We start from the raw sequence: 118,402 nt of genomic DNA on the forward strand, positions 1-118,402 counted from the left end.
AATAGTTGGACCGGTACACAGAGATAACTGGCCTCTTGCTGCAGATGCCAAACATTGACTACACAGTTGCATTATGAATTATGTATGCCCCATTCAATTATTTTACCTAAGTACACATTCACATACGTAACGACTTATAGTACACTTTAGGTTTAGTACCACCAATTTGTGCACATTTTTTTTGCTGTTTTATCACTGTATGAAATCGAATTACCCCAAATAATAATTTTTTTAATATATATATTAAATTAAACAATAAATTTATTAAAAAAATCTAAATTAAATAATATTAAAACAAACGAGGGCTGTATCTTTGAAATTCATTTAGGACACGAAAAATGTCAGGATCGGCTCTGTTTCCTTTTTTTTTTTTTTTTTTATACAATATTAGTAAGTAACCGTAGCAAATACTTTTTGGGCATAACCGCCAATTAGTGATATAATATTATTTTTTATCTCTAGAAATTGAAATTAAAAATAATAATGGGCCTTAGGTGAAATCCGGTCCAATTAATTAATTTATATATAGTAAATATTGGCCCAAATAATTAAAGGAACTTATATTTATTATAAATAGGCCCAATCCAGTGGTTGAGTAAATACTAAATACATATCTCACCAAGTCCGGCGCACATTAGCTAACCAAATGGCGTCACTCTGCAACCCAATCCTCTTCCCACCAACGGCGATTCCCGCCCAAACCTCAATCTCCGGCGGCTCTATCCTGCGCACCGCCTTCTTCGTACAGCACGCGCCACCGACATTTTTCACGGCGAGAATTTCTCCGAAAGCTCCGAATTCAGTCCTAGGTCAGAAGTTCGTCTACCCTGGTCCAGCTCCTGATTTTGCAGCAGTTGTAAGCCGCTATGTGAATTTTTTCCCCAATTTAGGTTTGGATTGTTTACAATAATAATTTTGTTTCCATTAATTAATTTATATTTTGTTTTATTTGAAAATAATTAAAGGAGACGCAGAGATTCAAAGTTGAATTGCTGAAGGAACTTTCAAAGGAGAAGGAAACATTCGGTAGTGATATTCGAACGGTGGTTAGTGTGTGTGCAGAGGTAATATCTATGGCTTATCTGTTAATTAATTAATTAATTAAATAATTAATTTATTTATATATTTACCATTTGTGAGCTGTATGCTTTACTATTGTATTCAGGTATGGATTTTTATGGAATTTTGGTTAAATTGTAATAGTAGATTTCCAGATGAAATTTTAATTCAAATGAACGTTGCTTCATTTGGCTGCATGATGAAGTTTCGTTCATGTATTTATGCTTTAGATGAAATGTTCTTGCCGATTTGGTTAGTTTCAAACCAATTGGTGGATCGTCTGCTCATCGTCTTGCCGATTTCATAATACTGTAAAATTGGTGACTCTAAAAGAAATACATCTATGAGTTATGACTACGGAAACATCTTGTGTTTGACCTTTTCTGCTCTGGCATTTTAATCGAAAAACATCTAAAATGCTCGGTACTTTTAAACTGGTAAACAAAATAGTTGAACGGACATTAATTTGTATGAAATCCGGCCGGTTTATTAACACTCGACTTGCTTTTGTGATATCAGATATTCAGTGAATTCATGCATAAAGATTATGGAGGACCTGGAACATTAGTGATCGAGCCTTTCTCCAATATGATGATAGCACTAAACGAGAAAAATCTCCCTGGAGCACCTTTAGCTACTCGAGCTTCGTTATTGTGGGCCCAAAATCACGTCGATCAAGATTGGGAGGATTGGAACTCCAAATTACGCAAATGATGTAAACATATTTTCTTCAGTTTATTTCATCCATTTGATAATGTGGAGGAAATATGTGTTTCGGATATTGAAATTTCACTTGAAAAACTGTATCGGTCAAGACTCAAGAGAGAGAGAGATAGAGAGAGAGAGAGGGAGACTCTACTTTGCCAATCTTTTCTGTTGATGCTATATACACAAAAGGAATTATTAATCGATGTTTTCCGAATTTTCCGACAGGCAAATTTTTCGTTTTGACTTTTATCAGATTCAAGACTCTGAAATGCTCTGTAAAGACGGCCGCCATGATTTGGACCTTCCTATGGCAGAATTCGTCGATCTTGATCTCTGCTGATGTCTCTCACGTCTTGTGGCCTGGAAAAAAATTATCGATTTTCTTGTTTAGTATGATGTACAAGAAAATGATCTTTTAAATGATTAATATAACATTTTTTTTAAAAATTTGCATCTGTTGAAGAAGATAATCATTCATTGTCAGAATTACTTAATTTTGTCTTCCCTGATAACTGTCTGATTATTGCTAATCTACACTTAGTATAGTCATCTTTAAAGACTCTCTTGATTATAGAATATTATTATTTGCAATCTTTGCCTTCAATTTTTGCAGAACACGAGAAAATGGCCGAAGATTTACCTGATTGTTCTTCTCTACTGCAGAATCTCCAGCCTCGGACTCGGAATTCATCGGTAAATTTTCAACTGATTCCAACTGGTTTTTCTTCATTTTCGCATGCTTCTTTGCTTTAAGCACTTTCATAACCTCTGCAAAAAAAATCCCAGATCAAAATCAAAATCCCACAAAAAAAATAAAAAATTGTGAACATGCAAAAAAAAAAAAAGAAAAAAAGTCGAACCTTGAGTGGTGACGAGGCGGTAGGCCCGGCCAAGAACAAGGGTATCACTTGGCCGGAGAAGCTTAACACGAGTGTATCTGACGGTTGTCTTGTTATTGTCCGAATTCTGCTCACCGTTGTCGGAAATCGGTAACGGAATTATGAGAGAAACGTAGTGGCCTGGATTCATCTTCATCACCTCACTCGCTGCTATAGACCAATACATCCTCTCTTGTTTCCCACTGGGATGTTGTATTACCAGTGCTGCTGCATCTACTGCTTGGCAATTCCCCATTTTTTCTCTCTCTAAAATACCCCTCTCTCTCTCTCTCTCTCTCACACACACACACACACACAGACAGGTGCTGGTTTTTTTTTTTCTGTTGGGAATGTTTTGTGAAGAAGAAGATGATGAATTAGTTATGAAATAGACAAGGGAAGAAACTAGGAAAGAAGGAATTGTGTGAGAGGATAAATATCAATGGTCCCTTTTCTGTTTTCGCCTTCTCAACCAACTTATATGGTTTAAAATGCTCCATTTATTTAATTATTTTTTTTTAAAATTATTTTTTTAATTTTTGCATTATTGATTTGTTAGTGACGACAATGTATTATTAATTTTGGATTAGTGGTATTTTTATACAATTATTTATACATGATGGTACAAGTGCTATATATTTTATATGCATGAAATGAAACTTTTGTTTATTTTTCAGTGTCACAGCTTAAGGGGGCCGGCAGGGGTTTTCGATCAGAGACTGCCACGTGGCTTGCCATCAAAGGTGGTGATCTTGGTTGGTCAAGATTCAGATTTATGTGTCCTAGTATTAATATAAATATATGATGACATAATTAAGACATGAACAGTAGAATCTCGATAAATTAATAATCTCGTTTAAATAATAATTTCTTTCGATCTCAACTCGGTAAAAAATACTTTAACATTTCGCTAAATTAATAAAATTTTATAAAGTTTTTTTTACAAATGTAAGTTTACAACCGGCAAAATAATTATATTGTCAGTCTAATAAGTATTTACATGTTGCCGTATAAATCAGATTTAGAGTACACATCTGCCTGTTATTTAGTTAACATCAGGTCAACTGTTTTATGAGAAATTTAGTTATTTAAATATTTTAGTAAATTACACAAAATAAATTATTGTTCAATTGTAGGTCAAGGGAACCATCTCTAATGGCATATGGATTATTTAATAGCCAATCTTATAATAATGATAATAATTAAAAAAAAAAAAAAAAAAGAGCAGCCATATTGAAATTAGAGAGCAAAGAATATTTTCTCCTTCTTTTAATCTTGGATTTTTGTTCCTTAAATGTTATAATACTATGTTAATTGAAGTGGGGATCTGTCATAAAATCAAAAAGTGGCATCTATAAGCATTTCAGATTTCTACTAATTAAGATGCTTCAATAAAATATTAAGCATGATTAAGGAGTTTCACTTTATTAACATGCACTAACAATGCTTCTTTTTATGTGTAGTGTGTGGGGAGTGGTGGGATAATTATTGCAAGCTAATCTTAATTAACTTATATTTAATTACAAATATAATGTGGAAAACCAACTTAAGAAAGCTTAAACGCAAAGCAAGATTCAAACATTTGCTCTTACTTGTTATAACTTATAAGTTAAAGACCTTCATTTTTCGTCGTATTGACTAAATAGTAAAAGTTAGTAACATATTCGGTTCGTTTGGCATGATTCAAACTAATTCACGTTTGCAATTAAAAGCTATTCAATAAAATTACCGTACATCAATATTTTTTCGTGGGTAGTTACTAAAAAGAAAATGACAATATTATCCCTAAAAATGAGATAAATTAGGGTACTATTATTCTTAAAATATGGATATTATTGAAAATTCACATTCAATACCATATTTTAACAATTTTAATATTATCTCTAATACAAAGAATCAAATATTTCACGAGAATTAATAGAATACAATATAATATAATTCAAATTAATTTGATCCATAACCTAATTAATTTGAGTGACAATTTGCTAAACACCATTGGGCACTAGTACCTTTCAAACCATGACAATTATTTTCGCATCGGGACAATCTAAGCTGTCTATTTTCAGTCTAAGCTGTCCGATAGACTCTTAGCAAATCCAAAACATTCGATCAGACAGTTAACCATACAAAATATTTTTGAGGAAATTTTATCCAATTCCGCGTTAATTTACATGTTCGATTGTGTGCAGAGACTGTAACCTAAATCTGATTATAACAAGAATTATTAAATCTTAAGAAAGATCTTTGTCTTTTGAAATTGAGATTTCTTTTACCTTAATTACAAAGAAAGAAAAAAAAAACCACATTGTCCAAACATACACCTATCTAAACAATTAAATGTCAGCTTGTGTAAGCCATGTGAGGTGTTGGAGATCTAAGTTCCAAAAAACAATAAATGATGAATTGGACTATTATTTCTATTCAAACATGGCCTTAACTAATTGGGACAACAATCTATTTTTATTTAATTAAATCTTCCCAACTCGCCATTTTAATATTTAATGCTGATAGCCTCAGTTTTCTACTATTCGGACAGCTTTTAATTTGTTGTTATTTATGACTTGTTTGTTTTTTCCAAGTTAAAAAAAAAAAAAAAAAAAAAAAAAAAAAAAACTGATTTATGGTTTACACATCTGAACCTAATTTTGAAATGGGTTTTCAGAGTAGCTTTCCTTATATTCTTTCTTAATAGAAGGAAACATAGGCACTGGTTCAGTGTATCTTAAAGAATGTTCAAACTAAAATTAAAATATATTAATATATAAAGATTAATAAATTCAAATGCTTTTTGGAGTTAATGTAAGCCATTATTGAAAAGAAGAGGACAACAAGTTTGAATATTATACACCGGGTGATTCTGCACAGTTGATCTACATATAATAACACTTACACATATGTGCATACGTGTTTAGTGTATAGTTGTTTGTATAAATTTATAGTTGAAAACTACCTGAAGTTTTTCACTGGGCGTAGCATCCCGTAGTCCGTGAAATATACCACTTTTATCATATTATGGAGTTTTGGTCTTTGATTTGTCTTTGACCAAGATATGATTATCTATTGATTTAGAAATAATTATTTGTGATTACTTTGTAATGAGTATGTTGCAGGCGATCAGCTCGAGAAAAAAGATAGTAAAGATTGTGATTTGCCCAATTTCTTTTAATAAAGTAAAATTTCACTAACATGCCCAGAAAAAAAGATTTATATTATCATTATATTAAAAATACTATATTTTTTATTAAAAAATAAAATAAAATACTATAATAACTAATTAGGATCCAAATTAATTAAAGTTAGGTGTGAAGGGGGGCATGAATTGGGCTGTGGTCCTTCTAGTTAGGTAAGTTAGCTAACTATACATTTAGCTATTATACACTGACAAAGTTTGTGAACTCAAGTATTGCAATTTGCATTAGTAATCACTAAATTATGTAACGTGCCGCAAAATGGCTTATTTAATCTAGCTATTTGGTTTGATTAATGCGGAAATATATAAGAACTTAAATAATGAGAATAGAAATACATAGAAAGTAATAACATAATCCGTAGAGAGAAGGTAACAATATAATCCGTAGAGAAATACATAAGATACATTTCACAAACCACCGAGACGTAACTATATTCCCAATATTCAACCGTAGATTTTGGAAACGAGCTTTGTGTGGGTATGAGTTATTGTCAATGTCAATATAAATCACGAGTTTTGCATCATTTGGTAATGCACGACGCGTCGGTGATGCGGGCTGACTCTACCTAACAAATTAGCCGAAAACCCTAAATCGTCATATCGAGTATACGAAGTTAAGCATAATAATGCATATATTACACTTAGATATATATGATATGGCACTTCAGATAGTAACACTTCCTAACTAAATTAAATTTAAGTAAAATGTTTTCCATATTATTTATATTCTAAATATTAGTCACATTTCCTATCAATAGAAAGAAAGATAGAACATATATATATTCTACCAAATCACAGACAAGAAAAAGGTAAAAGCATGGGACAATTCGACAACCCTTTTCAACACTTTCACCCCTCAAAATTACACAAATGCCACTTCTAGACAACATTTTACACCTAATTTTTTCCTACATATGTTGCACGAAGGGCAAAATTGCACGAATTAATTATGGAAGAACCTAAACTTTTTCTTTCTTCATTTTTTTTTTTTTTTTTTTCTTGTGTGCACTTTCCACTATATAATTGACAGTGATATAACAATTCCATGCAAATCAACGTTAAACATAAAAAAGGAAAATTTGGAATCTTGGCAGGAACATGACTATGAAAGCAGCCAATGAGGAGGTGACACGATGCCTTTTGTGGTTCCTAAATAACGAGGAATCGAAGATGATTTTCATGTGAAATTTGCATGGTTGCCTGAATATTTGCAGACAGTAAAGTTTGATAGTTTGTATCAAATTTCAACTTTCCCTTAACATAAAATAGTGTGGGCAAACTGTCTTTTTCATGTTCGCCATTTATTTTGCCTCCCTCCTTTTTTTTGTATATGTGATTTTGATTTCGGGCGTGAATTTGTTTGTTTGGGAAAATTACGAGCAACCCTCTTAAGATAAAAGAAAAAAAAATCACTTTTTATTTGAGAAATTACAATCACCTCCTCAACTATGTATTATCTTACACGTCCACCTTTACGGTGTCAAATTTACCTACTGGATAAGGGGGGGTTTTCCGTAAAAAAATGCATAGTTGAGGGGTAGTTGTAATTACCAAAACAAGAGGGATTGTTTCGTGATTTGATCTTACCTCAAGGAGGTGACTGTAATTTGCCCAATGAATTTTGATACTATATGTTGTTTCATAATTTCAGTAGGCCGAGGGGTGAAAAAGTAAATTAAATTACTCGATACTCGACCCCTCGTATATCGCAAGAACTATGTTTGAAATTAGAACTATGTTTGAAATTAGTTCATTAACAGAACAAAACAAATTCGAATATTTTCTCTCGTTTGAGGGACTTCGAATGCTCAAAATTAATTTTTAAAATTTCAATAAAAATTCAAACAAGCTGAAATAATTGAAATTTAATTTCTTGTGGGCTGCTGCAAACAAAGTTGCCACTTTCCTCTTTACATTTAAAAAAAAAATTTGAATTATTATTCCACTAAATATTGTAAAAAAAAAATATATAAATCAACAGTATATAGAACTTTTAATATTAAATATTAATGAAAAGGGTGGTGATCTTGATTTGAGGCCCACACCATTTGGTTTTAGCCCATTAATTTGCAAAGATTAACAACTTGCCCCATATATTTCGGACTAAAGCCCATTAAGAGGAAGGCTGAATTTCTGAAAATAACTCGGAAGAAAAAAATTCGAATGACCCCGTATAAAAATGTAGCGAAAATAGCACTTAAGCCCCTGTAGTTTGAGCTTTGTGCACATAAGCCTCTTTTACTTTCAATATAAGCATATGACTCCCCTATAGTTTGAACTTTGTACACATAACCCCTTATACTTTTATTATAAGCACATAACCCCCATATGGTATTCACTTGGTAAATAATCATGTTCATTAGGAATAGAATTTTTTTGAAAGTACAAGGGGGTTATGTGCTTATATTAAAATACAAGGGTTCATGTGCTATATTGAAAATACAAGGGATACTGTTGCACAAAGTTCAAACCAAAGGGGGGCAAGTGCTATTTACCCAAAAAGAATATAGCCGAATATGAAGGTTCAAGAAAACACACACACACACACACACACACACACACACACACACACATGATATGAAAAATTAACACTGTCTTCACCATGATGTAATGAAAATGTTGGTTGATTATTTCAGGCACAAATAACTCAAGAGAAACAAGAACCATAATAAATCTTCATAATTTTCCATAAAAATTAAGAAAATCCGACAAATCTCGATAGAACTTACTAGTCCATTGAGGTTCGTTACAAACTCAAAAGGCCATTCGTTCTTTCCCATACATATCTCTAACACTCTTTCACGTAAAGAAATCAGAAATTTGCGTAAGGAAAAGTCATAAGCTTTTACGCCATCACAGACCACCGTAGCGAGATTGCAACCTCTTCTTCTCAAACTCCAGCTGAACCCACCAAGTAACATTAAGAAAGAAATAAAAATAAAAAAATCAGCAATTTTATTTATTAGTTTATTATTTATTTTTATTTTAAATTTGCAAAGAATCTTACCACTTTTCGGACACGATCATTGGCAGCAGGAGTACCTCCGAGAACAGATTCAGGGAGATAAGGGCTGCTAACACGCACCTCGTTCATTACAACTATGGTGCTTTTGTCCCAACGAACTGGTAGCCTGTTTATGTAATCTATTGCATCAATATATTTATTACATCATTCGCTCTTATAATTAATAATAGTACACCTAATTCAGCATCACACTAGCGAAATTTCAGTGAAGTTAATAACCGATTCACCGTTCTTTTCCGATGCCACGAATCTTGATGTACACATATTTAAGTAGATATTGTCTCTACATACACGCACAAACATAAACAAGAGCACAAAAAAAAACAATATTTCGGCACGCATATTCAGCAAATAGAGCAGGCAAGCAAAACACCAGTGCAATAAATTACGAACTAGTTGGTAACTTGAGGCTTAAGCAATCTTCGTCTAAGGGCAATCCAGTCCAATTACTTACTGTACTAGAATAACATTTCTTATTGCATCTATGTCCCAAAAAGTACCAACTTGAAGTTAAAAACATATTCAATCGGCCCCAAATAGTTAATAATCGTCATTGGCTGGTCTCACTAGATTGGACAGCATTGTTCAGTTATGCGATTATCGTAAACCAAATTCTCGTACACGGGCAAAAGCGTGTAACAATGTGAACAAATCGAGTACTATTCAAACCATATCTAGATCAAGTCGAAGCCATGAGAAAAATTGCTTAAATAATTATAACACAAAGTGCAACTCTCGCTCGATAATCACAACAATCGAACAAGCCAGTACCAATCAGCAATGAACAAGACCTATATTTTAAGTCCTTTCTCTTCATTTCGAACTAATTATCCCATCTTTACATCTTAATTTAGCTAAACATTTTACAGCAATCTCTTCGTCTAATTGAACTATTAATAAGAATCTTATACGGTTGCGAAAATCCAATTACGGAAAAAGCAGGGTAGGTATTTTAACTACGCAAAACTACTCCATAAAAGCAATGCACTAAGAAATTTCAATCGAAATTCAAGAAAACGCAACGCTTAATAATCGAGGGGGGGGGGGGGGGGGGGGGGGGGGGGGGGGGGGGTAAAAGAGACACATTACGTTTTCGAGAGAGCATCGAAAAGACTCTGCGCCTCTGATGTAACACCAACCCCAATCCTCTCTGCGTCGGCCTCCGCTTGTCTGAGATTCACAACCAAATAAACAAGTTCAAGAGAGATAATTCACAACCTAAATAAATAAAATAAAAAATTGGAAAAACAAAATTAAAGGTTTGGGAGTTAAACCTAATAGCAGACTCTTCTCTAGCTTGAAGAGAGTTGAGATCAAGGAAACACCTCTTCACATCAAGTGGATCATCGCCTTGACCTAAATAGCTGAATTCCTTGATGTAATTCGCCTTAATTAACCTAATATCCTTTCTCGCTCCTCCCCCAGATTTCGCCCCTTCTTGTTCATTTCCAAGCTTCAAAGTTAAGGAATTCACCAATAACAAAACAAATAATGCAAACCAGAATTCGAAAATTAACAGAAGAACAAAAACTAGACAGAGAAAAAAATAGATGAATTTAGAGCAAGGATATGAAGAATGAGGAGGTTGGAGGGGCGGTCGAAGGCAATGACTTGGGCTTGAAATTCCTCGCCGAGGGTGGTTTTGATTGATAGTACGCAGCCGACGGCGAATTCCTCGCCGTGAAATTGAGCTTCCATGGCCGCTGTACTCATATTGATTGCTGCACGAGTTTTTGATTTTCTCTCTTTTTTCCAAGTTTTATTTTTATTTTTTTTGGGGGAAAAAAAGAAAAAGAAAAAATAACACTTAAGTCGTGTTGCTGCAGTTTCTGAAAAAGCGCGGTTTCTCGGTACTGCGACTTTAGAGTTTTGTATATTGGGTCAGTGGGGAGGACCGGAGTCAAGGATCTGGAATCTGAAATTTGGATCCAAATATATATTTAATTGGGCTTTGGAAATTTAATAAAATTGAGCCCATTTTGTGTTTTTTTTTTTATTAATATTATTAGAATTTATTGTTATAAATTATAATAAAAAAGGTGACATGTAACTTATTGTTTTAATTATTTATATGAATTTATTGTTCTGGTTCTGGTTCAACTAAGAATGAGTTCTGGTTCGACTCATCAGAAAACTCAAACTCGCAAGTCGAAGTTCGAGCTTTAACGAGCCGACTCAGCTCATTTACACCATGTATCGAATCTTTACAATAAAGTGACTCCAAATCCACATATAAAATATGTAATATATATAATTCACATAAGAAAGTACTTGCCAATTTACTATATAAACTAAATCATTTGGTTGTATTTTGCTAGTTGAAGAAGGCGTGGATATTGGTGACAACATACATTATTACAATCAATAATTAATTAGGGGCTCTTTGAGAAAACCCCTCATTATTATTTTTAATTGAGGGAGGCCCAAAATATTTTAGTCCATTTGAGAAAAGTCCAAACCCATTTTCAGCCATTATGCTTTCCAGCTTTGCCCCCACCCGCCACATCATCACTGGGTCACGCTCAACGATTTTTTTTTCTTTTTTTTTTTCCGTTTTTTTTCTTCCGTCTTTTATGTATCTTCCTTAATCGACTATGAAGCATAGTCGATTAGCCTTAATCGACTATGCTTCATAGTCGATTAAGGAAATTATTTAATTATTTAATTTTTTTTTGTTTTTAATTTTTGTTTTATATCAGTTATAGTAATCGACTATGATGTGAAGCATAGTCGATTAAGATGCTACTAAAAGTAACAAATCACAACTGCGAAAAAAATACAAAATCAACTATGTATAACAAAAACAAAAAAATATACAAATATTATAAATGATTTATACAATTGAAAGCAAAACAAAAAATCCAAAAAAAATAAAAAAAATTGGAGTCGATGAACCTTAATCGACTACCAGAGCATAGTCGATTAGCTTAATCGACTATGAACATGTACATAGTCGATTAAGGTAACAGCCTGCGCGAAATTCTCTACACGCGCCTTCATCCGTTCAATCCACAAAAAAACCCTAAATATGCCTCACCATCGTCACCACACCGCCGTCACAACACACATCATCACCTTACTTTGATATTATGATGGTTTTTTAATTACAAATAAATAAATAAAATCACAACTCGCACCACCAACCAAATCAGAACCACCACCCATCAAAAATCCGACGACGACCCGACTTTGTTAAGATCTGCCGACGAGGACCCCGACCCGACTTCGTCAGCGACGGCGAAGGAGACAGCACCGACGACAATGGCTTCAACGAAATTAGCATCGTTGTTCCGTTCCGGATGGTTCTTCATCTTCCGATCAAGAGAGAGTAATCTAAGAATTGAGAGAGAAATAAAATGGAGAAAAAAAAACAGAGAATGGACGGGGAAAGAAGAGACGGGAGAGAAGAGAAAATAAGATTAGGGTTTGAAAGAGTATAGTAGACAATTAAGGGTAGTTTTGGAATTATGAAAATATCACTTGAGTGGAATATTAGGTAAGGGGGTTTTCTCTAATTATTTTTGGAAGGGGTGTTTTCTTAACTCATTTACCTAGATGAGGGGTTCTTGCTAATTATCCCAATTAATTAATACAAACACACAATAGTTGTAGTACTGCTAAGTACTAACTGCTCATCTGTTCCATAATATCTGTCTCTTTTGAGAATTTTTTTTGTTCCATATTATATGTCACTTTACAATTCCAATGCTGCATTAATAGCTTATTTTTCAATTTTAACATTATTAAATCTATAGCACTCTTCCTGCATTAATTAATAAACAAGAGTATTTTGGTCCATCAATATTTATTTTCCTAAAATCAAGACATATTTATTGAGATTCTTAAAATTTGTACCAAGGTGAAAAACGACACCCATTTAGGAACGGATGGAGTAACAAATATGAAAAACGACATCAATTTCGTTATTAAAAAAAATGAGAACTGAATTATTTTTCTTATAGATTCTTCAAAAGGAAAGAATTAATTCATGATGTTTAATTATTTATCGATGAAATCAAGCACAAAATAAGATCTATATATTTGTAGGATGAACAAATACAATAATGTTTAATTTATGTGAAGATTTTTATTTTTATTTTTTTTAACGTGTAAAGAACTGCTTTCCTTTTTTCCTTTCCACCAATAAATAATAATAATTAATAATATAATAATGAGATATACTCTATATAGTATATACGACTTTTCATGTTTGACTCAATCACCCTACAAATTTCTCTCCTTTTTTTCAGAGAAAATTAGGAATATCTCTCTCTCTCTCTCTCATCATCTCTCTCTCTCTCTCTCTCTCTCTCTCTCTCTCTCTCTCTCTCTCTCTCTCTCTCTCTCTCTCTCTCTCTCATCTCTCTCTCTCTCTCTTCATCTTGCTTAAAGTTGTGAAAAATGGGATCATCAAATAACCCATTCAAAGAGAAACCAAATTCCTCTCTCTCCAAAAAGTTACTTTCTTATCTTCTGTACGCCTTCCTTCCATTAATCCTCCTTCACTTTTATTTTAAACCCTTTTATTTTTCTCTTCCCTTCTCCTACACCATTAACCCTAATTTCATCCCCCCTTCTTCCAATTCCCAAGGTCTCTCTCTCTCTCTCTCTCTCTCTCTCTCTCTCTCTCTCTCTCTCTCTCTATATATATATATATATATATATATATATATATATATATATATATATATATATATATATATATATATATATATATATATATATATATATATATATACACACACACACACACACATATATTGCTGTATCTATTTATTCATATGAAGATTTCATTTTTTTTTTTTGCAGAAGTATTGAGAAAAACTATCGTACCTCAAGCAGCAACGTGCGACTACAGCAATGGAGAATGGGTCCCGCATAATCAGGAGCCGCTGTACAATGGGACAACCTGCGACACAATCAAACAAGGCCAAAACTGCATGGTTTTCGGCCGACCCGACAAAGATTATCTCCACTGGAAATGGAACCCTAAAAACTGCACCCTCCCCAGATTCAACCCTAGAAAATTCCTCGATCTCGTCAAAAACAGACACGTGGCGTTCGTCGGTGATTCCCTAGCAAGAAACCAGCTCGAATCACTCCTCTGCATGGTTTCCGTTTCCTCGAAACCGGATCTTCTCTACACGGGCGGAGAGGACAACAAGTTCAGGAAATGGCACGTGTCGTCGCACAACGTCACCTTCTCGATTTACTGGTCGCCGTTTCTCGTCAAAGGTGTCGAGAGAACAATCGAAAAAGACTTCAACACGTTGCATTTGGAATCCATCGACGAACGATGGGCGGCGGATTTGGATCATATTGACATGCTTGTACTTTCTATAGGGCATTGGTATTTGCACCCGGCCGTTTATTACTACGGAAGCTCGATAATCGGATGCCATTTCTGCGCAAACCACACCGAAACCGGATTCTACGATGTCTTTGGCAAGGCGTTGAGTACTACATTTGATTCGATAATCAAGAGAAAAGGGTCTAATAATAATAATCACGGAAACGGGATTAGGGTTTTCTTGACGACTTTTTCGCCTGCGCATTTCGAAGGGCAGTGGGATAAGTTAGGGGCGTGCCCGAAGACTCGGCCTTTCAAACAAGGTGAGATAGTTCTTGATGGGGTTGAAGAGGAATTGAGGAGAATCGGTATGGCGGAAGTGGAGGAAGCCAATAGAAGGTGTGGAAATAGTGAAAATGATTTGAAATTCGAAGCTTTGGATATTAGTAAGTTGGCTGTGTTGAGGCCCGACGGACACCCCGGGCCTTACATGAACCCGTTTCCGTTTGCGAACGGGGTTCCGGAGCGCGTGCCGAATGACTGCGTGCATTGGTGTTTGCCTGGACCTATTGACACGTGGAATGAGATTTTGTTGGATGTGATTAAGAGATGGAAGAGGTGAGCTTAAATTAATTATTACAAGATTTTTTTTGTTTTTTTTTTGGTTTTGTTTATGTTTCTACATTTACGGTTTTGGTGTTTGGAGGAGAAGTGTGAAGAGGTTGTTTTGGTTTGTTTATTGAGTTTGTTGGATTAGATATATTATTATGTATGTAAGAGCTCGTACACATGGTCAGCTAAGTGTGATTTACGGTTCTCGTATAATTTGTAGATTATTTTACAAGAGATTAGATTTATCCAGTGCACCTATATGTTCAGCTGCGAGTTTCTTCATTAACAGAAAAATGCACGTTTAATTAAGATTCCTAAAAATTCACCTATATATCCAGTGCACCTATTATTTAAAATTAATCTTTAGTCCCACCAACCTACATTAATCTTTAGAATATATGGTTTAAATCTTTTACAGAGCAAAAAAAATTCTCAAGGTAATTATTGAATTTATCATATCTATTTTTTTTATTTTTTCTCATTCTTTATTCTTTAATTATATGTTGGAATCTGTTGAAGTATCTTAATGAATTACATGATTTTAATTTTTTTAATTTATTTAGAGTTTCCGTGTGTGTTAATTAAGAACTTTGCACAAACTCTTATTAATCTTAAAAGGGAAGAAAAATTAAAAGCAGTAATTAATATTTAATAATACACATAAATACAGGACTTTCTGACTTCACATGCACAATTATTTTAGGGACTATTAGTTATAACCCCCTCTAGTGTTTTTTTAATGATGGGGGATTCAGCCATATTTTCAATATTGGTAGGAAACCCACTACTTTAATTAATCCCGAAAATAGCCTTCTTGAAGCCACGTTATGTCTAATAAAAAAATCACTAGAAATCAGGAAAATAAACTGCTAAAACGTGTTGGATTTTATCCCCAAATCTCGCTCTCCCTAATCATTCCATAACTCCCACTGCAAAACCTAAATTTGCTAACGACTACGCCGGTGACAAAACATATGAGTAGAAAAATTGAATCTGCCAAATTCTTAAACTCACTCACCCACCAAAATCTGCGATACAACCATATTGTATTGTTCCCTGGGTAAAAAAAAAACGAAGAAACTCCCAAAAAAGTGAAATTCTTGAAGCTATGGACACCAACGCAGTGCAATCGGGAAATAAAGCAACGCCTGGGAGCAGTAAGTATTCCCCTTGAAATAGTCTTGTTCATTAATATCCTCTTTTCGATTATACCAAAAAACACAGCCTACAAATGTGTTTGTTTTACATTTTGTTTTTGTGAACAGGAGAACGTAGGACGAAAGCATTGAACGACATTCGGCTAACCGACGCATGTAATTAATTTGTATTCCTGCTGTAATTTGTGGGATTTGGTGGAAAATAGACTATTTGAAGTATATTTATGGGGAAATTAATACAATTTTAATCGTGGGTAAATAGACTATTTGAAGTATATTTATGGGAAAATTAATATAATTTTAAATCGATGCATTTGTTAAGTAAAATCTGTGTTTTCATATATGTAAGAAAAATATTTAATTATTTTTTTGGAAAAAAAGGAAAAAGAAAAAAAGGTGGAAAAAGAGAATCAACTATTTGAGTTGAAAAAAAAGAAAACAGTCTATTAATTGAAAAAAGAAAAAAAATAGTAATAGACTATTTGTGTTAACTGTTAATAGACTGTTTTTAAAATTGTTAAGTAGTTGTTTCGCAATTAGCGAAAATAGAAATAGTTCAATCTTACATTTGTAGTTTTGTTGGTATATATTTGGAACAGATGACTTTGAAAATAAAACGTGCAATTCGTGTTTGAGTATACTGCAGACATACTATTTTGTAAGCAATTCCTTGTAAACTATGTAATTGTAGATTATATGGCTATATTGTAGTTGTTTGTTTAAATAGTTCATTAAGATTGTTATTAATCTGTTATTCTTGATGGAATTAGTGGGTATTTATATGTAGTACTCGCTCGGTCAAAAAAATCGCATGCCATTGTGATTCCAATAGTCTATTTGCTTGGGTGTCTTGAATGTTCTGGAATAATTATTAAACTGTTTTTGTTAACTGTTAATAGACTATTTAGGTAATAGTGCAGTAGTTTGTACATAGACAATCTGTAAAAAGACTATTCTGCCTAGGTATAAATTGACTATTTTGCAAATAGACTTTTTTTGAAAATAGGTCAATCTCCATGCCATTGTGATTCGAAATAGTCTATTTGCTTGGTTGTCTCATTTATTATCAGTGTTCTAAAAATCGGTCGAGGCGGTCCAAAACCTTTACGATTTTCGTGTAAAGGTTTGAAAAATCGGTTTTTTGCCTGTGAGGCGGTTTTAGGCGGTCTGAGTCGGTCCGAGGCGGTCTAAGTCGGTCCGAGGCGGTCTGAGGCGGTCAAACCTTTAAGGCGGGTCAAACTCGGTGGCAAAAAATCGGTCAAAAATCGGTTAAAAATCGGTTTTTTTTTTTTTTTTTAATTTTTTTTTATAATTCAATATAAAAGTTGGATTTTAATAAAAGAAAATATGAGTTTATGCCTTATTTTGTTTATGTTAATTGTTATTGTTAAAGAACTAATGATGTATGCCACGAATGTTCAAGAATAAATGTAAATTCAAAAAAATTGTTTTTTTATTTATATTTTATAAGGATATTTATGTATTATGATCTTATGATTATTAAACTTTTATTATGTTATTAGGATATATACATGATGGAGATATAACTATGTTTAAATATCTTTTTACATATGTTTGGAGTATTTATAAATAATATTTAGAAATATATTATATTAAATTTTAAAAACCGATTTATTTCCGATTTATCACTGATTAATCACCGCCGCACCGATTAATCGTGAGTCGGTGCCTGACCGACTCGGACCCGATTACCGATTTTTACAACCTTGTTTATTATTAATAAACTATTTTTGTTAAGTGTTAATAAAATATTTTGGAAACAGTTCATTAGCACGTACATAGACAATTCTGAAAAATAGACTATTCTGCCTAGATAGACTATTCTATAAATATTTTTGTAAATTAACCAATAAGTAGTTCTATGCAGACCGTGTTTGATATGCATTTATTTTTTACATGATGTTGATCTATATTGTCTTAACAGAGGGCACACAACGATAGTAGCCTGTTTCATACGCCAAAGAACATTTTCGAGGAACATTCAATCATCAAGGAAGAAATCGAAATAGACTATCTCCAAATGTGGACAAAAATTGTGAAAACTCTTCTAGAATGGGGGAAGTGCAAGGACAACAGGACGAACAAAAACGTAAACACTAACATAGCTTGATCACTATAACCCTTAAAGTGGATTTTGTTTAATGTTGTTGACATTTGTTATTTAAATTTATGTTTTCTTAATTTTCAAGATATGTTTAAACTTTGTTTTGTTATAGCATATATTGTCCTATTATATAAATATATGTAATATAGATCATTTTTATGTTAGCATCATTAATTCTTCAGTTAAAAACAAGTATATTTATGTAATTAACTCCAACACAACTATAATTTTTCAGTTAAAACAACTATATTTATGTGAATAACACCAACACAACTATATTTCTTCTGTTAAAAAAACTATTTTTCAATTAAAACAACTATTTATCAATTAAAACAACTATAAATTATCAAGATCAACTATCAAATATAGTTAGATTAATGAAATCGACTCCAACTGTAACGAAAACAACTATAATTTTGTAAATAACACCAGCACAATTTCAACAAACGAACATCCGATTGACAATTAATTGGACAAAATTAGCTCCCAAAACAATACAAGTTTCTACAATTCAGCACTAAAAAAATCGAAAAGAAAAAAATTATGAATTTAATTAAAAAACGAAGCAAATCCTGTGCATCTGCCTCGTTGCCCTCTCCCCAAAGTAAGCTTCGCTTTCATTCGATTCCTCCATTTCTGAAGGATAATTATCCGACAATTTGTGATAAATCTTCTTCCTTTAGAAAATAATTTGTTCATTTGTTTTCTAATTGAATGATAAAATGGGTCTGGAAGCAGTCGCAGAGGCAACAGTTGAATCCTTGAACAAGGCAGTAAAACTAGTGTTGGTCGGGGTGGAAAAGAGGAGTGAAAGTTGGCGGCCACTCCTTGGCCGCCGCCGCCGCCGTGTTCTCCTTGAGCGTCGTCACCGACGAAGAGTCGCTTGAATTTGTATTAGAGGTGCCGAGTTTTTAACGGACCGCGGGGGTCTTCCCTTGTCAATGTCAATATGTGGCCCCCCTTCGTCCTCTCCTTGGCCGCGTCGCCTTCGCCGCCCCCACCGAATCCCCAGATCGAGACATAATAGAAGACGTGATGAAGATGATAGAATGACGATTGGGTGCTAAAGATGTGAGGTTTTATGATTATAAGATTTGGAAACTGCTGATTTAACGTGATCACATATTTTATTAGATTTAATTATTCAGGGGTAGAATAGTCAGGTCAAAATCCAATTTTAATTAAAAAGAATTTTAAATATTATTAAGTGAGGGGGATCTCACTAATATTAGAAAAGGAGTTGTATCCACCTTCATATAGTCAAATGTATTAGGGGGTTCTCACTAATTATTCCATTATTGGATTTATTTAACAATATATAGTTGATCGATCGATCAAGATTAAGCTTAATTAATTATGACATTGATGATGTCATACTTGAGAATCCTGATCTTCCAGAAGTGGAACCCTGACGTCATCAATGGTAGAAGAATTGATCTTGCCATTATTATTTTTTTTTTTATTATTGTCCAATTTATTATAGGGAAAATGTGGGATAACCCCCTAGTTTTGAAAATATATATGAGAAGGTCCAATGTTTTTTTCTCTCTAAGGCAAAAACCCAAATTCTGAACTTAATTAGGTAGACCCCCTAGACAAATTGATATACCTGTTTTACCCTTATAGAATCTGTTTTTTAATCACTTTTGTACGCATTCTCTCTCCACTCCCGTGAAAACCCTAGTCTTCTCTTTCTCGATGTTTTCTCTCTCGTTAGGCAAACCACCGCTCTGTTCCCCTCTTCTTCCGCCACTGTCATCGCCGCCGTCAAATCAGATGACGAGCAAAGCGAGACCAGCGGCACCCTTGACATGTCAGCCAAAAGCGCAACCGCGACGAGGACGGGAAGAGAGACTTCGACGGCGGCAACGACGGAAGCCCTACTCGAGGGCGGCCGTGGAGGGTCTAGGGAATTGGTGCTGCAAATTGAAATCGATTTGCTGTTATTATTACTTCATCCTCTTTCCCTTTCTTCTCCATCTCCAAACTAATTATGTCAAGCCAGCAAAAGCAAGCAAAACATAATTGTGGTTTTCTTCTCCACTTGGAGTCCCTCAACACGTTTGCCTCCATTTCTCATTTCTTACACTAATTGATAATGGATTTGCCACTGAGCTTCCAGATCTGAGAATATTTTCATTTAAAATATTTTATTTTTTTTGAAATTAGAAAATATGGTTCTTAAAAAAAACGAGCTCTCAGATTGGTATGTGATCTTGGATATTATTGAGCTTATGATTTAATTTGTAGATTTAATTCTCAAAAGTGCCAGTGCAGTTAATTATATTACTGAACTTATGATTTAATTTGTAGATTTATATTTTTTCTGTAGATGGTCAGTAAATTGGTGCTGCAAATTGAAATCTCTAGTGTGAAAATGGAACGGCGGCAGTGCCATCATCAGAAAGAAAATGTATAGTTGCGTGTATAAAAGAAAAGGTATAGTCGTTCGTATAAGGTTTGATGTAATTGCATTTTCGATTTTTCTGTTCGTTTTCTCTAACTTAGTATTTCTTTACCACAGGGATTGTTGTTTTTGCTGCTTCTATACATGAAGGAATGATGGGAAAAGTACGCAATGAAGTGAAATTCATTAAGAGTATAGAATACTATAGATGTCTATAGTAGTATATGACTATAGTCATATATAGTAACATATAGTAACATATATAGTAACATGTAGTCATATATAGTCACATGCAGTCATATACATATAGTCATATATAGTCACATGCAGTCATATACATATAGTCATATATAATCACGTGTAGTAACATGTAGTAATATATAATTATATATAAACTATGTGGTTTTTCTGATGTATAGTGATGTTGATGATTGTGTTTTTTCATTTTTTTGTGCGGTAATAATTTATGATCACGATTTGTTCTTTGTTGAAGAACATATGCATGTGATTGTGTATTACGATATATATTTGTACGAGTTGATTTATAATATCAAGATTTTATTGTGATATTTGTTGTTTGTGTCGATGAAGTTCTTTTTTGTATATAATCAGTTTTTTGTATATAATCAGCGGTCTACATAGTCGGTCGACTATATATAAGTGGTCTACATAGTCGGTCGACTATATATAACTGATATATAACTTTGGGGTGAAGAGAAAGTACGGGACAATATATAACTCTCGTGTTGGATGAGGAGTCTGTCAGGCGAGTCGGTGATGATAGAGTGGGAGGACCGGCAGTTTCTCGACAATTACGTCTTATTCGAAACTTGGCTGTACTTGTTTCAGTGTAGGAGAGATTTGCATAGTCACACGTGGTCATATACAAATAGTCATATTTAGTCACGTGTAGTCATATACATGTAGTCATATATAGTCACGTGTAGTCATATACATGTAGTCATATATAGTCATGTGTAGTCATATACATGTAGTCATATATAGTCACGTGTAGTAACTCGTAGTAATATATTGTTATATATAAGCTATATAAGTTATGTGTTTTTTCTGATGTATAGTGTTGTTGATGATTGTGTTTTTCCAATTTTTTGTTGGGTATTAATTGATTTATAATATCAAGATTAAATTGTGAATTTTTATTTTTGGTGTAGATGAAGTTTTTCTTTATATAATCATATGTAATATATATACAATAGTCATGTGTAGTCAATTTCAATACAGTAAATTTATCAAAATATTGAAACAAAATTAAAAATTAAAATTAAAAATTAAAAAAATTAAAAAAATTAAAAAAATTAAAAAAATTAAAAAAATTAAAAAAATTAAAAAAATTAAAAAAATTAAAAAAAATTAAAAAAATTAAAAAAATTAAAAAAATTAAAAAAATTAAAAAAATTAAAAATTACAAAAAATTAAACAATTTTAAATTATAATAGCCCACTCCGCAGACGAATGCTCCCATAATGCTACATTTATATAAAGTATTTCAAACAATTAAATCAATTAAATGGATGAAGATAAATTATATAAAATCACTTTTGGGTTTTTCAATTATTATTCTCACCTTCTTTTGAGATGATAAACATGCATTAAATACAAAGTGTGCACAACCACTATTTTCAATTTCTGAATAAATAACGGTGTAAATGAGTCGAACTCGAGTTATTATATATTATTGTGAAATGTATGTTTAAAAGTGAGGTGGAACTTAATTAAACTCGTCGGAAAGAACGAGCTTTTAATTAATTTATCAATTAATTAATTAATTACCTTCTGTAATGGAAAGTATATGGAAAGAGCAACGAGCCGAACGTGCTTGCGTAGGGAATTCCAAATGGCTTGAATGCGGGTACAAAATAAGGTCCCTTCAATTTCGTGCACCATATCTGAATACTGCTACGTATCGCTCTGCTGAAAATCGCTTGTCGATCGAGAAAATAATTATATCTTAATTAATTAAATATTAAGGTTATAATTATAAGTTAATTAAAAAAAATTAATTAATCTCACTGTTAGAACGATAATCAAGAGTTCGAAATTAAGCTCAAGTTTCCATGCAGTGAGATTTTTTTCCAAGAACAATATTGCAAGAAGAGCTGATTGTACCGTTCCGAAAAATGTGTATATGATGTATCACCTGCCACCTCTTACACCAGGGCTCTCCATTCACATGTGCGTTAACCATCGGAGGCCGGAAACAAGGAAAATACTTATATATCCAACATTACAAAAATAATAATACGGCATATTAAACATAACAATTTGGTGATATTAATAAAAAAATAAATTGAGGGGTTACTGCAAATAAAAAAATACCTCTAACAGTGTCAGACAACCACCCATCTGCGCCGCCTCAGCTCGCGTAGCCATGCCCAATTGTTGATACAAATAGGCCAATGTAGCCGAACCTCAGGAATAGTCGGAAATCATATCGATCTGCTCTAATAGTGGAAAAAAATCTACTTTCACCTTCGATCCACTCTTATCGACAAACAACAGCTTTCCGAGCAAGTACGCAATATATGCTCGTACCGGAAACTCGGACGCAAATGAAGAATTGTCTCCATACATCCTATCCAAATCATCTAATCAGGATCCGCCACCATACCACTTCTCCATATTTTGGGGCTCGGCACCGAACGCTCTCGCACCTGCATAAATCACATCTGCCTTATCCATCCAAACGTTAGGGCGCTTTCCACTAACTCGCAAATGCATGATATATTGCACATCGTGGAGAGTAATTGTCATCTCTCCAAACGACATATGAAAGCTGTTGGTGTCTGGCTGTCACCTCTCGATAAAAGCCTCTATCAATGGGTTATTGTGCTGAGGGAACGAACAATAACGCAAGTGATACAACCCCGTACTCTCCAGTAGTGAAACACTATAATAGTCGTCGGGGCCTTGCCAAGTAGACTTCGCATGAGACCGCAATATGTCCGCCCTGTTGAAGATATATTGATATTTAAGAATAGGAAAATCAACTATAAACATTTTAAACAAAATTTATTAAAATTAATAAGTATTACCTTTCCCTCCCATATGTCGTAGGCAATATGAGCTCGAAAACTCGGAATCAAATGAGGGTATTTTGGTCCACCGGGTGTCTCACCATCAACTTCCACGGTCGAGTAGGAAGAGTTTTTTTCGGACCGGGCCGGGACCTCGGGTTTGGGGCATGAGTAGAACCACCGGAAGTACCAGCGATTGTATAAGCCGGAGGCGGAGGCGGAGTCAAACCGTCATCGTCATCATCATCGGATGGCAAATCAGGCACCGGGAACTGATAATTCTGCTGAAAACGTAGTCTTGGATCGTACTCGTCCTCGTGAGGATCCATATATGTATCCATCTCCTACTCGGGCTCTGCCTCTGTCTCATCCTCCTCCTCCTCGATTGTTAACGTGGTTGTACAAAAGCACCAGTCTGTTCCCCATGACGTTTAGAACCGGTAACATTACAGTTGTGCGTTCTGCCCTCCCGTTCCGCAGTACTCTCCTCCACCGGATTTGCAGGAGGACGAATCAGGGACCCTTCCCTTTTCCCATTCCCAAAATTTTCATCCAATTAGACATCCTACAAACATAAAACATATTTTAAATTAATTAAATTAATCTAATTTATTTTTTTAAAAAATAAAAAATCTCGAACGCCCGGTTTGGGCGTGAACCGGGCGAGTGAACGCCTGGACCGGGCGTTCACTTGTCCGATTCACGCCCAAACCGGGCGTTTTTTATTGCATTCGACGCCCAAGATGGACGCCCATGGGGTGTTCGAACGCCCGAATCGGGCGTTCGAACACCCCATGGGCGCCCATCTTGGGCGTTCATCCTAAAATTACCGGAAAAAAAAGCCCCTACAATTCGATTTGTAGGGGCTTTTAACATGAAATTGGTTGCGTAAACGACATGGGCACTGCATATTTTACATAAATTAGTCGAAATTACCTCAAAAAACCGAAGCTCAATGATTTTTTAAGCTTGAATTCGAAATTTCTATTTTTTTTTTTTTTTTTGCTATTTGCGGTTTTGTGGTTTTTGTAGTTTTAGAGAGAGAGAGTTTTTTTTATGAATCGCGAATAGCAAAAACGTAATCGCGAATAACATTTCACTTTGTATATTGGGTCAGTGGGGAGGACCGGAGTCAAGGATCTGCAATCTGAAATTTGGATCCAAATATATATTTAATTGGGCTTTGGAAATTTGATAAAATTGGTTCATTTTAGGGGGAAAAACCCGATTAATGCATTAAATTATTTTTTTTGGACTCGAGTCCGAGTCCGAGCCAATTCTGTGTTTTTTTATTTATTAATATTATTAGAATTTATTGTTATAAATTATAATAAAAATTCGAAATAAAAAAGGTGACATGTAACTTATTGTTTTAATTATTTATATGAATTTATTGTTCAATTTTATATTAATTATAGTAAAAAGAAAAAGTTATAGAATCTGCTCGCGATCTCAGAACAACTAAGAATGAGTTCTGGTTCACTCATCAGAAAACTCAAACTCGCAAGTCGAAGTTCGAGCTTTAACGAGCCGACTCAGCTCATTTACACCATGTATCGAATCTTTACAATAAAGTGACTCCAAATCCACATATAAAATATGTAATATATATAATTCACATAAGGAAGTACGTGCCAATTTACTATAAACTAACCATTTGGTTGCATTGTGCTAGTTGAAGAAGGCGTGGATATTCGTGACAACATACATTATTACAATCAATAATTAATTAATTAATTAATACAAACACACAATAGTTGTACTACTCCTAAGTCCTAACTAACAAATATGTTATTCAACATGACATCAATTTCATTATTAAAAAAAATGAGAATTGAATTACTCCCTCCATATATATATATATATATATATATATATATATATATATATATATATATATATATATATATATATATATATATATATATATATATATATATATATATATATATATATATATATATATATATCTTTTTTATCTTGGCACAAATCTTAAAAATCTCAATAAATATGTCTTTGATTTTAGGAAAATAGATATTATAGGACCAAAATACCCTTGTTTATTAATTAACGCAAGAAGAGTGCTAGGACCGGCAATTGAGCCGGGCCTACCCGAAGCCCGATAGCTCGGCCCGATTTTATTTGAGCCGAGCCCCATTAATTGTGAGCCGGGCCGAGTTTGAGCCGTTTTATTAAACCCGATTAAACTATGAGCCGATTCTGAGCTTACCATGGCTCGACCCGAATAAAGCCCGACTATACATATATATATATATATATATATATATATATATATATATATATATATATATATATATATATATATATTTGTTGTCCTTTTTTTTATTTTAGGTCTCAAGATTTTCGAAAAGAGTTAAGGACATTTAGAATTGCTTCTAGTTATTTTATTTTATGATTTTTTTTTTCATTTTGGCCTCGGATGCATTTTTTAGTATAATTAATTAAGGATTAAATATTTGCAATATTAAGCTTTATTTGTTTTAATGAACAGACTATGATTTTTATTTATTTTTTTATTTTTTAAGCTTATTTTGATTTTCAATTAATAGTCTAGATTTTTCGCTTAGACTGCGAAGTTTTTTTTTGTTTTTCTTTAATATGTCGACTGCAAAGTTGTAAAATATGTAATTTGTTTATTGCTCGATATAAGCCCGATATAAACCCGAAGCCCGAAAAAATGTGTGAGCCGAGTTTGAGCCTATAGGCATGAGGCCCGATGGTATTTGAGCTTGAGCCTATAATAATGAGGTCCGATGGTATATGAGCTTGAGCCGACCCAGGCTCGGCTCACACGGCCCGATTGCCAGCCCTAAAGAGTGCTATAGAGTTAATAAAGGTAAAATTGAAAAATAAGCAATTAATGCAGTATTGTAATTGTAAAGTGACAGATGATATGGAACAAAAAAATTCTAAAAAAAGACATATATTATGGAACATAGTAAGTATTTTTCTTATATATAAAGTCATCAAAGATTAATCATAAATGAAGTCTATTCACTAACCCTCGTAATTGTATTATTTATTTATTTTATAAATTTAACAAAATAAATTAACTAGTCCGATGTTAAATTATCAGATTAATCTACTGTAATCATTCTTAAAAAGGAAAGAATTAATTCATGATATTTAACTATTTATCGATGAAATCAAGCACAAAATAAGATCTATATATTTGTAGGATGAACAAATAAAATAATAATGTTCTAATTTATGCAAAGATTCTTTTTATTATTAATTTTTTGAACGTGTGAAGAACTGCTTTCCTTTTTCCTTACCACCAATAAATAATAATAATATAATAATGAGATATATTCTCTATACGACTTTTCATGTTTGACTCAATCACCCTACAAATTTCTCTCCTTTCTTTCAGAGAAAATTAGGAATATCTCTCTCTCTCTCTCTCTCTCTCTCTCTCTCTCTCTCTCTCTCTCTCTCTCTCTCTCTCTCTCATCATCTCTCTCTCTCTCTCTCTTCATCTTGCTTAAAGTTGTGAAAAATGGGATCATCAAATAACCCATTCAAAGAGAAACCAAATTCCTCTCTCTCCAAAAAGTTACTTTCTTATCTTCTGTACGCCTTCCTTCCATTAATCCTCCTTCACTTTTATTTTAAACCCTTTTATTTTTCTCTTCCCTTCTCCTACACCATTAACCCTAATTTCATCCCCCCTTCTTCCAATTCCCAAGGTCTCTCTCTCTCTCTCTCTCTCTCTCTCTCTCTCTCTCTCTCTCTCTCTCTCTCTCTCTCTCTCTCTCTCTCTATATATATATATATATATATATATATATATATATATATATATATATATACACACACACACACACACATATATTGCTGTATCTATTTATTCATATGAAGATTTCATTTTTTTTTTTTGCAGAAGTATTGAGAAAAACTATCGTACCTCAAGCAGCAACGTGCGACTACAGCAATGGAGAATGGGTCCCGCATAATCAGGAGCCGCTGTACAATGGGACAACCTGCGACACAATCAAACAAGGCCAAAACTGCATGGTTTTCGGCCGACCCGACAAAGATTATCTCCACTGGAAATGGAACCCTAAAAACTGCACCCTCCCCAGATTCAACCCTAGAAAATTCCTCGATCTCGTCAAAAACAGACACGTGGCGTTCGTCGGTGATTCCCTAGCAAGAAACCAGCTCGAATCACTCCTCTGCATGGTCTCCGTTTCGTCGAAACCGGATCTATTCTACACGGGCGGAGACGACAACAAGTTCAGGAAATGGCACGTGTCGTCGCACAACATCACCTTCTCGATTTACTGGTCGCCGTTTCTCGTCAAAGGGGTCGAGAAAACAATCGGAAAAGACTACAACACGTTGCATTTGGAATCCGTCGACGAACGATGGGCGGCGGATTTGGATCATATAGACATGCTTGTACTTTCTATAGGGCATTGGTATTTACACCCAGCCATTTATTATTACGGAAGCTCGATAATCGGATGTCATTTCTGCAAAAACCACACCGAAACCGGATTCTACGATGTTTTTGGCAAGGCGTTGAATACTACATTCGATTCGATAATCAAGAGAAAGGGGTCGAATAATAGTAATCACGGAAACGGGATTAGGGTTTTCTTGACGACTTTTTCGCCTGCGCATTTCGAAGGGCAGTGGGATAAGTTAGGGGCGTGCCCGAAGACTCGGCCTTTTAAACAAGGTGAGAGAGTTCTTGATGGGGTTGAGGAGGAATTGAGGAGAATCGGTGTGGCGGGAGTGGCGGAAGCGAATAGAAGGTGTGGAAATAGTGAAAATGATTTGAGATTCGAAGCTTTGGATGTTAGTAAGTTGGCTGTGTTGAGGCCCGACGGACACCCCGGACCTTACATGAACCCGTTTCCGTTTGCGAACGGGGTTCCGGAGCGCGTGCAGAATGACTGCGTGCATTGGTGTTTGCCTGGACCTATTGACACGTGGAATGAGATTTTGTTGGATGTGATTAAGAGATGGAACAGGTGAGATTAAATTAATTAATACAAATATTTTTTCTTTAAACTTTTCCTTTTTTTTTTTTTTGGTTTTGGTTTTGTTTTGATTTCTGTATTTATGGTTTTGGTTCTTTTGGTTTGTTTATTGAGTTTGTTGGATAAGATATATTATTATGTAGGTCGAACTATCACACACATGGATAGTTTAGTGTGATTTACGATTCTCATATAATTTGTAAGTTATTTTACGAGAGACTAGATTTACCCGGTGCACCTATATATTTAGCTGCAAATTTTTTCATTAAAAAAATGATGAATTATTCAAAGGGAATTTTGTCTACATTTTCGATGAAGTTTGTGGTAGGCACGTTTAATTAAGATTCCTAATACTATTATTTAAAATTAATCTAAGTCCCACCAACCTTTCTGAAGAATAGTTTAAATCTTTTACAGAGCAAAAAAATTCTCAAGGTAATTATTGAATTTATCATATCTATTGTTTTAGTTTTTCTCATTCTTTATTCTTTAATTATATGTTGGAATCTGTTGAAGTATCTTAACGAATTACATGATTTTATTTTTTTAAATTTATTTAGAGTTTCTGTGTGTGTTAATTAATTAAGAACTTTGCACAAACTCTTATTAATCTTAAAAGGGAAGAAAAATTAAAAGCAGTAATTAATATTTAATAATACACATAAATACAGGACTTTCTGACTTCACATGCACAATTATTTTATTTATTTAACAATATATAGTTGATCGATCGATCAAGATTAAGCTTAATTAATTATGACATTGATGATGTCATACTTGAGAGTCCTGATCTTCCAGAAGTGGAACCCTGACGTCATCAATGGAAGAAGAATTGATCTTGCCATTATTATTATTATTTTTATTATTGTCCGATTTATTATGTGCCTCGTCATCTTTAATTTGTCCCCACAGCACCGTGTAATAGCCCACTCCGCAGACGAATGCTCCCATAATGCTACATTTATATAAAATATTTCAAACAATTAAATTAATTAAATTATATAAAATCACTTTTGGTTTTTTCAATTATTATTCTCACCTTCTTTTGAGATGATAAACATGCATTAAATACAAAGTGTGCACAACCACTATTTTCAGTTATTTCTGAATAATAAGGGTGTAAATGAGTCGAACTCGAGTTATTATATATTATTGTGAAACATATGTTTAAAAGTGAGGTGGACCTTAATTAAACTCGTCAGAAAGATCGAGCTTTTAATTAATTAATTACCTTCCGTAATGGAAAGTATATGGAAAGAGCAACGAGCCGAACGTGCTTGCGTAGGGAATTCCAAATGGCTTGAATGCGGGTACAAAATAAGGTCCCTTCAATTTCGTGCACCATATCTGAATACTGCTACGTATCGCACTGCTGAAAATCGCCTGTCGGTCGAAAAATTAATTAATAACATATTAAGGTAATTAATTGTTTTTTGGTAATTTATAAAAATAATTAATTAATCTTACTGTTAGAACGATAATCAAGAGTTCGAAATTAAGCTCAAGTTTCCATGCAGTGAGATCTTTTTCCAAGAACAATATTGCAAGAAAAGCTGATTGTACGGTCCCGAAAAATGTGTATAATGATATTATTTTCATCACTTGTGAACACATTTTCATTGTTCCCACCTACGTAAAAAACACACACAGTTACGTTCATGCAAAATTGAAATTAATTATTATTTATTGAAATCAAAAATAATAATAATATGTATATATGTGTGTGTGTACCTGGATGATGTTCCAGATGACCATAGTAAGTGAAGAAGCTGCAAATAAAATACAGCCAAGGACCCAATTTTCGTGCACCGAAGTGAAAACTAGCAGCGGCGGCGGTGGTGGTGGTGCCGCCACAACCGCCGCCATCAATAGTGAGGGAGAAGAGTGGTTTTTTATGGTGGGGCCTTTGTAGAGAGTGAGTGAAATTGCTCCGGTGAAAGATATCAAGCTGCCGATTAATCTTGCTCGGCTGCCTGTGCTTCTCCAATTAAATTTTACTGTCCTGAAATTTTAACCACAGTAAATTTTATATATTTTACCTCCACTGCAGAAACTTCTGGATTCTTCTAGAGGGTTTCTTGGAAATATAATAATATTATACAAGAATATAATTTAATAATTAAATAGGAAAAAAGTTGAGACAATAAGTAAGGAGATTTGTGACAACATATGTACTATTTGATGGTCAAATTCTCCAAAATTAAACAAGGATAAATTATTCAATTTAAGTAGCTTGGAAATTAAACAACAAAAAATTAGTGACATCACAGAATAAACTTTTAGTTGATTGAAGGAAGAAAATTAAAGTGAAAGGGACTAAAAAGCAAATTAATAAAGGGTCCAACAGCTAATTATCTCACATGTGAATTACTCCCTTAGTCCCTCCATTTCTTTTTTTTCGATATTAAGTGTAACTTTAGAATTTTAATGTAGGACGAAATCTTTTTCTCCGACTTTACTCGGTATTAACGACAGATTAATGAAGTAACAAAGAAAAATTGGAGGGTATTTTTGTCAAATAATTGTTTGTTTTCTTCTAAAATCAAAGCTGTTTAATAACTTTTTTTAATTGAATTGCATTAACCTCAAACAACACTTAATTAAGAGAGCAGGCAACCAATAAAGAATGGTCGGCACACACTTGTGGGAAAATCATTTCAATAAATCAAGAAAATTGAGATTGAGATGAAATTAATTAATATGAGAATTAATTAATAAATTAACCTGAGGATAATTCCGAGAATGAAGGAGATAGCAGGAATCTGATTGGCCATGCCACATGCAACAATTGGAGAGCTGTAGCTTAAACCAACAAACGCAAGATTCTGAGCCATGGTTATCCTGCAAATTTAATTATAATTAGACACCATTAATCATTAAAAAATAAATTAATATTCACTAATCAAACACACTTCTGTGTGTTTATGTGTGTGCAAGAGAGAGAGAGTGAAAGAGAGCTAACCCTACAAAACCAAGCAAGAAGACTCTGAGGAAAAAAGGTAGGGTAAAAAATGGCCCTCCTGATCTGAAAATTGATAAATAATTACACCATTTGTTTCATGCATGAATTGATGATAAACTTTTTTAATGTAAAATTACATACCTATCCTTATGAAAAAAGAAGGAATAAAGGAGAAGAATGAATGAACCAAGGGCATTAGTGTAAACAACAAACACATAAGGGCTCATCCCTCTAGCAATGGCGGTGCTTGCCATTATAGTCAACCCTATAATACAACCCTCCACCACCACCATGGCCGTACACGGCAAAACCTCTCCCAACACCGCCTTCATGCCGCCGCCACCCATCTCTCTTTAATTTATCTCTCTTAATTATTTTTCTTATCTCTCTATCTTGTTTTTGAGTACTCTATTTTCTTGAACTATTTATTGATGATGAAAAGTAGAAATAAGAGGAGAGAGAAAGAAATAATAATAATAGAACGTAACCCTTCATGAAAGTGTGAAGCTACTTAGAGGGAATGAGCAACCCGGTCGGTGCCCCATGCACACTTAGTGAAGACCATTTTATTTATTTTTATGTATATATTATTCTCTACGTATACATATTTTTGGAAAATCTTGTGCACAAATGTCTTATTATTTGTCACCTATGTACCAAATTTATTTCTTTATTTTTATTCACAAGAAAACCCGTTTCTCGAAGTGCATTAGGTGAACTCCATCGTCCAATAACTCGTAAATTATTTAACCATGCGTGACTGAGTTGAAACTAGAAAAATGTTGACAAGAAAATTTGAACTGCCAGTGGTGAAGTCAGAATTTTATATCTGCGAGAACTAAACTAAAAAATCTAGGAACAACAAAGCGACAATGCACGAGAAACGTTAGGGGGTCATGGCCCCCCCCTCGCCCTATACTGACTTCCTCACTGCGAACTCGGGTCAAATAACATCGTACTCTCTTACTCAAAAAATTAGGTCACACGGGGCAAAATTATTTAACTTTAATTATTGAAAGTTGAAACTGAATTAGGTTTTCGTAATTTTTTGTATTGCTAAAATATGATATATTTTCTTTTTTTCACTTGATGGTTGATATCAATTAAGGGCCTACCAAGAATCATAATTAATATTTTCTAGGGCCCCCTGCTTATGAATTTGTGTCACCTGATACTGCCCATAGGTCAGAACTCCTTGTATAAATATCATCTCTAATTAATTATGCTCGTTAATTGGTAATTTGATGCAGACTAAGGTTTGTAAACACTAGCTAATTGTAATTTCTTGAGGGAGTGATTAATTTAATATTTAATTAATTGTGCATCAGCAGATTTGGTTCTTGCATATAGGCTTTTATTTTTTTCTTGTGAGTACGTGGATTCTTGTCAATTTTGTTTTGTTGATGTAAGCTTTGGTCTCAATTTGATCATTAAAGTAGGCAAATCCTTTCACATTCGATCAAAATTTTAATCGATGATGTGCCGAGTATTATTACACCACCAATTTCTGCTTTTTTTTTTTTCCGAAATTGTAATGAGTGTTATTAGATTCCAAGTTTCGATTCGATTTTAATTTTTGAAATTTAGCTTACAATCGATCCCACATATACATATGAATATGTCTATAATATACATATACATATATGCACACACATGGATGGTAGAATGTAACCCAATTAAATTCATAGTGATGTAGCATAGAAAGTAACATCGAAAGGTTTGGAGCTGGCTAAATTCTATTAATTTAGCAAAATATTAATTTTGCAGTTGATTAAACCCCTTAGACCCTAATAAAGTATAAAATAAAATTAAAATTAAATAAACACTAGGTACACCCTTATAATAATAAAATTTTGAAAATATTCTTTAATAAAATATAAAATTGGGGTAATTAGTAGTAAGCAATGATCAATTTTATATGTTAAATGAGTCTTTTCATCTCTTTGTGTGTTTGTAGGGTGCTTACTGCAATAATTAAAAAAAAGTGAGGGGTAAAGTGCGGTACAAAATTTAATTTGTCCTTGAAATGACAAATATGTCCTTATTAAAGGACCTATACGGGAGCAATGAGCAATGTGCAATCAATTTTATGAAATGACAAATATGCCCTTCTCCTTTTTTTATATTTACAGAAAAATTTAGTGCAAAATTGAGATTCTTTGAGGGGTTGATTGAAATTTGTCCTATATCTTAACAAGTTTTAAATGTTTTTTTCCACGCATTAATACAAGAAAAATAAAATAATCAAATAACATGCAATAAATACTATCAAAACAATACCATATAATAAATGTGCATTACAATAAAATACAGGACTTAATCACATGTACAAATTGTGGGACACTGTCCTAAAAAAACGGACCCTTAATTGATAACCTCTATAAAAATTATCAAACTCTTCTTGTGAACAAATTGTTCACAAAAACAAATCAACAATCAAAAAAGAATATTTTCTGCAGCTGATGATAATCAACCCTTTTTTTTTAATCCATATATAATTAACCATAATTAATCTTTTGACGATGATGATGTCATACTGGAGAGTCCTGATCTTCCAGAAGTGGAACCCTGACGTCATCAATGGAAGAAGAATTGATCTTGCCATTATTATTATTATTTTTATTATTGTCCGATTTATTATGTGCCTCGTCATCTTTAATTTGTCCCCACAGCACAGTGTAATAGCCTACTCCACATACGAATGCTCCCATCATACTACATTTATATATACAAAAAAAAATTATTTCAATAAAATCGATGATTATATATAAAATCGCGTTTTGTTTTTCAATTAATTAATTAATTACCTTCCGTAATGGAACGTATCGGCGAAGAGCAACGAGCCGAATGTACTTGCGTAGGGAATTCCAAATGGCTTGAACGCGGGCACGAAATAAGGTCCCTTCAATTTCGTGCACCATATTTGAATACTGCTACGTATCGCACTGCTGAATATCGCCTGTCGATCGAAAAATAATTATATCTTAATTAATTACATATTAAGGTGGTAATTATAAGTTAATTAAAAAAAAATAATTAATCTCACTGTTAGAACGATAATCAAGAGTTCGAAGTTAAGCTCAAGTTTCCATGCAGTAAGATCTCTTTCCAGGAATAATATTGCAAGAAGAGCTGATTGTACGGTCCCGAAAAATGTGTATAATGATATTATTTTCATTATTTGCGAGCACATTTTCACTGTTCCCACCTGCATAAAATATAATTTTATTATATTATAATAAAAAAAATTAATATAATTATTAATATATGATTTTAATAATTACAATATATAAATATACCTGGATAATGTTCCAGATGACTAGAGTAAGTGAAGAACCTGCGAACAAAGCGCAGCCGAGAATCCAGTTTTCGTGTGGCGAAGAGAAAACTAGCAGCCGTGGTGGTGGTGGAACCACCACCAACGCCGCTGCGGCCGCCGTCGTGTGAAGGGAAAGTGAGGGAGAAGAGTGGCTTCTGATGGTGGGGCCCTTGTAGAGAGTGAGTGAAATTGCTCCGGTGAAAGATATCAAGCTGCCGATTAATCTTGCTCGGCTGCCTGTGCTTTTCCAATCGAATTTTGCCGTCCTGAAATTATACGAGACGTATAAATTGTACTGATTAAATTTCATGTGCGACGAGCTCGACTTAACAAAGACAAAACAAAAATGTATACTATTTGATTAAAAAAAATAATAAATATATAAGCAACAAGTTGATTAAAATATGAAGTGTAAAGACTGTGACAACATATGTATACTATTTGATGGTCAAATTCTCCAAAAGCAAATAGGGAAATTTAATTTTATTTTGCAAAAGCAAGAAAATTAAAGTGAAAGGGACTATATATAAAGCAAATAATAATGGGGTGCAACATCAAATTAATTAAGCTATCCAGATATATATGTGAATGAATTATTATAACATCTATTAATTACAAAATAAAATAAGAAATAAGAATTATTAATTATGACATCAGGCCAACCAAAGATACCTCTAAAAAGTTTGGCCCTACACACTTTTGTGAGAAAAAAATCTAAATTGATTCTAGTCTTGTGGCCAACATACTCAGATCTCAGAAATAAAAATCTCAGTATATTCCTTCAAATATTGTACATATAGTTATATACCACCACAAAATATATTCCCTTATTCTGTAAGTAAACAAATTTGATTTATATATATTTCAAAAATAAAGAAAAAATTAGCAATTAATTAATGAATTAACCTGAGAATAATTCCGAGAATGAAGGACATAGCAGGAATCTGATTGGCCATGCCACATGCTACAATTGGAGAGCTGTAACTTAAACCAACAAATGCTAGATTCTGTGCTATGGTTATCCTGCAAATTTAATTATAATTAGACACCATTAATCATTAAAATTATATATTAATATTCACTAATTATTCAAACACACTTATGTGTGTGTCTGTGTGTGTGTGTGTGTGTGTGTGTGAGAGAGAGAGAGAGAGAGAGAGAGAGAGAGAGAGAGAGAGAGAGAGAGAGAGAGAGAGAGAGAGAGAGAGAGAGGGCTAACCCTACAAAACCAAGCAAGCAGACTCTGAGGAAAAAGGGTAGGGTAAAAAATGGCTCTTCTGATCTGAAAATTGAGAAATAATTATTAGTATTAAACCATTTTTATTTCTTGATATTTTCATATTTAGTAGTTTTCATGCATGAATTGATGATATTTGTTTGTGTAAATTACGTACCTATCCCTATCAAAAAAGAAGGAATAAATGAGAAGAATGAATGAGCCAAGGGCATTAGTGTAAACAACAAAGACATAAGGGCTCATCCCTCTAGCCATGGCGGTGCTTGCCATTATAGTCAACCCTATAATTAAACCCTCCACCACCACCATGGCCGTGCACGGCAAAACCTCTCCCAACACCGCCTTCATGCCGCCACTCATCGTCGTCGTCTCTCTCATCCTCATCTATATATATATCCCTCTTTTCTCTCTCTCCCTTTCTCTCTCTTACTTAGCTGCTCTATCTTGTTTTTTAGTCTATTTATTTTGTTGATCAATTTATTGATGATGAAAAATTCAAAATAAAGAGGAGAGAGAAAGAAAGAAAGAAAATGGAACGTAACCTTTCAAGAAAGTGTGTAGCTACTTAAAAGGGGAATGAGCAACTCGGGTGGTGCCCCATGCACACTTAGGGAAGACCATTTTTATCATATATTGTTTTTATTTTTATGCAAATATAATTTTTTTTCTCTATATATTTGGAAAAAATATTGCACATGTTCCACTATTATTTGTCCCCGAATTTTAGTGACGGAGCCAGCATAGTGTCAAGTGGGTCATGACCCCCTTATATTTCTCAAATTTCTATTATCTTATGTAAAAAAAATCATAATTCTGACTTTGCTAGTGACGGAGTATGATCAGATTTTTTATTGACATATAAAAATTATTGCTATAATATTTTTTTATTGACAAAAATAATAAATACAATTAGGGGGCAAAAATATTTAACTTTATCAAACCGGAATTAGGTTTTGGTAAATTTTAATTGCTAAAAATCCGATTTTGCTCTTGGTGGCTAATATCAATTAAGGGCCTACCAAGATTCAAAGAATCATAATTTTAATTATTTTTCAAGGGCCCCTCTAATTAAAAATATGTGGCTCACAATACTTCCCAAATCCATGTATGAATTCTCATTAATTACGCAATCGTAATATTTCTCTGCCCATTGATTGGTAATTAGATTCAGACTAAGGTTGATTAAACACTAGTTAATTAAGGGAGTGATTAAATTTTAATTATTAATTAATTGTGCATCAGCAGATTTGGTTCTTTCGATCAAAACAATTCGTGCGTCATAGCGGTAATCACGTCTTTCGTGAATCCCCATAAGGTGTTTTTTTCATGTGTACGTGGATTCTTGTCCAAATTTGTATGGTGACCTCACCTTTATTTGGTCTTAATTTCGTTATTATTTAGTCATTAAAAATAGTCACTTTCCTAATAATAGATAGCATTAATTTTGCCTCTGTCACATATTTGTTAGGTCTACTTCACTTATTTACTTTCTTGGATAAATTACAGACACTCATGAGCTAAGGTTAAATTACGAAAACCCCCTCATGTTTTGATAATTACAACCACACTTTTCACTATGATTCTTCATACATGTTCACCCTTGTAGACTTTAGTGGTCAAATTTAATGGAATTTTCTAGGTTATATGTAATATTCTCAAATTTGTACCTAATTTATCTCATTCGAGCTCCATATTTTGAATCAAGATGACCATAAAATGTATTATTTGACTTGAATATATCAGAATGCGCAAAACGAGTATAAACTAGAGAACATTCCACGAAACTAAAAAACTATGTTGAATTTGACACCATAAAGGTGGACGTGTGAAAAAATTCATGGTTTAGGGGGTAGTTGTAATTTTTCAAATATGAGAGGGGTTTTCATAATTTAACCTTACCTCAGGGGTAGTTGTAATTTACGCTTATTTTCTTTTAGTTCTAATTTTGATCTGAAATTATTTACAGATTAAGAATCGGCAAAGCAAAAATTAAATAAAATCCTACTTAATAATATTAATTTATATACATCAGGCTTTTCCCTTCACCAACAATTTACAGTGAAATTTAATTTACATATATATATAAATATATATATCTTTCAAAGGAATAATTACTGAGCTGTAGCTGTTTTCAGCTGGCTTTTAAACAATAAGATAGCATAAATATATATAAAATACCAACTGCAAAATCTTCAGGGAGGGGTAATGGCCCCCATGTTTTTCGGACAACCCCTCTTTCTCTTGTCAACACACAGTGGTGCCCTTTTGACTACTTCCATTAATCTGCAGCCATTTTTAGCCTGAGTTTACTCAGCAAAAATATAACATAATAAGTATAACAAGCTATATACAAACTGAATTAAATATCAAATTCAACGAACATTGTCAACGAAAAAGTTCTTGATAATGTACTTGTTTGTCTGAGCGTGAACTAGTCCGTAAGAGAGAGAAAGAAAATAGAGACATGAGATAATATTGTTCGATGAGCCATGTATATATATATATAATACTTTTCAGCTATGTCAAAGGATAAGCAAAGATACTGTCAAAAGTGTCTCCTCTCACACAGAGGCGTCGTATATTTTTTGCAGGAACTTGGTCAAGTGCATTATGAAATAAATACATTTAAGTTTCGTATTTAGGAAAGTCTAGATGAATATTAAATAATTAATAGTACGAACGAGCTGCGGGAATCATATGGCATTTAAGATATTCTCCAATAGAGTTATAGGAGTATTAAATCATATTTCAATTTTTTTGGTTGGAAGGAATTTATCATGATTAAGAGGTCCTAAACTAGTCAATTATAAGTAAAATCTTCGATTTTCTACAAAAAATCTCGTAATTATTTTAATTTTTGGCTTGATTATCAATCTAAAAGAGAAGGGTAAACACATCATACTCTGTTTTTTTGCCACTAAACTCGAATCGGCTCTTCATCGGTTGTCAAAAGAGGGGCTTTTTCACTGTTTTCAACCACCTCTACTTCTTTTGCCTTTCCCCACATTACCGAATAGAACCCAATAACAATGATGATCGAGCCCACCAAACTATCAAAAAAAAAATTATCATCTCAAAGAACAAAGAATCGTATGAAACGAAAACCAAGAAAGGGCTAATAACTTACATTCCAAGGTAGAGAATATCGCCCAAGAAGATAATACCCAACGAAGCTGCTATCACAATTCCTAACGGGTGAAACATTGCAACGAAAAGAGGACCCTTTTTATGCAGACACCATGCAGTTACACCTACTTGGAATGCGGACCCGAAAATTCCCTACAAATAAATGGTCTGAATTAATTATACATTCACGATCGAAGGAGTGTATGAAAACTCATAGACTGGATAAAGGGGACGGAAACAAATACCATCGAGATGTTTATAAGTAGAATGGAAAGATTAATTGCAATGTACAATGCAAAAAATTATGGCATAACTACCTACCGAATATAAAACAGCAAACAGTCTGATATTAGGTTGCAATGCCCAAGCACTAAGGTCTCGATCGACAACCAGAGATACTATCGTGGACAAAATGGCAGCAAAAAAGCAGTAAAAGAAGACTATAATCAGCTCTGCTGGATATTTCGCAAGAATTAACGCCTGTAAAAAAAAATATTTCAGAATTATTATTAAAAAAAAAATCTCGGTTTTCTTGTTGTATATCGTAAAGTGGTGGTACCTGTACAATTATGTAGCCTGAAGCAACTGCACAGTCAGCTGCAAGAAACAATCCTCCTATTATCCAATTTGATTGCGGTATATAAAAATTCGGATAATTCAACTTAGAAGATGAATGGAGGGTCAAGATTTGAGGGCCTTTGTAGAGAGTTACGACAAATGCACCGGCAATCGACACTATAGTTCCGATTGCTTTTGCCAAGAAACTCGAACTTCTACAAGCTAGCTTTTCCATCCTAATAATCACCGAAAAACGAAATTTAAGCAAATTTACTCTCTTTCTTTTTAATCGAACACGGAACTAAAAAGCAGGTTGAAAATAAAGAAATTACCCGAAAATAACGGCTAGTATAAAGGTAAACCCTGGAATTAAATTAAGCATTGCTGAGGCAAATGCAGCAGAAGTGTAATTAATTCCAGTATAGCCAGTCAACTGTGCCAAACACCTACAAAAATCATCACAATTGCATAATTAAATCATTTTAATTAAATAAAAATTTGAAAATCCCCAATTTCAGAAATTAGGTCATCAATTAATTATCATCACTCTGTAAATAGAAATGCGGTAAATGGAAGGAAGCTACATACCCAAGAACACCTAGTGAGAAAAAACCCCAAATCAGCGAGAAAGTGAGTGGAGGCCGGGTTGATGACCTGCAAAATTCACGTTCACAATTTATTATTACAGAGGAGTGTGGAATCGAATCGGAAACGATGATGGTGTATGTTACCTGTGAACGAGGAGAGATAGAGGGAGGAGGATTAGGGCGGCGAGAGCATTGGAATATGCGACGAATGTGTAATTAGTCATTCCGGTGGCCATGGCTCTTTTGCTAATGATAATCAGACCTACCTGAGCGGTGGTGGCTAGTACCATGCCCACATACGGCGTCGTTTCGTTCTCCGGCAACCCCATTCCACCGCCCCTCTCTCTCTCTCTCTAGAACGATCTCGATCGGGAACTACCAATTGCCGGCAAAGCTCTACTACATACACACAGTGTTAGTCGTTGACTGTTGACCCGTTTGTTGAATGTTATGGGTCAACAAATTATTCGGGTCAAATGGGGGGCATTATCGTAATCTTCTTCTTGATTTTGATGTCGGATTTGAAAATTAATGTACTGGGACGTGTTACTGCACCAAATTCGGCAGCAACCATGTTAATAATAATAAAAATAAAATAAAAATAAAAATAAAAATAAAATAAAAATAAAAATAAAAAAATAAAAGAAAGAAATACAAATTACTAAATAATTTGGGCTTGTAAAGGATCCGATAAAACCCCTGAAATTAGGCCCAATTGGAATAGGTCTGCTATCTCATGTTGATTGTCAAAAAAGCCCATCAAATATATAAAAATAGCAGCCCACCATTTTTCGAATATTCCACATATTTTACAAATAATAATATTATTTTTTCCTAAATTCAAATTCAATAAATAATAAAATTAAAATTGGAACACTAACACTAAAAAAAAATCACAATTTATTTATTGAAAAATATTTTTTTGATAAAAAATCTCCTTAATAAAGTTATTTTTATTATTATTATTTTGTTGGGATAGATCCAATCATCCAAAATATATTGTAACAGAATAAAATGGCAAATATATATATATATATATATATATATATATATATATATATATATATATATATATATATATATATATATATTTATTTACATTTCAGGAGTGGGTCATTAATTGATATATGTCTTTATACTGAAGAGTCGTGATCAATTGGTTGGCAAACCACATGCCCCAAGTATGGGCCGAGTGGTGCAATCACCAATTTACTATGTTAACCGTTTTCAATAGTTGCTATTCTCAAAGTGCGACTTTTAATTTGTACCATACCAAATTTTATTTACTTTAATCGAATCCATGAAGCATTTAATTATTAAAGTTATTTATTAAATTTATAATGTCGTGTTTAATTTCAGGAATTAACGGGCAGTTAATTGCATGTGTTATGCCGCTCTGCATTAAACGTGTTCACGAGCTACGCGCTTTATTTCAAATTTCAATTATCAAAACCCCATGCACGAACGGATACTGCATTATTTTCCAATTATTATTATTATTGTTAAATTGTTAATAATAATATTACTATAAATTATTATTATTACAATACATGACCAACTTGTCTACTTTTCTCTTCATAAATGTACCTGTTTCCTGTGTCCCCAGTTTCATGATTTTTTTTTTTTAACCTATGTCAGAAATTCAGTTGAGAAAGAGGCAGTTCAGATATAATATATTATATTATATACTTTAATTCATATATATAATTTAATTTATTTTTTCTTGTTATTATTATCTGTATAGAAATAATATTTATGAAGCATGAAAACAATATCCTCTCATGAAAATCTCATCAATCTCTTTCCATGTTATATATATCCTTTTGTGGGGTTCGACCCCTTTACATTGTTCAATCTTGCCCTTATAACTTAACACACACACACACCACACACACATATATATATATATACAGTCTGCAAGTATATATAATGAATAATATATATATATAGATGAAATATAGAAGGTTTAACAAAACAATTAATTAAGGTTAAAGCCACGCAATTGTTTGTTTCATGCATCATACCTCTTAGCTGTGACATGTGATTTTGCCAACCATTTCCAATTATATTGTATTATTGCCTCTATTCTAACTATATAACCAAACTTAATTAAACTGCTACGAAATATACGTCGTATCGTATCGTATATATATATATATATATATATATATATATATATATATATATATATATATATATATATATATATATATATATATATATATATATATATATATATATATATATATATATATATGTGTGTGTGTGTGTGTGTGTGTGTGTGTGTGCCAAACTCATTAACATACAGTTACATCCATCAATGAATTTTATTATCCCTAAATTAATTCTCACCCAAAAAGCTGCTGAATATCAATTTTATTTGTTTTTCCTTGGCAAAAACTCACAACATTGAGTTATTAATTATAATATAAATAAATAAATAAATACAGCTCGATGGGAGAGCATGTCTGGATTTGTGGAGTTGCCAACCGTGTGAGAACTAGTTGCAGTTATGGCTATCGTTATCGTGTGACAACATCTGTCAGTACTTATATATATATATCTATACACTTCCAGATATATTCATACAAATTACAAGCATATATATAAATGAAACTAAAAACAAAAAAAAAAAAAAGAAAAAAGAAAAAAACGACAAAATAGGGTTCATTAAACTCAAACAGCTCATGAAGTGTTCTCAAAAAGTCCCAAAACCAACTTTCTCTATCTCAATCCTCACATGGCCACTGGCTCCCCCCCCCCCCCCCCCCCCCCACCCCACACGAACTCCTCGCTAATTTATACCTCACATTTCTTGCATTACAACGTTCATCACTAACATCATCTTCGTCGATATTCCATTCTTTTTATAAATTTCTTTTATATTGCTCTAAGAAATTTGCAAATATTTTTCGAGGAATATAATATTTATATATATATAGTAATATATATGGGAAGTGAAAAGATGAAGATGGTGGGAGAAGGAGGAAGAAGAAGAAGAATAAAAAGAAAAGTGAAGAAGCTCCAGAAAATAATACCAGGTGGCCAAGGTTTGAATCCCGACATGCTTTTCGTTCGGACAGCCGATTATATCTTACTTCTCAGGCTTCAGATTCATTTCTTGCAGACTCTTTCCCACTCTCATTTTCCATAATTTATTTATATTATATTAATTAATTATTACCTCTAAATATTCCATTTTAATTATATTAATTCTAGCCCTTTTTTTGAGTCCTTTTCTGGACTTTCTTCATGTTGTTTGTTAAGCTCAATTAATAATTAGAAAAAATTAATTAATTGAGTTTGTTTTATAATTAGTGCATGTGTTTGTAGGGTTTGCAAGAACCCTTTATCATATAATTACTGTTTTCTAGGTCAAATTAGTAGAATATTTAACGTAGTTTTCTGTTGTATGCTATGCTGTAAGATATTTTGAGGAATCAATGTAATTAATTTGTGGTGATGATGTTTTTGGGTGAATTTTTTACTTTCTTTCTGTTTTTGTTTCAAGTTTCAAGTACTAGTAGTACTGTGGATTATATTAACTTAATTATTTAATTAGTACGGAAAATAATTTATTATTTATATATTAAATCTATTATGAGAACAGTAAAATTTGATATATTAAGGGTGAGATTATTAGTATCATCAGAATTAATTGTAGGGGACTGCTATTAATTTTATTAAATAATATGAAGGAAAAAAAAAAGGTTCCACTGTTAATTAAAAGAGTGATGAAATTAACTTTTCGAAATTATTTTAGAAATAATCTAATTTGGGCCCAACAGATTTTGAAATTGGGCCTTAGGAATGGTTTAACCATCAGATATGGGCCGAAATAGCCCAAAATAGGATATTAAAACAAATAAATATTATGATTTCTCGATTTTAATTTCCTAATGTAATATCGATTATCGAAACGTTTAAATTTCATTCATAAATTACACTTGCAATATAAAAATTTCATTACGAATTTTATATTATAGGTGAATAAAAAATAGAATTTCAATTTTCTGTCGGTTCCGGACAAATTTCAACTATGGAACATTTTTTTAATTTTTTTTTCTTATTCCATTTAATAGTTTTTTAAAAATAAATTATCCATGTGAAATAGTATTGACTTAAATAAAAAATAAAAATTCAAAATTTGACCAAAACTAGAAAGCAAATCAGTGTCACTAATAATTTAATTCCATATATTGACTTACATATATGAGTGTAAGAAGCCCAACAAAAATGGCAGCACCACCATAGTTTTGAGTGTCAAATTCTCTTCTTCCCCACTTTCTGTCTTGTCTTAACTAACACTACTCTCTCAAGTAACCTAAAAACAAAACCTTCTTCACTCCCACTCTCTCTCGATCCTTAAATCCTGGTATTATTTGTAGTGAAGATCACCCATCTTCTTTCTCAAGGGTTTTTCCTGCATTACAATATTCTTGAAATTTCGATTTTTATTTTTATTTTCTTGAAATTTCGTGGGGTTTTTCTTCACTCCCACTGCTAAAGATTCGATTTTTATTTTACTTTTTCTTGAAATTTCGTGGGCTTTTCTTCACTCCCACTGCCAAAGATTCGATTTTTATTTCATTTTCTTGAAATTTCGTAGGCTTTTCTTCACTCCCACTGCTAAAGATTCGATTTTTATTTTATTTTTTCTTGAAATTTCGTGGGTTTTTCTTCACTCCGACTGCTAAAGATTCGATTTTTATTTTATTTTCTTGAAATTTTGAAATGTCTTGGATTCAATCAGCTTTCGGTAGTAAAATCAGCCCAGTCATCCTTTTCGTACTAGTAGTATCAGCAATTCTCTTCTTCATCGCCGCTCTTCTCCATTTACTCATAAGATTCCTCCTCAAACAGAGATCTGCACACTTTCACAACTACCCAGAAACAAGAATCCCCACCTCCGGTTCTTTCCAGAGACAATTACAGCAGCTTTTCCACTTACACGACTCCGGTTTAGACCAATCCCACATCGATTCTCTCCCGGTTTTTCTGTACGAGGATGTTATCACCGGTCTAAAGGAGCCCTTCGATTGTGCCGTTTGTCTGTGCGAATTCTCGAAGCAGGACAAGTTGAGGCTGCTTCCTTCTTGCAGCCATGCCTTCCACATTGACTGTATAGACACATGGTTGCTGTCTAATTCGACATGCCCACTCTGCAGAGGGGTAATTTTGTCCACAGTGTTCTCTTTCGAGAACCCGATTTTTCGGTTCGGAGATTCTTCGAAAGAAGCCGAAGATTTGGGTTCCAGAGAAGAGAACGGTGATGGTATTACTATTAGCAGTGCTGTGATTAGTGAGAAGAGGGTTTTTTCGGTACGGCTTGGGAAATTCAGGGGTGTAAATGTAAATAATGATCAAGAAAGTGAGATTGGAGAGAGTAGCAATAGTAATTTGAGTGGTGCTAGGAGATGCTATTCAATGGGTTCTTGCCAGTATGTTGTTGATAATGATTCTGAACTGCAAGTTGCATTGTGCCCTAGTAGTAGAAGAGAAGGTGGTGGTGGTGTTGAGTGTAGTGGTGGTGTGAGGGCTGCTGTGAAAGGGGGGTGGGGGCAGAAAGGTAATTTCACAGGCTGTGAAGAATATGGTGATGGGAAGAAAATTAACAGTGGGGGTAAAGGTGAAAGCTTTTCTGTTTCCAAGATTTGGATGTGGTCCAAGAAAGGTGGTAAATTCACTAGTACTACACATTATTCCAATGCTGTTAATGTAAGCTTACCCTGAAAATTTTCATTGAGTTTATACAGAGTTTTACCATGTAATGTTTTACTCTCTCTCTCTCTCTCTCTCTCTCTCTCTCTCTCTCTCTCTCTCTCTCTCTCTCTCTCTCTCTCTCTCTCTCTCTCTCTCTCTCTCTCTCTCTCTCTCTCTCTCTCTCTCTCTCTCTCTCTGTGTGTGTGTGTGTGTGTGTGTGTGTGTGTGTGTGTGTGTGTGTGTGTGTGTGTGTGGTTATGCTTTTGTTTTGACTTTTGTGTTTTGGTTTCTCTTTATGCAACTTTTCTATCTTGAAATTCAAATTTGATTCCCACTAAAACTTTGGGGTGGTATTTAGTGTGACACATATATACTTTAATTATGGTGCAACAAAGAACAATAAAGTGTAGTAAGGTGAATAGATGGGTTAGTAGAAGGTTCAAGATTTTGTTGATGAAAGCTTCTTGGAAACTTACTTAGATATGAAATAAAGTTTGGTGCTTTATTATGTGTCTGATGTGGGATGAAATTGTGAGTGGTGGGATCAGTAAAAAATATGGTGGGAAGACACTCTTTTTTATGATGATGATGATGATGTGGAAACCTTTGATTGGCAAAGTTGACATTTTTATGATATTTGTGAAGAGTAATTTCAAGCTTTTTAGTTGTATTATCAGCCCATGTTCTCTTCTCTTTGTGTAGTAGCAGTGAAAGCAATTTGGTGGGGGGTATTTTTGTAAATTTTGATTTTTATAGAAAAAAGAAAAAAGAAAAAAAGAGGTGGGTTTTCCTTGTTTTTTGTAAAATCGAAAAACTAATTAAACTAAGAAAATACGAAAATTTAACAAAAATGAGTTAAATCCTAATTCTAGTAGATCTCGTAATTTTGGGAACAGATAGTTGCCCTTGTGACTATTTATATTGTTAGAGAGAGACAAGTGTAAGACAGTGTTCTCCTAAGATTCTAATACGGTACAATAATTCATGTCCTCTCCAACATATTATATACTATTCTCCAATAGTTAAAGCTACCAAAATGGTCCTAAATAACAAAAAATTTAAAAAGAAAAGAGTGAATTTTGGCGGGAAAATTATCAAAACCATTATGTCATAAACCCATCTCAAGCTGACGCAGATTAGTTAACTGAAGTCCTGCAAGAGATGATCTAGCGGTTGGAGCAAGAGAACTCGAGTCAATCGACTTAAGTACGAATTCTCTTACCGTCGCTAGATCGGTTATACGAGAGTGTAGTTTTACACAATACACATATATGGTTGACTACAGGTGCCTTCGTAATATTAAACTTTTTAATGTTGGAATTCGAATGATTTTATCCCTGTTATTATATAGTCCAGGCTGTTATATATGGTCTGGAAATAATTAAATAAAATTACAAGTGGTGCATGTGAAGCATTCTCATTCACCACATGCAGTTGCTAAATTAAAAGTTAAAAATAATTTAATGTGACAATACAAGTACAATATGACCGACCACCTTATGACAAATGCATTTATTACCAGTATCAATCTTGTTGTTGCACAAGATCATCATTGGTCCCCTTTCCAGGCCCGTTTATATATTCCAGGCCCGAATTTATCTATTTTTTTATTTTCTCTCCAATATATCTGTTAATTTATATTATTGCGAACATATTATGAATTATTTTCTTTTAACTAATTAAGAAAAATGGAATTAATGCATAATTAAAAGTCTACATTCGTTTTAAAAAAATTCATAAAGATTCACATAATCGAGGGTATATTCTTCGGAAGTCTATATACTACAAAAATGTTTTTTTTTTTTTTCTAAAATCGAGTATGGGTTCTATAATAAATTAGGTTACAAAATCGAAAAATAAATGAGGGGGAAAATGAAGGATTTTTTTTTTTTTGTTTTTTCTTTTAACAATGTACATAATTTTGGCTCTATAAACAGTGAAAGAAAGATGCTTCTCCAGTGAGAGAATTATCGAACTCACAAATCACGGGGGAAATTGTTGATTTGTCCTTCCTCCAAAACATCTTTATCGTTCACCTTGTAATTTATCCTTAAACGCATGACCAGTGATTTCTGGAAATAAAACCGTAATTCATATACTCGCAGATGAAAATGGTGAAGTTAAATTTCAAGAATACTAAAAATATTGACAAATTCCGTACCTTGCCATGCTGACTGTTTGAAACTCGTAATTTCTGTGTGATGGAATCGTTGCTATTTGCAGGAAGTGTATTGCTGCTAGCTGGATCCAAATGCAATTGAAGAAACTGCAGATAATACACACACGCACACAAAATCTAAAATGTACCGAAGAAATCGAGTGGCTTTACCCCAGAAAACAATATAAATGTAAGAACAAATTCAAGTTATTCTCTGAGCAGATAGAACTCATTAGATATAATACCTTGGGGACAGCAGCTTGGAACACAAAATTTGAGTATGCATTGGGCGATTTATTTGTAAAACGAGCCTCGATTAGAGTGGTCTGTGGGCTGCCAGGTTCTTTCGAGAAGTTAAAAGTTACTTTTAAGGAACTGCTTTCAAATGCAATAATCGCTGGATAGGTTGGCCCATTGGTTTCTGCAACTTAAAAACGAGGGTTTCAGAACATTGTCAATTACGTACATAGTAACAAACAAACAAACAAGGTGAATAGAGTGATGAACAAACCAGGCAATGACAGAGTAGTTCCAAAATCGTCCAACAAATCGAGCATTGAAGAACTTCCAACAGGGGTAGAGGTTTGTGCTGAAGGTGAAGGGGAGGCCAATTTGGTCAACACATCCACTGGACTTTTGATATCTTGACTGGGCGATAAAATATCGAGCGTGGATAGGTTACTTTGAGCTGGAGGAGTTCCAATTGACAAAAGGTCCAACAACACATCCGTACCGCTTTTTTGGGTCCCACTTGTTACTGAAATATTGAAAACAAACGCAAATTGCTTAAAATTAAAGTGTAACGGGGAAGAGCTTATGTCAACAAAGATCAATCGTAAAACCAATGGAAAAATAACAATATAACACTGCCGTGTGGGTTTTGAAAAAATTAGCATCTTCTCATGAGTTTTTAGTAGCAACAGATTAGAGAATACAATGCTAATATTTCAGAAATTTGCAAAGCATTCAAAAATAAATCATTGTTTCATTGTGCATAAGAAAAATCGACCTTGTGAAGGAGATGGCGAGATATCAACTCCAAGAAGATCCTGAAGGAAATCTCCGCCAGAGCCGCCAGGTACCGGAATGTCATCGGAACTAAAATCGAGTAAATCAACGAGCGGAGCTGAAGTGGGTTTTGCAACTCCGTTAGGAATTTTGGGTAGAGCTCCTTGTGAAGTTGAAACGGAAGGTGGCATGGAACCAGCTCTCCTCCCACTAAAGGTTGCCTCGTCGAGTACTGGCATCCTTTCAACCAAGGTAGACCTGAACAAATGCGTCCAGCGCATATAACCATTTAATAAAGATACAAAGGAGAAGAAACTATGCAAATTTACAAAATTATAAGACTTTGTATCTATACCTGATTTTTCCATGCTTCTCGATAATAGAATTGAATTCAATCGCTCTCTGTTGCAGTTCCAGCACAAGGCTTCCTTTATGATGACGGACAATGTCACTTACCCTCCTGTGATAGATTACAAATATTTCTTAACTTGACAAGTAAATGGCAATACTGAAACATGCATTGCATTGTGAATGCTATAGGGATAAGTACATATGCATTGGCATTGAATGCCCAAGTTTGCACGTAGATTCGAAGATGCAGGTATGTTCCACGTAATAGAGCTTAATTTTTATAGTTGGGTAATGGTAACATACTTCGAACAGGAGGGAAAATGACTTGATAGCTTCAACGAAGCAACTAGGCACATAGCTCGAGTTGTGAGATCCGAGGAAGGATTTCCAATAGCAGTTTCAACAACATCCAGTGCATCAGCCTCTGTTACCTGCTCCAGATAATATGACAAAGTAGACAGGTCCGACATTGTCAAAGAACGCAACGAACTTGGATTTATTCAGGTTGACATTTGATGATAAAAGTAAGGAAAATTTTAGAAAGCATGAACGCACGGTTATTGGATCCTCTACATCGAGCACTCCTGTATTGCTAACCAATAGCTCCCCATATTCTCCGATGCACCAAACCGCAACTCGAACAAGAGTTTCCTGATGAAACATTAGCACAATTTCAAAATTGAGCGGACAAGTACACAATATAGAGTTTATCCTATAGCAGCTACAGTGTACCTGATCACCTGCTGTTTGCACAGCCTTGTACAGTGATCGTACAGTGTACCCATGGAGGTTAGGAGCATTAGTGATTACAACAATAAGGGCATGCCACACATCATCCTTTACAAAGTTACCAGCCTGCACCGCATATTACAACAATCAGTTCTCAATTAAAATGGGTTGGGTCCAGCTTTTCATTGATAATAGACTAGATAATATGGCATACTTCTACAAGAATTAATGATAGGGTAAGCAACACATAAACACGTATTGTTGAATAGAAATCAGACAATATAGCTTATATCTGTAAGACCTCACGAGTAACAAGATAAAAGTATGGGCAACATATATGGTTAATTGAAAGTCTTACTCATTAAAAAACAAGACCATATTGTGTACATTTTCTCAAGTGGCATAAGTACTTTGACTCATTGGTGTGGAATAACTAGTGTTCATAACCATTTATGGTTCTCTTATTCCAAGATGTTTCTAGAGTTTTAAGCTCCCACCCACCATTTGAATGGAGTTTTATTCTATTATTTATTTCACCAGAAAGTAAAATAACTCGTCACTGAAGTTACATATAATTTGGGCCACATACCCAAAAGCATTTATATATCCACCATCACTGTAATATACGACCCCGACAACCAAATTCGTGTGTAACTAAAATAATAAGCATCTTACTATATCTTAATCAGGATGAGGTATTGTCTTTCTTAATCTTAATTTTGTGAGCCATAAAATTCACTTCCAAATCACCGTGCTCTAGACTTTTGACATGTCACACTCACCTTAACATTCGAATTCATGATCTTCCAGTTAACAGGGCATGATAACAAAAAGATTAAAACAAGATATTTAATATTCTCATATATTAGTGTTGCACCAATTGATAAAATAGAAACTATTGATGCATGAAATATTAAGCATTACATCTCTTCTTTGTCAAATTATCAAGATCACCAACTTTACATCCAAGTTATTACTAACAGTAACTCAGCAGAAGCGTTGGCATACCTCTGATAAAACCTTGAGCATCTGATCTATGTACCATAGTTTCTCAGGGGAAAACCTAAAGCACAACACAGCAGATGATATAAAGCTAAGAAGAACTACAATAAACTAGAAGACATGTAATAATTTATTCAAACATGCTAAATCTATTATCAGTCAATGATATGGGAGTTAAATATCTTTAACCAATACTGGTGGCGATAAGAACCCACGGATAATCATTGAAAAAAGTTAGTAAAGAGACACTCTGATAAAATTGAAAAAATATAGATTATAAATAAAAAGGGGTGGAAAAATGATGACATGCAATAGATAAGTCACTAGTACCGAAAAGGGGATGAAAGGAACTTTTAAAATACCCAATTATTTGAACAGCCGTTTCATTTCAAAGCAAGATCTCGAAAGATCTAATTCCTGATATATATAAATTAAAATCAACAAAAAGTACATCAAAAAAAAAAAAAGTTAATTTTCATGATCAATTCACATCAAATTTACCAACTAACTATATTCCAGAAGTATGATCTGCTAAACAGATGGTACAAATTCACTCGACACACTTGAGTACACAAAACATTAATCATCATATCATTATTTGACAAAAGAGGGAGACCAGAAGTTTCTTAACTTGTTTAACTTACTTCTCCACAATAGAGCAAATTTTTGCTGTGAGGTCTTCTTTAAAATCTGGGTCGGTTACTTCAAGATAGTCGATAAGTTCTTTCGTCAATAACTTCACATTGTTTTCATTTACCAGAAGATAAATAAGCTCGAGGGCCCTTTTACGAATTGAAGCATCTGAATCCTGACATCAAATAAGAATCCATGAGTTGCTAAGATAGTACAGCCAGTATGTTCTCCTAAAAAGCTGACTAGAGACACAGGTATACATATGTGTGTATAATCAGAAGACTGAAACCAGAGAATAATGAAAAACGATTATTGGCACAACAAAAATTGTTGGACTGTTTTAGGGTTTCGGATGGGGGTTGACCCTCTGATATAGCCACTAACCAATAAAATACAGATAATTTATCAAACTATAATCTATAAAAGCTGAAATTAAAGTTGAAGATAATTGAGCGCATAGAAGCATTCCCAACAAGCATGGCATCATATTGTGCAACACATGAAACCAATAGAATCAAAAGAATTTTGGAAAACAAATAAATAAATTTCAGTGAAAGAAATAACAGAGTAAGGTCATATTGCACCTTTACACATTCCAGAATTGTGACCCGATGCCTCTGCACTGCTTGACTATCTAAGGCAATAGCTTTCATCAACATATTCAATGCGACATATCTGAAATAACAACTTCTAACTCAATCAGATAGAAAGCCATGAGGCCAAAAAAGAATCAAAAACTTCTTATGAGGTGCATCAGATAAAAACAACATTCATGTTTTATTGTTTATCAGGACTCAATTTAAATCAGCGTACAATATGGGAAAACACTAAAAAAAAATGTATACTCAGTTTGATCTCGTAAGTAAGAAATATCTTATCTTAAAAAAAACAAATGCCTTACTAGAGTGTGTAAAAGAATTCCAAGAAACTAATACAATGTTACCATATTAGCATGATTGGGTGCTTATTTGACTTTTCACATTCTACAAACTTGTTTGTAGCATTATGTATAACCTCACATTGAACCAGCTTCGGAATATAAATGACATAGCTAAATTGTTAAATTAAAATTGGCTCTCAGAACATCCATTTAACCAGAAAAGTTTCCGCGGTGCACCAAAATCTGCTAAGTTTTTATATTCATCTTTTTAGGAAAGTCAAGATTGCCCTAATTCCATCTTTTATTCCAGGAAATGTAAAGAAAGCTAATAGATGGTATTCTAACAAATTGTATGAAGTGGCCAAACAGGATGAATGACAATAACCTGATATTGTTGTCGCGGCTAGACAAAAATCTTCCCAAAATATTGACAGCAAGTACCCTTAACCCTCCATTATCTTCAATACTCATGATTGTAACAACACATTGGTATAGGATAGCATTCCCTGCATTTTTGTTCGACTCGGTTTTGGTTGCCACCTACAAAATCACAAATTATAAAACATGTGAAACTTTGTTACAAGATACAGAACATATACACTATAAAGGACGCACCGAATAAAAACCAAGTGCCAATAACCAGGTTATCATGAAATCATGAATATGAACAATTCTGATATTGATAACAAAACCGGGGTTTCTCTTGTTTCTCACTTTGAATTGTCAGAGAGGAAGAGTTAGATACACAAGAATATGCCAAGTTACCTGGGCAAGAATATCATTCATAATATCACTAGCATCAGCATCTCCTTGGCCCAACACGCGCAATAGCTTGAGCAATCTAATATGAAGAAAAGGATCTGAAATCCCAGAAATGTCATACTCAGGTGCATATGGACTATTTGTAAGGTCCTTTAGAACTTTGACTAAGCCGTCTATGCATTTCTAGAACCAGCCATTAAAAAAAAAATAGGATTAACATTTTGTCACATTCGCAACTTATGTATATATACACACACACACAATGGATTATAATAACTATCTCCAGGGAATACATAGAGTTAAAATTTGAGAACTTACCTTTTTGAAATGCTCATGAGCCTCGCTACTAACATTACACATATCTGTACAAAGCTGGACTCCCGTTAACAAAACTCCATGGTGCTTTTCTTTCAGCAAGGAGGCTGCAGGGTTAATAAAGTTCTCTGCCAGGTCGGGAACTTTCTTTATTATTCTTATAGAGCATAATGCTGCCTAAACACAAGAAAATAAGGTAATTAAAGACAATATGATGTTTCAGGGCTCTGATCAGAAGCTGATATGGAGTAAAATAAACGGTGAAGCCATAACTGTTCTGTTCTTTAGCTATTTTAATGATCCAAAAGCATACATGTTTCTGTTTTCTCATAATCAATATCACAATTGACCCTGAACTTCGAAGCAGATAGCAGAGACAACTTTAAAATAAATAAATAAAAAATAAAAAAAAAATTAAGAAGACTTAGTTTCAAGATAAGAATATGGAGAAACTATGTGCACTCTTATATCTTAGAATTACCTTCTCATGAAAGACCATTACTTTTCAAATTTCCACAAAAAAAAGTACCAACAAAACGTGTAAAATATTCATAATATTCCCCGTCCATCATCCAACACGTTGAAGTACTATAAGAACTCCAACATTACAACTCAAACGGTTCCAAAAGACAAGAGAATTGTTTGAGGAACTATCATACTGCAACTGTGCAGCTACATAACACTTGATGAGTGAACAACACATTACACACTATGGAAGGGCATTATTATACCAGAAGTATATATACTAAATGTACCTATATTCTTACTCTAGGTGAAGAGAAGGACTTACTTTTTTACGTATATTAGGATCTCTAAATTGAAGTAATCTTTCAACTTCTGGAGCAAGATCCCGAGCCATTTCTGCAGAACAGATATTTCCCAAAGCACAAAGAGCAAGTCCAACAATATACTGGTTGGTGTGATTTAGATCTCTGTGAACAAGTTAAGGTATCTGATGCAACTGATGTTTTAAGCAAGTAAATGAACCATCAACAATGACTTCACAAGAATATAAAATAACAGGATTCATAAGGTGGATGTGAATGTTCAAGACGTACGTTTTTCAAAGAAAAACATGTCAAAATATGAAGTATACTTTAGAATGGATACTGTTTTATTGAGTTTGTAACCAGCATCAGAACTTCCTGTCTTTCATCAAGAAGCAACATAAGGCCAAGATATCCAATTCTTTTCTCTGGGAATCCTGGTGATGCAATTAACTTCAGGCATTCCATTTGACCAAAATGTGTTGGGTAACCAAGCATGTGAATAAACATGAGCTTTGCCAAATTGCGATGCCTATAATCTTGGTCATTTTCACTAATTGCAGCTCGAATTGAAGCACATTCTTTTCTTACAACAGCGCGTTCCTCGGCTGCAGTTTTGCAGGCACGTATAGCCCGAATCATGTCCCTGGAAAAAAAAAGTCATGGATTTTTCAGTAAACGTCAAACAATCTTTGTCAGCTGTCCTTCTGCATAGATTTTTTTTGCTCTGTAATAGTGTCATTTTCTTTCTCAACGTCAACTAGGATTTAGGGCTTATTCATATACCAAACATCGCATGTTTCAATTCTTCATGATTAATGAAACAGTTCCTTTAAAAAAAATGGTCCCATAAATGGCCATTAGAACACACGCACTTACGCACCCAAAGGAAATTCGAACCTCCAATACCACTTCGCCCGGCCTTAGTTATTAATAAAATCAGTTATTTACTTAAGATAGGTTCCATAACTGGTTTATGACTTTACACCAATCAAGCTAAACTCTCCCAATCATTCATTACATAACACATCCACTGTTCCCTAATGCAAATATTATATCATAATCCAATTAAAGGGGCTTATGATAACCCATACCTACGAAAATTCCGGATATTATTCAACTAATTGTATCACTATAAATCCCAAATTTTCTTCACATTGCATTTTTACGATTTTCATCGATCAGCACACACATGCACCCAAAAAAAATTTTATCTTCATTGTCCTAAATAAGCAATGACATTATAAAATGAATCCACGTAAATTACGTTCAATTGCCACAATATAACAAATATTCTTAAAGGGTTACTCGTTAAAGTTAAAACTGAAAAATTCAAGCAAGCTCCTCCTTATTTCGCACAAGCACAACAGAAGGAAAAAAAATCACTTGCGATCCACTAACAGTAATCATATACGCAGAAAAATAAAACGACCATCTCCGATTACTAACCTCAGCCGGGTGCCGGAGGAAAAGGGATTCATGATTGAGTCCGTTCTGAAGCTCCGGGATAGCTCTACCAGATCCAGCTGTAATTACTATCGAATTTCCCCTCACTAATAACTCAACTAGAAAAAAAATCCTAAACGCAGATGAGATCACGAAGTAAAAATGAAACAAAAAATTGGGGAGAAGCGATCCGGAGAAGGTAAGGAATATGCTCCGATGTATCCAAAATTCGGATCTACAACTGCAGAAGAGGAAACACGATCAATGCTTCGATTTGGGATAATTCTGCAATTGCACAAATTTTCAATAATTAATTTCAGTGAAATTCGCGTGTTCGTATAATGGTGAAATAAAATTGGAGGAAAATAAAAGTTGGAAGAGTGCGCGTCGGAAAAAAATTACAGAGTGAGGAATAGTTGCATGTGGCGCGGTGTTGTGAACCGTGGTGTCAGCACATGTTTTATTGGTCAGTTTTTTTTTTCTTTTTTCTTTTTTCATTTTTTCTTAACAATTGTTAATTTGTGGAGCATAAAACAGTCAAATAATCGTTACACTTACATTGGAGACGGATTTTAGTGTTTGTGTTTTTTTTTTTAATTTCGAAGCTTCACTTTCAGAGATTTATTTCATTTAGTAACAGTATTTTGCAACTGTAAATATGTAAATTTGGGATGTGGTTGTAATCAAAATAATGCATAAATCTTCAAAATTATTTGGACTTGGTTAAATTTGGGTTAAACTTGCAAAATATAAATGTCAGTCATTTTTTATAGAGTCGAAAATCCCGAAATCGAATGAAAATTGAAGGTTTACGCCTTTGAATTTCCAAAAGTTTCACCGAATATTGTTGGTAAATTCGATGTTCTTGAATTCATGCTCGTGTATCTATTAATTATTATATACATTTTCAAAATAGTGCGAAAAACAACTCTTAAATACCGAATCAAACAAAACAAGACAGGCAAATTACATTCGAAGGTGAAAATGTTAAAAACTATACAAAACAATGGTGCCTTGCAGAATCAATCACATCATCCATTATCAACACCTCAAAAGCTACACTTTTTACGAACCAATAAACGCTTTGTAAACTTAAAAAAAGTCACACCCGGGATCTCCTCAGAAACCCGGCATTTTTTTTTCTTCAGTTTTCCACATCCTATTAAAAACTAAGTAAAGATTATGTCAATGTAATCTTGGTTAGCAAAAAGAGCAAAACAATTTACACATGTAATAACCTTTTACCTTAATATTAGAAAACATTATCAAAGGCAACCTTAAAATGTGCGGTGGTTTGGTGAGGCTTTGGATTCGATGCAATGGCAAGGCCTTCAAGAAGCCTGATGACATCAGCAGTGTCGTCGAGATAATATTTGGCCTTGCTCGGTTTTTGGCCGACAGTGCAAGCAAATATCTCTGGCAATGAAGGGACAGATGAACTTGAGACTGTACTTGATATGCTCTCGAACATGTCTTCGTCTGACCTGTCATCTCCGATGCACATCACAAAATCCGGCGCCTTGCCATTGTTGGCCATCATTGAGAGAACCTTCTCAGCAACTAATCCTTTCGTCACTCCCTGCAAATAGAAGGGCTTCAATAAAACTCTACATATACGTGTGTGAAATCGGACGGATAGGAATTAGCACGTTCGGAAAAATTCTAATTTTTTTCAGAAGTGAAAAAATTGATTCCAATTCAGTTCCAAAAAAATCGAAAAAATCAGAATCTTGGAATTGGAATGAGAAAAAAATGTTCCAAAACTGGAAATTTTTGGATTGGAGTCGTGGAATTCGGAATTTCTAATCTTTCTAGTCACCCACACAATGTAAAATACACAATAATATCAATATTGTTAGTGTACGGAAATAAATTCAACATTTAAAATACGACTGGAAATCGGAATCTAATATATATTCCAATTCCTTTCCAAAAAAAATTGGCATGAAAAAAAATGTGCATGGTGTGTGTGTGTGAGAGAGAGAGAGAGAGAGAGTACTTGTGGTTTAACTTCTACAATATGTTGTCCCCTCCGAACGACAGCAGGTTCGTTCGAAAGAACTTTCTCCAAATGATTCAACAGTTCCTTCGCCTGGCAGGAGCCAAAATCGGGGTCTGCATCATGATGATGCCACACCAACGCACTATCTTTAATCTCCATCGAAGATCCATCCGTCGCTTCCGTGTACTGCTTCATAATCGGTTCCACAATCTCCTTCCAATCAAGATCAGAAACCAACGCTTCCCAATCACACTCTTTATTCCACCTAAAAACCACACACTTCTCATCAGTCTCACAATAAATATAACTCGTTCGAACTACATAAAAAAATTAAAAAATTAAAAAAAATAAATAAATAAATAAATTGATACCTTATAAAATACCCATGTTCAGCAGCAAGACCCAATTTCTCACACGGAGCAAGCCAATCAGTCAACGAAGCCCTCCCTCTCCCACTAACAATAAACACCGTATTATTCGGATCATTACATAGAGAACTGAGCACACTCACCACATCACCACTGGGTGACCCCACAATGGAGGATTGAGGCACAACCGTACCATCATAATCAAGAAATATCGCCCTTCTGCTTGTTCTTTTATAAGCAGAGACAATATGGTCAACAGATAACTTCCTAAAACTAGGAGAGAGCGAAATAACTCTAAAACCGAGGCCCAAACCAATACCCCAACACCGCTTGTCATAGTGATCCTTACAAGCCCTCTCCAAGTCCTGCATGAAGCTGCGTGCCCAATAAGCCACGTCATGCGAACTTACGTAACCGTAGTGCTTTTCATGCCGAAGTTGCTTTTCTGCATCAGGCATTGTAACTGCCATATTCATTGCCTCAGCAACGGAGTCTATATCCCATGGATTAACCCTTATTGCACCACTCAAAGACGGTGAGCAACCGATGAATTCAGACACAACAAGCGTGCTAGTTCTTGCGGAATTTACCTTTACACCCATGGCTTCGTCCATAGTTGAAGAGCCCTGTCTGCAGACTATGTACTTGTACGGTACCAAGTTCATACCATCCCTCACCGCATTTACTATGCAGCACTCTGCTAAAGCGTAATACGCCGTTTTCTCGTAGCGAGGGGCGTGACGGTCAATCAATATCACGGGTTCATAATTAGGGAGTCCGTACATCTCGTTGATTCTTTTGACAGTTGTGTAGGTTTCCTTTTTCGCTTCCTGGACATCTTTTCCGGAGCTTCTAGCAGGGTTTATGATTTGGACCAGAACAACTTTTCCTCGCAGCTCGTTGTGTTGCTGCAAGAGCTGCTCGAACGCTAGCAGCTTCAGACTGATGCCTTTGAATATATCCATGTCATCGACTCCAAGAATTAGTTTCTTGCCCTTGAACTTGATACTTATCTCTTTGACTTTCTTGCACGTAGATGGCATGTTCAACACGGATTCGAGTCGACCCATGTGGATACCTACTGGGAGAATTTTTATATACACCGTGCGGCCAAAGTAATCGAGTCCAATATGCCCCCTTTTGGATTCATAGTCCAGCCCAAGCATTCTACTGCAACAAGAAAGAAAATGCCGAGCATAGTCGAATGTGTGAAAACCTATTAAATCACAATTCAGTAATCCTTTCAGAATTTCGTCTCTAACGGGCAATGTCCTGTAAATCTCAGACGAAGGAAACGGGCTGTGGAGAAAAAAGCCGAGCTTGACTCGATTGTACCGCTTCCTAAGAAATGTAGGGAGTACCATAAGGTGGTAATCGTGAATCCAGACAAAATCGTCTTCTGGATTGACTACTTCCATGATTTTATCGGCGAAAATCTTATTTGCAGACACGTATGCTTGCCAAAGCTGTCTGTCAAAGCGATCTCCATGGTCCGGACAGACAGGTAGCATGTAATGGAAAAGTGGCCAAAGCTGTTGCTTACAGAAACCGTAATAGAACTTCTTTTGGATATCGTGAGGTAAGAAAGTTGGCACACATTTGAATTCTTCAAGAAGCCTCTGCGCAACTTCTTCCTGCTCGAAGGCTTCTATTTCAACTTTGAGGGACCCCACGTACAAGACTTCGGTGTCGGGCCGAAAGCCATCTTTCAAGTGTAAGAGAAGTGAATCCTCGTCCAAACTGAAGCGCCATTTGCCAGTTTCGCAATCTTTTTGCGAATGCAGAGGTAACATGTTTGCGACTATGATTTTTCGTTCACGACAAGAAGACGACGTTGTGTCCGAGTCCACGTCAATGGTTGTGTTTGTGTCGGATATAATTCCGGGAAGAGTCATCACCCTCGGAAGACCTCTAGGAGTTTGAGGAATCTCTAGTAATTCTCCTGAAGCTAATTCCGAAAAACTTCCGGATGATTTTACTGTCATGGTTGTAGTTCTGCTCAGTGATTTCTTCGAATACTGATTTGCAAGAAATAATTTATCCACAGGCCTACATGAAAAATCCACAAAAGCCGGTTTAAATTGGGAATAGTACTGCACATTTAACATATGCTTTTTACAAGCAGCAAATTCAAATACACATCGAGAGAATCCAAAATATAATAGAAAATATGTTTCATAACAGCTCATTGTGGATTATTTAAGAAAACAAAAGTGTTGAAACAGATGATTCTTCACTTCCAGTTTGATATGTTTCTAAAACCTGCAATACCACCGAAAGTGACCAACAAAAATAATTGCTCCAAGTACGAATTTCGAGCATTTTATCAAATACGAAAACTGGGAACAGTAGCAGAACATGATCATTGAACCAAATTAATCAATGCAGCATCCACAGTCAGCTTTCTGGCCATGATATATCAAATTAAAAACACCACCGCCCTTAGGGTTTGTTCAATATCAAAATAGCAAATGAAGTATTAAATTTACACAATACTTTGTATATTTATTTATTTAATTTAAAATATGAGCACTTAATTACTTTTATTTCACCCCAAACCCCCAAATAATTAAGGGAAAAAAAGCCCCAAAAACAAAAATACATATACATATTCATGTGAATGCATTGACATAGTCTGCAACAAACTCATTTGGATGAATCAATAATCAATAAAACATGATAAATAACACAAATTACAATAGCACCGCTGCAATTATCAGCAAACAGAGGAATCACAACGAATTTAAGTTTTTTACCTATTTAAGAAGAAACCGGTATGATTATACCTAATCCTCTGTTTTTTTTTCTCAAATAGCTTAAATTATCAAATTCCTGCAAACAAAATAGAAAAAATATTAAATCAAACGAAAAAAAAATTACACAATCACCGGTTACGAAACGAAATCGAATCTAAAAGGCATAAACAAATCACCGGATAATCAGAAAATTCTGTCCACGTCAGCAACCGGTTAAGAGTTTCGCCATTTGCTTTCAACGAAAAGGTGTAGAGAGAGAGAGAGTGTGCACGCGAGAGAACACGAATTAGAAACTTGTGCATATGGATATAGTTTTTTTTAGAGAGAGAAAGTGCGAGAGATTACAGGCTTTTAGAGAGAGAGAGAGAGAGAGAGAGGGGAGAAATTAGGATAGAGATAATTAAATGCAGCAAGAATGGATAAAGTGTAGGATACATACATTATTGAAGAATTAATTATTTGGAAAAATGCAGTAAGAAGAAAAGTGGATAAAGACGACTGAACTTTACTATAGTCAGTTCATTTCAACCTTTCAACTAACCCTGGTTCGGATATCTCGAGTCTCTCTTTCTCGCTACTCTTACGCCATTGCCCCTGGTCTTCACTATAATTACGACAATGCCATTAATCTTAATTATTTTTAGGGCTAAATACAGTTTGCACCCTTAAAGTATAGGGTTGGTAACACTTACCCCCTTAAAGTTACAAATGTAACACTTACCCCCCTCATTAATGAATTTAATGATAAAATTTTGACTTTGAATGATGTGGCATTTTTTCTTCCTAAATTATCCTTCTAGCTATTATATTGATGCATATATAATAATATATTTTCAATAATATTTCAAAAACTAAATTTTATTAAAATATAATAATTATTAAAAAAAATATTTTAATTTATGTTTAACTTCACATTTTAATTACTATAGACCCTAATATAAATAAAAATCTCAACATTGTAAAAATATATATAAAATACGTTAAACATTTGCAAGAAAAAAAATATTTTCAAGACTTAAACATCCAATTTTTTTTATAATAATTATTGATTTGAAAATTTATTTCAGTTACTTAAATTGCAATAAAAAAATATTTCAATATTTAGACGTTTAAATTATAATTTCTTATTAACTTTTGAATACATTTTGTGATTCTCAGAGTAAAAAGTGAGATGATTATATTAGAGTCATAAACGCATTAAAATAACTATATAAACTATAAAATCATAATTAAAATTTGTTAGCTACAAATGAACACAAGGTAAAACAAAAATGAAACTAAAATTCAATTTTTTTCATTCAGAAATTTACAATATTAAAATAATAAAATTAAGTTTTTGCAAAGTTGCCGAATTTTTTATTATTACATATTCATTATTTATATAATGGCTAGAAGGACAATTTGGGAAGAAAAAATGCCACATCATTCAAAGTCAAAGTTTTGCCTTTAAATTCATTAATGAGGGGGTAAATGTTACATTTGGAACTTTTTATTTTAAATTGATCAGTGTTGATTTCGTTTGTAATTTTTAACAGGCAAGACTTAATCATACTTAGTAAAAAATATTATCCCCAATAGGTGGTCATTTTCAGAGTGTTTATGGAAGAAGTTGTGCTAAACAGTTACTTCAATTATTTTAATTGGATAATTAAAGTCAAATGTGGATAAGATTACAAACAATTATCGGTGTGAAAATATTAAAATATAATAAATTAAAAGGCAAATATTTTATGGTAATTAGAAGATATAATTAAAATAAATAAACTTAAATTATTAAAATGTGAAGATAGATTTGATTGTGCCACTCAAGAAAACCACTATGTTAGAAGGTGGACATAAATTATTAAATCTAATCCATATCGAAAATTAATAATTTAAGTGGTAGGATTTTGTTTATTAAAGAGGACTAGGACAACCACTAATCTCATTGTTCAAATAATAAAATAATTAAGCGTTTGTTTTTATTAGAAAAAACAAAATCAAAACCATTAAAAAAAAATCTATATATTAAAGTATGTGGGTTTGGATAGATTAAAGCAGTACTTTTGGGGTCAATTTACAAATACTTGAACAATAATCAAGGATCAAACAGCAAATAGTAAATAATGTGAACTTATTTCTCGAGTAGGTGTTAGGCGCGTGGGGCGGGCGGCGGTGGGTGGGGGTGGTGGGCAGGCAGACAGTACGACGGCGCCGCTACTCGACGGCCATTCCCACCACCACTACTTCCTAGCTGGCATTTACTAACATCTGGATAAGCATTTACATAGTCAATTAAGCCAAAATATAAAATAAATTAGTATATATATATATAAAATATAACAAAAGAGAAAAGGGTCGGTAGTGGCAGAAGTGTAAATAAGTGCAAATATGGGGCCAATTATGCAATTCAAGTGATCGAGGTAGATAATTTTACCGTGTCGACAAACAACTCACAATCTCCGTTTTCCTCGTCCACCCACCGCTTTCCCCCCACACGTGTAATAATTAGGTCTATCCAAACCCCTGCGGTCCCCACTTGCACGCGCCGGTATCCAATCAGATATCAACACGTTGACACAGCAGTAACCGCCCCCGTCATTACTGGATGCCAACTGTAACGGTCGGTCCACGTCAGGGAAAAGTCAGGGGGGGGAGGGGGAGCCACGTGAAGAGCACGTGACTAGACATGCAATTTGCAGGGTGGGGGTGGGGGGCCCACTTCATCCCGGAAAGGCCGTATAAAAGATGGCGTGTGGGCTGATGTTTTCGGAGGTTTTTTTTTTTTGTTTTATTGAGGTTTCTTTGGGCTTCGTCCCTATCCACAAAACATCGCTGGGGCCCACCATAATAAATAAACTAGAATGATCCAATTGCCTATTTTAATTTTATTTTGAAAAACCAAAAATTGTAAATAAAACATAATTTTTTTATTACATAAAATAAACGAGACCTGCTTCTATTTTTTCTGCAATTCACGTTGGAAATATTTATATACGTAATTAAATACCCTACGTAGTACGTTTGATATAAATAAATAGGAGATATTAATCAAATTTATATAGTAGAAATAATAAGCAAAAGTAATTTCATAATTTGATCCTCAGACGAGTTTGTTGACCATAAATTTTTCCATCTGCAAAACATATAAATACAAGACAAGAAAAATATAGGAAACAAATAAATTTATTATCGAAAGCGGATTACAATCACCGTAAATTCCTATGGTTTTTCTCTCCTATTATAATTTTGATTCAAGAGCTTAAAAGCTTGTTCTTGAATCAACGAATGATTTCCTATCATGAACACCTCGAATTCAAATATGTTATGAATTTGAGGCGGAGGCTCGAGACGTGAGCTTGAGAGCTCGATATGTGTATGCGTGAGTCTGTCTTTTACATGAACCGAAGCCCTCTTTTTATAGCCACGAGCTAGGGTTTCTTGAATTGTAGGATGAGCCGGTTATTTGTAAAGCTCAAATATATTATGGACTTTGAATGAGACCCAATTTAATAATCAATTTATTAGACTATTAATTGGTCATTTATCTCAAAATTTCGATGTCTACACCTTTGACAAAAAAATTCGAAAGTAAGTCAATTGACATAAACTCAGTTACTCGAGCCGATAACCTATCTCTTACGAGACAATACGAAAAACTCCTCCATTTTTCTTATTTACAATAAAGTGGTGGAATGGTTGGGTACTTAAATCAAATCATTTGGTCTTGTTGACAAATGATATTGCTATCCATCTTTATTTTTTTAATTAAATTTTCTTTTTGTATCCAATAATTCCCAAGAAAATAATTTGTTTGTCCGTTTTTTAGGGCATGTTTGTTGGTTATTACATAAACATGCCTTGAATTCAAATTCCAATAAACTATTGCCTCTTTTAGTGAATTTATTATCTCATTAAACCAACCAGCCGTCATTTATTAAGTATTAACCGATATATTTAACTAATTATTGGGCTTTTATCCTTTCGTTTCTAGAAGCTGAGTTTGATCTTCCATTTATCACTAAACATTCCTAAATTTTTTTCTTCTTACAAGTATAAAACATGTTTCACAACAACAACAAAAAAAAAAAAAAAAAAATCAAATATTGTACACCATTCCAACTTCCAAAGTTGAAGCATGAGGCACACTCAAAGCATAAGTTGGAGCCCTAAAATTCCTCCTCAAGAAATCATACCCATAATTTATCACCATCTTCTTCACAAAACTCGACCCTTGTTGCGCTCGCACGTACGAATGCCCCAAAATGTACGCGACCCCGGCTTCTCTAGCTTCCATCAGCTCCCGCAACTCGTCGCGAACCCCCACCTCGATTTTTGGGCTTTCCGGAATCACAAAACGGACCCGTTTCTTGGCCCGTGGGACACCATCTTCACGTGCCTCCGTAATTTCAGAATTCGACCCATTTTCTTCGCGGAATTGAACCCCGTTTGGATGAGTGGAGGGCGTGCCGACCACGACCATTTCTTCGTCGGTGGGGTCCGCTTTTCTCTCTCCGGTCCTTATAAACTCGGCCACACTGCAGACGAGGTCGTCCTCGAACTGCGGGCCGTCGGTGCGCGCGTCTCGGTACCCGTACCGGACGACGCACCGGTAGATGCGGTACTCCCTCGGCCCGATATGGCCCACGAGGAACCTCTCCTTGTGGGCCACGTGCGGGACCGGCACCGATTTCACGCAGAGGAAAATGAGGACTTGGTGGAAAGCCGGTAGATTGGTGACAAAGTGGGAGAAGATTGCGGGTATTCCCGAGACTAGCTCGGTGTGTATGAGGCCGATGCCGCGCACGCGGACGATGCCCAAGCCGGGCCCCAATTCGAGTAGCCAGTCGACCGAGACCTTGTTTTGGACGTCGAACTCGTACGTCTTGAGGGCCCCGTAGTGCCACGCGGACATCACCATCATGAAGAAGAACGCAATTACGATCGGGACCCACGCGCCTTCTAGAAACTTCACTAGCGACGCGGAGAAGTATAAGGCCTCGATTGCACCGAAGAAGAAGACGAACGAGATTGCTAGGAGGACGCTCCGGTGCCAGCACAAGACTATTACGAGGGACATCAAGCAAGTCGTGACGAGCATGACGGTTATAACCGCCAAACCTGTAATGGATTAAAACGTCAAGTTACGAGGTTTATTCCGTCTGGTATATCATTTACAAGACCTACAATATAATACCATTAATTATGGGTTTATTGCACTTATCACCCATGTGTTTACTCTAATTGTTAAAAAACCCCATATTATTTAAATATTAGCACAAACGCCCTTACGATGCCATTTTTTTTAGCAAAATACCCGATAAATAAAACTCACCATAGAGGGCCTTGTGTGCTAAAAAAATGCATCATAGTAGGATGTTTGCTAATATTTATCAAACGAGGAGTTTTTTAGAAATTCGATATAACAGGAGATTGTTTTTTTTTTAGATAGGACACATCTACAAGATCGACCTACAATGCAATTAATTATGGGTTTATTGCATTTAGTACCCCTGTATTTACTTTAATTGTTAAAAAACTCCCCGAATTATATAAATATTAGCAAAAACCCCCTACGATGCAACTTTTTTTTTCACCACACCATTCAAAACTCACCAATAGTGGATTTTTTTACTAATATTTATAACACGAGAAGCTTTTTAGCAATTCGATAGAACACAAAGGGTACTAAATGCAATAAATTCGATTAGGTATAAGCATTTCTAGCCGAAATTTTCAATTTTTAAATGTAAATATGGTTTGAAGTCTTTTACCTGAAGCATTACCCAAACGACCCGTGTCTCTAAAACCAACGGTGACAGCCAAACATAGTACCATCAAAATCCAGTTGACTTCAGGAATATAAATCTGGCCATGAATTTTCGAAGACGTGTGGACTATTTTAACCCTCGGAAAACACCCCAAGGCAGAGCATTGCTTTATGATCGAGAAAGTTCCGGTAATAATTGCTTGGCTTCCAACCACCGCAGCAAGTACTGCTATTACCAGAACTGGCCATCTTAATGTCTCTAACACAATAAAACAAAATTAGTATCGTAAATATTATTTATATATTTTAAAGAACTCGAGTTAAAAAAGATTATTACCAGGTACAGAGACGTAAAATCCGATGTGATAATCGTTTTGCATTTCGTGGTGCTGAGAGAGATAAGCAGCTTGGCCCATATACGCAAGGACCAGCGATGGATATACGAAAGACGTGAACGCTATCTGTAAAAGTATAAATACGCATTGGTAATAAGTTTACTGTTTATAGATTGTCGGGTTACTGGAGAGTTAATTGCATTTAGTACCCCTGTGTTTAGTCTAATTACTAAAAAAATCCCCGTATTATAAATATTAAAAAAACCTCCTACGATGCGATTTTTAGCACAACCCCCCTAATGGCGAGCTTTTAGGGCATAATTTGCTATAAAAAAAATTGCGTCATAGGGGTGTTTTTGCTGATATTTATAATAAGGGTTTTTTTTTTTAGCAATTAGACTAAACACAAGGGTGTTGAATGCAATAAACCCGATTATTGGGTAAAATTAAAAGTGTTACTAACCTGTATTGACAACTGCGAAAAATGTCCAAGATCAGCAAACATTGCCTCTGATCCTGTTTTTTTAAATTAAAAAGAAAATCTTGTTAAGTTTTCTTGATAAATGTTTATTTCGAGAAAAAAAATATATAGTAAAAAAGAAATGTTTCGACTTGCCTGTAATGCAGAGTAGGATTCCTCCCAAAGACATCCATCCTTGTTTTTGAGTTTTCTTTAAGAATATGTATATGTAATAAGGAGATAGGGCTCGATAAACGTGAGGGTTCCAGTGAATGATATTATACAGACCAATCGAAGCGATGCAGAGAAGCCACGTTATTACAATGGGTGCGAACAAGAACCCGACTCTGTGGGTCCCGTAGTGTTGAAGGGTGAACAAGGCTATCAGTATGATACAAACAACTGGTAGTTCTACATCTGCGAGATTTCGTTGCATTTCCGTGTAAGAATTTGAGAGTTCAATTAATTCATAAAATATGTAAGAAACGTAAACGAGATATGATTTTAAGAGTTAAGATAATAAATTCACAAGCAAACTGCATTTTTTGCTGATTCTGATCTTAATAAAGAAAGCTTTACGCAAGTGATAATTGTCGTAAAAGCAACACTTTTTATCGTACAAGATTGTAATATCTTTAGATTGCGAATCCGACATGAAATTTTAAGCTTCCACTACATTAATTATTCAAATTTTCGAACATTATTTTTTTCTCCCCAATAATTTAGGGATGTTTAGAACACTCGAGAAACATTAATTTATTCTACAACGAAGAAATTTCGAGAATCTTACATTGGTGATGCTCTTTTTTCATCGCAACTTCGACACCGGACACCGCAGAAAAAACTACACAAAAAATTAACCAAACAAAAAATATTTAAAAAAAAAATCGAATTTTCAACGAACAATAACTTTAAATAACACGAGGCATACCCGAAATCGCCGGAGATAATATACCATCTCCGATCACCATACAAGCACCAAGCAAAGCCAGCACAAGCAAAAACCTCTGCAATACTCTGTATCTTTCGATCGTAGATTTCAACCTACCCCCAAAAGTCGACGGTGCGGGACTCTTAATATCCTTCGTGTAACTCGACAAATCCTCGTCCGCCAGCTGGCGGCTAGGCAGAGGGTTCACTTTGGCATGTCTGCACAAGAGTGAGTAGAGTGCAAATGTGCCCCCTTCACCATTATCATCAGCTCTCAGCACAATGAACACATATTTCAAGAGTGGGACCAAAGTCAATGTCCAAAAAATAAGTGACATAACACCATATATCTCCTCATTTGTATTAGTGTGCTCAATATCTTCAGAAAAAGTACTCTTGTATACATACAGCGGCGATGTACTTAAATCCCCATACACAACTCCCAAACTCTGGTAAGCCAATGTAAGCACTGTTTTCCAAGATTCCTTCTGGAATATTCCAATCATGAAATAAAAAGATGGGAAAAATCAATAAAGATTGCAACTTTAGCAATAAAGAAGCATACTTGCAGAGAAAGAACTCACCTTTACTTGAAAAATCAATAAAGATTGCAACTTTATCAAAAAAAGAAACATACTTGCAGAGAAAGAACTCACCTTTACTTGATTCTGGAAAACCCCACTTTCAAGATCCATCACAAAACGCCCTCAGAAATTTCAAATTGACATTTCAACTGCAAAATCAAGAATTTTGACCAAGACCCTAGTGAAGAAATTTCGAAAAAAGCCCAAAAAAAAAAAAATATTTATAAATAGGAAAAAATGGGAATTGGATATATTTAATTGGGATAAATAATGTGTCACTACACAACAGGCAGCGGCGGTTCAACAACCTCCGGAGAAGGAAAGAACAAATGAAGAAAAGGGAAAGCAGTGACAACAAAAGACTGATAAATATTTTGCTCTTTTGTGACAGTGAAATGAGTGTTGTATTTGTATAGTGTTTATTTTCTTGAATTTCAAAAATAAAAAAAGAAAAGTGAGATATGATTTAGGTAAATAATGGGTTTCTTAATTTGTTCCACGTTTCTGTCTGAGAAATGGTTTTACGTTTGTTGGGGGTTAGTTTATTACTTGTTGGTGAACATCACGTATATTATTTAGGAGTTAGACAAAATGGTGTTCCACAGTTCGTGTTTGTGTGTGTGTGTGAGAGAGAGAGATATGGAGGAGAGAGAGAGACGTGTGAACGTGTCAAATGAAATTAGCAGATAATAAGGAGATCAAGATGTAGATCTTTTCGTATAGTTTAGTGCTCAACTCTTCATTTATACGCGGTTGTTTATTTGATGCTACATCGAGTGATTATTAATCGTTGATCTGCACATAATTATATATATGTTGTTTATTTGATGCTACATCGAGTGATTATTAATCGTTGATCTGCACATAATTATATATATTCGTGTTTAGTGGGAAGTTATTTCATCAAATCGACGTTTAATATTCATCCAATGTATTTCATCTGATGTAGTTTCTCAATAACTAAAAACCCACTCTTTTTTTTTTATTTAAAGATTCTATTAAGTTTAATTCACTCAATATTTATGATATTGTTGATTTCAAAAGCTAATTAAATAACGAAACTATCTGCATTTATCTCATATATTTATCATGAAATAAAAGCAACAAATCCATTTTTCGAACCTATTTTTTAAACGAAGAAGCCCGCAATCAATCATATTAATGCACTGGATAAATATACACTAGTTTAGATATTCAGCTGCAACAATTGCTACATCATCCCTTACGTGATTTTTTAACATTTTCGATAGTCCTACAAGAAGTAGTTATGACTAGAAAAGTTCAAACCCTAAATATAATACAAAATATCAAATCGTTGATTTTTGTTTAATAAAATGCGAAATAAGACAATCTATGAATATTAAATTATCTACTTCCCGGCCTATTTGCAGGCTGTTACAATTAGGGTGACCAATAATAAATTATAAATTAAATGTATAAAGTTGGCTTTCATTATTTCAACTTTCCTAATGGTTTTTTAACCCCTCTTAAAAGTAACTGTTAATTAAAATCTTAATTAATGCACCAAAATGAATTTCACGAGTAAGATTTTCACCACATATATGTATTAATTATTTACGAATCGGGGTTTGATAAAATGACTCTAACTCGATCCAACTCACTAAAAATCAGGTTCGACTAAAATATAATTAGACCGAGATCTCGAGCTTCAGTTAAGTCCGCTTTAATTGTCAGTCTTACTTAGAATTACCTAATATATCTAGAAGGTCACTAAGGACTAAAAATAACCAATAAAAATCATAGACAAATATGAAATATGGCATAAATGTAATAAAATCGTCTAAATATTTATTGTCGTGCAAGCAAATAATCTCAATCTATATATATTGTGCCAAAAATAAAATTTATTATTATGTATCGAATATTAAGTGAAATATCAACTTTAATTCATTTTATTCATTTCAAGTATCAAGAAATCTTGGGTTGAATAATCAAAGATTTATATGTACATATAGCTGTCAACAAGCAATAGTTTAATATAGAATAAGTTTTGAACGTCAATGCTTTATATATATTAATAAATAAATAAATAAATTTTTATGGAGTTTATTTTATTATATGTTTTGACGTAAGCATCAATGTAATTATGTGATGTGATATGTCTACACATTGCACGTAATGTGATATTGAGATCTTATGTTATTTACTTTGAGACGCCAATATTGTTTTTCTATTTAATTATTTATTATTTATAGCTTTTCCAATTAATTAATTCTTTTTGAACAAGAATTAATTAATTATTTTTTTAATTTGAGAAGGTAACTAATTTTGGAAAAATCATGTCTAAAATAATTATATATATATATATAAATAATTTGAAGATTTCAACTATTTGAAAGCGTCAAGAAACATTTATCATTAATTACAGAATTAATGATCACTTGAATTTAATAATTATTAATCACACCATATGTTCTGAGTTCTGACGTATGGTTAACGTATAGAAATTTTGTATCGAGTTGTATATTTCGTTTCAATTTAATATTGTATCCTACACTTCACATCCCATAATTTCAAATACATTTAATAATAATAATAACAAGAATAAAATAAAAAAAAAAAAATCTCCGAATCAAAATTGAAGCAGACAACTTAATAATTAATATACCGAGTAAAAGTATTACTTATTTAATTTGGTTTATCAGAGGTCATATAATCTCTAAATATGAATGATAAGCCAACTTAATTGTCTCTAATTTGCTGTCAATGGCTAAAATATATGATATATCTATAAATAAGACATAAAAGATTATTAGAATTAAATATATGTATAAAAAGGGTATGAAATTAATGAACAAATGAAGGAAATAATTTGTGGTACTTATACACTTTGAGCTGTATATGTGGTCTCACTAAAATTGTGTACATGTAACACTTATTTAGCTATCTATATATATTTTTCCCGAATAAGTTTGTATTATTAAACTTGTATAAATATTAATGTAGTTATCTATATGATTAATAAACTATCATATATTAAAGTAATCATTGTTTTTATTTTTGAAATGTTATTCGGTGCGTCGCACGCGAAAAATGCTAGTTTTTGATAAAAGAAATATTGTCCAAAATTAGGCAAAACATCAATTCCTGCATTAATTTGATAATTAGGTCACACAATAATCCAGAATATAATGAGAGAATACTCAAAATAGTATGCCAACCCTCCCTCTTTTGGACTCATTATGATTAAATACTTTTCATTCATTTATTTTATCAAGAAAATTGCACCATGTAGTAGAAGAGTTTGTCGAAATTGAAACAACATGTACAATAATAAATACTTCATTTATACTAACAAAAATGTATTAAAAATTAAAATAAAGACAGTTAGGTAGATGCACAAAGATTAAAAATAAAAAATAAAAATATTTTTTGTATTTTTTAAAGAAAAATCCAAAATTATAATTTCTATAGATTAAGAAAGGCTATTAAATTATATTATATCTCCATTTAAATAATCATTAATAAATAATAAAGTGTAAAATTGATAAGAAAAAAATTATACTTTTTTTGGAGAATTACACAAATAAATAATAAAATCCACGTCACGAATTGAATTATAATAATTTGGTGGGGTGCCAAACATATTAAGGTGGTTTTGCTGATGACCTAATATTTGAGTGGTACGTGACCATTTCCTCCATTTAGACAATAATGCAAGAAATGGACAATCACAATAAATGTTTTCTATCAACTTATGTAGAAATAAAATCATAATTCGATAAAAGTTGATCACACGTGGTGTAGGCCTGTTGACTTTGACCCACCCGAATAAGGTTGTCCCATAACCCGACCCGAGCCACCTCAATGTGGGCTTGGGCCCTCTTATGTTTGCATCAAGAAGCAGGCCTTGGCCCGAATTCAGAGAGTTCTAATTTTGATATCTTGAAAAAGATCCAAACAAACAAGAACGAAAACTATATATATATATATATATATATATATATATATATATATATATATATATATATATATATATATATATATATATATATATATATATTATATATTATATATATATATGCAGAGGTGATTATGTGTAATCGAAGGTGAAAGTTAACACTAGTGTATTTCACCGGATGTGTGGTCTACAAGACCTTGCGATACGATGAATAGTTGACCGTAACCAATCGTTTGATCAAACAAACAAAAATATTAATAGTACAGACATGTGACAGAAGAAAGATAAATATCGACTTCTAGAATGGAGGATCCATCGAATACTTGTTGCTATCTTATCTAAAAAAGTGAGCCGTAATCGAATTCCGTAGTCGAGAGAAACAAGTTGAATATATAGAAGAGGTAATTGATCATAGATAAACCAACAGTTTTAATTTGCATGCTCCAAAAGATTGCGTTTGTCGAACTCTGTTAATCAATCTTTCAATTCAATCACCTTACGGGCAAATGAGGGTAAGCAGAAAGCTGCAGAATGGATCTAAGTACAGAAAAAAAAAAATCAGATTCGAATAATAGAAAAAATGCCGAATAGTTGCACGTGAAAAAAACATAAAAGTCGAACATAGTACCTCGGAGTTGTAAAACCTCAACGGTCCTTTTGCTTGGGCAAGACTGTCGTCAGCATCTATCGGATTAACCGGACGTTTAAAATCAACGTCAGGACCCTCAGTCGAACAAAGCATGAATCCAATAACACCACTGAGAAAGAGAAAAAACGGCCAATAATATTCACAAAAGCATATATATATATATATATATATATATATATATATATAAAGGATGGTTTATCAATATATTTATTTGTATGACAAAGTGAAAAAAGACGAAAGAAGAAAATGCCTTGGGTAAGTGGGAACTGTGGTCCAAGCATAATTGACGGAGCCTTTGAAAATCTGGCGGCAGTTTGAAACAATATCTTCGATAATGTGCATGTGAAGCCAAATGCTTTCGGCCTGAGTACACATAACTCCTCCTGGACGGAGTGCCTTAGCTACTGATTCAAAGAAAGGCTTCTCAAATAATTCCTGCGCTGGACCTATGTGATGCAAAAACAAAAAAAGAAGAAGAAAAAGACGACTTTATTATTATTAAGATGTAACTTTTTTGAATAATTAAGAAACCCTTATTTTAAAGATAAAAAACACTACCGATTGGGTCGGACGAATCCACTATAACTGCATCGTATGTTCCTTCTTCCACAGCTTTGAGAAATGCAACTCCTTCAAAGATTGGAGGAAATCTAGTTAGGCTTATTTTTAATTTTTATTTGTTTTTTGTTAATTGAGGGGAAAAATAAGTTGAAAGGACATTATAGCTGACTGTACCATCTCCAATGTGTAGCGTTACACGGGGATCATTAAATCCCACAGCTACACTAGGAAAATGTTCTTTAGAAACCTGAAAATGAGGAGTAAAAATCAGTTATCTCATGTTAGCTTTAAAGTCTCGGACTTGGATCATGACTATCGATGCCGAAAAAGTTCAGAATGCTGAAAATGCAGATTTTGCATTGAGAAAAAAAGCACTGGTCCAAGCATTGTAGATATATAGATTGATGATATAGAAAGGAAGAGAAATAAAAAAATTTAAAAAAGAAAATAAGTAAGAGTAATCGGAATTACTCACATCAACTACCATTTTATCAATCTCACACATATCAATCTTCTCAACCGATGAATGACGAGCCACTTCACGCAAGACACCACCATCTCCTCCTCCAATTACCAGCACCTGAAACAAAATCTCCCGTTTAAAACTTGAACAAAGGCAATAAATAGTAAATAATAACTAATAAGATATTCAAAATGATTTTGCCTTTGAGATCTACTCTCTCATATTTGTGCCCTGATCAAGCAACTTCAAACTCGCTATGAAGACTGAATAATACAGTGCATTTGATTCACCCATTTTCTATAGTTTATTTTGCTTCCCGTTAACACACGGACACAGAGAAACTGCCACATGTTACACCATTTTGCAAATTCTATTTGTGCATCGATGTGTATCGACGGAAAAAGATAATTCAGCATTATCTCAGTTTCATTTAGCTTTTTTAGTGTCGAAATACAAATTACTTCTTACTTATCACGGGAAATTCAGGGGAAATCCATCACTTCTTAATTAATGTACATGTTAAAGATTCTTAGAAAATAAATACCTTTTTGGGATTCGGTATTGAGCAAAGTGGAAGATGAGTGATCATTTCTTGATAAGCACATTCATCCCTCTCAGTGAGTTGAATCACACCATCCAAGACAAGAACCTTACCGTAAGTCGCCGACTGCAGTAAGATTTAACCATGAATTATACATTCAATTATGTACAACAAAAAAGTATCTGCTACAAACAAACTAATAACAGGACTTTAAATTTGAAGTACCTGAAAAACCATTACATTCTGGTAATCAGACTTCCCCTGGAATAATATTTTTTCTACCTTCAATGAGTGTGCTTCTCCTACATGTTTCCACAGAGGCAACCAATTAATTCAAATCCATAATCTCCAAAATTAAGGAAACAAAATCAAAAATTTCAACCAATTCTCCCCTAAACACATACAGCCATAAAAAGAAATATAAAATAAATTCACAGCGTCAAATTCACAAACAGGATGAGTACATATCTGACAAACATGTATGTATAACTGTATAGCAAAACCGAAAACAAAATTACCAGGCCACATTGGACTAATCTCGGAAAACCACCCCGGAATAACAGAGGAAATGCTATCCGGAAGCTCCGCCGCCGCCGCCGTGCCGGAATTGTTAGCTTCCATCTCGCGCCTCCCCCTTCGTCACGTTCTCCTCCGCTAGGTCTTAAATAGATAAGCCTTAAACCCTCTGGGACTAACGGAAAGGCAAATGTTTTTCACACAGTGAGTGTGCGAGCGCGTGAGAAAAAAATTGATTGGAGAATCTGCTTAGCATAAACGCACGTTGGTGTTTCACTGTCGTCTTGCTTTTTGCGTGACTAATCTTGTATCTATACGTTTTCTATCTATATCTATCTACTCCCTAATTTCATTATTTCGTAATTATTATTATAATTAATCTTAATTACATTTTCGATTTAGTTAATTAATTTAGTAAATGACGTCGACATTTAAACCTCCAGTTGTATCGAGTTTTTTTTTTTATGTTATATATAACAATGAAGCAATAATTATTGATGAGTATAAAATAAAAATTACTTTGATGTAAATTGCAATTGTTTGATTCATTGGGATTGGGAAAAAGCAGCTAAATGATTGGGGCTGTATTACTTTCTTTATGGGGTTCTTGGGGTTCATCTGTAATTTTATATTAATTTAGTGCCTTCCTTTTGCAAATTTCCCTAATGGTCCCTCGTCTTGATATTTAGTCACACTTTGATCCCTTTTCTTTTTTCTTAATTTATTTATTTAAAAAGCAAAAATAGCTTTTAGAAATAGCCTTTCTCAAAGAATCATATTCTTACATTACACACTTTTGATTAAAATAAAAATTGCTTTGTACCCTGACCGATCCTTTAAGGAATTTCCTAAACACAATTGATGCTTAATTCGAAGCATCCAATGTTTAAAAATATAAGGAATCTTAATCCATCATTACTTTGAAGAAAAAATGATTAGTTCCATCATTAACTAAATCAATACAAATTCAAATTTAAATCAATGGGAGATTAGCAAAATGCATAGTTACTTCAACTAGCACTGTACACAAGTTTCTTGCACAAAATCTCAGCTGTCATTTATCAAGATAACTAAATGCAACATTAACGTAATTAAAACCGATGAAAATCGATCTCCTGCAAGTGTAACACATAAAAATACAATCGATTAACTACAGTACAACGACACAAGAATATTCCCGATTATATCAAACAACGTCAGCGCATATCAATTCAAGAAAATTCTAACTTTCTTTCGGTTTCTTTTCTGTACACGCATAATTCTTTTGAAAATCAAGAACCGCTCGCACCAAATGCCAGAATCCAATCTCAGGCCAAAGCACACCGGGGGAATACAGTAGCGAACGTGCACTCTGCCACAGGAGAAAATTGCTCAATCGAGTCTCGCCAGAAGTTCTAATTATAATATCAGGATCAGGTGCAACTGCCATATACATATGTTTCTCCACATCCGCCACGTCAATAAGCGGGCCCTCTCCAATTTCATCCAATAATTTCTCTTTCTCTTTCTCTTTCTCTTTACAGCTCTCTTCAACGGCATTCACAATCTCATCCGTAGATGTGTAGGCAATGCATATAGAAAGAACCGCCTTCGAGTTATGCCAGGTGGCGTTCATGGCTCGCTCGGCCGCCAGCTGGACGGGCTTGCTCAGGAGTTTAAGGTTTCCGATGAAGTGCACTCGAACACCATAGCGGTTGACTATGCTCTCTTTCTCGATTAGTCCTTCGATCTTTTCTTGTATCAGCTGCATAGTGGATTGTACCTCTTCGGGGCGTCTCTTGAAATTCTCAATGCTGAAGGCGTAAATCGTGACGTATTTCACGTCCAGCTCGTAGCAGTATTTCAACATGTCCATGAGCGTTGAATATCCGAATCTGTGGCCTGCCCCTTCTTCTAGATTTTGCTTTTTAGCGTATCTTCGATTCCCGTCCATAATAAAAGCAATGTGTTTTGGAATAGGACCAGCAGAAAGAATCGAACCTATGCATCTGCGAAGAAAACTGCCCACAGCTTCGATTACTTGAGTTGCTCGATTACTACTCTGTTTCGCCATAAGTACTTCAAACGAACGTGCTGGAATGTAAATCCAGATTAACCTGATAACAAAGTAAAGAACTATATAATCTTTTTCGGTAAACTCCAACATGGATGTAAGAAAATCAACCAGGATTATTCATGTGAAACTATCGATGTAAAGTGTCTGCAAGAGAAAATTAGCCGCAGCTTCACACAATGAGCCTTTTAAAATCATTACATAGATTATAGGAAATAAAATGAAATCCAAATCGAAAACCATGATTATCTATCTTGGCAGCCTAAAAGAAAATTGGTCATAAATATCGAAAATTTTGAGTTCTCAATGGAAAATATTTCTAAATTATGCTTTGTAAATCACTCGTATACTCGAAGTAGGAGCTTCGATCGAAATTTTACGGGATTGGATTACATATCGAGGTATTATTAGATAACGATGAAAAATGGATCTGATCTCATCTCAGATCAAAAAATTCCTTTGAGATTTTTGAAGAGAGTTTTGACTATAACAGCTAGAAAGTGTTGAATTACAGAAGAGAGCCTATGGTTCGAGTTAACTAGTCGAATTTAATTGCAGAGTAAACTGTAAAAAGCTATTAACAATAACACATAACCTAACTAAGGCGTAAACAATCAATTCGTGCCATTAACGAGTCAACGAAAGGTAGAAACTGAATTTCTACGGCGTGAATGAATATCTGCAAATTCTCAATACCAGCATCCATACACATACATACATGTACCAAACCACAGATGGTAAAATACTTAAAAACTGATTTTTTTTTTAATTAGATTTTCCAAATGCATTAGCTAGAGCAGTTCGCACAATTTGTTGGATCAATCGATGAAAAATTTATGAACTATCACCCATCAGTTAGAACTTGAAAACAAAAGTTATACCTGATTCCTGCAAATTACGACGAAGAGAGAGAGAGAGAGAGGAAGTGACGTAAGCAACGAGGTAAGCCGGATTTTTAATTCCTGCCGCCGGCTACATGAGGGCTTTCCCTCCCGTTTGTTCCTGCCGGCGACAATTTTTATTAGATTCGTAGAGATAATAAGACGAATTTAAGGTGCTGACTGAAATATCGAATAATATTCGAGGGCAAAAAGGTAACAATGTGTTTCAAATCCGAACCGGACCAGTCCACGAACCCGGTTCGATTGGTAATATAAACCCGAAAATTGCAAAACCCGGTTTAAAATGGTAAAAACCGGGATTTTGGCCGGCCGAACCGTAAACCGGCTAAAACCCGGGTTTTGGAGAAATCAAACTAAAACTCGGTCAAAATTGCCGTCGGAGGAGGCGGAGGGTTTGGGTGGCGCTAGTGATCCGGCTGTGTACTGAGGTGTTAGGCTGGGATCTTCAATGGTGGATTGACTGGTGGTGCTGATTGAAGAAGAAAATAAGAACGGCGGAAAAAGAGAAAAAAAAAAAACAAGGGTTTGGTGTTTGGGGCTGGGGTAGGTGGGTGGGCGAATATGTTTCAATTTGAAGGGAGGAGAGTCTTATGTTTATTATTTATTTATTTAAATATTTATTTATTTAAGTAGAGAGAAATAAATACCTTCTTCCACAGTCCCACACCTTCGTCCGGAACTGTCAATTCGCCGGATTAAATAAAACCCTAACCGCCACCTTACGCCCGGCAGCGTCCACCACACCACCGCCGTCTCAGCCGGAGCTGATTTTCGTAACCTACACCATCCATTTTCCTCCGCCTGACCGTGTAAATGCCATCAACGCATTAGGTAACAATAGTTTTTTTAGCAAATTCTATTTATGTGACTGAAATCTCCGACTGATTCATATTTGCTTCGTTTGTTCTTCACTGTGTGTACCTGTATGAATAATGTACAATTAGGGCTTTGTCTGAGTTCGGGTATGAATTTTTTATTTGGGTGAAACTTTCTGTCTTGTTTGTGATTCATTATCCCATGAAATTAGATCTATTTTCTGAATACTCTTACACGTTTGTATATTGACAATTGTTGATGCACAGTATGTATCTATACTAGCAAAATTATCGAATTACACAATCGTGGAATTCACTATCGAAATTATCGAACTACACAGTATGGATTGTGAGCTTGCTTCTTAAAATATCGAGAAATATATGCTTCTTTTGAGCTGATGAGTTGAAAAAAGGCGAGGAAATTCGTTAAAATATTAACAGGTATGTCTAACTTATTATACAGCAAGAGAAAACTTGTCAAAAACAATCGATTAGTAAGAATTACGAAGTCGTCAGCTACCAAATCTATAGCTTTTCAAGTTCAACGAATATTAGAAAATACAAAATCCACATAAGTAGCTTACAATGAGTTGGCCAATTAGAAAATTTTGCTCGTATTTGTTATTGAAGGTCGATATTTAGTTATAGGAAGGAAAAAAGATCGTATGATATTCTTGAAAGAGATACATGTCATTTTTCTACGTATTAGATATAATAAGTCTATATTGTTTACTCAGCTTTTGTCAATTTGTGTTTACTTCAGGTCTGAAGTAAACTCATCAAGATGACTCGGTGCCTGGGGTTTGTTTATATACACTGAAGTGTGTGCGTGTGTGTATATATATACATATCGGTACATTGAATTCCGAAAAAATGACGGAGACATTAATAAGCTACACAGCATGCAGACACCTCTCGCAAATGTTCTTTGCTGTATTCTTCTTTCATTGTTCCGAGTACATTCTAGCGATTTCGATTCATGGGAAAAACAGAGTAACCCTGAAATCTCTTCTAGTAACCAAAGCCTATGCTCTGGCGATGATCTGTTCTTTGATAGAATACAGTTTAGAAATTTATTTCTTCCCGGGAATGAAGGAGAATTGGTCGATTAGCAACACGGGACTTTGCTTGGTTTTCATAGGCGAACTTGTAAGAAAGTTGGCTGTAATAACCGCCGGTAAGTCCTTCACTCATCTGATAAAGAAATATCACGAGGAAAGTCACGTACTGGTTACTCACGGAGTTTACGAGTATATCAGGCATCCGAGTTACTTTGGCTTCTTTGTCTGGTCTGTCGGTACTCAAATAATGCTCTGTAATCCATTTTCGACGCTTGCTTTTGCTCTAGTTGTTTGGGGTTTTTTCAAACGAAGAATACCTTACGAAGAGTTTTTCTTGAGGCAGTTTTTTGGTTCGGAGTACGAGGTATATGCTAGACGGACTTGGTCTGGGATCCCGTTTATCGAGTGATTTGACCATTTTCGGGATTTGTTTGTACCATGATCTTGTCTGTTATGATTTTGTATTTGTATTTGAATCTTGTTTTTTAAATTTGGTTTATTCTCATTTCTCTAGTTAGAGCTATTTATATTTCTGTGTTTGGTTATCCATGCTATGCACGTGCATCATATATGTATAAATTGGGTAGTGAATCCATGGCACTTTAATTGAGGCTGATATTATTCTTTTTTTTTTCTTTTTCTTTTAATTATTATTATTTTATTCTACATAAATTATGCGAACATTATACGAAAAACGATCCAAAACCCGTGTATTCAATCGTGTAAGTTGCTACATGTATTACGACAATGGCAACTTGGTATATGAGATGCTACACCTCGTAAAATACTCACTAAAAAAATTATAATAAATGTTGAATTAATGTTTGTCTTGGGAGATGGGGGTGGGGGTGGGGGTTGGGGGGTTTAGCCCCCACACTAAATGTAACGTTTATCTACATTAATGTGATTTGAAGTGGGAATTTTCTGGCAATTAAACATTTGGAACCTGTCAAGTGCCTGTGCCACCTTAATTATTATCCATTTTATGTTCTTCTCAAATTATTACACATTTATTTCCCAACCAAATCTTTGGTTATAAATACCAACATTATTATTATTACACAATAAATAAAAAGTAAATCAAGAACACAAAACTGGTGAAGTATCTGCTATATCATTTGCTCTGTTTTCCAACCATCAATGGCGGCTCGCAGAATCTCATCTCTTCTCTCTGCCTCCCTTCCCTTCCTTTCTCACCGAGGTACATGCTTACGTTAGCCAAAGATTGGATTTTTATTTTTATTTTTATTCTTACATCTTAATCTTTCTTCTTTTTGGTTACAATTGAGATTAATTAATTAAGAGGGCATCTCTGGTTTTGTATCGTGCATGAAATTAGGACCTCAGAAAAGTGTTTGATCTAAAACTTTTCTGATCTTCTTTAATTTATTTATTTATTTTATTTTCTGGAATTTTGTGATCTTGGTGTAGAAAAGTTGATATATATATAATCCTTAAATCCGTACAGTTTTCTCTTTCATCATGACTAATCAATTTAGTTCTTCATGTATACTGAATTACTGATCAGCTGGTTTTTTTTTTTTGGCTATTAGATTCTTAATTTTTTTTTTTTTACAATGAGTGGATTAAACTAAACAATAATTGATTTGTTTTAGGAAAACAATCTTATCTGGGCAGAGGAATATACCACTACAGCAAATCCGCATCTCTCGATAATCCGATAAAGCCACCTGTCACTGTACAGTACGATAAACTTCTAATCAACGGGCAATTTGTCGAAGCTGCATCCGGCAAAACTTTCCCAACATTGGATCCAAGAAGTGGGGAAGTGATCGCTCATGTTTCCGAAGGCGATTTAGAAGATGTTAATCGCGCAGTAGCTTCCGCACGCAAGGCGTTCGATGAAGGGCCGTGGCCTAAAATGACTGCTTACGTAATAATAGATAGCCCTTTTGCTAATCTCATTCTTCGATTATTTTTTTTATTACTATCTAATTAATTTTGTTTAATTAATATATATGTGCAGGAGAGATCCAAGATTATGTTTCGGTTCGCTGATTTGATCGAAAAGCACAACGATGAAATTGCTGCACTCGAGACTTGGGATAATGGGAAGCCGTTTGAACAGTCTGCAAAAATCGAAGTGCCTATGTTAGCTCGATTATTTCGTTACTACGGTGGTAGGTTTTTTTTTAAACATGCATTTTTAAAAATTATTTTTAAATACTTTATTACTTATTGAACAATTTCGATGTATGTAGGTTGGGCAGATAAGATTCATGGCCTAACTATACGAGGGGATGGCCCACATCACGTTCAAACTTTGCACGAGCCAATCGGAGTGGCCGGACAAATTATACCGTGGAATTTTCCTCTCTTGATGTTTGCTTGGAAAGTGGGGCCCGCTTTGGCGTGTGGCAACACCGTTGTTCTTAAAACTGCAGAGCAGACGCCTTTGTCTGCACTCTTTGTATCGAAGCTATTACACGAGGTAATGGTTTTTTAAAAAAAAAAATTTAGTAGTGTCGTTTTTATATATAAGTTTGAATTGCAATAGAATTTATCGATTTTTATTTTTTTATTCTAATGTTGATAAACAAAATTAAATAGGCTGGACTACCTGATGGTGTTCTGAATGTTGTTTCTGGATTCGGGCCGACAGCTGGCGCTGCTCTTTGCAGCCATATGGATGTGGACAAGGTAAAAAATCATGAATTTAATCGTGGAAAACGATTTTATGGGTTTTTTTTTGTTAAATACGGTTAATATTTTTTTTTTATTTTTTTTTTTTGCATTTTCAGCTTGCTTTCACTGGTTCGACGGAAACTGGTAAACTAGTTCTTGAGTTGGCTGCGAAAAGCAATCTAAAGACGGTTACATTAGAACTCGGTGGAAAATCGCCTTTTATTGTTTGCGAGGATGCTGACGTGGACAAAGCTGTTGAGCTGGCACACTTTGCTCTGTTCTTCAACCAGGGGCAATGCTGCTGTGCTGGCTCAAGGACATTTGTGCACGAGAAAGTCTACGATGAGTTCGTTGAGAAAGCAAAGGAACGGGCCTTGAAACGGGCCGTGGGCGACCCGTTTAAGGCGGGCATGGAACAAGGCCCTCAGGTAGTAAAACTTCTTTTTAGCATTCGACATGTGATCATTAATTAGTATAAAGTATAAACCTTAATATTACAAAAAAAATGCCAACATTAGATCGATGGAGAGCAATTTAAGAAGATTTTGAAGTACATTAGATCCGGTGTGGAATCGGGAGCTACCCTTGAAGCTGGTGGTGATCGATTTGGGACGAAGGGTTATTATATTCAACCCACTGTTTTCTCTAATGTCAAGGTACAATCTTCATAAAAGTGTTTTTGTTTTAATAAAAAATTATGTCTTTAAATAAAAATCCTATCTTTAATGATGTTTTTTACGGCATACTCGTTTCTAGGATGATATGCTGATCGCAAAGGATGAAATCTTCGGCCCAGTTCAAACCGTTTTGAAGTTTAAGTACGTTACATAATGTATATATATTTTCTTGATTGTGAAATATTTGAATTATAATGCTTAACTTTGTATTTAAAAAAAATATTATAGGGAACTCGGTGAAGTGATTCGAAGAGCAAACAATAGCCCGTTTGGACTAGCAGCGGGAGTATTCACTCAGAATCTCGACACTGCAAATACATTGACACGGGCTTTGAGGGCCGGGACTGTGTGGATTAACTGCTTTGATACTTTCGATGCTGCGATTCCTTTCGGTGGATATAAAATGAGCGGAATCGGAAGAGAAAAGGGTGAGTACAGCTTGAAGAATTACTTGCAAGTCAAGGCTGTAGTTACTGCTCTCAAAGATCCCGCATGGCTGTGAAATCTCGAAACACTTTTCAATTAATAAATTCTGCTGAAATAGCAACGAATCAGATGACGACGAAGAAAAAAAAGGATCTTTACCCTGTTTCGTTACCAGTGTAATTTTTTCGTCCTTTTGAATAATTATCGATGCTAGAGTTCGGAGACTATCGAAATAAAAGACTTTCTTGACTTGATTATGCACTTCCTTTGTATATATATGTTGTCTAAAATTCAATAGTAAAGAATCAAGAATTCAAAAAATTCGACTAACTGGAATTGCATTCTCGAGGCAGAACTTTGTATCGGGACTTATCTTGGCAATACGAGTAAAACATGTGCTTCCTTCTAGCCCAATCCAATCCTGCAATCTCTTGGCTCGATAACTTTGCGAACTGTTCTCCGTCGACAGGGTCTAAGCTCGAAGGGGTACCCCTTAAACACGAGGTGGCCGTTATTTCCTTCTGGTTTACTACACACCCCTCCATTTCGATTCCTCTCATGGATACGATAAAAGGGGCAAAATTGTAATTAACGGGGTATTTTCCTCCACGAGTTGCCCATTCGGATCCATCCCAGATTGTGGCGTAAACCGACATTGCCTTTGATGGATAAACCGAGGCGATTGCGTTACTGTGAACCACTTCTCTTACAGGTATGTTGTCCACCAAGAACCTGTCAATTTTTTTTTAATTTTATTAATAACAATTAGTAGTTTAAGAATGTAAGAAGATTGAAAGAAAAAAAAAAACAAGAAATGCACGATAAAAGCGATTTTTATTACACAATATGATGATTGTTCCAGAGGATGCTGTAGTTGTGGAAAGCTTGCGTGGGATCGAACCATAGGTAGAATTTCTCTTCTCGACCGGTGCTTACACTTCCGTTTCCGTATATGTTCGTTTGTAGGACCCACTCCTTTCTTTTTTCGTGACCCAAAAGTTCGATATCTATTTCGTCATGGTTGTGAGGGAAAGCATTTGCATTCGATAACTGTCGAAAAAATAAAAAAAAAAGTGGGAAAAAAGATCAGAAATTCACCACAAAATGGCATTTCTTGATTTTCATTACATGTATTGTTTTCTCAAGACATAAAAGAATTACATAGTATGCCACCACAACTCCTGATGTAAAACCGGCCGGCAGTTTTAGAGCAGCGTTGAAGAATCCGTAGTAGTATTTGTTCTTCGACACCAATCCCGATCCTATAATATCAAAAAACACATCAATCAAAAATCGAGAAGATGCTTCTTACAATACCGTTTTCTTTTTTCCCGTGTGACGTTAATATTATTACCTGAGGATTTGTCCAAACTTAGATCAGCATTGGTCCCATTATTCGGCACGTGAATATTAGACCCTCCAAAGAAAACGTCGTAACTTTTATTAACCGATACTTGATTAAAACGATCGGTCAATCGTTCGACATCTGGAGGCGTATAAACCGGGCCGCTCGAGTATACATTGACTATCTTGCAGAAAATGAAGAGACTTGTGAAGAAAAATCTGCAGTGGAAAATTGCCATGTTTTTTGAAGTATAAATGTTATGGAGCTATTTAATTTGCTTATATTTATACCTAACTATGTTGCAATAAGGTTAGTTGAATTCTTGCTTAGTTGTTGCAAGCTGGCTGTAATATTTTCCAAGAAATCCCATTTGATTTATCAAGTGTTAACAAGAATCCTTGGACACTAGTTACAAGTTCATGTGCGTTGATTGAGTTATGACATGTTTGGTGGGCCATGTTGTCCCTATTTCTTGATTAGTCCATGTTAGAAATTCGGACTTGTTCATCGAGTTATACCATATCGTATATCTGTATAGATCCATATATATATATATATATATATATATATATATATATATATATATATATATATATATGATTTTACACACATCCACGCGTGTAATCTAATTTCCTAATAACTTCGTCCTTCGTCATAACGCTTCCTTTGGCTTCAACTTCTCAACTCGAGTCTCCAATTTATACGAACATATGTTGCGATGATCGACCTCCTTTTTGGATGAGCAAGCTCAGCGACTTCCTTCCTCTAACAAACTTCCCAGCCTACATATAATGCTTCTTGAGCCTTCAGCCCAACCAATTCGTCTAGGCTCTTATCTGTATTATTCATTGTGCCTATTTTCAGGAAGCTCGACTCAAGTTTGCTAAATTGGTCCCAATCAGACGAAATAATATATTTGTATTTAGGGTAAATTACAACCACTCCTGAGGTATGGTAAAATTACAAAACCCCCCTCATGTTTGAGTAATTACAACAACCAACCTCAACTATAAATTTTCTTACACTTACACCCTTGCAGTTTCAAATTTAGTGGAATCTTGTTGATTATATGGAATATTGTCACTTTTGTACCCGTTTTATCCCATTCGAACTCCATATTTTGAAGCAAGATGATCATAAAATGTGTCTTTTGGCTTGTATATATACCAGATTGTGGTGCATCAGAAACTGTATTTTTTCACAAAACGACTACAAACTGGAGCACATTCCACGGAATCTAGATAATTATGTTGAATTTAACACCATGAGGGTGGATGTGTAAGAAGATTCTTAATTGAGGAGTAGATGTAATTATCCAAACAAGAGGGATATTTTCATAATTTGACCGTACATCAGGGGTCGCTGTAATTTAGCCTTGTATTTAATACGTGTCAAATTAACCATGGTTGGGTGAAATGGACCGCCGAAAATCTCTTAAATGGCTTTTATTGGCTAATCATTTCAACCTCCATTTGTCTGTTTCCAAACAGCTGTTATTTGGTTTCATGTCTCATGACCCGCTGCCAAAATGGGCCAATTTTGTGCAAGAAACTATTTTTATTTTTATTTTTATTTTATTTTATTTATTTATTTTATTTTTGTTTCTGTTTCTATATATAATTGAGTGCAATAATACAAAACAAACGCGCTTTTAGGCTTTCCCTCTAAAACCCCTCGTGTCATTTTCATGTCTAAAGAAGGCTCTTTTTTGCAATTTTTGAATTTCTTTATAAGGAGTTTTAAATTTCATTTTTCGATTTTAAATTAAAACTTTATGGTTTACGGTAAAAGTAAATAAACGCAAACTTATGAACGGGAAAATGTGGTCTTCCTTTTAATATGATCTGTCACTTTTGAATAAGGTTTTTTTTCTTCCATATATTATCTTTTTTCACCGTAGAATTCAGATACTACATCAATTACATATTTATCAATTATGCCCTTATTAACTCCCCCAGCATTCCATCTGCATTAATTAGTTAACAAGGATATTTTTGTCTAACAATACATATTTTCTTAAAATCATGATATATTTATTGAGTTTCTTAAGATTTGTGCAAATATGAAAAACGACACCTATTCAGAATAAGGTGTAGTGATCTATTGGGCCATTTATTGGGCCTTCAACACAACTAATCAGTAAAATGACAGTATATATTAGGCAAATATGGGCCCACTTCTTTGAGCCCGAGTTAAAGATAATTTGCAGGACCTGGGCCCGTTACTAAGCCCGATGACAAGAATACCGCACTTCGTAGTAAAATATGTTCCTTCTAATTTCAAAATTATTAAAATATATATATATATATATATTAAATAAATACACACGTCGTTGTCACAAAACATACTAAAACCCAATGAATTTAGCAATAATTGGCAATAAAAAAAACCCGATTAAATTAATCATCCACTCGTCTTCATTACCTTATGCATTTGATTATATATTGATTACAAGCTCGTTAATCATTATTTTCTTTGGTTAATTAATAATATATGTAATGAATTGACGTTAATTTAAGCCATATAATAATGTACTAAGAAGAAGAAGAATAAAAAAATAAAAAAATCCATATGCTGCCTTAGATCACACGGTTAGATTGCAGCGTAAAATAAAACGAATAATAATAATAATAAATAATAATAATGCATGTCGGCTGCAGGTCCACGAGTTCACTCCATAATAGTCGCATTACGTGTCAATATCTGATTAGCCAGCACCGGATTTCCAGGAAGCCCACTTTTCAAAATCCCATAAACACCCCCCATAGGCCATATCTAAGGCCATTTACTACCACTAGATTTCAGTCAACCCACCACATGCCAACACGTGTCCCTAGCTACACTACCCAACCGCCAACTATATATACAGCCAACCGCCACAATAAAATTAAAAAGGAAAAAACCAGACACACACTTCCACACACAACAAAGTTTCCAAAGTTCAAAAAAGTCATTACATAGATCTACCTCTTTGTTTTCTTCTGTTTCTTTTTTTCTTGATATTTAATTCCTCGTTCAATGATAAGTAAATCAAACGAGTTCACTCGCCGGATTTTGCATTTACCGGCGATTCGCCCGTGCGAATCGGTTTCTCTCTCTACTCTCCTCACTTCTCTCATCAAATTAGCCCACTCAATATGTTCCTTCAAATCCAAAACCTTCTTCACAAACAAGAAGAACGCAACGGTTTCGATCAAACTGATCGAAACCCTCCTCGTTTTTCTCGAAGAGATCCGAAACACGAATCCAACATTAACATCCGAACCCTCCACTTTCCTCTGCTTGTCGGAGCTTCATTTCGTCTTCCAGAAGGTTCTCTTCCTTCTGGAAGACTGCTCGAGAGCCGACGCCCGTCTCTGGATGCTGATGAAATCCGAGAAGGCGTCGGCTCATTTTCGCGAGCTTATGAGAGCTACCGCGATTGCTTTGGATGTTCTTGATCTTGTTGGTGGTGGTGGTGATGATGAAGTACAAGAATTGGTGGACTTGGTAAAGAAACAAGCACTAAGAGCGAAATTCGATGTGGGAAAGGATGACCGAAGAGCCGTCAGAACGGTTCTTCGGGTCATCGATCAATTTGAATGGGGAATCGCTCCCCAATCAAATGATCTGAAAAGGGTTCTCGGCTACTTGGGAATCGCAACTTGGAACGAGTGCAATGACGAGGTCAAATTATTGGAAGGCGAAACCGAGCGAGAGTACGAGACTTCTCAGAAAAGGGATGTCCAATTTCTCGCTAGTCTAAAGGCTTTCTTGATCTTCTGCAGGTGCACTGTTTTCGTCGACACTAACGACAATATTGTTGTGCAACAACAGTTTGCAGGTAGCGATCAGACGATCGCCACATGTTTGAAAAGCGATGATTTCCGGTGTCCAATTACACTGGAAATCATGGCTGATCCGGTTACAATCTCGACCGGCCACACATACGACCGATCTTCGATATCGAAATGGTTCGGATCGGGAAACCGGACGTGCCCGATAACCGGGGAGAAGCTAGTATGTGTGGATCTGGTTCCGAATCTCGCTCTAAAGCGGCTCATAAAGCAGTTTTATTGTCGCGGAAAAGGAACCGCATTTGCCGCGCACGACTTAACTATTACAAAGTCGTGTGGGGTCGTAATTAGTAGTTTAGCAGCCGAGCAGGCGATGAAGCAGCTGGCGAATTTTCTTGTTTTCATGCTTCTTTCCGGAACGAGCGACGAACGGAACAAAGCCTCATACGAGATCCGTCTGCTCACCAAAACAAGCGTTTTTAATAGATCTTGTTTGGTCGAAGCGGACGCGATCCCACCTCTATTGAGTCAACTGATTTCAGTCAATCCAGCGTCGCAGGAAAACGCAATGGCGGGACTATTGAACCTCTCAAAACACTCCAAGGGCAAAAAGGTCATAGTCGAAAACGGAGGATTGGCCCGAATAGTCGATACACTAAACAACGGCCTCAAAATCGAAGCCCGCCAGCACGCAGCGGGTGCATTGTTCTACCTCGCTTCGGTCGAAGACTATCGGAAAAAAATCGGCCGAATTACCGATACTGTCCCTGGCCTAATGGGGTTACTCAGGGGCAGAACGGTCAGCGGGAAAAAGAACGCGTTGGCGGCGATTTTGGGCCTACTTATGCACCCGGAGAATCATTGGAGGGTACTATCAGCTGGATTAGTCCCATTTTTGGTAAAGAATATTCTTTCGGAATATTCCGTTGAAAGGGAAGATGACCTTGTTACAGATTCGTTAGCGGTTTTGGCTACACTCGCCGAGAAACTCGACGGAGCAATGGCGGTTTTGAGCGCCGGGGTTTTGCCGGTGATTTTGGATATTATTACGAGCGCGTCGAAATCGAGGGCGGCCGGAGAATACTGTGTTTCTCTGTTGCTGTCACTGTGCGTTAACGGCGGCGCTGACGTGGTCCGTCTTCTAGTGAGGAACTCGCCGTTAATGGCGGCGCTGTATTCATTGCTGGCTGACGGGTCGACCCGGTCCAGCAAGAAAGCCGGTTCGCTGATCGGGATTTTGCACGCTTTCAACGAGAAGAGCAGATTTTCGTCTTCTTCGGCTGCTATTGGTCAAGAACAATTCGTTCGTGTGTGGTAATCGAATTTTTTTGGTATTACCACACTTTAATTCTTTTAATTATTTATTTAACAAGCGTATACTAATACTAAATGTGTATAAAAATACGTATATGATTGTTTATTTATTTATTTATTTATTTATTTATTGTGACAGAAAAGCTCGATTTTTATATGAGCTGGTCACCGAGGTGCCTCTGTTTTTTTAGTGACGAGGCAGTGTACAATAATTGTTTGTATTATAGTTATTTTTTATTTAATTAATTTAAAAATCTCGAATTATATAACAAAACGGACACGGGAAAATGGCATGTCTTGAAAATTGAGATGCGAGAATTTTGGGGGAAAAATATAATTATTAAAAGTATAGGGATATTTATGAATATGCTATATCAACATATATAATTTTTTTATTATATATATTTCTATAAAAATATATTCAAGTTAATACTATGGTTAATTATCGGTTTGCAATTAATTATTAAATTATCTAATTAATTAGAGAAACAACAACTACATTTTGAAATTTGCTACCCGAACATGTTTCTAACTTTTCATAAATTGCAAAATGATCCATAAGATCCGACGGATGTCCTCAAGGGCTGGATATGAAATGTGTGCGAAACACGAATACGTTAAAAAGTTGGAGTTCCCGTATACATAAGTATGTAGGGATAATGTTTTTGTCATTTAATCGGACAATTAAAATTTTTATTTACTTATAATCAGAAAAATTCAGAAAAGAATTAAAATTATTATTATAATTCAGAATATACGAGTAATTATATAAACCCCCAAAAACAAAAATATCGAGCCCAAAGTTCGTTTCTCTTCAGCCCTCACAAAAACCCCTTCGACGTGATTACGCCGCAAGCTACCCAGCCGTCGGTTGCGCCGCCCTATAGACGGCGCCGGAGATCAGTTCCGTGTTGTAAGATTCTCTTTCTCAGTAGCATTTATCGTTCGAACTGAAATTGCCCTAATTTTATGTTGTTGTGCATGTGGAGTTGGAAAGTGAAGATTTCTGCATTTCGGATTTTTCTTTCTGATTTTTCTTTTTGGCGATCAGCTTCTTTTGTATTGAATTTGAATTCGTAATAATTCGTACAATATCGAAGGAACGTCTGTAGATTATCAGTTTTGATTATTCTCAACAGAGAAATGCGTAATTCACACAACGGCTAGTTATGTATTTGAAATTTAGGCGGCGATGCTTGTTTGTATAATTCCATTGAATTGATAAATCATTAGTTCGATTTCTCTGGTTTTTAAATTAACTTGACAATTTAACCAGGAATCTTGTTTCCCCTCTTTTTCAATTTGCTATTATGTTTAGTTTGCAGTCAGGAAATCAGTGAATGAAGGTTTTCTTTGAAAATATTTGATAGGAGTTGAGAATGGATTCCTCCCATCGTCGAACCCTTACGGTTTCTCAGAAAAAGCGAGAAGAAGGTGGTGGGGGTTGGTATTTCTCTAGGAAGGAAATCAAAGAAAATTCCCCTTCTAGACAAGATGGTGTTAGTTTGGAGAACGAGACTTTTCTACGCTGGTCTCATTCAAATTACTTAAAAGATTTGGGCAAGCTGCTAACAGTGTAAGTTCCTTTTCTTGAATTTGCATGTTTTTTTAATAGTTTAAAATTTCTTCTGAGAACACTCCTCTTTGGTTACCGATTCTTGAAAATACAAGATCTATTCATGGATTGCGGTGCTTATATTTATTTCGATCCGTAGAATCTAAATATCAGCTCTTGGTTTATTCGTTGGTTTATACTTTGTTTATGCTGTAATGATAAGTATTGAACGATAATAGCTTTCCTTTATGGAGACACTTTCTGATAGAAGTACTATTTGTACGTCTGTGATGATTTCTTTGTACTGTGTTCTGCTATAGTTCTTCTGTCATCCAACAGCTTTTCTATTTTGCCATCAAAATTATAAATTAGTTTCTTTTGCAGTTTATCTAAGTAATATGCTAGATGCTTCATCGGCAGGCCTCAGTTTACGATTGGGACAGCAATTCTATACTTCCAACGCTTCTTTCTTCGCCAGTCCCACAAGAAAAACAATGCTGGGGTGAGTTAACTTTTGTTTCTCTTTACTATCGACTATCTACGTTAGTTGATAGAAATGTTTTGATAAGTTGCTTCTGTTGATAAGGACAAGATTGCATACTTAACAGAATTTGTTGTCCTTTGGCTGTCTGTCTGCAATATAAAAACATGCTCAGTTTGTCATGATGTTTATTAAACTCTCTCCATTCAAACAATTATTTGGTGTTTTGTAACCAAGAAGGGCCATATACTATACTCGTAATAACAAATTCTGAGTGGTTGATTGATTAGTACAGCTGAGATAGACAATGTTAGATTGATAAATATTCTTTTCTTTCCATCCTTTTTAATGACTCATGATTGAAATTCTTGTATTTGACTTGTTTACCTATTTTGATGCAGATCATTGCCATTGCATGTATGTTTCTTGCCGGTAAGGCTGAAGAAATATGTTATCCTGTAACTAAGTTCGTTCTTTCGGCTTATAAACTTCGACATAGAAGTGAAGCTGTGCCACTCAGCAGGGGGCAGAGGGTACTACTGCTTGAGCCCAATTCCTTTTTTTTTCTTATTGATTATTGACCTTCTATTCCTTTTTTATGGATGTCCGTTGGCTATAGCTGAAAAACTTGTAAAGCATTCAAGCCTCTACAAAGTTTGATTTTTCTATATATGAGTGGTGCATCAAAAGAAATGCCTCTCAAGTACTTGTAATCGATTTTATGAGTGGTGCATTAAAATTTATGCCTCTCAAGTACTTGTTATTTGATGGTCTATTCTCTGCCCAGGTATCATCCGAGGAATCTGAATTTATATTATTGCACTGGGAGGAATGTAAAAAACTAGAAAAAATAATTTTTCTAGCAGAAAGGGTTGTTCTTACAACACTTGATTTTGATCTCAATGTACAACATCCATATAAACCCCTTGTTCAGGCAATTAAAAAATATGAGGTTGCTCAAACAGTCTATCAAGGTGCATGGAATTTCGTCAATGATCAGTAAGTAATAGTATACTGTAATCATTGTTTTAGTTTAAGTTCTTATTCATAGCCATTCTACCTTTTCTTGCTTTCTGACCCAAGAAGCCTCTGCAGGTTTCAAACATCTCTATGCTTGCAATTTAAGCCCCACCAAATTGCCGTAAGTGCTATCTTATTTGCCGCCGCCAATATTTCCGGAGAGGAAGTTCCGTCTGAGTTGAAAAAGGTCTGGTGGAAGGAATTTCATGTCACCCGACAGCAATCAGCGGGTTGGTGCCTTGCCTTCCTTGGAGGAAAAAAAATGTTTCGAAAAAAAAAAAACGGTGAAAAATGTTTTGCATGTTACATAATATGATATTTAACGATCATTTTGTTCTTTTAACTGAACGGATTTTGCATTGCAGAGATTACCAAGCAAATGTTAGAGTTATACAAACAAGAAAGAGCGCCCAAATCCAAGGCTAGTGAGAGTGGACCACCTTTGGTAGAGCTTGCTAATGAAGAACAAACACGAGATACAATACAAGTGAAGGATGGTGAAATTCCCTCCAGTAAGGACGGTACAGTTGCGCAGTTGACTCGAGATGCTGCTTGCAAGAAGCTTGACGTGGAGAGGCTAAGAGCGGCCTTCAGACGGACAAAAGCTCTTAGAGGGGGCAGACCTCATAAAGTGGACCCCACGGATGAGATCGAGAGATTACTAGAGGATATTGAATTGCCTGGTCAGAGCGAAATGATTGAACACGAAACAAAGCAAAAGTCGTACTCGTGTGAAGATGACTTGGAAGAAGGAGAAGTGGGACCATCTGCTATGGAATGTTTTTCACCCACATCAAGCACAGACAAGAGTAAGCCAGGTGGTTCGTTGGATGTGCCAGGGGAAGGAAATCAACGGTCCGATTCATAGGAAGACATGGCTATTTCAAATCGGTTTTTGACCTATTGTTGGAAATCAAGAAGATTCCGGGTACGATGATTTTCTGTTCATATACAAAGATTAGATATATTGATCAATTCATGTATATAACTTTCAATATTACCAAATTCATACATACACTATAGATTTCAATATTAGTCTCAGTTGAAATGGAGGATGTAGATTTCTAGTGTCCCACCAATTATTTTTCCCTCTTTTTATTTTACTACTATCGCACGAAACGGGGCTCCTACCCGAACCCGTTAATCTGCTATTGTCCAAGTCATATCGTTCTCAAAGATCCAGTGGCAAACCTCAATCTTCCCGGGTCCTGAACCCAATGCAATAAATGCTCCATGACCCGGGCTCCAAGATGAGGTGTCCAAATGACAAATGGCAACACCGTTATTAATTTTGGCCCTGGATTTCGGATCCAGAATAACCGCTTCGTAGACCCGGACTTTTGGAACCGAGTGGCAATAGTAGAGCATGTAAGGGAATAGGCTCTGATGACACGAGACTGACTTGGTGACTTTTCCACCGTTGACCCCTTTGACTTTCCCTATTGTGATATTACCATTTGACCCTCGGGTATTCTCTGTTGTGTGGACCACCACGTTCCGCCCTAGGACGGAAGTCAAAAAGTCGATCATGTCCTCGATCGATGCCACGCACCTCTTCGTCTCGTGGGGGCTTGGTTTTCTCTCGCACTCGTTTAGTGTATTTGTTAGTATATTAGCCATGCTGGAATCTTGGGCAGCATGGAAAATCTTTTCCATTTCACGGATTTTGGAGGTCGAAAAGGGTAATTTGGAAATAATTGCCCGGGGTAGAAACGACCTTTTGGGCAATTTGTCGCGAATGTCTGGCATAGGCATGACAATACCACTCTTCAACATTGACTCCCTAAAGAACTTCCCCGGCTCCACCACCCATTTATTTACTTTTTTACCCCTGGCTGCCAATGAAGCCTTTACGGCGGGGGAGCTCTCGTTGGTGTAGCTGGCAAACGTGACGCCTTTTTTGGCGTATTGTTTGAAAGTGGTGCCTTGACCATAAACCTTAAAGTCAACGGCTTGGCCCATTGCATGTTCGCCGTAACCGGTAAATTTCGAGCTGCCGTCATTGAAGGACTGGCCGTAATTCTCGAAACCCAACTCGGCGGCGTTGGATTTCTTGCCGTAGGATTGGAAATTGTCTTGTCCGGTATTGGAATCATTTCTGTAACTCTTGAAACTCACGACCGCACCGTTTTCCTCTGGTCCGTAATTCCTGAAAGTATTTTCGGGGACATTCGTATCGTCACCGTACGAGGTGAAAGTGTGGTGGCCCCCGTTTGCCGTTTCTCCGTAATTCTCGAAACTCGAGGCCATAACATTAGAACCCTTGCCGTAGTTGGTGAAGCCATTGGCGGCGCCGTTGCCGTTTTTGCCATAGCTGGTGAATTTCTGGTCGCCGTGGTTTGCGTTGCCAGCGTACTCGGCGAATGTTTGTTTCCGACCGTTGCTGTTGTCGGAGTAGGCGGCGAAGTTGAGGTTTGGGACGTTTGATTCGTCGTTGTAGCTAGTGAACTGCCCGTCGCCGCCGGCGGCAGTAGTGCCATAGCCTTTGAAGCTCTCGTCCGGCACGTTTGTGTCGGTGGCGTAGGCGGCAAACTTGTCGGTGTGGGCGGTGGAGTCGCGGCTGTAGCGGCGGAAGTTGTTGGTGACGACGTTGCCTCCGTCGGAGTAGTTCTTGAAAGAGTCAGCTCCGCCGAGCCTGCCGGTGCCGTAGTTGGTGAAATTCTGGCCGTCGAGGAGGTACGAGGTGAAGTTGACGTTGTCGTTGTGTTTTTCGAGGCTTGGAGATAAATCGGGGAAGCAGAGGAGATTGGCTTTGGTGCAGAAATCGGAGAGATTGGCGGAGAGGGAGCTGCGATCGGTGGCGGCTAGTTTGTAAAAGGCCGCGGATTGGGCGGCGGTTAGCGGCGAAGCTTTGTCAAACAAGAACGACGGTTTGGGGAAGTTGTTGGAGATTTGTTTGTTCCAGTAACGGATCAGATAGGCCTTCGGAGTGAACGGGTTTTCTCCGGCGACGCCCAACGCCACCTGCATGCATTCACGTAGACCAAAAACACACACACACACACGCATTAGTATATACAGAAAACACAAGAAGAGATTAATACAAGACAAGAAAATAGGAACAAAATTAAAGACTTATTATTGATAAAGGGCTAACGTTAAAAGATGGAGCATAGTGCAAGGTGGCGAAGAGGAGGAGGAGGAGCATTGTTTTTAGAGAGAGAAAGAGAGGAGTGAGAAAGTTGGTGGATTGGTTCTTTGGTAAGAGTTGGGTGTTTGTGTTTATATAAAGGGTAGATATTAGGGTTAAGTTGTGTGATCTTTTGAAAATTAGGGTAAGTTGTTGTTGGAAAGATGGCGGATTTTCTATCCAATTTTAGGTATCACACTTTATGTTATGGAGTATTAGTAATTTCTGATCTTGTCACACTTTTGTTGTTACACTTGATTTTGTGCTTCAATTCGGAAACGATTAGTTTTAGTGGTGGGCTATTTTGAATACCAATATTTTCTCACTTTACTAACTACAGTTAAACCTCTATAAATTAATACTGTTGGGACCATCAAAATTTCATTAATTTAGCGAAATATTAACTTATCAATAAATTAATAATTATTAATTTATACATTAATTAATAAATTATTAATTTATGAAATTACTTTTATTATTATTTTCAATAAATACATTTTTTTATTTTTTTACGTGTATATTATTCAGTGTACCATTAGTTCAATGCATTATAGAGCCCGTTTCACGAACGGAAGCTCTTAAAGCCGCAATGATATAGAACAATTTTTTTTTTATGTTGAGTTATGACAAAACTATACCGAAAGTTCTAATCATGTTAAGAAAAGTGAGGGACGAGATTGATGGTAATTTGAACTTCAACAAGAAACAAACAACAATTAATTATACTGTATTAAGCTTTCATAGATCTATAAAATATGTACTATACCATCTAATTTAAGAATTATTTTTATTCATTATTAATTTATATATTATATGGGGCTTCTTAAATTTTTCGAATGTGTATTATCTTATAAATTTAGCGAATTATTAATTTAGCACGTTGTCCCCGAGTCGGGACCGGGAAAATTTATTATTTAAGCGAGATTATTAATTTATCGGGTATTAATTTATCGAGGTTCTACTGTATTAGTTAAAGATCACATTTTTTTCCTACTTTTTCTTAGATGAAGACCACAAATTACAACAATACCCTCCCCTAATATAACTTATACAAAATTAGGATAATTACTAGGAAATATGTATGTTGAGCATGGAATCTTGATTAATTGTTTACGTGTTACCTTCATTTGGTCGATTTTTGTTTGAGATTTTGCAGGTATTGTTCGACCTGAATTTGTCGAATTTTGATCACGAAGTAGATAGAAATTTGTCTAATTGGCCAACAAATCCCACTTATATGTACAAGTACAACCAGTGGCGAATCCAGCATTTTTGCCAAGGGTGTTCGGAATTAAATATAGTAAAAAAGGTAAAAGTTTACGGGGGTTCGGGGGCAGCGCCCCCGAATTTTTTTTTTTAATACTATACACATTAAATAATAAAAATATGTAATATTTTCAAATTTAAAGGGATTATTTTACAAATTTTGGGCTAATTTAGGAAATATATAGACATAAAATTGGTGAAAATATTTAAGGAGTGGTAAGCATATTAAAGTTGCAAGTGACAAAATGTGTATTTCATTAGCAGATTTTGACTTTTTAAAATATAAAAGAATACCCACATAGTTGTAAATTTACAAAATAATTGTAATATATATATATAAATAGAGGGGCTTTTCAAAGTCTCGAACTCTGCACCTCTTTGAATTTGTAGGTAGAACTTTACCAGTTCAGCTACTAACACCTATTCAGCAAATTTTACATTTACAGTTACATAATATATAAATATATAGGGAATATTATTTTTTCAAAATCAAGGGTGTGCAGTTGCACACCCTAGGACTACACTAGATACGCCACTGAGTACAACCCCCTATACGAGAGGTACAACCAGCTTATTGTCAACTGCATTTCACTAATTGCCACTAATGTCATAATTTCTATGATTTTGTGTCTAATGCAAAACAGGTATTCATTCATTCACTATATATAATGAAGTAATATTAAAATTCATCAGTTTCTTTGTCTGTTTCTGTGTGTGTGTGTGTGTGGAATATAATTCAGACAGTTAATTTTGTGGCTTAAAAACTATATAAAAGGTTGTTTTTATATATTCTCGTAAACAAATAAATAGTGACCGTAGAAGTTATTCTTTGCCCATCACTTTTGCTATCCTTTAAATTTTTCATCCACATCTCCCCATTCTTTTTATCTTTTCATTTTGTCTCTATTTAAATTAAAAGTATAATTTATTATTATTATTTATTTATTTATTTATTGTAAGTAATTAAAAGAAGAAGTTTATCTGGGTAATAAGTAATTAAGTTCGGGAATTCAAAATCCTAACACGATAAAAACTCCTATTAAACAAAAAAAAAAAAAAAAAAAACAGATATTCTCTTCGCATATCCCTCCGTATTTTATTTTCTCTCTCTAAATCTCCATATTTTCTCTCTCAAGAACAACCACCATTGGTTTTCTTATCTAAAGGTACGTAGTACTAACAACTACTGTACCAAAATCGAATTTGTATTTATTTAAACTTTTTCGTCACATGGTGACGTTTATATAATTATATTACAATTTCCTGTTAATTTTTTTTTTTAAATTTTGCAATTAATTTTCTCAGTAGTGTTGGTATTTAATTTGAGCCAGGAGTTATGGCTGGAAAATTGATGAAGTGCATGTGCATGAAGATATGCTGCATCGGCGAACACGTGGTAATTTCTTTTATCTTTGTTAACTTAATTATTCCCCTTTTTTTTTTTTTTTTTTTTTTTTTTTTTTTTTCAAATTCATTTTTGTAAATGTAGGGTTCTGAAAAGTGAAAACTGAAAAAGAAAAAGGGGCTTACTTTAATTTGTTGAAGCAGTGTAGCCCATTTCAACTGGGCCTTTGTTTTTGGTCCAAATTGTTTAGCTTTCGGCTAAATTTATTCATCAATTATTGGAAATTAAATTGTTTGGGATTTTTTCAGACACAGGAAATGAAAAAGGACACGTACGAGGAAGCCATTGAAGGCCTGGAGAAGCTTCTTAGGTATTTAATTTCATTTTTTTATATTAATTTGTACAATGAAATTAAAATTTTCGGGATTGCAGTGAGAAAGACGAGCTGAAGTCGATCGCCGCCGCAAAGGTGAGGCGGTTGACGGCGGAGTTGGCCGGGCCAGCTGAAATTGGGGCCGTTGAGCCTGACCCGGTTAAGAGGATCCAAACCGGGTTCGACCACTTCAAGAAAGAGAAATACGAGTAAGTACTTTTCTTAATTATGGAATTTACATATAAAAAACAAGCATTAGGGTTTGTACCTTGTGCAGTGAAGTTGGTACCTTAACATTTCTATTTTTTTGTATTAAATTTAATTTATTGTCTACTAAGGACATTTTTTGTTATTTTATTTAAAAAATAAAAAATAAATAGAATTCTAATATTTGAACTGTTAGGAAGCAAATTGCTTTGTATTGGAAGCTTGCTCAAGGCCAAACACCCAAGGTATTTTAATTGAGAATATATTTTTTCTTATAATCGACGGTTATTAATTAAATATTTACGTGCAGTTCTTGGTTTTCGCGTGTTCGGATTCACGAGTATGCCCGTCGCACGTGCTGAATTTCCAACCCGGGGAGGCCTTTGTGGTCCGAAATGTAGCCAACATGGTTCCATCATTTGATCAGGTATATCATTTAATTTAATCCTTTTATTTTATTTTATTAGTATATATTTTTTAAGTTTATAAATTCAAATTCATTATATATGAGCAATTTATTTTTGTGTATTTGCAGAATAAATATTCCGGAGTCGGAGCTGCCATTGAATTTGCATTACTAGAGCTTAAGGTAGCAGCAGCCCCTTTGCTATATAAGTCAAATTAAATTACGATATGTCATATTAATATTTTTGAAAAAATTGACGCGTTATCTCACCCTTTTCGTTTTTGTTTATGAATTTGCGATTACGAAAAAAAAAGGTGGAAAATATATTGGTTATCGGACATAGCTGTTGTGCTGGCATTAGAAACCTAATGTCAGTTCCCGATGATGGCGCCACTCGAAGGTTCGTATAATTCTGTGCAGTTGAGTTATTTTAGAAAATATTCTGAATAACAAAATTAATCTGGCATAAACTAATTGCATTATGGTTCGATTATATGCAGTTTACGCTAATTACGGTGTAATTTATTTATTTATTTTATTAAATCGAAACATTCACAAATCGACTGATCCCCAAATTATAAGCAGTGATTTCATCGAAGGTTGGGTGAGCATTTGCAAGGCTGCTAAAGCAACGGTACAAAAGCAATCGAGCCATTTATCTTTCGATGATCAATGCACCCATCTCGAGAAGGTAAAAACTAATTTAATTTAAATTTCTTTTTTTATGCCTGAAAATTAATTGGCATTTTGTTCGAACATTTGTTGTCCGAAATAGGAAGCTGTAAATATATCACTGGCAAACTTGTTAAGCTATCCGTTTGTGAACGAAGCTGTTGTGAAGAAGAAAACGCTTTTATTGAAAGGAGCGCATTACGATTTTGTCAAGGGTTCGTTCGAGCTTTGGGATTTGAACTCTAAGACATCCTCTTTTCTTTGGAAGTGAGTTTTGAGGTACTACGTTTTTTTCCCGTGCGTATATTGTAAGACTATGGTTACGAAGCTAATTACTTTTAAATATACCATGGTTACGAAGCTTACTTTTACGCGACTTTATCGAATTTTCGCTAATACGGGATTTCGCTATTAACTCTCGAACAATTTAACCATAGAAAATGCAACACCCGAAAACCACTTCACATATGACAACAAAATACTTGAAAACAACTACTTAAAAGAAGAAATTCGACATTTATTCGCCAAAAAACACTCCACGAGACAAACACTTGCGGTTTCAGTTTTAGCAGTTTTTAAGGAATCGGATATACGACGACCTTCCCGGAAGCTCGATTAGTCTCGAGATACGAGAAAGCTTCCTTAACCTTATCGAAAGGAAACTGTCCCTTAGGATCGATCAATGGCTTCACTTTTCCACTCTCCAAATACGGATTCAACTTCTTTAAATACTCTCCGCTTGAAGTCAGCACAAAATGGAAAGCGGGCCGGTCAACGGGCGGGCCCGGGATAATGGATACTACACTACCACTTTCCTTCACCGCCTTCACTGCCCTATCATTTTGCCCTATTCATAGTCAAACCAAAAAAAACAAAAATCTCGGGTTAATAGTTAGGGTTTTATTGCATTCGACACCCCTGTATTTTCTCTAGTTGTCAAAAAAACACCCCATGTTATTTTCTTTAGCAAACAACCCCTAAAAACTCACCGTTTAGTGGTTTTTGTGCTAAAAAAATGCATTACTTACCAACAGCATCATAAACTACATCAAATTTCTCAGGCAGGTCTTCAAAGTTTTCCTTAGTGTAGTCGATAGCTAAATCGGCGCCCAACTTTTCAAGAAGTTCCAATTTCGCCGTGCTTGAAGTTGCAGCAACTTTCGAAGCACCAAACACGTGCTTCGCAAGCTGCATCCATCACCAAACACGGTAATAAATACGAGTACATGTTAATAATTGTTTGTTTGTACTAGGATGTTTGCAACTAGTTTCCACCTGAATAACGAAGGATCCAACGCCACCGGCACCACCAAGAACAAGAATGGATTTCCCATCGGAAAAACGAGCCCTTTCGAGACCTTCGTAGGCCGTCTCAATCGCCATGGGAATCGACGCGGCTTGTCCGAAATCGAGATTCTTCGGCTTTAACGCCAATAGTTTCGCGTCTGCAACCGTGTACTCTGCTAATGTACCGATTTGTTTCGGCCCATCAAATGCTTTCTCAATTATATCTCCGTACACTTCATCTCCTACTTTCAGCTGCTTCACTTCACCCCCTACTTTAACCACCACCCCTGCCACGTCATACCCCGGAAATATCTGGAAAATCCCCAAAACAGGAAACATCATTAATTCAGGGATCCAAATTAATTAAACTAATTACATGAAAATGTGAAGATTAATTAATTAATTGATTGATTAATTAATTACAGGAAGAGGCGAATCGATGGACTTGAAAAACCCTAGCCTCCTCTTGTAATCGATAGGGTTAAGAGCGGCGGCGAAGACCTTAATCAGGACCTGATCGTCCGCCGGCTCCGGCAATGGAACGTCGGATTCCAGTTTCAACACCTCAACGCCGCCGTACTCGCTGTAACGCCACGCCTTCATTTTTTCTTTTTTCTTTTTTCTTTTTTTTTTTTTTTTTTTTTTTTTCAGTACAAGGAATTGTTGATGCACTGACGTAAAAGATGATTCTTTCACATTTCGAGCGATTTATAGAATGGTGGATTGACTCCGCAAATTAGCGCCATTCACAAAAGCTTCTTTTAATGACGTTACATCACCTGATTTAAATAATTGGGGTTACTGTTGAATTACCCATAATTAAAGGGGTAGAGTGTATTTAATCGTTAAATATTTTGTGTGTTGATGATTGTTAGGATAAGTTAAATTATTTCCACTTTTGATTGCACATTCAATGCATCTAGACATTACTTATTTTTCATTAATAGTACTATACTTTAGTTGTTCAAAAGATAAAAAGGAAAATTAGGGTAAATTATGAAAAAACCCCTAAATTTAGGCTAAATAACGAAAAATACCCCAGCTATTTGTAAATACCAAAAACTCCCTTAGGTTTGTTTCCGTCTTACACCAACCACTTTGCAGAGGAACTTTTCATGGATTTATTTTGATTCCAGTTATTTTATTTTTCACTTATTTAACAGAATGTGTAATAGAGTGTACACACTTTCTGTTAAAAAACTCGATCAACAGTTAATCAAAGGGTGTTTTGGTTATTACGAACAAGTTGGGGTGTTTTTTGTTATTTAGCATAAGTTCAGGGTGATTTTGTAATTTACCCAAAATAATAATATGAAATTATTTTATTATTTATTTATTTATTTATTTATACATGTGACGAACAGAAATACTTGAAAGAAGTAATAATTCCATACTCATTGTCTGAAATAAATAACTCGTTACTCTTTAAGGAATCGGGTATATGACCACCTTCCCGGAAGCTCGACTAGTCTCGAGATACGAGAAAGCTTCCTTAACTTTATCGAAAGGAAACGGTCCCTTAGGATCGATTATCGGCTTCACTTTTCCACTCTCCAAATACGGGTTTATTTTCTTTAAGAAATCTCCGTTCGAAGTGAGCACAAAATGAAACGACGGCTGAGCGATTGGAGGACCGATACCAGCAACGGTAACTACTCTACCACCTTCGTTCAACACCTTAACCGCCCTATCGGTTTGCCCTGTTCATAAATTAAATAAAAATAAATAAATAAATCATAGTCGTTAGCGAATACTAATTACTAATTTTGTAGTATAATATATAAAGCAATGTGGCGGTTGAATGTATCTTACCAACAGCATCGTAAACAAGATCGAATTTGTCGGGCAGGTCTTCGAAGTTGTCCTTAGTGTAGTCGATAGCTAAATCGGCCCCCAAGCTTTTAAGAAGTTCCAATTTTGTTGTGCTCGAAGTTGCTGCTACTTTCGAGGCGCCAAACACGTGTTTTGCAAGCTGTGTATACATCACCAGATCTCTTTATTTAGATTCTTCAAGATGAAAATTATATATTTTTTTTTAAATTCGATTATTTTCCGATAAAATGCCTTGGAATATTAGTATTATTATGTATTTTGTATTATGGGCAAATTACGGCCATCCCATGAGTTATGGTCAAATTACGAAACCCCTCCTGTTTGAATAATTACAGTCACCCTTCAACTATGTATTATTTTACGAAAATACCCCTCTAGAGGTAAATTTAGGGATGTTAAATCGGTAAAACCGATCCGAAATTTCGGTACGCCAACATTACATATTGTTTACCAAACCGAACCGAATATACGATTTGGTTCGATAAATAACCGAATTATATAAATTTTATGTAAAAATATTTAAAAGGAGTGGGTGGCTGTAATTACCCAAACAAGATAGATTTTTTTTCGTAATTTGACCATACCTCAAGGGGATGGCCGTAATTTGCCCTTTGTATTATAGGTGACAAAATAATTGGAATTTCCAAATTCCGACGATTCAGATCTAAAGTTTTTCATATTTTTGAACGAGTTTTTCAATTCCAATTTTCGAAATTTTGATTTTTGATTTTGTTTTGAACGGAATCGGAATTAGTTTTCCACGTCCGAAACAAAAATTGAAACTTTCCGAAAATGGATCCGATTCATCCGATTTCCACCCCAATTCCAACGACATGTGCCTCAAGAGTAACTCGAATCCACATAAAGATTAGCAAGAATAAAGAATTGGGAATATTGCACAATTGTTTATATATCCTAATAAATTAATCAAACCAGTAAGTAGTACGAGGATGTTTGCGACAGTTTTCACCTGAATAACAAAAGATCCAACGCCACCGGCCCCACCAAGAACAAGAATAGATTTCCCCTCAGAAAAACCAGCTCTTTCAAGACCTTCATAGGCTGTCTCCACCGCAAGAGGAAGCGCCGCCGCCTGTCGGAAATCAAGATTCTCCGGCTTCAACGCCAACAGTTTCTCCTCTGCAACTGTGTACTCTGCTAAAGTGCCGTACTGCTTCGGCCCATCGATTGCTTTCTCAATTATATCCCCGTACACTTCATCTCCTACTTTTAGCTCCTTCACTTTCGCCCCCACTTTCACCACCACCCCTGCCACGTCATACCCCGGAACTATCTGCAAACAAAATAAAAAATTCAACAATGTCAGAATATTAAATAAAAAAAGGGGTAAATTACATCCACATCATCCATGATGTATGCTAAAATAACTTTAAGGTCCTTGTAGTATAGATAATTACACTTACCCCTGAAACATAGTTAGAAACTCTAATGAAATAACGCATTAGGGGTTAAGTGTAATTATCAATACTACAAGGATCTTAAAGTTATTTAATCATACTTTAGGGCTGTGGGTGTAATTTACCCTAAAAAATTAAAATTGGAAAATTGAATTTACCGGGAGAGGTGAATCGATGGCCTTGAGTAAGCCGAGTCTTCTCTTGAAATCGATTGGGTTGAGAGCGGCGGCGACAACCTTAACTAAGACCTGATCGTCCGCCGGCTCCGGCGGTGGAACGTCGGACTTTAGCTTCAACACATCTACACCGCCGTACTCGCTGTAAATCCAGGCCTTCATTTTTTTATTTTTTTGCACAGAATTGAGTTAGATTCTTCGAGTTATTTATAGCGGGAGTTTTAAAGGATAAGAAAAAATTAAGTGGAGGGTTCTAGGCGCGTGATGGTACATTTTTCCAACTTTGCCACCTTTCTGTTACGTAACTGATTTTCATGTTCCCATTTTACTTTAAACGTTCATTGTATCTGGACATTACTTATTTTTTCCTTTACATGTGGAGAAAATTAGCATTACCCCCACCTGTTTATACTGATTGGGAGCAAGTGAGCATCTGTCAATTAACTATGATTCGAATTCTCTCGGCATCGGTCCATAAATCGAATTTGTTATACATTTTTAGCCTAGTGTGGTTTATGTCTCTCTCGTACAGTTTGCAAGCTATTATACGAGAGTGCTGATTAATAGTAACAAACTACCAATATACCTTTAATGATTTATAATTTTCTTAACCCTTATTTATCAATTCTCTTCTCCTTGCCGTTTTTTTTTTTTTTTTTTCTCAATATGAAAAATCTCTCTTCGCACTCTATTTTCTTCTTCTGTCTCCCTCTCTACAATATTAGATCAAGGGTTATGTTGTGCAATGGGTTGCTCACATGTAGCGGATGGCGGCGTTGAATATTACGACGCAGACTAATATGCAGACGAGGCATCTGGAGGTGACGAGTGGTGACGAGAAGCCGATGAGTTGCTTTTATCTAAGAGCCCCTTATATCTTTAAGTTATCTACCAAAAAAATAAAATCAACATGCTCAAAATTTTATTTCAATTAAATGACATAATTTTCACCTAGATTGAAAAATAATCTTAGTATAAGTTGACATGTGACAATTTACATGAACAAAACTTGAATTTCATCCGAGAAAGAAAATGAGTATTTTAATAACAGTGTATATCACATTATACACCATTAAGTTAATTTATTTATATGACAACAAATATAACAAACAGAAAAATCCACACTACCAAACCATGGTCCAAACTCAACCACACCCACTGCATATATATCAACTTTTATTAATTAATTTATATATATGCAGCAATTATTAATTTATTCATTTTCATTCTTGATAACACTTGTCTCCATCACAAACTCACCCTTGTGCTGCAGTTTTGTCTCTGCTCTCTTCATCAAAAGCGCACTTTGGATGCAAATCAAAATCGCACTTCTCACAATAATAAGACCACACCCTCCCATCTACACCACAACCATCACACACAAAATTCTTCCTCTCAGTAAGGAAAAGCTCGTGCTCGTGGGCCCCGCACTTCAGATTCGGGGCCCACCCCTCCGCCATTTTCTCAAACGCCATTTTCTCAAACGCCTTATCGATCTCCTTGATTCTCTCTCTAGTGAAAGGATAAGCCTCCGCACCGTAGGCCATGATAAGCCCGCGGCCATCGGTGGAAACCGTTTTGCCCGTGGGCCCCAATGCAACGAGTGTTGGGAGTCCATTCACCTTGAACCAACTGCTCAAAGATTCCTTCCTCTTGTCGCCAAACGGGAGTGCAAGCCATGGCATCTCCGAGAAATATTCCTCGAATGCTTTTTGATCTCTATCGCTCGAGATGAATATCACTTCTAATATTTTATTATTTTTGTTGATTTCTTCATATGCTTCTGTGAGTGTGGGGAGAAAATCACGGCATGGAGGGCACCAATGGGCCGAAAAGTATAGCAAGATGTCTTTCCCGATAAGATCGGAAACCGGAACCTGAAAATTAAAAAATTAAATATTCGTGTTAGCACTAACCATAATCCCATTTTCTAAATAAAAATAAAAAAGTGATCTTTTTTTTTTTCATTTTTTACCTTGACTCCATCTTCTCCGATAACGTAATCGGAATCTTGATTCACCAAAAGGGATTCGAGTGTTTGAGCTTCCCTCTTCGCCTTTTCGATCTCTTCAAGCTCGGCGAATTTCTCTGGTGTGAAAGGATAAGCCTTCACACCGTGTTTCTTGATTGATGCTTCAACAACGTTTGACTGAAGTGTCTTTCCATTTGGACCGATAATAACCACAGTTGGGAGGGCATAGAGCTCGAAATACCGAACTAGCTTGAGGCAGCATTTGTCATTTATAGGCAACGATAACCACGGCAACTTTTCAAACTCTTTACGAAACGATTCTTCATCTTTGTCTAGGGGTACCATCACAATTTCGAAACTTTCTCCCCCTTCTCTCAAACTGTTGTACACTTCGATAAGCTTCGAATTAAAATTTAAGCACCCGGAGTAAATGGTCAATACGAAATACAATCCCACCGTCTTTCCTTCCAGCTCAGCAACAGGAACCTTTGCACCAAAAAAAAATCGGGAATGTCAATATTACACGTTAACTCCCCATGTTATTTTATTAGCGAAGAACCCCCTATGTTTCCATTTTTTTAAGCAAACTACCCCCTAAAAACTCACTATTTACGGGGTTTTTTGCTGATATTTATAACACGGGGGAGTTTTTAGCAATTCGATATAACATAGGTGATACTAAAATGAAATAAATTCGTATCATACTAACTGAAAAACCATCAAATACTAATAAAAAATTTCACCTTTTTCCCATCAGATGTAATAACATAGTTCCTGGATTCGGTCACAAGTAAAGATTTTAAGGATTGATTCATCTTAGCTTCTTCTTCTTGTTTCCTGAGTTTCTCGATTTGCTCGGAAGTAAAAGGGTACCCGTCGGACCCGTTTTCTTCAATGACTCGTACTCCTTCACTCGTCAATATCTTCCCATCCTCGTAAAGGATTACAAGGTGGGGTATTTCACTCACACCGAAAAATTCATTCAATTTCTCGCGTGTGTCAGAATCGGAAAACGGAATTGCAAGCCAAGGCATTTTGGAGAAATAAGCATCGAATGACTCGTCATCTTCATCGCCAGATATAAATACAATCTCAAAGTTACTACTTTGAGCTAGTTCATTGTAGACCTCGACTAATTTTGAGGTGAACTGCTGGCACGGACCGCACCACGATGCAGAGAAATACAGCCCGGTTATCTTCCCCTTAAAACTATCGAATTTAACCTACGGAATTTAACAGAAAAACTTTAGCCATTGAACGAAACCAAGACAGGTATAAATCATTAATCAGTAAATACTTTTTGATTTGCCACTAAATGTAATCAAGTGTTGACTTTCATTTCCTTAAGCACATATATCAAATTAGCACATATATCAAATGGGGTTTTTGCAAAAACCACCCTTGTGTAATCTCGAATTGCTGAAAAAACCCTTATGTTAAAAAAATTAGCAAATACCCCCCTATGAAAATTAGTCAAAGGCAATAAGGCCCCTGCTATCCAAACGTGTGTAGCACGCGCGGAATGTGCGAATGGGTGAGTATTTTTTACGCAAAAAGACTCAAATACCCTTTAAATTAGAAATTTAAAAAATTATAAATTCACCCCATAATTTTAATCAGGCCCAAAATGAAGTTTTCAAAATTTTCAATTCAATCCCCAATATTTGTAAAAAGCCATCTTCCCCAATCAACCCAAAACCACACCCCAAAACCAGACCCCAACCCAAAATGTAACTCTTCATCGCTCCTATTGGAGATATTGACAGCTCCTCTCATCCCGTCACTTTCCTCAGGCATGGCCCTCTTCAGTCTTCTCTTCCCCTGGGTTTCTTAATCTATGCCGGCTGCGCATTCTCGATCCCCGCCTCCATCGCATCCTCAGTCGTCGTCCATCCCCCCATCCCTTCCTAGGACCGCGCAATACTCCGCCTATTCTCCTCATCCCGCTTGACGAGCTATTTCCCTCCTCGTCTGCACCAACGACCTCGCCGGAGTTAGGGCTAACATTTTCGGAAAAACGAGCAAGAAGAGCAGATTTCTTCCTGCTTTTTATTTTTTTTTAATTTTATTTTTTATTTCTACTTTCTGATTTTGTGCAGATGAACAAAAAAGAAAAGGACTCAACTGTTCTGATTTTTTTCTTCAAGGGTAGTTCATTGAATTGATTTTTGGATTTTTTGGATTCAGAATTTGGGGTTTGAGAATTGAGATGTTGGGTAATGGAATGGGGCAGATTTTTTTTATTAACAATAAAATATTTTGGTATTTTTATTTTTTAGATATCAAAATATTATTAAAAATTTGTAGACAAAATAAAATATCTATGACATAAAATATTGATATGGTAATTTTTAAGATTTATTTACATTTAATTTTTCTTTTTTGTATAGTGTTTGGAATATTTATGTACAAATTTAAAAGTTCCTAAAAATACATAAGAGAATAATTAAAAGTTATTAAAAATATAAAACAAATATACATATAGAAATACAAATATATAAGGTACAAATTTTGATGGACAGCTGTTTTTGGATTACATTCATAAGGGCAATATAGCCATTTCAATGCAGTCAACGGGCTTTATTTGGATAGGGGATGGTAGGCTAAATAAAACACATCATAGGGGGGTAAATGCCAATTGTTTTAACACAAGGACTTTTATGGAAATTAGACATTTCACAGGGGGCTCAATGCAATTAACTCTATATCAAATTAAAGAGTTAAAAAAATTGGATCTTTCTACAAAGGGATATCAAATAACCAAAAGATAGATACAATCAACTTCAAGAAATAAACTGTAAATCAAGTGTAATCAAGTGTTGACTTTCATTTCGTTAAGCACATACATCAAATTAAAGAGTTAAAAAAATTGGATCTTTATACAAAGGGATGTCAAATAACCCAGAATTGGATACATACAATCAACTTCAAGAAAGAAACTAAAAATCAAGAATTCAAAATTGCAATTTTCAACCAACAAATAGCAAAATCCCAATTGGTCTGAAAAAAAAAAAAGACATGAGTACGAGGAGATTACCTGGTCACCATTGTTGCGGACAAGGTAATCCCTGTTTGGGGAGGACAGAATAGAACTGAGATCATACGTGGCATCTCCATTGGTATTCTCAAGCTCACTCTCCATTAGGGATTGCAGAAAACAAAAAAAGGTAAAAAAAAAAGAAAAAACCCAAATCTTTGATTGAAGTTTATAGTAAGGGAAGGGGCAAAAAAACACATAAACCCACGATTTATTTTCAGAACTTTCTTGCGAGACTAAGATGAAGTCGTAATCAAGACGTGAAATATTTTATTATATTTGGTATTGACTTGTTATTTAGTCAATGTCAACTATAATATTATAGTTAGAACAAGATGCTTTCTTGTACCAAATATCGATTTAGTACAAGATGCTTTGCTTAATCTTGATGCTTAATTGTATGAATGGGGAAGAAGACTTTACATATTTGATTGGTATTTACTATTTAGTCATGGTACATTAAATAATTATATATATATATTTTTTAATATATACTTGCTTAGTTATATTAAGGGTAAATTACATCCACACCCCTGAGGTATACTTAAAATTATTTAAGCATACCTCAGGGGTGTGGATATAAATTACCCTTCTATTAAAGTTTTTGGTCTTATACAATTCAATTATAGTAAGATTGCACAACTCATGTAGTTTTTTCTTGGATTTTGGGCTCAAAAGATTATTGAATGTAGCCCAGAAATTCACTTTTCTCTGAGCCGTTCCAGCATAAAAGCCCATGTAATCGGTCAAACATGAGAACTTTCTAGATTATTCAATCTTGACCGTTACTTCTCTTTGTTGTCTCCACCACTTTCTGAAACCAATAGTCCGTTAGAACCCTATCAAAATAACGTATCCAATTCATTATCCTATTAGAGTTTCTGACTACGTTCCAGGGGGCTAAGTGTAATTATCGATACCACAGGGACCTTACAGTTATTTAAGCATACCTCAGGGGGGGGGGTGTGTAATTTACCCTAAAATTTATGTATTGTTTTCTTGGTGGCATGATCAATGGTAAGTTGTGAAGTGCTCTCGTGTTTTTCGAATCACGAGTTGAATTGGATAAAATTGGGTATTTGAATTGAATTCGACATTGTCGTCTTTCGGGTCTTCTTCTTATGATGCAGTGATATTGTGTATTCTTCGGAGTTGTTTGAATTAGTGAAATCAGAAGCTTTTTTCTTTCTTTCTCTCTCTTACGGGTGTTTCGTCTAGTGTTTTTTTCCTAGAGGTGCAATGAGTTACGTGTTTCATTGCATAGTTAATCTGTGGCTAATCTGCATTAGTGAATATCTTCAACGGATGCGGTGGAAGACACCCCTTATTCTAGACTTATATAGGTGGAGATCCAATCTATTAGATGAATATAGGTGTAGGTCCTTAATCAATTAAATTAAATTAAATTATTAGTGTATAGACATAGATGCCCTCAATTAATATTTATATGTAAATAGTTATTTTAGAAATTAAGGGAACAAATCCCACAAATCTCTCACTCTCTCTCCTATCTACACGGTCAAACACATCTCCCATCTCATCACACCTACACACATCTCTTTCTCATCCCTTCTCTATCACACACGTATTTCACCCCCTCTCTCTCAAGGCAACAAAATTTGAAAATTAATTATTTATTACTTTATAAAAATATTTAATATTTTTTACATAAGTATTTTTATAGCAATCTTTCAATTATTAATTTTCTTGAGATTATATGTGTTGGATTTTAATTGTTATTTTGTATGTTCTCGACAATATTGCATTTTTTTGTTTGCATTTTCTTATCAGTTATACTTGAACAAACAACAAAATAAAAAATTTGAACAACATAATAAATTTGCAACATAAAATAGAAAACTGCAACGATACAAAACAACAAATGTAATAGTTGCTAACATTAACAACCACTAATTACAAACTGCAAATACAAACTGTGAAGGCAAATTGTACACGAAAAATAATAAAACATGAAGTGCAAACTGTAAACTGTAAACTACCAAAGTTATTTAAAACGACAAAATATGTTTGCAATAAAAAATAAAAAATACAAATTTCCATTTGAAATAGAAAAAATAAATTATAACAATATTACAGGATGTGCAACAAAACTCTAAAAAGTGTAATATTTTCACAATAAATCATGATGCAAAAAATAAATTAAAATTCAAAGAGAAAAATAAATGTAAAGCATTAAACAATAATTTTTGACCACTGGCACTGGCACTATCGAGGAACTTTTCCATGTCGGCGGCATTAACCGAAAATTATCTTCTTTCTTTTTTACCCAGGCATGTATGGGTTGAAACACTCTCACGGCAGGATATAATGTACAATCTTGAACCTACAAAAAAAAAATTGCAAACTTTAACCACGACTTACTAACTGCAAAGTTAAGGAAAAATAGCAAAAAAGAATTGTGATTGCAAACAACAAACAACATACGCAAGTTCAAACAAGATTTGCAAAATAATCTGAAAAATGCAAATAGAAAACTGATTGCAAACATGTGTAAAAAGAGAAAAACTAATCTAAAGTCCATTTTATGAGGATTATAGTACAATGTAAACCTAATTGCTAGCAACATAATTCGCAACTCAAGAACGTCAACATACAACAAGCATTACATTACAAAATAGTTTCAAAGTGAAAACTAAAATTGCAAATAAATGTCTTTTGCAACATACATGCTTCAAAGTGTAAAAAAAATAGCTTAATAAAAACTGCTTAAGTAAAATTTAAAAGAAATTAATAGCAATTATTAATTGGAGATGAAAACAACAGTTCATCTTACAAATGTAGACATGAACTGCAAACAACTAATACGAACTCCAATTAAGGCCAAACATGAACTGCAAACAACCAATAACAACTTCAATTATAATAGAGAATCGCAGAGTGCAAACTGCAATTAAAAAAAAAAAACTAGACTACTAACTTCAACAAACCCTGCAATTTATATTTGATTTCTCGGGGATTCGAATTCATCATCCTCGTTCGCTCGCTGTCTCAAAAAAAAAAAAAAAACGGGTTTTTGAATGAGTATTGAAAAAATCGAACAATGCTATGTACATGTAGTTAATAGGAGTATTGTTTACCGAGACGAAATTGTGTTTGAGCCATTGTAGAAATCACAAACAACAGATGAAGAAACAACAAACGATGTCTTCAAACAACAAACGATCTCCAAATAGCAAACGAGAAAAGAAAAAATAACTGATGTCCCAACGTAGACAACACACGAAATTTTGTGGATTGCAAACGACAGACTCAATGCGATTTCTAGTTAGGTTTGGTATTGATGAAATCGATGTTTTGGAGCGGTGAAATTTGATGAAATCGATTCTTGGGTGTGGTGGAATTTGAGATTGATAATACGTGACGTTTTGGAATGGGTTAATTAACTGCAAGGAGAAAAATATGGGATATTTATTTTGGAGATTTTTATTTCCATATATTGTTAGGGATATTTTTGACATATTAAAAATAATAAATTTACTAAAAATTGAGTTTTATTAGTTGGATTTATAGACATAAAATCTCTTAGAGGAGGACCTATAGCAAATTGCCCCTATATTTTAATATATACTTGCTTAGTTATATTAAGGATAAATTACACCCACACCCCTGAGGTATGCTTAAATAACTTTAAGGTCTCTGTGGTATCGATAATTAGACTCACCCCCTTGAAACGTAGTTATAAACTCTAATGGGATAATGCATTGGATATGTTATTACGATAGAGTTTTAACTGACTATTGATTTCAAGAAGTGGTGGAGACGACAAAGAGTTATGGGTGATTTAAGAAATATTGGGGGAGCCATGTCACCCCATAACTCCCCATAACTATGTTATCTCCACCGCTAGCTAAAAGTAATAGTCCATTAGAACCCTATGGGAATAATGTATCCAATGCATTATCGCGTTAGAGTTTCTAACTACGTTTCAGGGGGTGAGTGTAATTATCGATACCATAGGGACCTTAAAATTATTTAAGCATACCTCAGGGGTGTGGATGTAATTTACCCTTCTATTAAAGTTTTTGGTCTTATACAATTCAATTATAGTAAGATTGCACAACTCATGTAGTTCTTTCTTGGATTTTGGGCTCAAAAGATTATTGAATGTAGCCCAGAAATTCACTTTTCTCTGAGCCGTTCCAACATAAAAGCCTATGTAATCGGTCAAACAGGAGAACTTTCTAGATTATTCAATCTTGACCGTTACTTCTTTCTGCTTTGGATAGAGTATTGACAAAAAATGAGTGGTTCTAACTAGGGTTCTGGACTTCTGGTGATTGTGCTTTGTATTAGGCTGTTGGAGCCACCGTCGAAAGGTTATGGACGTGAAAACATGACAAGGAAACTGAGCCGTAATAAAAACCGAGCTTCTTCATCAGTTGAAGATTAGTTGTTCAAAGTTTGTGTCTGTTTTGTTTCACAACTTCCGTACTCGGTATGTAACTCTTTCTTTCTTTCGTTTTCTATAATCGTTTATTTCCTTTCCCATAGGTAATCTTTGTAGTTTTGTTTGTCTTCGAGTTCAAATGGGTGCCCGACAGTCCAACTTGTGTATGAAACTGTGTAATAAAGTACCAATGAAGAGATCATCTTCTAACATAGGGCCCAAATTCGGTGCTTTTATATAAATTGGGCCATATTTACGAAATTCGCAATACCGAGCATAAAATCTTATGATTTACGATTCAATTCATTCATATCTATGTCAATTCAAATGTAAATCTTAAATATCAACTAATGGATCAAATTTTACGATTTGTTGGTCCCTATATTACATACATTTTTTTTTTTTAATTTTGGTCCTTAAACAAGAAATGCACCCTAAGTGGGGGTCAATTTGTAATTTCTAAAAATCCACTTACCTAACTGAAACAGTTTTGAAAATTGCAAAATCACCGCTATACTTATTTCATCTTTCCAGTCGTTCCACCCAATTAGCAAATTTAACACCAAAGTGGATCTCTCTTGCGATATCCGAAATATCCGCCACCAACGCAGTATGCTTCGACTTCTCAACTATAATTGTTTGTGATTCATTTACGAAAATTCGCAATACCGAGTTTAAAATCTTATGATTTACGATTCAAATCTTACGATTCAATTATTCATACCTAAGTCGATTCAAATGTTAAAATAAATTTTAAATATCGACAAAACGATCAAATTTTACGATTTAAGAAAACAATAATTTATCATAATATTTATAATTAACGTGTTATAATTACTATTTCGGTCCCTATATTATATCCCATTTTTAGTTTTGGTCTTTCAACCGGAAATGCCCCCAAGTGGAGGTCAATTGGTAATTTCCGAAATTCCACCTCCCTAGCTAAAGTTCTTCTGAAAATTGCAGAATCACCCCTATACTTTCTCAATCTTCCTAACCACTCCACCCAAATTGCGAATTTGACCCCAAAGTGCATCTCTCTTTCAATATCCAAAATATCCGCCACATTTATGAAAATTCGCAATACTGAGCATAAAATCGTATGCTTTACGATTCAAATCTTACGATTCAATTCATTCATATCTATGTCGATTGTAATTTCTAAAATAAATCTTAAATATCAACAAATCGATCAAATTTTACGATTTTTGGTCCCTATATTATTATACATCTTTTTAATTTTGGTCCTTAAACAAGAAATGCACCCCAAGTGGGGTCAATTTGTAATTTTTGGAAATTAAACTCCCTAGCCGAAATAATTTTGAAAATTGCAGAATCACCCCTATACTTACTCCATCTTCCCAACCGCTCCACCCAAATTGCATATTTAACCCCAAAGTGGATCTCTCTTGCAATATCTTTAATATCCGCCACCAACGTTGTTTGTTCAAGTCCTCCTCAGCTATAATCGTGTGTGACTCATTTACGAAAATTCGCAATACCATGTTTAAAATTTTATGACTTACGATTCAATCCGTTCATATCAAAATCGATTCAAAAGTTAAAATAAATCTTAAATATCAACAAGACGATCAAATTTTACAATTTAAAATTGAAGAAAACTTTAATTCATTATATTATTTATAATAAAATTGCGATAATTACAGATTTGGTCCATATATTATGTAAAAATTTTAATTTTGGTCCTTCAACTGGAAGTGCCCCAAGTGGAGGTTAATTTGTAATTTCCAAAAATCCACCTCCCTGGTTGAAATAGTTGTGAAGATTGAACAATCAACCCTATACTTACTCCATCTTCATAACCGCTCCACCCAAATTGCAAATTTGACTCCAAAGAGTGGATCTCTCTTTCACTATCCAAAATATTCGCCACATTTACAAAAAAACATAATAACGAGCGTACAATCTTATGATTTATGATTCAAATCTTACGATTCAATTCATTCATATCTATGTCAATTCAAATGTTAAAATAAATATTAAAAATAAACTAATGGATCAAATTTTACGAATTTTGGTCCCTATATTACATACATTTTTTTTAATTTTGGTCCTAAAACAAGAAATGCACCCCAAGTGGGGGTCAATTTATAATTTCTGGAAATCCACTTCATTGATTGAAATAATTTTGAAAATTGCAGAATCACAGCTATACTTACTCATTTCGTCCCAGCCGTTCCACCCAAATAACAAATTTAACACCAAAGTGGATCACTCTTGCAATATTTGAAATATCCGCCACCAACGCAGTATGCTTCGACTATAATCGTGTGTGACTCATTTACGAAAATTCGCAACACCGAGTTTAAAATCTTATGATTTACGATTCAAATCTTACGTTTCAATTCATTCACACCTAAGTCGATTCAAATATTAAAATAAATCTTAAATATCGACAAAACGATCAAATTTTACGGTTTACGATTTAAGAAAACAATAATTTATTATATTGTTTATAATAAACATGTTATAATTACTATATTCGTCCATATATTATATACCATTTTTAATTACGGTTCTTAAACCTAAAAAATGTCCCCAAGTGGATGTCAATTTGTAATTTCCGAAAATCCACCTCCCTGGCTGAAACAACTCTTAAAATTGCAGAATCACCCCTATACTTACTCCATCTTCCTAGCCCCTACACTCAAATTGCAAATTTGATCCCAAAGTAGATCTCTTTTTCAATATCCAAAATATCTGCCACATTTATGAAAATTCGCAATACCGATCATAAAATCTTATGATTTACGATTCAAATGTTACGATTCAATCCACTCATACCTATGTCGATTCAAATGTTAAAATAAATCTTAAACATCAACAAATCGATCAAATTTTACGATTTTTGGTCCCACTATAATATAATTTTTTTTTTATTTTTGGTCCTTCAACCAGAAATG

The 118,402-nt window shown here is 34.7% G+C and overlaps 24 protein-coding genes and 1 long non-coding RNA gene across 34 annotated transcripts; 10 read left to right on the forward strand and 15 right to left on the reverse strand.

The window, feature by feature from the left end:
• The first annotated feature begins 529 nt into the window (after nucleotides 1-529).
• LOC105974767 (protein PLASTID REDOX INSENSITIVE 2, chloroplastic) lies at nucleotides 530-2,214 on the forward strand. Its single transcript, XM_012999916.2, has 3 exons — nucleotides 530-856; nucleotides 966-1,064; nucleotides 1,579-2,214. Exons 1-3 carry the CDS (start codon nucleotides 647-649, stop codon nucleotides 1,771-1,773), a joined length of 504 nt encoding a protein of 167 aa, XP_012855370.1. The 5' UTR covers nucleotides 530-646; the 3' UTR covers nucleotides 1,774-2,214.
• On the reverse strand, nucleotides 1,893-3,309 carry LOC105974595 (uncharacterized). Its single transcript, XM_088818393.1, has 3 exons — nucleotides 2,628-3,309; nucleotides 2,408-2,535; nucleotides 1,893-2,127 (listed from the first exon to the last, which is right to left on the reverse strand). Exons 1-3 carry the CDS (start codon nucleotides 2,899-2,901, stop codon nucleotides 2,023-2,025), a joined length of 507 nt encoding a protein of 168 aa, XP_088674519.1. The 5' UTR covers nucleotides 2,902-3,309; the 3' UTR covers nucleotides 1,893-2,022.
• A 5,192-nt stretch (nucleotides 3,310-8,501) lies between these two features.
• LOC105974810 (uncharacterized) lies at nucleotides 8,502-10,588 on the reverse strand. Its single transcript, XM_088818394.1, has 5 exons — nucleotides 10,431-10,588; nucleotides 10,135-10,299; nucleotides 9,950-10,030; nucleotides 8,843-8,966; nucleotides 8,502-8,736 (listed from the first exon to the last, which is right to left on the reverse strand). The coding sequence occupies exons 1-5, from the start codon at nucleotides 10,571-10,573 to the stop codon at nucleotides 8,689-8,691; spliced, it is 561 nt and encodes a 186-aa protein (XP_088674520.1). The 5' UTR covers nucleotides 10,574-10,588; the 3' UTR covers nucleotides 8,502-8,688.
• Nucleotides 10,589-13,168: 2,580 nt separating this feature from the next.
• LOC105974596 (xyloglucan O-acetyltransferase 1) lies at nucleotides 13,169-15,007 on the forward strand. The gene is made up of 2 exons (XM_088818226.1): nucleotides 13,169-13,451; nucleotides 13,670-15,007. Exons 1-2 carry the CDS (start codon nucleotides 13,262-13,264, stop codon nucleotides 14,770-14,772), a joined length of 1,293 nt encoding a protein of 430 aa, XP_088674352.1. The 5' UTR covers nucleotides 13,169-13,261; the 3' UTR covers nucleotides 14,773-15,007.
• Nucleotides 15,008-19,530: 4,523 nt separating this feature from the next.
• LOC148770363 (uncharacterized) lies at nucleotides 19,531-21,018 on the forward strand. Its single transcript, XR_016031313.1, has 2 exons — nucleotides 19,531-20,483; nucleotides 20,569-21,018. It is a non-coding gene; the product is annotated as an uncharacterized LOC148770363 (long non-coding RNA).
• Nucleotides 21,019-26,842: 5,824 nt separating this feature from the next.
• Nucleotides 26,843-28,739, forward strand: LOC105974597 (xyloglucan O-acetyltransferase 1). Its single transcript, XM_088818227.1, has 2 exons — nucleotides 26,843-27,196; nucleotides 27,391-28,739. Exons 1-2 carry the CDS (start codon nucleotides 27,007-27,009, stop codon nucleotides 28,491-28,493), a joined length of 1,293 nt encoding a protein of 430 aa, XP_088674353.1. The 5' UTR covers nucleotides 26,843-27,006; the 3' UTR covers nucleotides 28,494-28,739.
• A 388-nt stretch (nucleotides 28,740-29,127) lies between these two features.
• LOC105974636 (WAT1-related protein At1g70260) lies at nucleotides 29,128-32,013 on the reverse strand. Its single transcript, XM_012999750.2, has 7 exons — nucleotides 31,602-32,013; nucleotides 31,461-31,523; nucleotides 31,223-31,339; nucleotides 30,230-30,500; nucleotides 29,966-30,127; nucleotides 29,730-29,881; nucleotides 29,128-29,453 (listed from the first exon to the last, which is right to left on the reverse strand). The coding sequence occupies exons 1-7, from the start codon at nucleotides 31,805-31,807 to the stop codon at nucleotides 29,270-29,272; spliced, it is 1,155 nt and encodes a 384-aa protein (XP_012855204.2). The 5' UTR covers nucleotides 31,808-32,013; the 3' UTR covers nucleotides 29,128-29,269.
• A 1,706-nt stretch (nucleotides 32,014-33,719) lies between these two features.
• Nucleotides 33,720-36,646, reverse strand: LOC105974794 (WAT1-related protein At1g70260). The gene is made up of 7 exons (XM_012999948.2): nucleotides 36,174-36,646; nucleotides 35,999-36,061; nucleotides 35,686-35,802; nucleotides 34,760-35,045; nucleotides 34,507-34,668; nucleotides 34,268-34,419; nucleotides 33,720-34,175 (listed from the first exon to the last, which is right to left on the reverse strand). The coding sequence occupies exons 1-7, from the start codon at nucleotides 36,398-36,400 to the stop codon at nucleotides 33,992-33,994; spliced, it is 1,191 nt and encodes a 396-aa protein (XP_012855402.2). The 5' UTR covers nucleotides 36,401-36,646; the 3' UTR covers nucleotides 33,720-33,991.
• Nucleotides 36,647-38,005: 1,359 nt separating this feature from the next.
• LOC105974798 (WAT1-related protein At3g28050) lies at nucleotides 38,006-40,742 on the reverse strand. 2 transcript variants are annotated; one of them, XM_012999955.2, is made up of 8 exons: nucleotides 40,432-40,742; nucleotides 40,289-40,354; nucleotides 40,033-40,146; nucleotides 39,702-39,936; nucleotides 39,464-39,622; nucleotides 39,144-39,295; nucleotides 38,919-39,066; nucleotides 38,006-38,316 (listed from the first exon to the last, which is right to left on the reverse strand). In XM_012999955.2, the coding sequence occupies exons 1-7, from the start codon at nucleotides 40,614-40,616 to the stop codon at nucleotides 38,934-38,936; spliced, it is 1,044 nt and encodes a 347-aa protein (XP_012855409.2). In that variant the 5' UTR covers nucleotides 40,617-40,742; the 3' UTR covers nucleotides 38,006-38,316; nucleotides 38,919-38,933. The 2 variants fall into 2 exon arrangements, with proteins under 2 accessions (XP_012855409.2, XP_012855410.2); XM_012999956.2 differs by having other exon boundaries at nucleotides 38,006-38,299; nucleotides 40,432-40,724.
• A 3,753-nt stretch (nucleotides 40,743-44,495) lies between these two features.
• On the forward strand, nucleotides 44,496-46,239 carry LOC105974808 (RING-H2 finger protein ATL46). Its single transcript, XM_012999968.2, has one exon. The coding sequence runs from the start codon at nucleotides 45,022-45,024 to the stop codon at nucleotides 46,018-46,020; it is 999 nt and encodes a 332-aa protein (XP_012855422.2). The 5' UTR covers nucleotides 44,496-45,021; the 3' UTR covers nucleotides 46,021-46,239.
• Nucleotides 46,240-47,712: 1,473 nt separating this feature from the next.
• Nucleotides 47,713-56,642, reverse strand: LOC105974598 (AP-1 complex subunit gamma-2). Of its 3 annotated transcripts, none has more exons than XM_088818397.1 (19): nucleotides 56,462-56,642; nucleotides 56,045-56,326; nucleotides 54,939-55,241; nucleotides 54,619-54,760; nucleotides 53,832-54,005; nucleotides 53,517-53,696; nucleotides 53,137-53,291; nucleotides 52,456-52,546; nucleotides 51,883-52,046; nucleotides 51,245-51,299; nucleotides 50,240-50,362; nucleotides 50,063-50,158; nucleotides 49,811-49,938; nucleotides 49,512-49,616; nucleotides 49,158-49,414; nucleotides 48,660-48,905; nucleotides 48,394-48,569; nucleotides 48,152-48,256; nucleotides 47,713-48,062 (listed from the first exon to the last, which is right to left on the reverse strand). In XM_088818397.1, the coding sequence occupies exons 2-19, from the start codon at nucleotides 56,074-56,076 to the stop codon at nucleotides 47,967-47,969; spliced, it is 2,628 nt and encodes an 875-aa protein (XP_088674523.1). In that variant the 5' UTR covers nucleotides 56,077-56,326; nucleotides 56,462-56,642; the 3' UTR covers nucleotides 47,713-47,966. The 3 variants fall into 3 exon arrangements, with proteins under 3 accessions (XP_088674523.1, XP_088674522.1, XP_088674524.1); XM_088818396.1 differs by having other exon boundaries at nucleotides 56,444-56,591; XM_088818398.1 differs by lacking the exon at nucleotides 56,462-56,642 and having other exon boundaries at nucleotides 49,512-49,613; nucleotides 56,045-56,441.
• Nucleotides 56,643-56,954: 312 nt separating this feature from the next.
• On the reverse strand, nucleotides 56,955-61,641 carry LOC148770364 (putative alpha,alpha-trehalose-phosphate synthase [UDP-forming] 10). The gene is made up of 6 exons (XM_088818400.1): nucleotides 61,344-61,641; nucleotides 61,168-61,243; nucleotides 58,415-60,460; nucleotides 58,041-58,308; nucleotides 57,287-57,620; nucleotides 56,955-57,200 (listed from the first exon to the last, which is right to left on the reverse strand). The coding sequence occupies exons 3-5, from the start codon at nucleotides 60,394-60,396 to the stop codon at nucleotides 57,294-57,296; spliced, it is 2,577 nt and encodes an 858-aa protein (XP_088674526.1). The 5' UTR covers nucleotides 60,397-60,460; nucleotides 61,168-61,243; nucleotides 61,344-61,641; the 3' UTR covers nucleotides 56,955-57,200; nucleotides 57,287-57,293.
• A 3,492-nt stretch (nucleotides 61,642-65,133) lies between these two features.
• Nucleotides 65,134-69,941, reverse strand: LOC105974679 (potassium transporter 6). Its single transcript, XM_012999804.2, has 8 exons — nucleotides 69,298-69,941; nucleotides 68,643-69,129; nucleotides 68,502-68,555; nucleotides 67,868-68,128; nucleotides 67,715-67,767; nucleotides 67,254-67,377; nucleotides 66,921-67,175; nucleotides 65,134-66,267 (listed from the first exon to the last, which is right to left on the reverse strand). The coding sequence occupies exons 1-8, from the start codon at nucleotides 69,334-69,336 to the stop codon at nucleotides 65,246-65,248; spliced, it is 2,295 nt and encodes a 764-aa protein (XP_012855258.2). The 5' UTR covers nucleotides 69,337-69,941; the 3' UTR covers nucleotides 65,134-65,245.
• Nucleotides 69,942-73,362: 3,421 nt separating this feature from the next.
• On the reverse strand, nucleotides 73,363-76,321 carry LOC105974680 (spermidine synthase). Its single transcript, XM_012999805.2, has 9 exons — nucleotides 75,880-76,321; nucleotides 75,587-75,663; nucleotides 75,365-75,487; nucleotides 74,833-74,937; nucleotides 74,532-74,604; nucleotides 74,355-74,426; nucleotides 74,047-74,242; nucleotides 73,776-73,905; nucleotides 73,363-73,684 (listed from the first exon to the last, which is right to left on the reverse strand). Exons 1-9 carry the CDS (start codon nucleotides 75,980-75,982, stop codon nucleotides 73,622-73,624), a joined length of 942 nt encoding a protein of 313 aa, XP_012855259.2. The 5' UTR covers nucleotides 75,983-76,321; the 3' UTR covers nucleotides 73,363-73,621.
• Nucleotides 76,322-76,908: 587 nt separating this feature from the next.
• LOC105974681 (dehydrodolichyl diphosphate synthase CPT3) lies at nucleotides 76,909-79,431 on the reverse strand. 2 transcript variants are annotated; one of them, XM_012999808.2, is made up of 3 exons: nucleotides 79,067-79,431; nucleotides 78,812-78,932; nucleotides 76,909-77,973 (listed from the first exon to the last, which is right to left on the reverse strand). In XM_012999808.2, the coding sequence occupies exon 3, from the start codon at nucleotides 77,928-77,930 to the stop codon at nucleotides 77,100-77,102; it is 831 nt and encodes a 276-aa protein (XP_012855262.2). In that variant the 5' UTR covers nucleotides 77,931-77,973; nucleotides 78,812-78,932; nucleotides 79,067-79,431; the 3' UTR covers nucleotides 76,909-77,099. The 2 variants fall into 2 exon arrangements, with proteins under 2 accessions (XP_012855262.2, XP_012855261.2); XM_012999807.2 differs by lacking the exon at nucleotides 79,067-79,431 and having other exon boundaries at nucleotides 78,812-78,954.
• Nucleotides 79,432-79,522: 91 nt separating this feature from the next.
• On the forward strand, nucleotides 79,523-81,342 carry LOC105974620 (protein-S-isoprenylcysteine O-methyltransferase B). Its single transcript, XM_012999733.2, has 2 exons — nucleotides 79,523-79,663; nucleotides 80,411-81,342. Exon 2 carries the CDS (start codon nucleotides 80,521-80,523, stop codon nucleotides 81,115-81,117), a length of 597 nt encoding a protein of 198 aa, XP_012855187.2. The 5' UTR covers nucleotides 79,523-79,663; nucleotides 80,411-80,520; the 3' UTR covers nucleotides 81,118-81,342.
• A 271-nt stretch (nucleotides 81,343-81,613) lies between these two features.
• LOC105974754 (benzaldehyde dehydrogenase, mitochondrial) lies at nucleotides 81,614-84,718 on the forward strand. The gene is made up of 9 exons (XM_012999899.2): nucleotides 81,614-81,909; nucleotides 82,325-82,602; nucleotides 82,696-82,849; nucleotides 82,931-83,160; nucleotides 83,280-83,369; nucleotides 83,471-83,782; nucleotides 83,873-84,010; nucleotides 84,111-84,172; nucleotides 84,260-84,718. Exons 1-9 carry the CDS (start codon nucleotides 81,849-81,851, stop codon nucleotides 84,531-84,533), a joined length of 1,599 nt encoding a protein of 532 aa, XP_012855353.2. The 5' UTR covers nucleotides 81,614-81,848; the 3' UTR covers nucleotides 84,534-84,718.
• Nucleotides 84,505-86,090, reverse strand: XTH33 (xyloglucan:xyloglucosyl transferase 33). Its single transcript, XM_012999900.2, has 4 exons — nucleotides 85,812-86,090; nucleotides 85,619-85,719; nucleotides 85,299-85,507; nucleotides 84,505-85,189 (listed from the first exon to the last, which is right to left on the reverse strand). Exons 1-4 carry the CDS (start codon nucleotides 86,038-86,040, stop codon nucleotides 84,784-84,786), a joined length of 945 nt encoding a protein of 314 aa, XP_012855354.2. The 5' UTR covers nucleotides 86,041-86,090; the 3' UTR covers nucleotides 84,505-84,783.
• Nucleotides 86,091-88,702: 2,612 nt separating this feature from the next.
• Nucleotides 88,703-91,122, forward strand: LOC105974838 (U-box domain-containing protein 19). Its single transcript, XM_012999999.2, has one exon. The coding sequence runs from the start codon at nucleotides 88,821-88,823 to the stop codon at nucleotides 90,894-90,896; it is 2,076 nt and encodes a 691-aa protein (XP_012855453.2). The 5' UTR covers nucleotides 88,703-88,820; the 3' UTR covers nucleotides 90,897-91,122.
• Nucleotides 91,123-91,671: 549 nt separating this feature from the next.
• LOC105974706 (putative cyclin-T1-1) lies at nucleotides 91,672-94,816 on the forward strand. 3 transcript variants are annotated; one of them, XM_088818402.1, is made up of 7 exons: nucleotides 91,672-91,805; nucleotides 92,263-92,468; nucleotides 92,868-92,949; nucleotides 93,330-93,461; nucleotides 93,716-93,927; nucleotides 94,024-94,178; nucleotides 94,314-94,816. In XM_088818402.1, exons 2-7 carry the CDS (start codon nucleotides 92,272-92,274, stop codon nucleotides 94,814-94,816), a joined length of 1,281 nt encoding a protein of 426 aa, XP_088674528.1. In that variant the 5' UTR covers nucleotides 91,672-91,805; nucleotides 92,263-92,271. The 3 variants fall into 3 exon arrangements, with proteins under 3 accessions (XP_088674528.1, XP_088674527.1, XP_088674529.1); XM_088818401.1 differs by having other exon boundaries at nucleotides 91,673-91,805; nucleotides 94,024-94,232; XM_088818403.1 differs by lacking the exon at nucleotides 91,672-91,805 and having other exon boundaries at nucleotides 92,331-92,468; nucleotides 92,832-92,949; nucleotides 94,024-94,232.
• Nucleotides 94,817-94,913: 97 nt separating this feature from the next.
• On the reverse strand, nucleotides 94,914-97,203 carry LOC105974704 (polygalacturonase 1 beta-like protein 2). Its single transcript, XM_012999840.2, has 2 exons — nucleotides 97,046-97,203; nucleotides 94,914-96,912 (listed from the first exon to the last, which is right to left on the reverse strand). Exons 1-2 carry the CDS (start codon nucleotides 97,094-97,096, stop codon nucleotides 95,089-95,091), a joined length of 1,875 nt encoding a protein of 624 aa, XP_012855294.2. The 5' UTR covers nucleotides 97,097-97,203; the 3' UTR covers nucleotides 94,914-95,088.
• A 2,102-nt stretch (nucleotides 97,204-99,305) lies between these two features.
• LOC105974737 (carbonic anhydrase 2) lies at nucleotides 99,306-101,712 on the forward strand. 3 transcript variants are annotated; one of them, XM_012999881.2, is made up of 10 exons: nucleotides 99,306-99,510; nucleotides 99,676-99,740; nucleotides 99,998-100,059; nucleotides 100,122-100,271; nucleotides 100,466-100,514; nucleotides 100,580-100,696; nucleotides 100,805-100,858; nucleotides 100,990-101,075; nucleotides 101,261-101,366; nucleotides 101,451-101,712. In XM_012999881.2, the coding sequence occupies exons 2-10, from the start codon at nucleotides 99,681-99,683 to the stop codon at nucleotides 101,616-101,618; spliced, it is 852 nt and encodes a 283-aa protein (XP_012855335.2). In that variant the 5' UTR covers nucleotides 99,306-99,510; nucleotides 99,676-99,680; the 3' UTR covers nucleotides 101,619-101,712. The 3 variants fall into 3 exon arrangements, with proteins under 3 accessions (XP_012855335.2, XP_012855336.2, XP_012855337.2); XM_012999882.2 differs by having other exon boundaries at nucleotides 99,375-99,510; nucleotides 99,650-99,740; XM_012999883.2 differs by having other exon boundaries at nucleotides 99,379-99,510; nucleotides 99,653-99,740.
• A 38-nt stretch (nucleotides 101,713-101,750) lies between these two features.
• Nucleotides 101,751-103,423, reverse strand: LOC105974736 (2-methylene-furan-3-one reductase). Of its 2 annotated transcripts, none has more exons than XM_012999878.2 (4): nucleotides 103,058-103,423; nucleotides 102,623-102,946; nucleotides 102,376-102,535; nucleotides 101,751-102,194 (listed from the first exon to the last, which is right to left on the reverse strand). In XM_012999878.2, exons 1-4 carry the CDS (start codon nucleotides 103,235-103,237, stop codon nucleotides 101,923-101,925), a joined length of 936 nt encoding a protein of 311 aa, XP_012855332.2. In that variant the 5' UTR covers nucleotides 103,238-103,423; the 3' UTR covers nucleotides 101,751-101,922. The 2 variants fall into 2 exon arrangements, with proteins under 2 accessions (XP_012855332.2, XP_012855333.2); XM_012999879.2 differs by having other exon boundaries at nucleotides 103,136-103,364.
• A 500-nt stretch (nucleotides 103,424-103,923) lies between these two features.
• Nucleotides 103,924-106,262, reverse strand: LOC148770365 (2-methylene-furan-3-one reductase-like). The gene is made up of 4 exons (XM_088818406.1): nucleotides 106,044-106,262; nucleotides 105,438-105,761; nucleotides 104,447-104,606; nucleotides 103,924-104,334 (listed from the first exon to the last, which is right to left on the reverse strand). Exons 1-4 carry the CDS (start codon nucleotides 106,221-106,223, stop codon nucleotides 104,060-104,062), a joined length of 939 nt encoding a protein of 312 aa, XP_088674532.1. The 5' UTR covers nucleotides 106,224-106,262; the 3' UTR covers nucleotides 103,924-104,059.
• A 1,031-nt stretch (nucleotides 106,263-107,293) lies between these two features.
• On the reverse strand, nucleotides 107,294-111,206 carry LOC148770366 (putative nucleoredoxin 1). Its single transcript, XM_088818405.1, has 4 exons — nucleotides 111,071-111,206; nucleotides 108,777-109,256; nucleotides 108,037-108,519; nucleotides 107,294-107,938 (listed from the first exon to the last, which is right to left on the reverse strand). Exons 1-4 carry the CDS (start codon nucleotides 111,173-111,175, stop codon nucleotides 107,318-107,320), a joined length of 1,689 nt encoding a protein of 562 aa, XP_088674531.1. The 5' UTR covers nucleotides 111,176-111,206; the 3' UTR covers nucleotides 107,294-107,317.
• Between the last annotated feature and the right edge of the window lie 7,196 nt (nucleotides 111,207-118,402).

Source organism: Erythranthe guttata, chromosome 5 (genome assembly GCF_056151865.1).
Source record: "Erythranthe guttata isolate IM_541 chromosome 5, IM_541, whole genome shotgun sequence".
In the NCBI taxonomy this organism is placed as follows: Eukaryota; Viridiplantae; Streptophyta; class Magnoliopsida; order Lamiales; family Phrymaceae; genus Erythranthe; species Erythranthe guttata.

Excerpts from the sequence above, each read along its gene's own strand:
- LOC105974679 (XM_012999804.2), bottom strand. The coding sequence starts at position 69,336 with ATGGATCTTGAAAGTGGGGTTTTCCAGAATCAAGTAAAG. Across the intron at positions 67,378-67,714 it reads TTTCGCAGTTGTCAATACAG|ATAGCGTTCACGTCTTTCGT; the intron begins GTTAGTAACACT and ends ATACTTTTACAG. Across the intron at positions 67,176-67,253 it reads ATTTTACGTCTCTGTACCTG|AGACATTAAGATGGCCAGTT; the intron begins GTAATAATCTTT and ends TTATTGTGTTAG.
- LOC105974767 (XM_012999916.2), top strand. The coding sequence starts at position 647 with ATGGCGTCACTCTGCAACCCAATCCTCTTCCCACCAACGGCGATTCCC. Across the intron at positions 857-965 it reads CTCCTGATTTTGCAGCAGTT|GAGACGCAGAGATTCAAAGT; the intron begins GTAAGCCGCTAT and ends AAATAATTAAAG. Across the intron at positions 1,065-1,578 it reads TGGTTAGTGTGTGTGCAGAG|ATATTCAGTGAATTCATGCA; the intron begins GTAATATCTATG and ends TTGTGATATCAG.
- XTH33 (XM_012999900.2), bottom strand. The coding sequence starts at position 86,040 with ATGGCAATTTTCCACTGCAGATTTTTCTTCACAAGTCTCTTCATTTTC. Across the intron at positions 85,720-85,811 it reads AAGTTTGGACAAATCCTCAG|GATCGGGATTGGTGTCGAAG; the intron begins GTAATAATATTA and ends TTGATATTATAG. Across the intron at positions 85,508-85,618 it reads GAGTTGTGGTGGCATACTAT|TTATCGAATGCAAATGCTTT; the intron begins GTAATTCTTTTA and ends TTTTTTCGACAG.
- LOC105974808 (XM_012999968.2), top strand. The coding sequence starts at position 45,022 with ATGTCTTGGATTCAATCAGCTTTCGGTAGTAAAATCAGCCCAGTCATC.
- LOC105974754 (XM_012999899.2), top strand. The coding sequence starts at position 81,849 with ATGGCGGCTCGCAGAATCTCATCTCTTCTCTCTGCCTCCCTTCCCTTC. Across the intron at positions 81,910-82,324 it reads TCCCTTCCTTTCTCACCGAG|GAAAACAATCTTATCTGGGC; the intron begins GTACATGCTTAC and ends GATTTGTTTTAG. Across the intron at positions 83,370-83,470 it reads GCCATATGGATGTGGACAAG|CTTGCTTTCACTGGTTCGAC; the intron begins GTAAAAAATCAT and ends TTGCATTTTCAG.
- LOC105974736 (XM_012999878.2), bottom strand. The coding sequence starts at position 103,237 with ATGAAGGCGTGGCGTTACAGCGAGTACGGCGGCGTTGAGGTGTTGAAA. Across the intron at positions 102,536-102,622 it reads TTGGATCCTTCGTTATTCAG|CTTGCGAAGCACGTGTTTGG; the intron begins GTGGAAACTAGT and ends TGATGGATGCAG. Across the intron at positions 102,195-102,375 it reads TGTAGTTTATGATGCTGTTG|GGCAAAATGATAGGGCAGTG; the intron begins GTAAGTAATGCA and ends GACTATGAATAG.
- LOC105974798 (XM_012999955.2), bottom strand. The coding sequence starts at position 40,616 with ATGGGGTTGCCGGAGAACGAAACGACGCCGTATGTGGGCATGGTACTA. Across the intron at positions 40,147-40,288 it reads TTCTCACTAGGTGTTCTTGG|GTGTTTGGCACAGTTGACTG; the intron begins GTATGTAGCTTC and ends TGATTTTTGTAG. Across the intron at positions 39,296-39,463 it reads TGTTTGCTGTTTTATATTCG|GGAATTTTCGGGTCCGCATT; the intron begins GTAGGTAGTTAT and ends ATTTATTTGTAG.
- LOC105974596 (XM_088818226.1), top strand. The coding sequence starts at position 13,262 with ATGGGATCATCAAATAACCCATTCAAAGAGAAACCAAATTCCTCTCTC. Across the intron at positions 13,452-13,669 it reads CCCTTCTTCCAATTCCCAAG|AAGTATTGAGAAAAACTATC; the intron begins GTCTCTCTCTCT and ends TTTTTTTTGCAG.
- LOC105974681 (XM_012999808.2), bottom strand. The coding sequence starts at position 77,930 with ATGGCGAAACAGAGTAGTAATCGAGCAACTCAAGTAATCGAAGCTGTG.
- LOC105974794 (XM_012999948.2), bottom strand. The coding sequence starts at position 36,400 with ATGAGGATGAGAGAGACGACGACGATGAGTGGCGGCATGAAGGCGGTG. Across the intron at positions 34,669-34,759 it reads TCATCTGGAACATTATCCAG|GTGGGAACAGTGAAAATGTG; the intron begins GTATATTTATAT and ends TATTTTATGCAG. Across the intron at positions 34,420-34,506 it reads TCTTGATTATCGTTCTAACA|GCGATATTCAGCAGTGCGAT; the intron begins GTGAGATTAATT and ends TTCGATCGACAG.
- LOC105974595 (XM_088818393.1), bottom strand. The coding sequence starts at position 2,901 with ATGGGGAATTGCCAAGCAGTAGATGCAGCAGCACTGGTAATACAACAT. Across the intron at positions 2,536-2,627 it reads CCGCCTCGTCACCACTCAAG|AGGTTATGAAAGTGCTTAAA; the intron begins GTTCGACTTTTT and ends TTTTTTTTGCAG. Across the intron at positions 2,128-2,407 it reads CAGTAGAGAAGAACAATCAG|GCCACAAGACGTGAGAGACA; the intron begins GTAAATCTTCGG and ends ATTTTTTTCCAG.
- LOC105974838 (XM_012999999.2), top strand. The coding sequence starts at position 88,821 with ATGATAAGTAAATCAAACGAGTTCACTCGCCGGATTTTGCATTTACCG.
- LOC105974620 (XM_012999733.2), top strand. The coding sequence starts at position 80,521 with ATGACGGAGACATTAATAAGCTACACAGCATGCAGACACCTCTCGCAA.
- LOC105974737 (XM_012999881.2), top strand. The coding sequence starts at position 99,681 with ATGGCTGGAAAATTGATGAAGTGCATGTGCATGAAGATATGCTGCATC. Across the intron at positions 100,859-100,989 it reads TTGCATTACTAGAGCTTAAG|GTGGAAAATATATTGGTTAT; the intron begins GTAGCAGCAGCC and ends CGAAAAAAAAAG. Across the intron at positions 101,367-101,450 it reads AATGCACCCATCTCGAGAAG|GAAGCTGTAAATATATCACT; the intron begins GTAAAAACTAAT and ends TGTCCGAAATAG.
- LOC105974597 (XM_088818227.1), top strand. The coding sequence starts at position 27,007 with ATGGGATCATCAAATAACCCATTCAAAGAGAAACCAAATTCCTCTCTC. Across the intron at positions 27,197-27,390 it reads CCCTTCTTCCAATTCCCAAG|AAGTATTGAGAAAAACTATC; the intron begins GTCTCTCTCTCT and ends TTTTTTTTGCAG.
- LOC105974598 (XM_088818397.1), bottom strand. The coding sequence starts at position 56,076 with ATGAATCCCTTTTCCTCCGGCACCCGGCTGAG. Across the intron at positions 52,547-53,136 it reads AGCCGCGACAACAATATCAG|ATATGTCGCATTGAATATGT; the intron begins GTTATTGTCATT and ends TTGTTATTTCAG. Across the intron at positions 48,906-49,157 it reads CTCGCCATCTCCTTCACAAG|TAACAAGTGGGACCCAAAAA; the intron begins GTCGATTTTTCT and ends TCAATATTTCAG.
- LOC148770365 (XM_088818406.1), bottom strand. The coding sequence starts at position 106,223 with ATGAAGGCCTGGATTTACAGCGAGTACGGCGGTGTAGATGTGTTGAAG. Across the intron at positions 104,607-105,437 it reads TTGGATCTTTTGTTATTCAG|CTTGCAAAACACGTGTTTGG; the intron begins GTGAAAACTGTC and ends ATGTATACACAG. Across the intron at positions 104,335-104,446 it reads TCTTGTTTACGATGCTGTTG|GGCAAACCGATAGGGCGGTT; the intron begins GTAAGATACATT and ends ATTTATGAACAG.
- LOC148770366 (XM_088818405.1), bottom strand. The coding sequence starts at position 111,175 with ATGGAGAGTGAGCTTGAGAATACCAATGGAGATGCCACGTATGATCTC. Across the intron at positions 108,520-108,776 it reads TTACATCTGATGGGAAAAAG|GTTCCTGTTGCTGAGCTGGA; the intron begins GTGAAATTTTTT and ends TTTGGTGCAAAG. Across the intron at positions 107,939-108,036 it reads TCGGAGAAGATGGAGTCAAG|GTTCCGGTTTCCGATCTTAT; the intron begins GTAAAAAATGAA and ends TTTAATTTTCAG.
- LOC105974636 (XM_012999750.2), bottom strand. The coding sequence starts at position 31,807 with ATGGGTGGCGGCGGCATGAAGGCGGTGTTGGGAGAGGTTTTGCCGTGT. Across the intron at positions 30,501-31,222 it reads ATTCTCGGAATTATCCTCAG|GACAGTAAAATTTAATTGGA; the intron begins GTTAATTTATTA and ends TTAAAATTTCAG. Across the intron at positions 30,128-30,229 it reads TCATCTGGAACATCATCCAG|GTGGGAACAATGAAAATGTG; the intron begins GTACACACACAC and ends TTTTTTACGTAG.
- LOC105974704 (XM_012999840.2), bottom strand. The coding sequence starts at position 97,096 with ATGCTCCTCCTCCTCCTCTTCGCCACCTTGCACTATGCTCCATCTTTT. Across the intron at positions 96,913-97,045 it reads ACTATGCTCCATCTTTTAAC|GTGGCGTTGGGCGTCGCCGG; the intron begins GTTAGCCCTTTA and ends GAATGCATGCAG.
- LOC105974680 (XM_012999805.2), bottom strand. The coding sequence starts at position 75,982 with ATGGAAGCTAACAATTCCGGCACGGCGGCGGCGGCGGAGCTTCCGGAT. Across the intron at positions 75,664-75,879 it reads GATTAGTCCAATGTGGCCTG|GAGAAGCACACTCATTGAAG; the intron begins GTAATTTTGTTT and ends GGAAACATGTAG. Across the intron at positions 74,427-74,531 it reads AACGCTACACATTGGAGATG|GAGTTGCATTTCTCAAAGCT; the intron begins GTACAGTCAGCT and ends CAATCTTTGAAG.
- LOC105974706 (XM_088818401.1), top strand. The coding sequence starts at position 92,272 with ATGGATTCCTCCCATCGTCGAACCCTTACGGTTTCTCAGAAAAAGCGA. Across the intron at positions 92,950-93,329 it reads ACAAGAAAAACAATGCTGGG|ATCATTGCCATTGCATGTAT; the intron begins GTGAGTTAACTT and ends ATTTTGATGCAG. Across the intron at positions 94,233-94,313 it reads GTTTCGAAAAAAAAAAAACG|AGATTACCAAGCAAATGTTA; the intron begins GTGAAAAATGTT and ends TTTGCATTGCAG.
- LOC105974810 (XM_088818394.1), bottom strand. The coding sequence starts at position 10,573 with ATGAGTACAGCGGCCATGGAAGCTCAATTTCACGGCGAGGAATTCGCC. Across the intron at positions 10,031-10,134 it reads AGAGAAGAGTCTGCTATTAG|ACAAGCGGAGGCCGACGCAG; the intron begins GTTTAACTCCCA and ends TGTGAATCTCAG. Across the intron at positions 8,967-9,949 it reads TTCGATGCTCTCTCGAAAAC|GCTACCAGTTCGTTGGGACA; the intron begins GTAATGTGTCTC and ends TTACATAAACAG.
- LOC148770364 (XM_088818400.1), bottom strand. The coding sequence starts at position 60,396 with ATGACAGTAAAATCATCCGGAAGTTTTTCGGAATTAGCTTCAGGAGAA. Across the intron at positions 58,309-58,414 it reads GAACATGGGTATTTTATAAG|GTGGAATAAAGAGTGTGATT; the intron begins GTATCAATTTAT and ends TGTGGTTTTTAG. Across the intron at positions 57,621-58,040 it reads TTGTAGAAGTTAAACCACAA|GGAGTGACGAAAGGATTAGT; the intron begins GTACTCTCTCTC and ends TTCTATTTGCAG.